The sequence below is a fragment of the Triticum aestivum genome, chromosome 2D (assembly GCF_018294505.1).
Source record: "Triticum aestivum cultivar Chinese Spring chromosome 2D, IWGSC CS RefSeq v2.1, whole genome shotgun sequence".
Taxonomy (NCBI): Eukaryota; Viridiplantae; Streptophyta; class Magnoliopsida; order Poales; family Poaceae; genus Triticum; species Triticum aestivum.
In genome coordinates, this window is record NC_057799.1 from 3,081,734 (window position 1) to 3,225,912 (window position 144,179).

A 144,179-nucleotide genomic window follows, 5' to 3' on the forward strand; every position below is an offset into this window, starting at 1 on the left:
CTACATAAAACTTGTAGATCACTGAATATGATATGTTTGATTCCTTGCAATAGTTTTGCGATATAAAGATGGTGATATTAGAGTCATGCTAGTGGGTGGTTGTGAATTGTAGAAATACTTGTGTTGAGGTTTGTGATTCCCGTAGCATGCACGTATGGTGAACCGTTATGTAACGAAGTCGGAGCATGAGGTATTTATTGATTGTCTTCCTTATGAGTGGCGGTCGGGGACGAGCGATGGTCTTTTCCTACCAATCTATCCCCCTAGGAGCATGCGCGTAGTACTTTGTTTTGATGACTAATAGATTTTTTCAATAAGTATGTGAGTTCTTTATGACTAATGTTGAGTTCATGGATTATACGCACTCTCACCCTTCCATCGTTGCTAGCCTCTTCGGTACCATGCATTGCCCTTTCTCACCTCGAGAGTTGGTGCAAACTTCGCCGGTGCATCCAAACCCCGTGATACGATACGCTCTATCACACATAAGCCTCATTATATCTTCCTCAAAACAGCCACCATACCTACCTATCATGGCATTTCCATAGCCATTCCGAGATATATTGCCATGCAACTTCCATCATCATCATATACGTGACTTGAGCATTCATTGTCATATTGCTTTGCATGATCGTAAGATAGCTAGCATGATGTTTTCATGGCTTGTCCGTTTTTTTATGTCGTTGCTACGCTAGATCGTTGCACATCCCGGTACACCACCGGAGGCATTCATATAGAGTCATATCTTTGTTCTAGTATCGAGTTGTAATATTGAGTTGTAAGTAAATAAAAGTGTGATGATCATCATTATTAGAGCATTGCCCCAGTGAGGAAAGGATGATGGAGACTATGATTCCCCCACAAGTCGGGATGAGACTTCGGACGAAAAAAAAAAAAGAGAAAGTCCAAAAAAAAGAGAAGGCCCAAAAAAATAAAAAAAATAAAAAATGAGAGAAAAAGAGAGAAGGGGCAATGTTACTATCCTTTTACCACACTTGTGCTTCAAAGTAGCACCATGTTCTTCATATAGAGAGTCTCTTGAGTTATCACTTTCATATACTAGTGGGAATTTTCATTATAGAACTTGGCTTGTATATTCCAACGATGGGCTTCCTCAAATGCCCTAGGTCTTCATGAGCAAGCAAGTTGGATGCACACCTACTTAGTTTCCAGTCTGAGCTTTCATATACTTATAGCTCTAGTGCATCCGTTGCATGGCAATCCCTACTCACTCACATTGATATCTATTGATGGGCATCTCCATAGCCCATTGATACGCCTAGTTGATGTGAGACTTTCTCCTTTTTGTCTTCTCCATACAACCTCCACCATCATATTCTATTCCACCTATAGTGCCATGTCCATGGCTCACGCTCATGTATTGCGTGAAAGTTGAAAAGGTTTGAGAACGTCAAAAGTATGAAACAATTGCTTGGCTTGTCATCGGGGTTGTGCATGATGTGAATATTTTGTGTGGTGAAGATGGAGCATAGCCAGACTCTATGATTTTGTAGGGATAGCTTTCTTTGGCCTTGTTATTTTGAAAAGACATGATTGCTTTATTAGTAGGCTTGAAGTATTATTGTTTTTATGTCAAATGATAGACTATTGCTTTGAATCACTCGTGTCTTAATATTCATGCCATGATTAGACATATGATCAAGATTATGCTAGGTAGCATTCGACATCAAAAATTATCTTTTTTATCATTTACCTACTCGAGGACGAGTAGGAATTAAGCTTGGGGATGCTGATAGTCTCCGTCGTATCTATAATTTTTGATTGTTCCATGCCAATATTATTCAACTTTCATATACTTTTGGCAACTTTTTATACTATTTTCGGTACTAACATATTGATCCAGTGCCCAGTGGCAGTTCCTGTTTGTTGCATGTTTTTGGTTTCACAGAATATCCATATCAAACAGAGTCCAAACGGGATAAAAACGGACGGAGCTTATTTTTGGAATATTTGGAAAATCTGGGAGAAAGATCAACGCGAAACGGTGTCCGAGGTGGGCACGAGGTAGGGGGGCGCGCCCCACCCCCCTGGGCGCGCCCTTGACCCTCGTGGTCCACCCGTAAGGCGGTTGATGCCCTTCTTCGGCCGCAAGAAAGCTTATTTTTGGTAAAAAAATCACGGCGAAGGTTTCAGTCCAATCGGAGTTACGGATCTCCATATATATACGAAACGGTGAAAGGGCAGCAGGGGAGAACGCAGAAACAGAGAGAGACAGAGAGACAGATCCAATCTCGGAGGGGCTCTCGCCCCGCCCATGCCATGGAGGCCAAGGACCAGAGGGGAAACCCTTCTCCCATCTAGGGAGGAGGTCAAGGAAGAAGAGGAAGAAGGGGGCCCCTCTCCCCCTCTCCTCCGGTGGCGCCGGAACGCTGCTGTGGCCACCATCATCATCACCGCGATCTTCACCAACATCTCCATCACCTTCCCCTCTCTATCTACAGCGGTCCACTCTCCCGCAACCTGCTGTATCCTCTACTTGAACATGGTGCTTTATGCTTCATATTATTATCCAATGATGTGTTGCCATCCTATGATGTCTGAGTAGATTTTCGTTGTCCTATCGGTGGTTGATGAATTGCTATGATTGATTTAATTTGCTTGTGGTTATGTTGCTGTCCTTTGGTGCCCATCATATGAGCACGCGCGTGGATCACACCATAGGGTTAGGTGTATGTTGATAGGACTATGTATTGGAGGGCAAGAGTGACAGAAGCTTCAACCTAGCATAGAAATTGATGCATACGGGATTGAAGGGGGACCAATATATCTTAATGCTATGGTTGGGTTTTTACCTTAATGAACGTTAGTAGTTGCAGACGCTTGCTAATAGTTCCAATCATAAGTGCATAGAATTCCAAGTAAGGGATGACATGCTAGCAGTGGCCTCTCCCACATAATACTTGCTATCGGTCTAGTAAAGTAGTCAATTGCTTAGGGACAATTTCGCAACTCCTACCACCACTTTTCCACACTCGCTATATTTACTTTAGTTGCATTTTTATCTAAGCAGCCCCTAGTTTTTACTTACGCGCTCTTTATATTCTTGCAAACCTATCCAACAACACCTACAAAGTACTTCTAGTTTCATACTTTTTCTAGGTAAAGCAAACGTCAAGCGTGCGTAGAGTTGTATCGGTGGTCGATAGAACTTGAGGGAATATTTGTTCTACCTTTAGCTCCTCGTTGGGTTCGACACTCTTACTTATCAAAAACTGTTGCGATCACCTATACTTGTGGGTTATCAGAGTACGACCCCGCCGAGCACCAGACGCTGCGAGGGCTCTTCGGCACAACGCACGAAGGCATCTGGAAAGTGCTCTTCAAGGCAGGCGAGACGCCCCCGCCCACGACTGAGAATTGCGGGCTTAGCTCAAAGCGGCAGGCCAATTCGGTAAGTCTTTTACTGCTTTCGAGGTATACCCTTCACCAGCATATTTCTAGGATGGATACCGAGCTCCTCCATCTACTTTACCAGGCCTGTATCGAGGTGGCGGAGCAGATTGGCTGTCCGGCTCCGCTTCCTGAGGAGGAAGAATTCCCACTTCTGACGAAGATGTTGTTTCCGGCGCCGTATGACGTGTCGGAGAAGACGACCAAGAAAGCGGCCAAAGGGGCCAAGAAGGGCCCTTGTCAAAAAGGCGCTCCGGACATGTCGTCCGAGGACGAGACTTCCTCTTCATCCGATGACGACGACGAAGAGGAAGAAGAAGAAAACGATTCCCAACCTGAGGTGGGTAGGAAGAAGAGGGCGGCTCCCCCGGATCCGGAGGCGAAAGCGCCCAAGAAGGTTAAAGGCTCCCAAACGGATAACTCCGTGTGGGATATTGATAGCAGTCCGGAACGACCTCGCCGGACCAAGCCTCGGGCCGCTTCGTAAGTACCAGAATCCGCAAACGCATGGCCTTCCTGTTTTATAGTATTGACAGATTGTAAGCCTGGTTACTGCAGTCCGGCACGCGATGGCTCCCCGTAGTCCTCGACCGAGGATTCGCTGGGCTCGAAGGAGAGGGCTAGCACATCTCCGCCACCTGCTCATTCCGTCTCACCCAAGGGTGATGACGAGGTGGTGTCCAAAAAGACTTTCCCAGGCCGGGGGGAGATTCCGAAGATCATCGGGGTGACGTCCCAGGATGATTTTTCGGCCGCCGGACATGTGGGGAAAAAAGTCCTCATGGGAACTGGTGACGGGGCCCGAGTTCCCTTTGGACCTCAGCCGGATACCATTCCGGAGATCTGAAGGAAATATGCCCTAGAGGCAATAATAAAGTTATTATTTATTTCCTTATATCATGATAAATGTTTATTATTCATGCTAGAATTGTATTAACCGGAAACATAATACATGTGTGAATACATAGACAAACAGAGTGTCACTAGTATGCCTTTGCTTGACTAGCTTGTTGATCAAAGATGGTTAAGTTTCCTAGCCATTGACCTGGGTTGTCATTTGATTAACGGGATCCCATCATTAGGTGAATGATGTGATTGACTTGACCCATTCTGTTAGCTCAGCACTCGATCGTTTAGTATGTTGCTATTGCTTTCTTCATGACTTATACATGTTCCGATGACTATGAGATTATGCAACTCCCGTTTACCGGAGGAACACTTTGTGTGCTACCAAACATCACAACATAACTGAGTGATTGTAAAGGTGCTCTACAGGTGTCTCCAAAGGTACTTGTTGGGTTGGCGTATTTCGAGATTAGGATTTTTCACTCGATTGTCGGAGAGGTATCTCTGGGCCCACTCGGTAATGCACATCACTTAAGCCTTGCAAGCATTGCAACTAATGAGTTATTTGCGGGATGATGTATTACGGAACGAGTAAAGAGACTTGCCGGTAACGAGATTGAACTAGGTATTGAGATACCGACGATCGAATCTCGGGCAAGTAACATACCGATGACAAAGGGAACAACGTATGTTGTTATGCGGTCTGACCGATAAAGATCTTCGTAGAATATGTGGGAGCCAATATGAGCATCCAGGTTCCGCTATTGGTTATTGACCGGAGACGTGTCTCGGTCATGTCTACATAGTTCTCGAACCCGTAGGGTCCGCACGCTTAACGTTTCGATGACAGTTATATTACGAGTTTATATGTTTTGATGTACCGAAGGTTGTTCGGAGTCCCGGATGTGATCACGAACATGACGAGGAGTCTCGAAATGGTCGAGACATGAATATTGATATATTGGAAGCCTATATTTGGATATCGGAAGTGTTCCGGGTGAAATCGGGATTTTACCGGTGTACCGGAGGGGTTACCGGAACCCCCGGGGGTTAATGGGGCATAGTGGGCCTTAGTGGAGAAGAGGAGAGGTGGCTAGGGCAAGGGCCGCGCGCCCCTCCCTCCTAGTCCGAATAGGACAAGGAGAGGGGGGCGACACCCCCCCTTTCCTTCTTCTCCTCCACCTCTTTCCCCCTCTTCTCCTAATCCAACAAGGAAAAGGGAGGGAGTCCTACTCCCGGTGGGAGTACGACTCCTCCTGGCACGCCCCCTCCTGGCCGGCCGCACCTCCCCCCTTGCTCCTTTATATACGGGGTCAGGGGGCAGCCTAGAGACACAACAATTGATCATTTGATCTTTTAGACGTGTGCGGTGCCCCCCTCCACCATAGTCCACCTCGATAATACTGTAGCGGTGCTTAGGCGAAGCCCTGCGTCGGAAGAACATCATCATCGTCACCACGTCGTCGTGCTGACGAAACTGTCCCTCAACACTCGGCTGGATCGGAGTTCGAGGGATATCATCGGGCTGAACGTGTGCTGAACTCGGAGGTGCCGTACGTTTGGTACTTGATCGGTCGGATCATGAAGACGTACGACTACATCAACCGCGTTGTGCTAACGCTTCCGCTTTTGGTCTACGAGGGTACGTGGACAACACTCTCCCCTCTCGTTGCGATGCATCAGCATGATCTTGCGTGTGCGTAGGATTTTTTTTTTGAAATTACTACGTTCCCCAACAGTGGCATCCGAGCCTGGTTTTATGCGTAGATGTCATATGCACGAGTAGAACACAAGTGAGTTGTGGGCTATATAAGTCATACTGCTTACCAGCATGTCATACTTTGGTTCGGCGGTATTGTTGGATGAAGCGGCCCAGACCGACATTACGCGTACGCTTACGCGAGACTGGTTCTACCAACGTTCTTTGCACACAGGTGGCTGGCGGGTGTCAGTTTCTCCAACTTTAGTTGAACCGAGTGTGGCTACGCCCGGTCCTTGCGAAGGTTAAAACAGCACCAACTTGACAAACTGTGACGCCCCCGATTTGACCGTACACTAATCATGCACGCAAATGTGTACGATCAAGATCAGGGACTCACGGGAAGATATCACAACACAACTCTACAACATAAATAAGTCATACAAGCATCATAATACAAGCCAGGGGCCTCGAGGGCTCGAATACAAGTGCTCGATCATAGACGAGTCAGCGGAAGCAACAATATCTGAGTACAGACATAAGTTAAACAAGTTTGCCTTAAGAAGGCTAGCACAAAAGTAGCAACGATCGAAGAGGCAAGGCCTCCTGCCTGGGACCTCCTAACTACTCCTCGAAGCCGAACTCCATGCAGAATCATCCTCGGGATCTCTAGCTCCTGGACTCCAGCACCTGATTGCGACAACCAGGTATAGAAAGGGGAAAAGAGGGAGAAAAGCAACCGTGAGTACTCATCCAAAGTACTCGCAAACAAGGAGCTGCACTACATATGCATGGGTATATGTGTAAAGGGTTATATCGGTGGACTGAACTGCAGAATGCCAGAATAAGAGGGGGATAGCTAATCCGGTCGAAGACTACGCTTCTGGCCACCTCCATCTTGCAGCATGTAGAAGAGAGTAGATGGTAAGTTCACCAAGTAGCATCGCATAGCATAATCCTACCCGGCGATCCCCTCCTCGTCGCCCTGTTAGAGAGCGATCACCGGGTTATATAAGGCACTTGGAAGGGTGTGTTTTATTAAGTATCCAGTTCTAGTTGTCATAAGGTCAAGGTACAACTCCGGGTCATCCTTTTACCGAGGGACACGGCTATTCGAATAGATAAACTTCCCTGCAGGGGTGCACCACATAACCCAACACGCTCGATCCCATTTGGCCGGACACACTTTTCTGGGTCATGCCCGGCCGTGGAAGATCAACACGTCGCAGCCCCACCTAGGCTCAACAGAGAGGTCAGCACGCCGGTCTAAACCCTATGCGCGCAGGGGTCTGGGCCCATCGCCCATTGCACACCTGCATGTTGCGAGGGCGGCCGGAAGCAGACCTAGCCTAGCAGGCGTTCCAGTCCAATCCGGCGCGTGCCGCTCCGTCGCCGACGTCAAAAAGAGCTTCGGCTGATACCACGACGTCGAGCGCCCATAACTGTTCCCGCGTAGCTGGTTAGTGCGTATAGACCAAATGGCCAGACTCAGATCAAATACCAAGATCTCGTTAAGCGTGTTAAGTATCCGCGAATGCCGACCAGGGCCAGGCCCACCCCTCTCATAGGTGGTCTCAACCTGCCCTGAGGCTCCGCCATAAAGTAACAGTCGGGGGCCGTCAGGAACCCAGGCCCACCTCTACCGGTATGGAGCCACCTATCCTTTCAGCCCCCTCACCAGAATCACTTGCGGGTACTCAACGAGCCGACCCGACTTTAGTCACCACATGTGTCATGTATAATTGTATATAGTATATACCCGTGATCACCTCCCGAAGTGATCACGGCCCAGTAGTATAGCATGGCAGACGGACAAGAGTGTAGGGCCACTGATCGAACACTAGCATCCTATACTAAGCAGTAGGATAGTAGGTAAGGTTAACAACTTTAGCAACAATGACAGGCTATGCATCAGTAGGATTAACCGAAAGCAGTAACATGCTACACTACTCTAATGCAAGCAGTATAGAGAAGGAATAGGCGATATCTGGTGATCAAGGGGGGCTTTCCTGGTTGCTCTGGCAAGGAGGGGTCGTCAACACCGTAGTCGATCACAGGGGGATCAGCATCGTCACGGGGTCTACCGAAGAGAAGAGGGGGGGGGGGAGAAACAGTAAATACATAGCAAGCAAGTGCATAACAGGACAACAGGCAGAGCTAGACGTGTTCTAACGCGGTATGAGGTGATACCGGTGAAGGGCGGAAACATCCGGGAAAGTATTCCCGGTGTTTCGCGTTTTCGGACAGATGAACCGGAGGGGGAAAGTTGCGTGTTCGATATGCTAGGGGTGTGTGGCGGACGAACGGGCCGCGTATCTGGATTCGTCTCGTCGTTCTGAGCAACTTTCATGTACAAAGTATTTTCATCCGAGGTACGGTTTATTTTATATGATTTTCTAAAGATTTAATCATTTTCTAGAATTAATTTAATTAATTTAAATCAACATTATCCAAAACAGTGTTTGCTGACGTCATCATGACGTTAGCATGACGTCAGCAGTGAACAGAGGTGTTGACTGGTCAAACTGACGTGTGGGCCCAGTGGGACCCACCTGTCATACACTGTTAGGTTAATTAGGGTTTAGGTTAAACTAATTACTGTCTAATTAAACTAATAGGTTAATTAGATTAATTAAATAGGATTAATTAACTTAATTAATTAAATTTATTATTATTATTTTATTATTATTTTTTAATCCTTTTTTTAAAGTTCTGGGGCGGGGCCCCAGCTGTCATTGGGCCTGGGGTCTTAACGGGTACGGGCGCTGGGCGAAGCCGGGTGACGGGCGGTGGTGCGGGCGGACCCGGCGACGAGCGCCGCGGGCGGGGTCAAGCCCGAGCGGCGACCAGCACGTGGGGGCGGCACGGCGTGGCCCCAGGTCGAAGCGGCGACGAGGCCGAGGGCGGGGCGCGCAAGCCGCGGCGGTGGTGAGGGCGAACGGAGGGGGGCCGTGGGGCGCAATGGTGAAGGCGGTGAGCGCGGCGGCTATAGGCGCAGGTGTGGGTCGGCGAGAAGGGGCCTTGGGGAGCGGCGGTGCTCGTAGGGGACGACCGCGGCGGCGAGCAGCCTGGCCAGGGGCGAGGCTGCGCTGGTCGCAGCAGGGGGGGAGCGCGACGGCAGCATGCCGCGGCGAGGGACGCAGTGGGTGCGCGACGAGCACACACGGGGTCGAGCGGGGGCGAAGAGAAGGGGAGGAGGCCGCGGGCCTCACCGCGCGTTGCAGGGAACAGGGCAATGGGGCGCGGGGAGGAAGTCGGAGACGACGGCGATGTGGAGGAGGCAGTCCGACGAGGAGGAGGAGGAGGCAGGCCGGCGAGGACGCGCTCTGGTGTCGACGACGTTGTGGTGGTGGCGACGGGGTCGTCGTGGCGAGGTCGAACCCCTCCCCGATCCAGATGGGTTCGAGAGGAGAGGGGGGAGACGTGGGTGAGTGGGGGCGAGTGGGAGGTGCGGTAGGTGGCTAGGGTTTCGTTGGGGCACATGGGGAGTGTGAGGGGTGCCGGCTGGGCCGGTGGGCTGGCCGGCTGGGCCGTCTGGCCCGGTTGGCCAAAGGGGGGGCTTTTTTTTTTCTTTTTTTTTGTTTTCTGGTTTTCTTTTCTTTTTATTGTTGTTTATTCTAGTGTTAACAATATATCAAAGTGGCCCTTGAATTGATGTTACCAATTATGCCACTGCCACATTAATTTGCTACCCAAAGTAAAATAGTTTTGTAATTAATTATTATTTAAAAGTATTTAAATAATAGTTTTCGCTACTGTTTTAATCATTTTAGAGTACTCTAAACTTTTATAAAAGTGTGATTTCTCCACCATAAATACCTATGCATTATTTGGCACAAGCCAAACATTTTAGTTTTAGTGTTTGAAAACTTTTACCGTTTGACTTGATTTTGAATTTGAATTTGAATCGGTTTCAAACTAACACGAGAGTAGTAACAGTAATCGAAGTGACGTGGCATCATTAGCAGAGAATTACTGTAGCTTAATTTTCCGGGCGTCACAATTCTCCTCCACTACAAGAAATCTCGTCCCGAGATTTAAGAGGTAGTGAAAGGGGGGAAGGTTTGGTAATGAATCTAGCGGGTCTTCTCATCCTGGCTTGCTCTTCTCGAAGAGGCCGGTCCAATACATTGATGTCTTCATTTCTCTTCTTCAGGTCATCATGATGAAGTTGCCGACCTTCCGTCAGGATCTTCCCCGTACTTACGAAGGAATAAGAGTGGAAAACTTTATAAGGACGGATTCTAACAAGATTGGGCATCGGACGGTTAACTCAGGGGAAGAAGCATAAGTATCTCTCGAATTGAACTTTTAGAAGATATCGAGAGCAAAGTAAGAAGGTACCATGAGACGTTTAAAACGGATAGGCAATCGTTCGATGTCTGAACAAGGTGCGAAAGGGGTCCAGGGCAACGAGACTAAGTATTGCGTCTGTTGCCAGAATAGATCACTAGGAAGGTGGCCCGTGAATTACATTTGAGGCCACGTGCGAGGAATAACTTTGGACACCGGGGGTTGTACAGGAGTCAGGTTTCGTTCCTGTGGAACTGTGGGTTATGGGCCCACCATGTGGGTTAAAAGTAGGAAGGGCGGTGACATCTTGCACGATCATGATAGCAAGGCATGTCAGAGGGTAGCCTGTCGATTATGTCGGCAACAACGTCAATACCAAGGGCGAGGGACGAAGAGAACCATTTTCCTGCTCGTTGAACGAGGCGGACCAATAGGCAAAGTTCTCGTCCATCGGTGGTTACCGGAATGTCATCGACAATAGTAACAGGGTCTTACTGACAGAATTGTACACCGAGGTGTTTACATAAGCAGGAGAATACTACTGCTTAGATCATATAGATCACGAGAAAGGTTAAACCAAACAATGGAAAGGAAAATATGATTATCAGATTGAACAGAACAATGGAAAGGAAAATGTGTTTAAACACATATTTCAATGGTATATCCTTCCCAAGGACAAGCAGAGCATGATATCCATGACAGGATATAATGTAGAAAACTCTTTAGGTAAGGGGGGGGAGAAATTTCATGACATTACCCATACAACGGTGTTTGGATAATTTGATAAAGAAAATTCAGCATGGTGCTTCAGATGTTCTTATTGAAAATCGGAGTACCACATACATGCTTCGAGATAGCATTGACATGATCTTCAGGCAAAGGTCAGACTCTAGATACACAAAGGACTTATTAGGAACAACTTATAGAATAAGTCTTACAATTTCCTCATGGAAGAATGGTTAACCTTGCTAAAGAGGAAACTATAATAATAGGTCCTCCGGCCAGGTGTGCTAGGCATGACATCACCTTAATGGGCCATATAACGACAAAATGTTATAACTCTTGGGAATATGATCCAACCATCATATCTGACCAAGATTCAGATCTGATTGGTGTCAGGATACCTCAGACTCAGGATGCCTGAGAAGAAAGGTACAACACAAATTGTCGAAACGACATCGAAGATTCTCGGGAGATGAACTATGGAAGCGAGTTCCGAACAAGGGTTCGTCGTTAAATCAAGGAGAGGTGAGGAGGTGACTGATTGACTCAGCGACAATCCATTGAGATTTCCAAAGGATGGATTTCCACAATTATGTGAACAAGGAGATAACATTTGTCAGGTCAAATGGTATAATGATGTATGCTCGAGGAAAACATACACAATTAAACATTGGTTGAAAGGTGCACCCGAAATATGGGGTTAGGTAGCATGATCAATGTTAGAATGGTGGTTCAGCAACCGATAGGCTAAGAATGAATTATCGATCAATTAACTTCAAAGCAATAGGGTTGCTAGAAGTGCAGAATCCAAACAACACCGTCCACTTGTGGGTACCCCGGTTGGAATCAACACGAGGACCAAGAAAGAATGGTGATGGTGAGAAATATCATTATAGCAAGAATTCTTAAGAGGTGGAGCAATCCTCACAACATTCTTGACATCAAAGATGGTAATACTCCGCGGTAGAACTTAACATAGGTTGGATAGCAGGGAAGTCAAGATACAACACAAAATATGAACAAGTTTGTGTTGGGGGGGAAGGCAAGAATGTTGTCGATGATAACACAATTCATCGAGGGGCAAGGATGGTATTTCTCATCCTGAATTTCGACACGCAACTTGGAAGAAGTCAAATTGTTGACAATGATCACGACAAATTTGTCGAAAGGTTTTCAAGAAGATGAAATTGATTGACGATGACATCAAGTCAAAGGAATGATGAAAGCGAAAGGTTATTGGAACCACGGTTAGGACACAAACTCGAAATCAAGTTTGCTGTTCAAGGAGAAGTGATATGACGAGGAAGATCGATTGTAAGATTAGCTCACCGCCGCAATTTGTGCTCCGGGAAGAAGGACCCGGTCTCACAGTTAAAATTTAGCACGATAATGATATAGCCAATCATGCTAGGAATGACGTGATTGAGTACAAACTCGCAAGTAAAGAAGATTACTAAGAGTTGTTTAATCGCGACGCGGACTCGATTCAGTTATCGATGTCCTTGAGTGTTCAATAACTCGAAGCCCGTGAAAAACTGTAATCAGTGAGAATGTAGCACTTGATGAAGAACTCATAAGAAGTTATGCAGTTCCATGATAATCTCGAGATACCAGGGGGTAATACTCGACGACAGATCAAGGTAGAGGTTGGACTAGGGTATTGCTCTGCAGAAGACAAGTGCTTAAACTTGCACGAGAAATGGTATTTAAAGGAGAACATGGTCGGAACCACGATTGGAAAAGGATCAATACACAGATACTAGACGATATCATATCAAGGAAATAGTTATTATGACAAGAAGCTTCTATGATAGGATCTACATCGTGTCCATGGGCATGAACACAAAGTTCAAGGTCGACTCCCACTTCTCCAATGCATACCCTTTCATTCACTCCTTGCGTTTGATGAAGTTGCAGTGTTGAAAAATTTTATCTGGCAAAATACCAGAAGAGTATGACTCATGAAAACTTCTGAGTTCACACATACTATGAAAGGCATAGGTTCAACCCATCGGGGCATCGTGGAAACATATACCACAAGCTTCAGGGGTAAATAACTCAAGCTTGATAGTAGAGCATGGGTGACAAAACGAGAGGATACAATTTACTAAAGGCATTATGTATCAGGGAAAGAACTTCCAAAGTGATTGAATATGAAGGACGTTGTCGGATAAAATCCACCAAGGTTCTGATGGTCCATAAAGGATCTGATGTGAGTATCGGCACACAACCAGAGGTAGAATCAATGCAAAGACCTTGGATTATAGAAACAACTAAGTAACTTAGAGCTCAATTGCAAAGGAATTATGATTTACAAAGCGAAGGATCAGAAACAGACGCTCTGATCAAGGATGGATAAGTTCAATAGACATAGGGGCAAAATCGACGACAATTTGATTGGCGAGAACCAGCTCACGTTTCAAATGACATCTGAGCCGGAAGTATGAATTCTAGGCTCTGATTGAGGATTGCGAGCATTCGCAACAGATTGAATCAACAGACTCAAAATGATAATGACAAGAGATGCCAATAAGATTACGAGACTTAAGATTAATCATAATGCAAGTAAGCAAGAATTTCAAGAGCAAAAAGGCTCCTGAAGATTTTCGGAAGATCGAATGTTATTTTGAACACTTTTGTGAAATACTTGAATCAACTGGGGATGAGCGGATACTCGGTAAGTGCGAGAATTATCCGTAGGGGTATTCAGGTGACAAAGAACAGCAAGGCAGTAAGCTCAAAGGATTCTCGTAACAACAGAGAAAATTACGGGGTATCTTGTAGTAACAAGATCAACCGGGAAGCATTGTATGAATAGCGAGTATACGTGGTTATCCATAGGAGTTTATCGATGAAAGGGAATTGCAAAAGCGATGAACACAAGTTCTCGGGTTATCAGCGAAGAGTATCTTCCGGGTCTTCACGTGCAACAGACGATCATCAGTAATAAGGGGCTCTCCGGGTAAAAGTGATAACGAGATCCTAATGTTAGATTTAGTAAAATCATTTAACCCGAATAGAAGAGAGATCAGAGTCTTAGAATAAGGATCGAGGAGTAAAAGATCCTAATACCACCCAATGGCGACGTGGGCCCGTAAGCCACACAGCCATGTTAGTAAAAGTTTTTCAATGACTAGACTCGACTTCGGCCAAGGAGTTGGAAAGGGGGATTCCTACAGGCAGTCGGCTCTGATACCAACTTGTGACGCCCCCGATTTGACCGTACACTAATCATGCACGCAAATGTGTACGATCAAGATCAGGGACTCACGGGAAGATATCACAACACAACTCTACAACATAAATAAGTCATACAAGCATCATAATACAAGCCAGGGGCCTCGAGGGCTCGAATACAAGTGCTCGATCATAGACGAGTCAGCGGAAGCAACAATATCTGAGTACAAACATAAGTTAAACAAGTTTGCCTTAAGAAGGCTAGCACAAAAGTAGCAACGATCGAAGAGGCAAGGCCTCCTGCCTGGGACCTCCTAACTACTCCTCGAAGCCGAACTCCATGTAGAATCATCCTCGGGATCTCTAGCTCCTGGACTCCAGCACCTGGTTGCGACAACCAGGTATAGAAAGGGGAAAAGAGGAAGAAAAGCAACCGTGAGTACTCATCCAAAGTACTCGCAAGCAAGGAGCTACACTACATATGCATGGGTATATGTGTAAAGGGTCATATCGGTGGACTGAACTGCAGAATGCCAGAATAAGAGGGGGATAGCTAATCCTATCGAAGACTACGCTTCTGGCCACCTCCATCTTGCAGCATGTAGAAGAGAGTAGATGGTAAGTTCACCAAGTAGCATCGCATAGCATAATCCTACCCGGCGATCCCCTCCTCGTCGCCCTCTTAGAGAGCGATCACCGGGTTATATAAGGCACTTGGAAGGGTGTGTTTTATTAAGTATCCAGTTCTAGTTGTCATAAGGTCAAGGTACAACTCCGGGTCGTCCTTCTACCGAGGGACATGGCTATTCGAATAGATAAACTTCCCTGCAGGGGTGCACCACATAACCCAACACGCTCGATCCCATTTGGCCGGACACACTTTTCTGGGTCATGCCCGGCCGCGGAAGATCAACACGTCGCAGCCCCACCTAGGCTCAACAGAGAGGTCAGCACGCCGGTCTAAACCCTATGCGCGCAGGGGTCTGGGCCCATCACCCATTGCACACCTGCACGTTGCGAGGGCGGCCGGAAGCAGACCTAGCCTAGCAGGCGTTCCAGTCCAATCCGGCGCGCGCCGCTCCGTCGCTGACGTCAAAAAGAGCTTCGGCTGATACCACGATGTCGAGTGCCCATAACTGTTCCCGCGTAGCTGGTTAGTGCGTATAGACCAAATGGCCAGACTCAGATCAAATACCAAGATCTCGTTAAGCGTGTTAAGTATCCGTGAACGCCGACCAGGGCCAGGCCCACCCCTCTCCTAGGTGGTCTCAACCTGCCCTGTCGCTCCGCCATAAAGTAACAGTCGGGGGTCGTCAGGAACCCAGGCCCACCTCTACCGGGATGGAGCCACCTATCCTTTCAGCCCCCTGACCAGAATCACTTGCGGGTACTCAACAAGCCGACCCGACTTTAGTCACCACATGTGTCATGTATAATTGTATATAGTATATACCCGTGATCACCTCTCGAAGTGATCACGACCCAGTAGTATAGCATGGCAGACGGACAAGAGTGTAGGGCCACTGATGGAACACTAGCATCCTATACTAAGCAGTAGGATAGTAGGTAAGGTTAACAACTTTAGCAACAATGACAGGCTATGCATCAGTAGGATTAACCGAAAGCAGTAACATGCTACACTACTCTAATGCAAGCAGTATAGAGAAGGAATAGGCGATATCTGGTGATCAAGGGGGGGGGGGCTTTCCTGGTTGCTCTGGCAAGGAGGGGTCGTCAACACCGTAGTCGATCACAGGGGGGTCAGCATCGTCACAGGGTCTACCGAAGAGAAGAGGCGGGGAGAAACAGTAAATACATAGCAAGCAAGTGCATAACAGGACAACAGGCAGAGCTAGACGTGTTCTAACGCGGTATGAGGTGATACCGGTGAAGGGGGGAAACATCCGGGAAAGTATTCCCGGTGTTTCGCGTTTTCGGACAGATGAACCGGAGGGGGAAAGTTGAGTGTTCGATATGCTAGGTGTGTGTGGCGGACGAACGGGCTGCGTATCTGGATTCGTCTCGTCGTTCTGAGCAACTTTCATGTACAAAGTATTTTCATCCGAGGTACGGTTTATTTTATATGATTTTCTAAAGATTTAATCATTTTCTAGAATTTATTTAATTAATTTAAATCAACATTATCCAAAACAGTGTTTGCTGACGTCAGCATGACGTCAGCAGTCAACAGAGGTGTTGACTGGTCAAACTAACGTGTGGGCCCAGTGGGACCCACCTGTCATACACTGTTAGGTTAATTAGGGTTTAGGTTAAACTAATTACTGTAATTAAACTAATAGGTTAATTAGATTAATTAAATAGGATTAATTAACTTAATTAATTTAGTTAATTAATTAATTAAATTTAGTATTATATTATTATTATTATTATTATTTTTAATCCTTTTTTTTAAGTTCTGGGGCGGGGCCCCAGCTGTCATTGGGCCTGGGGCCTTAACGGGTGAGGGTGGCGGTTACGGGCGCTGGGCGAAGCCGGGTGACGGGCGGTGGTGCGGGCAGACCCGGCGACGAGCGCCGCGGGCGGGGTCAAGCCCGAGCGGCGACCAGCACACGGGGGCGGCACGGCGTGGCCCCCAGGACGAAGCGGCGACGAGGCCGAGGGCGGGGCGCGCAAGCCGCGGCGATGGTGAGGGCGAACAAAGGGGGGCCGTGGGGCGCAGTGGTGAAGGCGGTGAGCGCGGCGACTATAGGCGCAGGTGTGGGTCGGCGAGAAGGGGCCTTGGGGAGCGGCGGTGCTCGTAGGGGACGGCCGCGGCGGCGAGCAGCCTGGCCAGGGGCGAGGCTGCGCGGGTCGCAGCAGGGGGGAGCGCGACGGCAGCATGCCACGGCGAGGGACGCAGTGGGTGCGCGACGAGCACGCACGGGGTCGAGCGGGGGCGAAGAGAAGAGGAGGAGGCCCGGGGCCTCACCGCGCGTTGCAGGGAACGGGGCAATGGGGCGTGGGGAGGAAGTCGGAGACGACGTCGCGTGGAGGAGGCAATCCGGCGAGGAGGAGGAGGCAGGCCGGCGAGGACGCGCTCCGGTGTCGGCGGCGTTGTGGTGGTGGCGACGGGGTCGTCGCGGCGAGGTCGAACACCTCGCCGATCCAGTGGGATCGAGAGGAGAGGGTGGGAGACGTGGGTGAGTGGGGGCGAGTGGGAGGTGCGGTAGGTGGCTAGGGTTTCGTTGGGGCACATGGGGAGTGTGAGGGGCGCCGGCTGGGCCGGTGGGCTGGCCGGCTGGGCCGTCTGGCCCGGTTGGCCAAGGGGGGGGCTTTTTTTTTCTTTTTTTTGTTTTCTGGTTTTCTTTTCTTTTTATTGCTGTTTATTCTAGTGTTAACAATATATCAAAGTGGCCCCTGAATTGATGTTACCAATTATGCCAATGCCACATTAATTTGCTACCCAAAGTAAAATAGTTTTGTAATTAATTATTATTTAAAAGTATTTAAATAATAGTTTTCGCTACTGTTTTAATCATTTTAGAGTACTCTAAACTTTTATAAAAGTGTGATTTCTCCACCATAAATACCTATGCATTATTTGGCACAAGCCAAACATTTTAGTTTTAGTGTTTGAAAACTTTTACCGTTTGACTTGATTTTGAATTTGAATTTGAATCGGTTTCGAACTAACGCGAGAGTAGTAACAGTAATGGAAGTGACGTGGCATCATTAGCAGAGAATTACTGTAGCTTAATTTTCCGGGCGTCACACAAACTATCGTTGTGGTTTTGATGCGTAGGTAAGAACGGTTCTTGCTAAGCCCGTAGCAGCCACGTAAAACTTGCAACAACAAAGTAGAGGACGTCTAACTTGTTTTTGCAGGGCATGTTGTGATGTGATATGGTTAAGACATGATGCTAAATTTTATTGTATGAGATGATCATGTTTTGTAACCGAGTTATCGGCAACTGGCAGGAGCCATTTGGTTGTCGCTTTATTGTATGCAATGCAATCGCCCTGTAATGCTTTACTTTATCACTAAGCGGTAGCGATAGTCGTAGAAGCATAAGATTGGCGAGACGACAACGATGCTACGATGGAGATCAAGGTGTCGCGCCGGTGACGATGGTAATCATGACGGTGCTTCGGAGATGGAGATCACAAGCACAAGATGATGATGGCCATATCATATCACTTATATTGATTGCATGTGATGTTTATCTTTTATGCATCTTATATTGCTTTGATTGACGGTAGCATTATAAGATGATCTCTCACTAAATTTCAAGATAAAAGTGTTCTCCCTGAGTATGCACCGTTGCCAAAGTTCGCCGTGCCCAGACACCACGTGATGATCGGGTGTGATAAGCTCTACGTCCATCTACAACGGGTGCAAGACAGTTTTGCACACGCAGAATACTTAGGTTAAACTTGACGAGCCTAGCATATGCAGATATGGCCTCGGAACACTGAGACTGAAAGTCAAGCGTGAATCATATAGTATATATGATCAACATAGTGATGTTCACCATTGAAAGCTAATCCATTTCACGTGATGATCGGTTATGGTTTAGTTGATTTGGATCACGTGATCACTTAGAGGATTAGAGGGATGTCTATCTAAGTGGGAGTTCTTAAGTAATATGATTAATTGAACTTAAATTTATCATGAACTTAGTACCTGATAGTATCTTGCTTGTCTATGTTGATTGTAGATGGCCCGTGCTGTTGTTCCGTTGAATTTTAATGCGTTCCTTGAGAAAGCAAAGTTGAAAGATGATGGTAGCAATTACACGGACTGGGTCCGTAACTTGAGGATTATCCTCATTGCTGCACAGAAGAATTACGTCCTGGAAGCACCGCTGGGTGCCAGGCCTGCTGCAGATGCAACTGACGACGTTAAGAACGTCTGGCAAAGCAAAGCTGATGACTACTCGATAGTTCAGTGTGCCATGCTTTACGGCTTAGAACCGGGACTTCAACGACGTTTTGAACGTCATGGAGCATATGAGATGTTCCAGGAGTTGAAGTTAATATTTCAGGCAAATGCCCGGATTGAGAGATATGAAGTCTCCAATAAGTTCTACAGCTGCAAGATGGAGGAGAATAGTTCTGTCAGTGAGCATATACTCAAAATGTCTGGGTATAATAATCACTTGATTCAACTGGGAGTTAATCTTCCGGATGATAGCGTCATTGACAGAATTCTTCAATCACTGCCACCAAGCTACAAGAGCTTCGTGATGAACTATATTATGCAAGGGATGGATAAGACGATTCCCAAGCTCTTCGCAATGCTAAAGGCTGCGGAGGTAGAAATTAAGAAGGAGCATCAAGTGTTGATGGTCAATAAGACCACCAGTTTCAAGAAAAAGGGTAAAGGGAAGAAGAAGGGGAACTTCAAGAAGAACAACAAACAAGTTGCTGCTCAAGAGAAGAAACCCAAGTATGGACCTAAGCCTGAGACTGAGTGCTTCTACTGCAAGCAGACTGGCCACTGGAAGCGGAACTGCCCCAAGTATTTGGCGGATAAGAAGGATGGCAAGGTGAACAAAGGTATATGTGATATACATGTTATTGATGTGTACCTTACCAGAGCTCGCAGTAGCACCTGGGTATTTGATATTGGTTCTGTTGCTAATATTTGCAACTCAAAACAGGGACTACAGATTAAGCGAACACTGGCTAAGGACGAGGTGACGATGCGCGTGGGAAACGGTTCCAAAGTCGATGTGATCGCCGTCGGCACGCTACCTCTACATCTACCTTCGGGATTAGTATTAGACCTAAATAATTGTTATTTGGTGCCAGCGTTGAGCATGAACATTATATCTGGATCTTGTTTGATGCGAGACGGTTATTCATTTAAATCAGAGAATAATGGTTGTTCTATTTATATGAGTAATATCTTTTATGGTCATGCACCCTTAAAGAGTGGTCTATTTTTGATGAATCTCGATAGTAGTGATACACATATTCATAATGTTGAAGCCAAAAGATGCAGAGTTGATAATGATAGTGCAACTTATTTGTGGCACTGCCGTTTAGGTCATATCGGTATAAAGCGCATGAAGAAACTCCATACTGATGGACTTTTGGAACCACTTGATTATGAATCACTTGGTACTTGCGAACCGTGCCTCATGGGGAAGATGACTAAAACGCCGTTCTCCGGAACTATGGAGAGAGCAACAGATTTGTTGGAAATCATACATACAGATGTATGTGGTCCGATGAATATTGAGGCTCGTGGCGGATATCGTTATTTTCTCACCTTCACAGATGATTTGAACAGATATGGGTATATCTACTTAATGAAACATAAGTCTGAAACATTTGAAAAGTTCAAAGAATTTTAGAGTGAAGTTGAAAATCATCGTAACAAGAAAATAAAGTTTCTACGATCAGAACGTGGAGGAGAATATTTGAGTTACGAGTTTGGTCTACATTTGAAACAATGCGGAATAGTTTCGCAACTCACGCCACCCGGAACACCACAGCGTAATGGTGTGTCCGAACGTCGTAATCATACTTTACTAGATATGGTGCGATCTATGATGTCTCTTACTGATTTACCGCTATCGTTTTGGGGTTATGCTTTAGAGACGGCTGCATTCACGTTAAATAGGGCACCATCGAAATCCGTTGAGACGACGCCTTATGAACTGTGGTTTGGCAAGAAACCAAAGTTGTCGTTTCTTAAAGTTTGGGGCTGCGATGCTTATGTGAAAAATCTTCAACCTGATAAGCTCGAACCCAAATCGGAGAAATGTGTCTTCATAGGATACCCAAAGGAGACTGTTGCGTACACCTTCTATCACAGGTCCGAAGGCAAGACATCCGTTGCTAAGAATGGATCCTTTCTAGAGAAGGAGTTTCTCTCGAAAGACGTGAGTGGAAGGAAAGTAGAACTTGATGAGGTAACTGTACCTGCTCCCTTATTGGAAAGTAGTTCATCACAGAAATCGGTTCCTGTGACGCCTACACCAATTAGTGAGGAAGTTAATGATGATGATCATGGAACTTCAGATCAAGTTGTTACTGAACCTCGTAGGTCAAGCAGAGTAAGATCCACACCAGAGTGGTACGGTAATCCTGTTCTGGAGGTTATGTTACTAGACCATGACGAACCTACGAACTATGAAGAAGCGATGGTGAGCCCAGATTCCGCAAAATGGCTTGAGGCCATGAAGTCTGAGATGGGATCCATGTATGAGAACAAAGTGTGGACTTTGGTTGACTTGCCCAATGATCGGCAAGCAATTGAGAATAAATGGATCTTCAAGAAGAAGACTGACGCTGACGGTAATGTTACTGTCTGTAAAGCTCGACTTGTTGCAAAAGGTTTTTGACAAGTTCAAGGGATTGACTACGATGAGACCTTCTCACCCGTAGCGATGCTTAAGTCTGTCCGAATCATGTTAGCAATTGCTGCATTTTATGATTATGAAATTTGGCAAATGGATGTCAAAACTGCATTCCTGAATGGATTTCTGGAAGAAGAGTTGTATATGATGCAACCGGAAGGTTTTGTCGATCCAAAGGGAGCTAACAAAGTGTGCAAGCTCCAGCGATCCATTTATGGACTGGTGCAAGCCTCTCGGAGTTGGAATAAACGCTTTGATAGTGTGATCAAAGCATTTGGTTTTGTACAGACTTTTGGAGAAGCCTGTATTTACAAGAAAGTGAGTGGGAGCTCTGTAGCATTTCTGATATTATATGTGGATGACATATTGCTGATTGGAAATGATATAGAATTTCTGGATAGCATAAAGGGATACTTGAATAAGAGTTTTTCAATGAAAGACCTCGGTGAAGCTGCGTATATATTGGGCATCAAGATCTATAGAGATAGATCAAGACGCTTAATTGGACTTTCACAAAGCACATACCTTGACAAAGTTTTGAAGAAGTTCAAAATGGATCAAGCAAAGAAAGGGTTCTTGCCTGTGTTACAAGGTGTGAAGTTGAGTAAGACTCAATGCCCGACCACTGCAGAAGATAGAGAGAAAATGAAAGATGTTCCCTATGCTTCAGCCATAGGCCTATCATGTATGCAATGTTGTGTACCAGACCTGATGTGTGCCTTGCTATAAGTCTAGCAGGGAGGTACCAAAGTAATCCAGGAGTGGATCACTGGACAGCGGTCAAGAACATCCTGAAATACCTGAAAAGGACTAAGGATATGTTTCTCGTTTATGGAGGTGACAAAGAGCTCATCGTAAATGGTTACGTTGATGCAAGCTTTGACACTGATCCGGACGATTCTAAATCGCAAACCAGATACGTGTTTACATTGAACGGTGGAGCTGTCAGTTGGTGCAGTTCTAAACAAAGCGTCGTGGCGGGATCTACGTGTGAAGCGGAGTACATAGCTGCTTCGGAAGCGGCAAATGAAGGAGTCTGGATGAAGGAGTTCATATCCGACCTAGGTGTCATACCTAGTGCATCGGGTCCAATGAAAATCTTTTGTGACAATACTGGTGCAATTGCCTTGGCGAAGGAATCCAGATTTCACAAGAGAACCAAGCACATCAAGAGACGCTTCAATTCCATCCGGGATTTAGTCCAGGTGGGAGACATAGAAATTTGCAAGATACATACGGATCTGAATGTTGCAGACCCGTTGACTAAGCCTCTTCCACGAGCAAAACATGATCAGCACCAAGGCTCCATGGGTGTTAGAATCATTACTGTGTAATCTAGATTATTGACTCTAGTGCAAGTGGGAGACTGAAGGAAATATGCCCTAGAGGCAATAATAAAGTTATTATTTATTTCCTTATATCATGATAAATGTTTATTATTCATGCTAGAATTGTATTAACCGGAAACATAATACATGTGTGAATACATAGACAAACAGAGTGTCACTAGTATGCCTCTACTTGACTAGCTCGTTAATCAAAGATGGTTAAGTTTCCTAGCCATTGACATGGGTTGTCATTTGATTAACGGGATCACATCATTAGGTGAATGATGTGATTGACTTGACCCATTCCGTTAGCTTAGCACTCGATCGTTTAGTATGTTACTATTGCTTTCTTCATGACTTATACATGTTCCTATGACTATGAGATTATGCAACTCCCGTTTACCGGAGGAACACTTTGTGTGCTACCAAACGTCACAACGTAACTGGGTGATTCTAAAGGTTCTCTAAAGGTGTCTCCGAAGGTACTTGTTGGGTTGGCGTATTTTGAGATTAGGATTTGTCACTCCGATTTTCGGAGAGGTATCTCTGGGCCCACTCGGTAATGCACATCACTTAAGCCTTGCAAGTATTGCAACTAATGAGTTAGTTGCGGGATGATGTATTACGGAACGAGTAAAGAGACTTGCCGGTAACGAGATTGAACTAGGTATTGAGATACCGACGATCGAATCTCGGGCAAGTAACATACCGATAACAAAGGGAACAACGTATGTTGTTATGCGGTCTGACCGATAAAGATCTTCGTAGATTATGTGGGAGCCAATATGAGCATCCAGGTTCTGCTATTGGTTATTGACCGGAGACGTGTCTCGGTCATGTCTACATAGTTCTCGAACCCGTAGGGTCCGCACGCTTAACGTTTCGATGACAGTTATATTATGAGTTTATATGTTTTGATGTACCGAAGGTTGTTCGGAGTCCCGGATGTGATCACGGACATGACGAGGAGTCTCGAAATGGTCGAGACATGAAGATTGATATATTGGAAGCCTATATTTGGATATCGGAAGTGTTCCGGGTGAAATCGGGATTTTACCGGAGTACCGGAGGGGTTACCGGAACCCCCCGGGGGTTAATGGGCCATAGTGGGCCTTAGTGGAGAAGAGGAGAGGCGGCCAGGGCAAGGGCCCGCGCCCCTCCCCCCTAGTCCGAATAGGACAAGGAGAGGGGGCGGCGCCCCCCTTTCCTTCTTCTCCTCCACCTCTTTCCCCCTCTTCTCCTAATCCAACAAGGAAAAGGGAGGGAGTCCTACTCCCGGTGGGAGTAGGACTCCTCCTGGCGCGCCCCCTCCTGGCCGGCCGCACCTCCCCCCTTGCTCCTTTATATACGGGGGCAGGGGGCACCCTAGAGACACACCAATTGATCGTTTGATCTTTTAGCCGTGTGCGGTGCCCCCCTCCACCATAGTCCACCTCGATAATACTGTAGCGGTGCTTAGGCGAAGCCCTGCGTCGGTAGAACATCATCATCGTCACCACGCCGTCGTGCTGACGAAACTCTCCCTCAACACTCGGCTGGATCGGAGTTCGAGGGACGTCATCGGGCTGAACGTGTGCTGAACTCGGAGGTGCCGTGCGTTCGGTACTTGATCGGTCGGATCGTAAAGACGTACGACTACATCAACCGCGTTGTGCTAACGCTTCCGCTTTCGGTCTACGAGGGTACGTGGACAACACTCTCCCCTCTCGTTGCTATGCATCACCATGATCTTGCGTGTGCGTAGGAATTTTTTTGAAATTACTACGTTCCCCAAGAAGATCTACACGGCTCCAGGGTCCAGCGAACGGCATTCCCTTCAAGGAGGGAATGTGCATGTTCCACCGGTGACCTCTGTCCAACCAAAGGCGCCGGATAATCTGCTGGAGGCGCTACGAGGCGCCTCTATTGTAGATGAACATCGTGTCCTTATGGACACGGTGATAGAGAAGGTTCAGTTCGTCAAGAGCGGACTGACCGAAGCCTGTACTAGCCTTCTAACGGGCTTTGAGGTAAGTGATTGTAAAAAATATCACAGTATAGACAGTAGCCCCTGATGCTCTGTTTGGTGTTCGTGAAGAAAAGCCGAACAGAGGATCGAGAAGAAATATCGCAAGAGTCTAACATGAGTTGTCGATGTGAATAAGCAGGTATTGCTTAAGGCAGCCACTGCTCATGCTGCGGAGGTCTCCGGACTGAAGCAGAAACTGGAGCGGGCCGAGGAGGAGCTCGGCCTCGTGAAGAAGCAGCTGGAGGATAACCAAGGTATGCAGTAACCAGTAGGTATATTTCTAGAAAATGAATAGTCCGAATGGACTAAATTGTCATAAACTTTATTAGGGGCCGCGACCGAGGTGGCAACCCTGAAGAAGGCGCTAGCCGAGGCCGAGGACAAAGCGGCCAAGGAACGCGCCTCGCGCGAGAAGCACGAGGCCCGGGTTGGCGAGGCGCAGCAACAGCTCCAGGGCGCGATAGAGTGATTTGAGTCCCTGGAGCGCGATTGTAAGGCGCAAGAGTCCGAATTGGCGAAGGTCCGCCAGAGCGCACAGGATGCACGAGCCGAAGCCCAGAGCGCCCTCCAGGAGATTTAGGCAGCCAAGATGATTGCAGCGGGTAAGTCGTTCACCATGCATAGCAAGTATATAGAAGAAACGTTCCTTGTACTTATCCTGAATTTGGATTTTCCAGGGGCGTTTGCGGATCTGCCACACAGTGTATCGGATGCTGTCGAGTATTACAGAGCGGAGGAGGGGATGTCTACGGAGAAGCTGTTCTGGTCCCAACATCTGGGATCCGAACATCCGGTACCCTTCAGCGACCAGCTAAAGCAGTTGGTCGAGCTGCATAGGTTGGCGGAGCTAGCCATGAAGGACCTGATAGTCCGGCTGTGGCCTGCCGATCCTACACCAAGCAGCTACTTCGGACTTGTGCAGCGGCTTGTGAGTGCCTGTCCGCGGCTCGAAGCCGTGAAGCGGTCGGTCTGCATTGAAGGTGCGCGTATGGCCTTCGCCCGCGTTAAGACGCATTGGGCGAAGCTGGATGCCAAGAAGCTGATGACCGAGGGACCGCCGGAGGGCAAGGAGCATCGTCGACCCGAGCACTATTTTGACGGTGTTCTGGAGGGGTCACGTCTTGTGGCGGCGCAATGTTCGAAAGATATTATATTCCCATGAGAACATGTATAATACCTTGTTCTGTAATATGGAACAATGATGTTATGTAGTGTAATGATTTAAATTTTGCCTCCTGTGCGGCCATTTATTAAATCTAAGGGTTGACCAGTCGTCGGCTTCTGCCCCCACGTAGATAGTACGGGGTGTTCAGGATAAATCTAAATAATCTTTACTCCACATTCTGGTCCTTAAAGGAGGTGTTTAGGGCAACGAATAAGGCAATCAGACTATGCGGCCTTTACCGCCCTCACTTAGCCATAGGAGTTTGACAGTTAATAAAGTTGGCGAAGCCCCTGGTGTTCGGAAGGCCGAATTAGGGGCGTTATACACGCCTAATCGGAAGAACCGATTCTTCGCAAGAAGCGGAAAAAATCTCCAACGATTTGGAACCTCGCGAACAGCTGACCTGCTCTCGCCGCATCATGACAGTCAGTTTTCGGCTTTCTCTACTGAGGTGCTCGTCCGGAATAACCGGGACACAATCGCAGTAGTTCTCCCTTTACTACCCTAGCCGATATAGCGGAACGTAAGGTAGTAAACACAGGAGCCGGGCAACCCAACTATTGACCAAAGGCATGATTCGGAGCCAATGCATATAATGCTATAAGTTCGGGATGCCGAACTATACTGTAAAAGTGTTCAGACTTTTATTGCCGTGATGTGGGGCGTAATGAAGCCCCTGGCGTAGTAATACATACCATGGTGTTCATGTGCAATGAGTAATTAATACCGAGGTGAGGAAACGGGAAAATTGAGTAATAAGCTAACGCTACCGTGTACTCACCATTGTGATGCAGCTAGAACGTCGAGGTGTACTTTGTACGAGTAATGCGATAAGCAAGTAGGGCTATTTGACATGCTGTAACCAAGGGCGAGCTACATGCGGGTATGAAAAGCAAGTATGGCAATCGTTGAGTAGAGACCACCTAGGGATTCCCTCGTGGGCCAGGGCTACTTGCCTCCCTGGTGTGTTTTGCAGGCGGGTTGTCCGTATAAACCTTGAAAAGAGAAGAAAAACCCGTAAAAAGGAAAAAAGTAAAAGCGTGCGGATTCCAGGGTCGGTCGAGCCGTACAGTGGATCGCGAACAAGTTATGCCTCTGTCAATTCCCACGGGGTTTTGAGTGCGTAGTTTATGTACGCTCGGTATTAGTGCCATTGCCTCGTCGGGGCTGGGACGGAGGTCAAGTTGTTAATTCGGCTCTTGACGAGCCGAGCTATCCTGCTGCGGTGTTGTCCGGATCCTCTTAATGGTTCCCAGGGGCTCGGCAGCTGGATTATAATGCTGATTGAGAAGGCCGCTCCGTACTTCCGCTGCTAGGGCGGCTGTGTGCTCCTCTGTTTGGAGGGAGCGCTCCGTATTGCCATTGGCTGTTATGACGCCGTGTGGACCGGGCATCTTGAGCTTGAGATAAGCATAGTGTGGCACTGCGTTGAATCTAGCAAACGCGGTTCGTCCGAGCAGTGCGTGATAGCCGCTGCGGAAGGGGACGATATCGAAGATTAGCTCTTCGCTTCCGAAGTTGTCCGGAGAACCGAAGACCACCTACAGCGTGATTGAGCCCGTACAGCGGGCCTCTACGCCTGGCATGACTCCTTTAAAGGTAGTCTTTGTCGGTTTTATTCGCGAGGGGTTAATGCCCATCTTCCGCATTGTGTCCTAATAAAGCAGGTTGAGGCTGCTACCACCGTCCATCAGGACTCGTGTTAGGTGAAACCCGTCAATAATTGGGTCGAGGACTAGTGCGGCTGAACCGCCATGGCGGATACTAGTTGGGTGATCCCGAGGATCGAAGGTGATCGGGAATGATGACCACGGATTGAATTTTGGGGCGACTGGCTCTACCGCATAGACGTCCCTAAGTACTCGCTTACGCTCCCTTTTGGGGATGTGCGTAGTGTATATCATGTTCACCGTTTTGACTTGAGGGGGAAATTTCTTCTGCCCCCCAGTGCTCGGCTGCCGGGGCTCTTCGTCCTCGTCCTCACTCTGTGATTCCCCTTCTTTGCTTCTGCTGTTTATCTTGCTAGCTTGTTTAAAGACTCGGCAATCTCTGTTAGTATGGTTGGCCGGTTTGCCTGGGGTGCCGTGTATCTGGCAAGGACGATCGAGTATGCGGTCCAAGCTGGATGGTCCTCCGCTGCTCCTTTTATAGGGCTTCTTTCGCTGGTCGGACTTGGAGCCACTGAATCCGGCGTGAACTGTGGTGTCATCGGTGTTATCGCCATTGCTTCGGCGTTTGTGTCTGTTGCGCCGGAGTTTGGCGGTGCTGCTTTTGGCCTCGGAGGGGCCTGTTTCATTGGCTGTGTTTGTACTGCGAGCCAGCCAACTATCCTCTCCCGCGCAGAAGCGGGTCATAAGTGCCGTAAGGGCTGCCATGGACCTCGGTTTTTCCTGGCCGAGGTGGCGGGCGATCCATTCGTCCCGGATGCTATGCTTAAAGGCTGCTAGGGCTTCGGCATCCAGACAGTCAACGATCTGGTTCTTTTTGGTTAGGAACCTAGTCCAGAATTTTTTGGCTGATTCTCCAGGTTGTTGAACTATGTGGCTTAAGTCATCGGCGTCTAGTGGCCGGACATAAGTTCCTTGGAAGTTATCAAGGAAAGCCTCTTCCAAGTCCTCCCAGCTGCCGATGGAGTTCTCAGGCAGGCTATTTAACCAGTGTCGAGTTGGTCCTTTGAGCTTTAATGGGAGGTATTTGATGGCGTGGAGGTCATCTCCTCGGGCCATATGGATATGAAGAATGAAATCCTCGATCCATACCGCGGGATCGGTTGTGCCGTCGTATGATTCAATGTTGACAGGCTTGAACCCCTCGGGGAATTCATGATCCAGTACTTCATCTGTGAAGCAGAGAGGGTGTGCGGCGCCTCTATATCGGGCCGCGTCGTGGCGTAGCTCTGATGGAGTCCGTCTGCGGTATTCGGCCCGGGCATGGTTAGGTTTATCACGCCCGAATAGGTAGCCGTCGTCGTGCCTCGAGGCACGCCCTCGCGATCCGTAGATCGATCTTGTATGTCCTGCTCTATCGTCCAGGATCTGCCGGAGGTCGTACGTATGACCCCGAACTCTTCCGTCTCTATTTTTACGAGGCGGTGGGGCCGGCTGCTGTTCGGCCTGAGTTACCGCTTTATCCCGGCCGCGGGGTGGGTGGTCGGCCGCCCTGTCTCGACTGCGTGGTGGTCGTTCCGCATTACGCGAGGTAGATGTGTGCTTCGGTGCTTCCTTGTCGAATTGAGGTAGCAGTCTGCGTTTTGGGTAGCTCTTGGCTGGGCGCCTGAGGCCGTATTCTTTGGCTGTCAGGACATCTGTCCATCTGTCAACGAGCAGATCTTGTTCAGCTTGTAGCTGCTGCTGTTTCTTTTTCAGGCTCCTTGCAGTGGCTATGAGCTGAAGCTTAAAGAGCTCCTGCTCCAGATGATCCTCAGGCACGATGAAGTCTTTGTTGCCGAGGCTTGTCTCCTCCTCGGAGGGTGGACGGTAATTGTCGTCCTCCGAGTCATCTTCTATGGCCTGTTCATCAGGGTTGTCTTGCCTGTTGTCATGTTCCTCCTGTTCGGATGTAGCTCCGATAGGGTCTTCATTGTTTTCGGCGTCGCCTGGAGTACTATTCTCTCCGGTGCCGGTGTTGCCGTCTTTTCAGCAACGAGGCTTAGAGCGGCGTTTGGGGCGCCGGCGCTTGGGCTGCGTCTTAGAGGTTTTATTCGCCTCTGGCTCTTCTTTGTCGTCGCCAGATCCTTTGGGTGTGTCAACCATGTACACGTCTTACGAAGAGGTAGCCGTCCAACGTCCAGTGAATGGCGGGTCTTGGCCTTGCTCCTGATCGGCATCGTCGTCCATACCGTCGATGTCTTCGGAGCCATAGTCAAGCACGTCGGTTAAGTCATCGACAGTGGTTATGAAGTGGGTGGCGGATGGGAAACAAAATTCCTCGTCATCTGTCTCTAGCTCGAACCGGACATAGTTCGGCTGTGAGTCCTTCTCCAAGGACAAATTATTTAAAGATTTCAGCACGTCACCCAAAGGCGAGTGCTGGAAAACGTCGGCGGCGCTGAACTCGAAGATTGATAACCGATCTAGCTCGGTGTCCGCGGACGTACACAGTCCGGAACTTATAGCCGGAGACAAGTCGAAGTTCCGTTAAAGCGAATATTGCAGAGCGTTGAGTCCGTGTGCGGCTCTAACGCCGCGGACTCTGCGGCCTCGGATGGCACGATCTGCTTTGGCTCTAAGGACGTTGCAGCAGCAGGAACCATCTCCTGGGTGTGATCCGATGACAGATTTAAGTCACGTTCATCGGGGTGAGGAGAAGCGATCGCCGCGGGCTCAGATCCCTTGAAGATCAAGTCTCCACGGATATCCGCGACGTAGTTCAAGCTTCCGAATCTGACCTGATGGCCAGGGGCGTAGCTGTCGATCTGCTCCAGATGGCCAAGCGAGTTGGCTCGCAGTACGAAGCCGCCGAATACGAAGGTCTGTCCGGGGAGGAAGGTTTCTCCCTGGACAACGTCATTACTGACGATCGAAGGGGCCATCGAGCCCTTTGCCGACGGCACAGTGGAACTCTCAATGAAAGCACCAATGTCGGTGTCAAAACCGGCGGATCTCTGGTAGGGGGTCCCGAACTGTGCGTCTAGGATCGATAGTAACAGGAGACGGGGGACACGATGTTCGGGCCCTCTCTATGGAGGTAATACCCTACTTCCTGCTTGATTGATCTTGATGAATATGAGTATTACAAGAGTTGATCTACCACGAGATCGTAATGGCTAAACCCTAGAAGTCTAGCCTATGTGAATGTATGGTAATGAATGTCCCCTATCCGGATTATGCTCTCCGGTTTATATAGACACCGGAGAGATCTAGGGTTACATGGAGTCGGTTACATAAGAAGGAATCTTCACAGCTGGTCGCCTAGCTTGCCTTCCACGCAAAGGAAAGTCCAATCCGGACACGAGTATGGTCTTCGGTCTTCATGTCTTCACAGCCCATCAGTCCGGCCCATGGATAACAGACCGGACACCGGAGGACCCCTTAGTCCAGGACTCCCTCACCGGCCTCACAAAGACATAACCAACTCCCCTTGCTTCTACAGAGGAAAAGGCAAACTGTCCACCCGGTCTCATCGCTAGATCCAATGAAGCACCCACCGTCGAAGCCAGAGGAGACCTTATTGAGCACCATGGTTTCCACTACTGGAAGGGCCCAAACAACGAATATTGAAGACCTACATGTCCAACCAGCCTCGCTGATGTCCGGCGATACACGCACTGCCGAGGCTAGAGAGGAAGCCAGGGGAACCATAACTGAACACCGCCGTACCACTGTTGAAAGGGCCTAGCAATCAACAAAGATTTATAAAAGGCCCCACCAGTAGATCATGACCTCCCCGCTCACTCCACTGGCGCAGCCGGGAAGGAGGAGGAGGCTGGCAGGGCAATGAGTGGCGGTAGAGTGTCGAGAGAAGGTTTCCGTACGAAGCTTTTGCATACTCCTTAACATTGTGCACCTACTTAACTTCACTGATATAGTCCCTTCGTTCACTATTATAAGTTGTTCTAACATTTTTCTAATTTAGATCTATGTAGACGTATTTTAATTTATTTGTTCTTTATTTTAGTCGGCATGTACTACGTAGTCCATATTGAAATATTCAAAACATCTTATATTTGCAAACGGAGGGAGTTGTAGAGAGAGCAAATTAAGAAGCTTTTTTATGTGTTACAGGATTACAAATAATCTTTCCCGCAAAAAGAGAAGATAAAAACTAATCTCTAAGGATGTTCCAGCAACCAAAAAACACGAGCCCATTTTGAAGTACGGAGATTGCATATGTTATGGTTGGTTGGTCCCTTTCTAGAAGATTTGATTCAGAAAATCAGAGATGAGATATCTAGATTCTACGAGATATTGGTGCGCGGTTTGTCTTGTGCACAGCTCATGAATAAACCATGCGGGCATGCATGTGACTGCGATGCAAGGCCAAACCAGATAGCAACTGCTCTCTATTTGGAGGATTTGATTCTTTTTTTTTCTTTTTGACGCGGAGGATTTGATTCTTGATCTCCTTGTTAATTTGGCCCCTGTCTAATTGCCACGCCGACCACCAATTAACTAAAGTTATGCTAGGGACCTCCAGGACTAGCCCTTGGACAGTATGTGGGCCGAACCCAGCTGGGAAGCAAGCGACGAGGAAGCCATTCAGTAGGATTACGGCAACGGCATAGCTTTTCCCTGACATCCTCTCTATGTCTCTTCCTCATCTCCCATATTCTTCCTCCTTGAACTTCTCGGGTGCAGCCATTAGGTCACCTATTTTGAGTTATGGAGGAAACTTTGTTGCTGCAGCCGGTAAGCCGATCCCATATACTTCTACACTTCTCAATACGAAGACCACTCCTACTAAAATCTCACAAAAAATAGAACGACCAAGCCAACAAGTAGTATGGCCCATGAAAAACTACAACCCAGAAGCAAACAAATGCTCAGTTGAGCAATTATATGAGAAAAACAGAACGGCAAGGCGCCAGACCGCTTCTAGTATTTTCATATAGCATACTCCATTATGCATTCCATGCATTTGAATCATCATTTGTGTTATGTTGTTGATTTCTGCTCCCCAATGTCTTTTTTGGTCTTTTGCTTTCTTATCGGTATAGTTCGACAACGAGGGACTTCCGAGGTTAATTGTCATTGGTATCAAGAGATTGTACAGCCAGGCAAGCATCCGCTTGCTGGCCCTTCGTCTCATGTTTTACGAGTGATTGACAAAAAACTATCACTTTAGGGGTTTGCGTCCTACAGAACTACCACTTTAAAAAAGTGACCGAAAACTATCAAAATTTTCTAATTTTATGACTAAAAACTACCACTTTCAGATAATGACCGGTTTAGACGATTTAAACGTGTTTATGACAGGCGGTGGCCCATGTGTCAGCGTCAACCTCCTCCTTCTTCCTCCTCTCTCTCTGGCATTTCCCCAAACACTTCGTGTGCACCTGTGCGCCACCTCCGCCGCCGTCCACCAGGCTCAGCAGGGAGGGCCCGGCGTCGCGCCCCCGCGCAACAGCTGAACCCGCCTCGTCACCTCCTGCTGCTGGCCACTACGGCTGCTGCTTAGCTGCCCCCGCCTCGGCCTGCTGCTGCGCTCGCCTCTCATGCCTGCGCTGGCCCGCGCGCCCCGCCAACCTCCCGCAGCTCCCTCGCTCACCCGCGCCCCGCCGTTGGCCGCCGCGCTCCCCTGCTCCCCTTGCCGATGCGTGCTGCTGCATCGCAGCCCGCCGCGGCGCCACCCACGCGTGCCCCGCCGGCGACTGGCCGTACCTGCCGAGCCGCGCCGCCGCCGTCCCGCGTCGCTCTGCTCGCGATGCTGCCTGCTGCTGCCGCTCCGGGCTGCCGCTGCTAGCCACCGCCCGACGCCGGCGCTCGCCGCCGTCGCCCCGAGCCTCCAGCACCCCCGAGTTCGGGCGAGGCCGACGCAACCGCCCCTGCCGGACGCCGGTGTGAGGGAACGCGCCCGACCTCGAGCCCTTCCCGACATAGCCGCCGCCGCCAGGTTCCCACCGACGAGCTTCCACGCGCCGGGGCTCGTCGTCCGCCTCTCCTGTGAAGTTGACTTTGATGCCACGTCAGCGCTAACAGATGGGCTCTGCCTGTCATAAACATGTTTAAATCATCTAAACCGGTCATGATTTGAAAGTGGTAGTTTTTAGTCACAAAATTAGAAAATTTTGATAGTTTTCAGTCACTTTTTTTAAAGTGGTAGTTCTGTGGGACGCAAACCCCTATAGTGGTAGTTTTTTGTCAATCACTCCATGTTTTACTAATGTTCAAAGGTTATGCTATCTTGTCTTTTGTCCTAGTTGGTGATCAGGTTATACTTTCCTTTGCGACATCCATGCTTAGCCTTGTGGGACATGTCTAGGAGTTCCTCCCTTTTCAAGATCAGTGGGTCATGACATTAATTTTGACTAATCAACAATGGAATTAATAAAGTGAGTTGTGAACGAGGGTAGTGTATAACCGGTTGGTGGTGGTGGCAATTTTTGGCGGTGAGTGGGTAACCACATGCATGTTTTGAAGGCTGCGATCATGAATCAATCATAGTACACTCGATGAGCCAGGTAAAAGGATCACATAAGGCATATCAATGGTGTCTAGGTTGACAATCTTCCAACAGGCTCAATACGTGTGATTTGGAGGAGGCACTTAGAGCATCTCTAGCAGACCCCGTGTCCCGCCCCGACCCGCAAAATAACGGCCAAAATGCGGGTCGGGGCGGGAAAACCTGCCCGATCAGACCCCACATCCCTCCCCGGCCCGCAAAAAAATTTGAGGAGCGCGGCAAAATCTCGGCCTCAACCCGCGAATACGCGAGTTTCCCCCTCGCCGCTGCGGTGCCCTGCATATAAGCGGAAGCGGTTGGTGGGGCGGACATTTCAGCCCGCGCTTTCCCCACCAACCATCTCCCCTCTCCCCCTCGCCCCGCCGCCGGGCCGCCGCCCAAGATTCCGGCGGGAGCACACCGAAAGGCCGCCACACGCACGAGGCCTCCAATCCCCCCCCCCCTGTGTCGGCAGGCCGCCGGATTTGCGGATCTGCGTCCCTTCATCAAGGGCCGCCGGATTTGGCTTTTCCGGCCACCGGTGGCTGCGCCAAGCGATGGAATGGTCGGGGAGCATCTCCCGCAGCCCCGGCAAGGGCACATCGCCGCATGTAGGTACGAGTTCGTCCTCCCGCCGCCGCCGACGGTTTGCGGGCATGGATTCGTCCGGCCGTCCACCGGGCTCGGCGCTCGCGCGGCAGCTCTATGTGTCGCCGATGCCGCTCATACAGTGCGACGACTGCACGCGGACAATGCTGCGGCTAACTTCGGGCACGTGAACTAAACGGATCACTTCTACATTGTTTGTTTAACCCTTTTTTCGAAATAGAGGTGTATCCATTGTTTTCGTTTATAGTGGGGGTGTACAATTTTAGCTTGCCAGTATGCAACTGAATAATTTAATTACCATGAGTATGAAACCACACCATATGTTGATGGGCGCCTCTTGTGCCTTGTTTATCCCAGAGTTATGCTATGCCTAATATTCATGCTTTGTCGTTAGGTCACTTTCATATCAGTGATTAAGTTCGAGTATGAAAGTACTCATTGGGAACTCCAAACAATATTTTTGTAGGTGAGTCTAGCGTAGGTGACTACTTCATTTCCGGTCACATGGGCGATGCCTAGTTGCTAGGTCACTCGGTTGGCTAGCTCGTTCTGGGTTGTGGCTTTTGTTCTATATGGCAGGGATGCCATCCCATATTTTTATGCTTTGATCCGCTGCCATGTTATGACCGGCCTTCGAGCCGTTTGTTTGTAATTGTCTATCAGCTCGTGTACAAGAGATGTGTTATGTATCCTTAATTCCCTCTTTGGAGTTTGTGTTGTGATATTCAATTTGTTTGAGCATGCTATGCAAAATGCGTGTACGATATGAAGTGCATGGTATGTGTTCGTAGAGTCTGGCTTCGCTAGTATTTAAAGAGAACGGTTGTTGAGCAATGTGGCGCATCGGTGAAATCCCGAGCATGCGTGTGGATGCTAGTTACCACCATTATCAGAAGTATTTATACAGCTGATCATGGTGGGGCCACAGTGCAACGGGCTTGCTCAAGGACATTATCGTACACCTACTTTTGAATGTCAAACTCTTGAAGAAAAGAGTCTCGGGGTTTAAGTCAATGCTTTGGTGGGGCAACCTGTCGACAGGTTTCGACCAAAGTGTGAATTCATATACTGTTGGAGATTGTATGTGGATGGGAGAGCGAGGGTTTCACTGAGAGTCATGCCTTAGCGATTCTAACCTGGGCTAGTGCGCTGTGGTGAGGTCTCATACAAGTTCATTGAGTATGTCCTTTGCATGGCAAGGGTCATCGACTTCGTTCATTGCATCCCTTAGTATTTGATTTAAGTACGGTCTCTGACAGATCTGGTGATAGCGGCGCTTGAGTGTAGCTTCCTTCTCGAAGACATTGCTATTGAAGAACCTCGACGTCCGCATGATGACATGAGATGGTTGGTGCGGTTATGGTTATTGTTGTAGTTTGTGGATTACGGATATGATCGCTTCGGGTTTTCTTTGTCCTCCCTACGCACAGATTTGGTTTTATATGACTTCGATACTTGCCGATAGTTAATTTTAGAGAAAAAAAAGTAACAATTAATATGGATCAGAGGGACTAATAAAATCCATCTTTTGTCAAAAACATCTCCCACTAATTCACGTGGCAGATGCTCATTGGTCAATTTGACGCAAAAAAAAAGAACTCATCAAAGAAAAGCCACGAAAAAGGAACGCGTTCAAGAATAGGGAAGGTAGCATAAAGCCACATGCGGGCCACCAAGAATGTCTCTGGTTCCTTAGCCACGAATTAACCGTCGTTCTCCGCGTGCTTTGCGCTTTTTCGAGGTTAAGCAACCTGTGCGAGCTTCTCTTCCCGCTCCGGGCCGGAGTAACTATTTTCAGTTTCTCACACACATCCAGCTCCCACGAAAATTAAGCTTGAGCTTTATGCACAAGATTGCAGAAATCAGTATCGATGGTGAGTGAGTTCTTTCTACATTGTTTTGCTTAAGTGAGTTGCCTCTTGCCACAAGAATGGAGTGAGTTTTTTTCTCTAGATTGCTTTGCTTAACTTGGTAGGAGGAAGAGCACATTCCAGAAGACATGAAAAAGGAGGCCAATAACCGAGCGAGAGCTTTATCTCGCACAGCTCGAAATATGCTTTTCTAAAGCAGGCCCCAATCAATTGCCGGCACCCACACCACTTCGCCTTTACCCCGAATTTTCAACGGTGGAAATGGGAATGGGAATGGAGTCCGAGGCAATGGCAGCCGGGCCAGCATCCACTCACTGCTTTGCAAAAGCTGCTTCTTTATCCCTTCCCTCTTTATTTTGCTTTTGCATTAGCTTATTAGCTCCCTTTTACCTCCATTACTTCGTTCCTTTGGCTCCCTTTTGCTTTCCCGTTTGGACACCATACTCTCTTGGCTTCTTCTCCTCTCCTCTAGTCTCTGTGGTTTCGTTGGTGATTGGTCGTTGGTGATTGGTTGTTGCTGCTGCTGCTCGGGATCAATGGGTACTCCTAGTCCTACCCCGTACCACCTCCAGTCTCCACGGACCATCATCACCAAGATCATCAGCATGAAGCAGCAGGAGCCGGCGACGCCCGATCCACCGCCTCCGTCCAAGATCATCCTGCAGCCGCGGCGCCGGACCACCCCGGCTATGTGGTGCGCCGCCATCGCGGGCTTCGCCTTCAGCGTCCTCCTCATCCTCGCCGGCCTCGTCATCCTCATCGTCTACCTCTCGGTGAAGCCGAGGACGCCGTCCTTTGACGTCGCCAACGCCGCCCTCAACACCGTCTACGTCGGCTCCCCCTCCTCCTACTACAACGGCGACATGACGCTGGTGGCCAACATCTCCAACCCCAACCACAAGATGGGCGTCGTCATCCAGTCCGGCGCTGTCGAGCTCTTCTTCCGGGGCAGGCTCGTGTCGGTGCAGGCGCTGCCGCCCTTCGCGCAGCCGCGGGGGCACTTCACGGTGCTCAACGTCCACATGCTGTCCAGCCAGGTGGCGCTGCCGCCGGAGGTGGCCGCCGACCTGCTCAGCCAGATGAGGAGCAACAAGATCCTCTACACCATCAGAGGGACCTTCAAGGTCCGGGAAAGGTTCTGGTCATGGCACTACACCTACCGGTTGACCGCCATTTGTGACCTCGAGCTCACCTCGCCACCCTCTGGAGTTCTTCTTGATAGGAGATGCACAACATCAAAGTGATTAGTAATTGGTTTCTGGATCGATGCTCTTTTGATCTTCTTTGTTTCTTGTATCAAATTGTAGAGGAATTGGGTCAAGGCATAGCAAAGCAAACATACTAGTACTATGACTTACTAGTGTGGTTTGAGGTTGTGGCTTTCACATTTCTTGTTTACTCGATCGGTAGCTGCCTTACTGCTGGAGCCTCAAAGCCTTCCTGCAACATGTACAGCGGCAGGCAATGGTCGAAAAGATGCAGCTGTCTAGATATTGTTTGTACATCGTGGATCTCATATATGGTTAACTGGATGAATTTTATAAATTGCTACAGACATAGATGATACTGGTGCTGTTTCTGGTGGCCTTGGTGATTCTCCGTAGCGCTCTCTCTCTCTCTCTCTCTCTCTCTCTCTCTCTCTCTCTCTCTCTCTCTCTCTCTCTCTCTCTCTCTCTCTCTCTGTTGCAAATGGCATCTCGGGCCCATTATAAAGTGTGCTTGTGTTGATGTCACCGAGCTATCAGTACGAGCGCTCACACTCGTACCAGATGCCATCTTCTCCCATGTTTCCTCTGTTACACCTCCAGTTGATTTGGTTTGATATCCACACTTCATATTTTCATATACAGATTTATTTCCTTCCATGAAGTGGTCCATTTCCCGTGAAACCAAATTATACATAGGGATTTGCAATCTTTTATATTTATTAGTCATTACTGATAAGATTAGAGTGATATTTTAAGAATATCCGGGATGATCCAGTTTAAACAACGGTGAAATGAGTGTAAAAATACACTCATCAACGTCCCAAAGCTTAAACCTTGGCTGTCCTCGAGCAAGAAACAAAATCGTAAGTGACTCAATTTTGTAAACCGAAATAATATGAAGGTTTTGATTGACTTACGATCGGTATGACCAGATAGCCCTCCACTTTCTTCACCTGAAAAGTTATCATGGCTATAGCGACGACAATGGTTATTATGCAACCTTGTTAGGCCAACATATTTAACATAAACCTTTCATTAATTTAGACAAAGTAATCAACTAGTAATTATTCTCCTTCGTCTAGTTAACACTTGCTTGCCACGAACACTTCGAAAGAACTTTGCAACAAAAAACATTATTTAAGGGAGTGGAAGGTATGCAAAAAGATAGCAAAGTGCTAGAGTAACTCAGTAAACACAACAGGTATTGTCTTTGCCTTTTCAAGGTTCACAAGTGCTCCTTCAATCGTTGCTTGCTGGCGGGCTAGAATGCCGAATATTATGGATCAAAATTTGTCGCTTTCGAGCGCGTCGATCAACATTAATTTTTCCACGTACACTCCTCTTGAAAAAGCTGAATAATATCCATCGTGGCATTGCTTCTACAGTCACAAAAAGGACCGTCTCCAGGAATTCAGGGCCCCGGTGCGAAAAGCACAATGGAGCCCTAAATTTTTAAAAATCATATAATATAACTCAAGCATAATCTCACTTAATTATATAATTTAAATTTGTGTTATTTCATACAATATTTAGAAATTTCTCAAGTATCAATGCAAAAGACTAAAATTAATTAACTGACCTCATGGTCTACCATGACCATCGTCACCTTGATTGTGGGGGGCCCTTTGATTCTGTGGGCCCTGTGCAAGCGCACGGCTCGCATGGGCCCTTCAACAGCCCTGGGCGTGAACCAGACTCAATTGCGGAAGAAGGAAAGGAAGTTTGTTGGCTTCGTTCGTATTAATAAAAGATGTGTACATTATAACCATGGGGGAAAAAAACTCTATATATCGGCCTACACCTATGCTTAATGACTACAACAGAGGACCTCCTATCAAGCGCCTTTAGCGCCGCAGAAGCCAAATGACGCTCACTGCAGTGCCCAGTTGGGCCAGCCCACGAATGCGTAATGCTGAGACTAATAAGCGTGAAAAAGGCGCAAAAACAAGTGAAACTCTCCACGATTCAAACTCGCGGTGTTACCTTCATGGACTAGTTTGACCAACCACTAAACCTAGTCGACTTTAGTGAATTATAATAGTGCCAAGAAGATAAGAACAATGTGGCCACACTATTTATTGCACAATCCGTCTATGTATCACTTAGTTTTAAATTATCTTTAAAAAAATCACGAATTTGAAAAAGTTCGTCAAAATTGAAAACAAATCATCAAAGTTAAAATAGTTCATCGATTTTGAAAAAAAATGTTCAATGAATTTTAAAATATGTTCACAAAATTTTAGAAAAGTTCATCAAATAGGAAAAAGGTACAATGATTTTTGAAACAAAGCGTCAAAATTGAAAAAAGATCATTGAATTTGAAAACAAAATCATTGAACAAAAGTTTGTGCATTTTAAAAAAGGAAAAAATATTAAGAAAATAGTAAAGGAAAAGGAAAAAAGATTAAAGAAAAAGAAACTTAAGAAAGAAAAACCAAGAAAAAGGGTCCAGAAAAAAACTCAAAAAAATAAACCGTCTGGAAGCTTCCCAAAAGCGGGAGCTTCCGCGAATAGACAAGTTATAAACGAACAAAAAGGAAGTACATTACCTTAACGTGTGGAGTGAATGGTTGGTTAGTGCAAGTTAAACTTGACGACAGGGTTTTGAGTTTGATTCAACTGTGCGCACATTTTTTTGCAGTTTTACTAGGAAAAAAGGTGAAATGGGTCGGCCCAGCGCTATGGTGGTGTGCACCCAGGGGCAGAGCCAGGATTTGGATATGAGGGGGTGGAAGGTGATGATCATCGTTAAAGAGAAAAAAAAGTCTATTATGGCTCGCCTATAGCGTGACTCATGCGGTGTTGTTCATATCACATCTGTAACAAGCGTCACTACTTCATGTTATGCTAGTAAATTAAACCGCGTGGAGCCGGTCACACCACAAGAGACAAATTTGTGTGTTTCATCCATATTTTCTCCGTGATATGAAGTCTTAATGTGACATTGATATCAAAACATAACAATGTATGCTGGCAATTATAATATACTATATTTCTCCTAGATTAACGTAGGCCAACGTCAGCCAATAACATCTAACCGTACTAAAAAATGACATATCTAATTAGTAATAATTACTCGACGCAAGCGAAGTATTATGATCATTCAAGTAGATTATAATCTGTAGATGAATATCTTACTAGTAGGTCCAGAAAGCAACATCAAACATAATTGAAAAGAATAATGTCAAGAAATTAATCCATTGCACCTTTATGGAAATATACTAATTACAAAATAGGCTGTTATACGGTGAAAACATACAAGTAGAATGCAAGCAATAAAGGCACTAATTACTTGTGTACCTTGAGGAATAAGGAATAAATAAAGAGATCCACTAAAGTCTTGGAACCAAGACATAGGTCGAACGCCATGGCTAGCACAACGACAGCGGCAAGCACCAAATTGATCCGTTGGTAGATCGATTCTATCAACGGTGGCGCTAGGTTTTTCGGTAATCATCCTTGTAATCTGTAATCCGTAACTTCTTAATTTTCATGAGACCACGATGGCCTAAATGGCCTGGACATGCGATAGCTTAGTGGGCTCGAGTGTATACATCAGATTTTGGTCTGGGCATAATTAAGTAACTAATTCAACTAAAAAGTTAAGTAACTAATTAACAACAGCCCTGTGTGCACGGTTTGCAAATAACACTATAGCGGGCGCCACAGACGCTAAATAGGGGAGCAACTAGCTGAGGGAGTACTCATTGTGGGACTCCCGCAAGGGTCACTTCTAGTGGGCTGAGAGCGCGCCACTTGGCATGTGTTGGCGCTCCTTCGAGATTCTTTTTATATTTTCTATACGCATTTTCAGGTTTTACATGATTTTTTGTTTTCTTTTTGCTTTCGGGTTTTGCCCGGTTTTCCTAGGTTTTTGGGAAAAATATCGATTTTTTGCATGAAAAACACGTTTTCTTTTCATTTTTCCCTTTCTTGAGAGGTATGGATTTATTTCTCGTGGACGCACAGTTGTGTCTCTCAGAAAAGGAAAAAAATGTGTTTGTTTTTTTTCTTCCAGAAGAGACACATATTTACTTCTCGTGGAGGCACAGATTTGTGCCTCTCTAAAAAGGAAAAGAAAAACACTTTCTTTTGTTCTTTCACGAGAGGCACAGAATTGCTTCTGATGGAGGCACATAGTTACTTTCATGAGAGGCGCCGTTATGCCTCTGCTGAAAATGAGAAAAAAAAACGTGGTTTCGGTTCATTTTTTTTCTTTCGATTTTTCATGAAAAAAGGTTCTTAAAACCTATTAACATGGAATCTAATTTTAATAATCTCAACACAAGGAATCCAATGGTGAAAACGGTTCCAGATTTGGATGCACGGTTTAAGAGACAAAACATTTTGAATAAACCTGGGAAGGTGGGAGTAACCTTTGCAAACAGTACTCCTTAATTAGTGATTTCGGCACAATAGAAAATGCCCTACAAGAGGCCTTTTGATTTATGTTTTGATGTTGGTGGACGACACTGATAAAGGTTGGGCTAACCGGACAACGGGCCTAAATGGGCCCATGAACAGAGCAGTTCAGCAAGAAATTAAAGTTTCTCTTTTGTTGAAGACAACACGGGTTTATTTCACCTTAAACTTACTATTAACCCTACAAAAATCTTAAACTTACTATTTATCTGAACACACGAGGTTTCATTTATATCATTTTAGTGTTTTATTAATAAAATTATACGGCTTTTGCATATAATTTTTTTATTCATCTAATTGCTAGTCAAGTCATAATTGCACCTTTTTGTAAGGATATATAGCCTTCAACTGGTATTCATATTTATTTATTCTTATGTGTGTGTGTGGAGAGAGAGAGAGAGAGAGAGAGAGAGAGAGAGAGAGAGAGAGAGAGAGAGAGGGAGAGAGAGAGAGGGAGTGTCTCCAATGATCGCTGTACAGATGTTTCGATGTCCTCATTTTGGTGAGCAGCCCCTATTTTTAATCTTAGCTAAAGGCATTTATTTTACACAGACGTATGATGGTCGCCATGAGTATGCTTTCTCAAGAAGGGCGCTAATTAAGCTCCGCTGTCTTCGCTAGCTGTTAAGCCATCAAGAGCTAAGCGCCTAAGCTAAATATAACTAATCCTTACATATGTGCTCAACGATTGCAATGGAGAGCCTGTAATGCCAACATAATTATATGTGGCTACTAATTAATCCCATGGATTGCATGTATTTCTTTTCAGAAAGACACGGCCGAAAGTGACACGTCCATCAATCCAAGCAAAACCACAGTTTGTCACCTCCTGAGTTTGCTCTAAAGATGATTAATATTAATTTTTCAGTAATATTTTTTCTGCACAAGCTAACAAAATAGTACTACTTAAGGTTACTGAACATTATCCAAAGCTAAAGCCATCTGACTAGCTACATCCAACCGCAAGTTGTGCAACTTCAACTACATTCTCTTTTGAACAAGTACCTTTAACTAGATTAGCTTCACCTGCGCTAACTATGATTTTTATCTACATGTCAATTTTTTAGTTCATGTGCATGTCAGATGTTTCTAAAGTTCCCAGCAAGGGCAATGGTCATATATCATTGATGTTCATGGTTAATACGTATTTAACACTGCCCGCACGGCTTATTTAGCGAAGGGGGTAACAAGCTATTATTGTCATTATTTGGCTATATGATTAAGAAACTTTCGTGTACTCTACTTTTTTTACTTATTTTGAGATAACTTTAGTGGACATGGTTATGAACTTACAAGCCAAAGTGCAAAACTATTCTATCCTATGATATGTACGCATATGAGTAACACATATGTGTGCATATGGTGATATGGAGTGATTGCCAAGGAGGTTTCTCACTATGAATAGCAATGTAATCTATCGATCAATCTTCCATCACTTTAGGAGGTTATTGTTTCTTGTTGCTGCAAGATAGGTCACATTTTATTTTCCATACTTTCTCTTGGTCATTTGCATCATATAGTTATGCAGAGATCGGATAAGAACTATTTTTTGTTTATGCTTGTATCTCCTCAATGCACATTTTATATAAGACAAACTAAATGTTTGTCGAGTCCAAGGCATGGATGAAAGAATATTATGCAAAAATCAAAGTTGTGGATACATCGACAACATGCCAGTAGCACTAATATGAGTTCACCACACAAGTGAGAATACTGATAAACTATTAATAGTTTACACACCATTCATCAATGATCCATTGAACGAGTCTTTTCTCAATCATCCGCCCCTTCCCCTCTAGTTTTGATAATTGTCATAGTTTATCTTATTAACTAGTTTTTTTTCCTACTATCGAAGAGTCAGTGCTCCTGCGGGTTGCGTGAAAGAAAAACTATGTCCAACCTAACATTTTGTTCGGTAACGTCATTACCATTGTTTGAGCCCATCGCTACAACTACTCCAAGCCAAGATTGGGGTTACGAGTAGTATTTTGTTCGCCCTGTGTTGACAAATTTCACCATTTGAATTTGACAGGAGGAAGCTGGCACAGTTCAATTACAAGCATCAAAACAAACATCCCATTTCCTAATGGGAAAGGCAAAGTATATGTTAACTACAAAGGCATCAAGCAAGGGTCCTCTTCAGTGATGATCACTGCACATGGATCCTTGTACCTTCAAGCCTTAAAATTCCCAAAAGGTGCATCCGTTGCTCCGCACATCTTGTCATCAGCATTCAGCACTAATTCTTTGGCCCATCACATCCACGCTCAGTTGGTACCTCTGTTAATTAACTAACTAATCACCATTAGACAGGCACTTATAGATAGGACTACATTCATCAGCTAACACATGTATACATGCGGTTCCCACCTACCTAGCGAGTACTAGCAACCTTACTTAGCTTTGCACACACACACACACGCAATTGCTTAGTAACCAGCATCAAGAAGCTATAATGTCGAGGCCGCAAGCGAGGAGCTCGAGCTACAGGAAGAAAGCGGCGGCGGGGGCGTCGTCTCACCACCACAACCACGGCAGCAAGGCGCACTACGTCCATGGCGGGAGACCTGCACCAAGGTGGCCTGCCAGGGTAATGGACGGGTTCAGGAAGATGCTGGTGGGCCTGTTCGCCTTCCCGCCGCGGCCGCCCAAGGTCACCTTCTCCGCCAACGGCAGGGGCGGTGGCGAGGACGCGGTGGCTCCCAAGAGGCCGTCGTGCAGCAGCTCCAACCTGCAGCCGGTGAACAACGCACACTACGACGAGGCCATCTCCGACTGCGTCGAGTTCTTCCACCGCTCCGCCAGGGTGGACGTCAGGTCACGGCCGTCCTCGTCGTCCCACTTCTAAGTTCTGAATTCCCATTGTCGTCAACTTTGTGCTAGCTTCAAGCATATCCCACTGTGTGTGTGGGCATGTGTATGTGTGTGCACGTGTCCATGTAATCTAGATTAGATTACTTAAAGTTGCTCATGTGTGTCTGTCATGTTACTGTGTTTTTTCTTTTGACATCTGTCATGTTAGTATGTTACTGTGTTAGTGCTATGGACAGCGAGCAAACTGCTGCAGCTCAATGGTAATCAAGTATCAAGCGTTTTGGACGTGAGGATGTTGCAAAGTTCTAGTGGGCTAGCGATAACTGTGCTATAACTTTATTGTAGCCTTTTAGACCGAGCAAGGACCACTGCTTCGTTCTCGTACTGCAAAAGAAGAAAACTAGGAACACAAAAGAATGAAATGGGAGACGTCAACAGACCGAAGAGTTGGACGATGAACCATGGATCGATAGAGCGTCGATTCATGTGAGCAACCTAAACACCACATGATCTCCGGTATCGCCGACTCAGCCATGACAACCACACTAGAAAGTAGATAGAACAGCGAGACCTCTATTCTATGCGATGTAGTCTCAAACAACAGGATGTTGTGACGATTGACACTAATAGATAACATAGACATGAATTAAACTCCATTCGAAACATAGCTACAATGACTCGAGATCGACTCGAAAAGAAATGAGCTAAGTATGAGCATCTTACGTAGGTTGGTCACAAAACAAGATGATCCTGAGTCAACACGCTTGTCCAATTTTAGCTCCACGACTTGACCTGGTATAATTATGAACAAAGTTTTAAATAGCCCGCTATAGCTTGGCTAGAGATTTTGAAGAGCTCACCGCTAAAGCTATGCAATTTTATCGCTAAATTGAAAATGACGCTAATAGCCTGCTATTTCAGCTATAACGCTACATTTGGCGTCATTTAGCCCGCAAAGCCGCTATACAAAATTATCCTTCTGCTGGTGAATTCTCTTGCCCGAGCTACAATCTCTTCGATTATGGAGAGCCGCCGCTAAATGGCATAGCCCACTATTTAAGACATTGAATATGTATAATGATTATGTTATATATTAAAAGGATATATGATAATTTATTAACCTATATGCTTTACGTTATTTTTCTTCTTTTATTTGCAAGAAAACATGGAAAGTCAATAGAACACATACCAAATTTAGCCATTAGTACTATGGTAGATGGTCATGTTCTATGTTAAATATCGTGTTGCTATGGTATATTTATTTGAAAACATCACCTTTGATTATCGAAATTTGTTCGTCCTATTTGTATGAAAGCTAGCTTGATCGAGATTGACTCGAGACCGGCACTAGTATAAAACCATTTTTACAACTCAATAAATAGGCCGAGGAAAATTATGATGGTAACATATTGTATGAAACATGTCTATATTAGCATTGTATTAAGAAATATGAGGGGTTTTCATGTATTTTTACAATTTGAGAAAAAAGTTACGATCGAAGTGTAAGCCATTTTCACAGATCGACAAATATTTATAATCGGCCAATGAAAAAAGGTTATGATTTTAATTGTTTAATGAAATTTAATATATTTATTCATTTATATTAAATAAAATGATGATGCTAACTTAAAACAATATCCATCCTATCTCACAACTATTTTGATCCATCGAAAAAATATTTGTTGTGAAATGCTCATGACTAAAAAGGTAATGTTCTTGTATTTTAGGAGAGTTATTAATTTATTCTTGGTCTTTTCATGTATTAGAAAATTAATTATGCGTGAATTCTAAAACAAATGCTGATGCATCTAATTTAAAATATTTATGTATTTTCCACAATTAAACTGAAAAATAATTAATTTAATAAATAGTTTTTGGAATTATTTATTACAATAAAAAAGGAAAAGACAAATACAACATTTTTTGAAATATTTATTTAACATAAACACAAAAATAAATGTTGAAAATCCATAATGATTGAGAATAAAAAAAGAACATAATATTTTTTTTGAGTGGTAAACCGAATTTTTTTTATGAGTGTCAAGGTTTACATATATGATAAAGGGATCATGAGGAACCCCTAGCCACAAGTGGTGACCAATATCTAAACTAGAAGAGAATTTTGCTAAATTATGAGCATCCCGGTTCGACGAACGGCCCTAAAAAATGAACTCGCAGCTGGTGAATTCTCTTGCCCGAGCTACAATCTCTTCGATTATGGTAGAATACCTGCCTTCAGTGCCCGTCCTAATGTCTGAGATCACCGATTTACAGTCGCATGTGATAATGATCTTGTCTAAGCAAAGGAAAAGGAATATGAGACCTCGGGTAATAGGCCGGCCCAACTGCATATGGTGTGTGCGGAAATCAGCGACGCAAAGATCCTATTCTTCACTCACTGCGAAGATTAGTGACCAATCAGTACAAATTGTGGAGACTACCAGCCAATTTCAGCATATTTTATCTGTTGGTCCTGCAGTTCAGCTTTTATTAGTTGGTTCTTTGTGTCTTTCATGGGTTTTATCCTATTTTTCATCAAATTTATTATTATTATTTATATACTTAATCATTTATTTTAACATTTTTTAATTTAATTGTGTTTTTTAAACAATCTTCATTATTTTCTTGAAATTGTTAAACCTATTTTAACTAATGAATATTTTCCTAAAATAAAACATCTTTGAAAGATTTCCAAACATTTCTTAATTAATTATATTTATTAAATCCCTCAAATTTTTATATTTTTTTACATTTCTTAAATAAATGGACATTTGTGAAGCTCTTGATTATTTTTGAAAATCGAGGTTTTCCAAAAATTAGTTTTAGTCTATCACAAAATCAGCATTTTTTTATGTAACTGCTTTTTCATCAGTTTTTTCAGAGTAAACATCACATGTACATTTTACAGAACAACTTTGAAGAATAGCATTATTTTTCCTCCGAGCAAGTTACCCATCCATGTGATTTAACATCTATCCTTCGGTTTGAGCAAAATGGAAGCGCTCATCGACAACCTCTAAGTGGTCATGGGCGATTATCAACTTGTGTTGTTCTTCATGTGCACATTCGAGAAAATTGATCGCCTGGTCGAACCGCCACTTGACCTCACCAATCGCCTCCAAATCTCATCGTTTATTTGATTTTGTATCGATGAACAGGTAGACTGAGATTCGGTGATTTGTTTTCCAAAAAAGGAATTCACTGAAATCTAATTTTGCTAAATAAAACTGGGGTGCAAGGAATTATGAAAGTATTCCGAAGTTTTTTTCTTTTTGATGGAAATACCGATGATGTATTTTTTTGGTAAGTATACCGACCAAATTTAATGAACATAAAAGTAGTATGGAGTACACTAATTACAAGAAGTGCAATTTATACATATTGTCCATAGCAAATTCTGTCGTTTTTTCTTATACCGAGAAACAAAAATATACAGGTGTTGCATGCTCTAAACGTTTATTGATTCATCACTATCACCGAATGTATAGTGGTGTCACGACTCACGACTCAAGAGACCAACTCCCGCAAGCACGCATCACGACGGATGTCAACGATCAGAACGACGGGCGCGGCTTGACCGCCGACGAGCCGTCGACGGCGTGGTTGCTGCCGGTGGCGGACGCCGAGCTCTTCTTCTTCCTCATGAAGAGCGCGCCCACCAGCGGGATCAGCGGCTTCTTCTTCTTCTTCCTCCCCTCCTCCTCCTCAGCCGCGGCCGCCATCGCCTTCTTCACCGCCTCGTGCCCTGGCCCGGCCGACACCTGCCTCTGGAACCGCGCCTCGCGGTACTGCGGCCGCCCCGCCGCCGGCGCGTAATGCGGCTGCTGGTGATGGCGATGCAGCTCCAGCACCACGTCCCGCGGCGGCGAGGGCGCGCGGTCGTACGCGGCCGCCGGCGGGTCGGCGAAGGTGACGTACCGCTTCTTCTGGAACTCCGCGGCCGCCGTGGCGCGGCTCGCGGCCATGGCTTCCTGGCCGCTGGCCAGTGGGCTCTGATGCTGGTGATGGCGCTGCTGCTGCGGCTCGTCGGTCTCCATGAACTTGAGGTCCTCCACCTCGATGACCTTGGCGCGGGCGTCCTCGTCGCGCGCCTTGAGCTTCTGCAGCTCCCTCATGGCGCTGGTCAGCTCCTCCTGGAGCGACTGGATGCAGCCCGCCATCTTGTGCTTCTCCTCACGCTCCTTCTCCAGCTCGTGCTTCGCGTCGTCCAGCTCCCTCGTCGCCGGCGCAGCCGGCATGCGACGCGGCGGCGGTGGCGCCGCTACCATGGCGACGGCCGGGGCGATGGTGACGGCTTGGTGGTGAACAACGGGTCTTGGCGCTGCCGTCACTCGATGCTGCGTAATTGATGGGGGAAACAAACAAGGATAGAATCAAAGCCAAGACCAAAAAGAAGAATTTAATTGCACTGTTTGATGGCAGAATAGTGAACAAGAGTGCAAATTATAGCAAAGCTGGTAGAAAAAAAACAATTGAATTGTTGATAATGAACAATTGAACAATTGAACTATGTAACCTTTTTACTCAAGTGTTAAGCCCCATTTTTGGGAAGTGTTAAACCTCAAGGACATGTCTAACCGAAGTGCTATTCCATAGGTCTTAAAAAAACAAATTTGGTGATAAAAGAGAGAAAATATAGCATGATGTACACTTTGCTTATACATGCTGAACAGTTTATAGATACGCGTTGAGTATTTTTCCGATTACATGTTGAACATTTCTCAAATGCACGTCGAACATTTCCAAAATACATGGCAAACATTTTTGTAACACACACTGAACAGTTACATAAATGCCATGAACATTCTTTTTAAATGTGCGAAGCACTTTTGAAGTGTTGAACATTTTTCTACATTTATTGGGCTTTTCACAAATGCCAGGAACATTTTCTAGAAATGTGCAAAACAATTGTTAATTATTAGGAACATTTTTTAAAAATTTCAAGGACTTTTTGTATGGTATAAAACGTTTTTCCAAAATTAAAGGTACACATATTTACATTGTAGGAATATATTTAAAATGTTATGAACATATTATTTTTCAAATGTGTGAACATTTTTTTGAATGTTATGAACACTTGTATACAAATAACACAAACATTTTTTACATTACATGATTTTTTTAATGCATGGTGAACTTTTTTTAAAATTAAGAAAAGTAATTGTTAACAAAACAATATTTAGAATGTGAAAAGAACAGAGGAACGAAAGATACGAACAAAGCAAACCGACATGTAGATGCTCCTTTCTGACCCTCAGACAAAATTCCAATATTAGTTTGACTACATGTCTACATCTATTTTCGAAACTTCAGCGTTTTATTTAGGTGAAAAGTGGTACGACTGTGGGAATATAATGGTTTCTTATTTTCATAATTAGATGTGCCACTCATTGTCACATATATCAACAAATTTTTATACAATAGGAGAGTGCCAGGATGCATGCTTTCTCTGCCACCTTGATCATCACAGTACCAATCAACGCCATCATCAAACGAAGGTTCGGAGTACACCTTTTGTAGCTGCCTTAATTCAGGTGGAAGGAACATATCTCAAAGTCTTGATGCACACACTTTCCAATCTGATCCCATCAATCTAGCTTAGCTTTACCCTACTTTAGTTAACTACTAGTGTAATGAAAAGAGGCTGAAGATATTGTGCAAGTACAGGGTTCTAGTATCTTTCATAGTGTCCGTGTTAGCAGGTAGGTAGGAGAGAGACAGCATGCATATGCATGTTTTGCAAGAACATTGCATCATGCATGCACCTCGCTGGCAAAGGAGGAGGCTGCTTTTTTGACACATATTTTTCGTGGGTTGGAAGAAAGGAATACCTAGCTAGCTAGAACACTTCATCTAACACTTTATCTTACAGTCATGTTAACCCCCTTTTCCAGCCGTGCTCAAAACATTGAAGGTAAGACGACAGTGGATTTTATGACCTGGGGAGCACTTTGCTGTTTGCTCCTGTTATATGTCATAAAATTCCAAAACTGAGTTGGTAGTTTTTTTTTCTTTTTGAAAAATTCAAGAAACGGGTGTGTAGATATTAAAGTGAGCCTTGGCCGAGCAAGTTTTTGTGGAAAAAGGAAATGCTTGGGTCATTTGTTATTTTGCACGCGGATGAATTACGATTTTCATGAAACTTGACATCTGGAAAGAACTTGGGGTCCTTTGCATATGAGATTTTTTTTTAATCTTTTGGATAAGTTGGATTATTTTCTTGAAATGGGAGCAAATGCATCCGAGCACACCTTAGAGCTTTTCCGACTAACATGCACTACCTCCGTTTCAAATTATAAGAGGTTTTGGATATTTTAGATGGACTAAAATGGGTGAACAAACACACCATAACACGTCTACATACATCTGATTCCGAAAAAAGTTGGAACACCTTATAACATGGAACGGATGGAGTAGCTATCTTTTATACATAGATTATAGAACTACGTATGACATAAATGACTTATGCTACAAAAATCATTTTAAAATTTTGCGTTTCACTCTCCAATAGCGTGCCCCAAAACTATATCACTGACTAGTTTTCTTGCCTCGCTAGCAAAGCAAGATTCTGTCTTCCCAATGCAACGAATAACGCATAAACTGGGCTAGTCCCCGATGATCGATACACGAATGAACATGGGCTAATAAAGTAGTACTAGCAAACTAATTTCGATGGTTCGTTGGTTGCATGGATGATCAACAAGGTAGGCATACGTACCAGCTGATCGGCGGTGTTGGCGTCGCGGGGGGCGTGAAATAGGAGCTCCCCGGCGAGCACCCTCTCGCCGAAGAGCGCGACGGCCTCCTTCACCGACTTGAACGGCGCCCGCGTGTCGATCTCCGCCCGCCCCACCATCACCACGCCGCCGCCGTCCATCGACGGTGAATCACTGCCTCTGCTCGATCAGCTCAACCGGTCTATATATCTCCGAGCAAACGCAACCAGCGACAGGATGGATCGATCAGCTCAGGAATGCATGCATGCACATCGGAGAATACATGTGTATATGTACTTGACGGATGGATGCAACTAAGTAAGATGAGACAAAACGGCAGCAAGATGGATGGAAGTGGGGATGTGGTTAGCGGCTGAGCTAGCTAGGGAAGAGGTTAGGACGTTGTTGTTGTATGCTAGACTAGATAGCTTGTGCTTGCCAGTACGGTACCATACGAGATGGTAATGTAGGGTTTGCATGTGGCGGTGGAGTGGAGTGGGGAGTGGAGGTGGGTTCGTTGCTTCGCGTCCACTTCACTGTAATATTCCCGCCCGCCCGCCATCCCTCCCTAATCGTTGCGCTTAATTTGGTGAACGGTCCTGATCAAGCCTGCCGACCCTCTCCGCAATACATGGACATGCGTCCATGGCTACATAATAACTCTTAATTATACGTCCGTAACAGCAAACGAAAGAAACATGCATGCATATACGCATGGCACGTTAGTAACATGTGTATATCTCACAAGAGAACCAACATCGATTTGGTTGGAGGGTTAGGAGGGTATTATCCTCCTATCCAATGCCAATTATGAACAGATTGGAAGATTTCTCACCCAAAAAAAAAAAAGAGTCGACGTTCTCCTCGATAGAGAGGAGGATACTAATCAATGTTTTAAATAGTCGGCTATGGCAACGTTAAGTTGTACACGATATGTTGAGGGTGAGGCCCCTCCAGACACTAAGGGGCGCTATAGCGCAAAGATAACGCCCGGGGGATGCTATTTACCGGTGGCTCGGCTAAAAGATATGAAAAGCGATAGTGAATCTAAACCCCATTTAATGTTTCCCTTAAATCATGAAAAATTGGAGAAAATAAGCATACAAGCGAGCATCATATATACTAGCTAGACATACGCATTTTAAGACATCAAAAGACCGAGCACATTTATCCTACGTAAATAATCAAGCTTTGCATCAGTGCATCATATATATCGAAAACAAAAAGGAAGAATGGGGAAGATGGATGTCTCTGTAGAACTCATTCGCACCTCAGCTCTGGCTATAATGGCTTAGCGGTGCTAAATGGCTATAAATTTAACGGTATAGTGGGAATTACCGGGTTTTAGCGCTAAAAATGCACAGCTTTGGTGGGAGGGCTCTCCAAAAGCTATAGAGTATATGCCATCTTATGAGGTAGATGATTTTAAAGTCGTATGTTTTCTGTTTGTTTGCGAAAAGGCCAAATGCCATGCATTAGAGCCAACCCACCCATACAAGATTATCCTTGATTTTGTATAAAATTATACACAGATCCTTAGGGAAAATCAAGGTCATCTTCCTCCTATACTCGTCGACACCGTATCATGAGAAGTTCAATGGTGCCTCTGGACCACCGTGTCACCATAGGAGCCGGGGAAACATTGTTGATGCAGGGGCCGAGAAGTCATTGATCGGAACCAGAAGACGTCGTCTACAGTGGTTTGAGAAACTTATAACTGCCTAGTAAAAGAAGGTGTGGGAGAGTCTGGATGAACACCCAAATCTGCTTGTTACTATGCTTAGGAAAAGACCCACCTTAAAATGCATCATGCATGTTACTTATATTAAATAAATTTTCAACAACTATATAATAATAAAGTATATCAAATATTATGTGCTTGAGTTTCAATTCTCAGCTAATCAGAATACAAAAGTTTCACACCACCAAATCTCATAGAAATTAGGGTTAATTTGATAAATGCCACTCCAAATCTGGCGATTCCGAGAAATGCCACAGCAATTTTCAAACTTTGAAAAATGCCATTTCGTGCCATTTTCAGTGGCATTTTTCAAAGTCCACAGTGGCATCTTTCAAAGTTTGCAAAAATTGCAGTGGCATTTTTATGAATCGCCATAATTGGAGTGGCATTTATCTAATTAACCCTAGAAATTACCTCATCCAATTCCCGCTGCAGCGCGTGGGTATCATCTCTAGTTCATGGATATCAATGACCCCGAACATGTATACGGCTTCTAAATTAGCCTTCTTTTTGTGTGTTATACATGTACACGGCGTACGTTAGACGTGACAATGGGAGCGAGAGCGACGGCGCACCCACTTGACCCTTGGTCGGTCGTTGTATATAGCTTAGGCATGTAGATCAGGCTCGAAGTGGCCACGCATAGATGCTTGGGAGCTGCACCCTCCAGGTATGCACTGGAGTAGAGTAGCTCTCAAGATCCACTACGACTGCAACTAACTTAGGATTTCGGGAACATGCATGTAGACAGTTGCTCAAATACAATATAGTACTATTGGTTCATGCATGTCCCTATCACGAGACTGTCCGGTCTTGATCTTTCCCAGCTTCCAAGCAAGCAAGATTCTTGTGAAAAAGAAAAGAAAAAGGTCCCGAACAACACTAGTATGGGCTAGAATTTCCTAGCATTGTGTCTAGGAGGCACTGCTTGCTTCCAAGCTTCCAAGCAAGCAAGATTAGCCTCTTGTAGCCCAACTAATCTCCATGCCTTTAGTATTTTGTTTGCAAATGCTATGTCTCGCTGTAGCATCCATCTCACCTGAAGCTTTCCTGCAGCGTGCACGCATATCGGCCGGCCCAATAGCGTGTTGCTCGTTCGTTCGTTCCTCCGCCTGTTCGTTGATGTGTCCGTTTGCTTTTTTTCTTTTCTCTGTTCTCATTTTCTTTTATTTTTTTGTTTGCTTTTCTTATTTCTTCCCAGGTTTTCTTTTGATTTCTTTGTTTCGTTGCTATGCTTTGTTTTTTTTGTTTTTCTTTGATTTCTCTTTGTTTCTTTCATGGTTTTTTGCTTTTCTTTTCTTTCCCATTTTCTTCCTTTTTTTTTCTTTCTTCGTTTTCAATAGTTTTCTTTTGTTGATTTATTGCTATTGACTGTTTTCCATTTCTTTGCATGTTTCTTTGGTTTTCTTTTTTTCTTTGTTTTCCTTTATTTCTTTTTCGATTTTCAATTGTTTTTCGTTTTTGTTTGTTTCTTTTGGTTTCATTCTATTTTTTTATATGTCAAGCACATTTTTCTAGTACATGTTTCACATTTCTCAAATACAGGTTTACATTTTGAATACATTGTGAATGTTTCTTGTAAACACATGTTTAACGCTTTCAAATGCTTTTTTTCAAATACAAGATTAACAGTTTTTAATACATGGTATATTAAAAAAACACATTTTAATATTTTCAAATGCTTGATAACATTTTTCTTAATAATGTTCAGCAGTTTTTTATTCACATTTCACATTTTTTCAAATACCTGATTACATTTTTGAAAAGCAAGATTAATATATTTTTTATACTTGGTCAACATTTATAATGCTTGATTGATTAACATTAATATATATATATATATATATTTAACACTTTCTAATGCTTGATTAACATTTTAACTAATTTTTTAATATATTTTTAATGCTTGATTAACATTTCTTAAATGCATGCTCAATTTAGTCATAAAATTTGTTTTTATCCGTGAGAAACTTTTTCTCCATACACATTTAACCTTTTGTAAATGTTTGGTTAACATTTAATGAAATATTTTATTGCAAAGTTTTTTGTAATATATTTATTTAGAATAATTAAAAATAAAACAAAATGTGAAAAACAGAAAGAAAAAAAAAACAGAATGTGGCCTCCCGAGAGCTGGACCGGCACATCTGCTGCTCGCGTCGAAATTTTTGGGCTCGATCCCTGGTCACCGCGAACATGGGCAGAGCGACTAGCCACTTCGCCCAGCCAATAGTTCCTGCAAAAAGGAAAGGTGCGGCCTACTTGAAACAACACGTGCCGGCTTTCTCCTGTTTTTCTTTTACCGTTCTTTTTCTTTTTACTTTCTTTTTCTCTCCGTTTTATTATTTTTTCGTTTTCGTTTTTTTATTTTTTCTTCTCCGGGATTTTTCATTTGTTTTTCAGTTTTTTTCATTTTCCTTTTTCTTTGGTTTTTTGTTTATTTTTTGGTTTTCCATTTTTTTATTTTTTTTTCTATTTGTTCTCGTTCTACATACTTATATACATGGTCAACATTTTTTAAATACTTTTTCAGAATTTTTCAAATACATGATCATTTTTTTTCAAATACTTGTTCAACATTTTTTCAAATACTTTGTTCAACATCTTTTGAAATACTTGTTCTACATTTCTCAAATCCTTGTTCAACATTTTTTATACACATGACCAACATTTTTTCAAATAATTTGTTCAACATCTTTTCAAATACCTGTTCTACATTTTTCAAATACTTGTTCAACATTTTTTCAATACTCTTTAACATTTTTAAATACTTGTTCAACATTTTTCTTCTTCATTTTTTGTTGTTCTTTTGTTTTTCCTTATGCTTGTTTTCATTTTTACTCTATATTTCTGTATATGTCAAAAACATCCTTTTAATAAGTGATCAAATTTTTTTTGTATACACGTTCAACATTGTCCGAACGCTTATTCAACATTTTTTAAATAGTTTTTCAGCATTATAATGGTTACTCAATATTTTTCAAATACATGTTCTACATTTTTCATATACTTGTTCAACATTTTTTGCATTTTTATTCAACATTTTAAAGTGTTTGTTCAACGTTTTTAATACTTGTTCAACATTTTGAAATACTCGTTCAACAATTTTTAATACTTATTCAACATTTGTCAAATACTTGTTCAACATTTCTAATACTCATTTATACTTGTTTAAGATTTTTTAAATACTACTTCAACAATTTTTAATACTTATCCAACATTTGCCATATACTTGTTCAACATTTTTCATACTTATTCAACAATTTTCAAATACTTGTTCAATATTTTTAAAATACTTGTTCATCATTTTGAATACTTATTCAGGATTCTTTCTATACTCGTTCAACAATTTTTAATACTTATTCAATATTTTTCTGTATTTCTTAACCGATATTATTTTGGAAAAAGCATGGGAAAACCGAGTAAAAAGAAAAAACATAGAAAAATCATGTTTAGACGAGTAAAAACAAGAAAAAGAAAGAAAAGAAAAATAAAGCAAAAAAGGAAAAAAGTAAACATGGTAAAACCCGGATCATTTTGCTTCTAGTAGGCTGCACTCTCCATATTATACAACAAGTAGTGTTTGTCGCTGTTGCTAGCAGCATTGGGTAGTAACTAGTTGATCCAAGGATCAAACCCCTTCTAGGCATATTTTTTAACTCTGGTTTTTCGAAAAATTTGCTACAGTGGGCCGGCCCGATTTCTAGCGCTCGACGCGAGAATCCTCCCTCGTCTCACGTAATGCAAGGAATAGGGGCGCGCCCGTGAGTGAAACATAGGGGGCCAGCGCTATATGTTGCCCAAACTGATTCAATCGCCGAGCCGGCCCACTATGCAGTATGGGTGCTCCGCGCGTACGTTTGCTTTTTCTGGCTCGTAGCAATTGCATAGAGTTCGATTGGTCTGTTCTTTTCTAAGTTTTCTATTTGGTTTTTTGGTTTTCACTGGTTTTTCATGTTTCTTTACCTTCTTCTTTTATGATTCGGTTTTCTTTCTGTTTCCACTGTTTTTGTTTTTGTTTTCTCTTCCTTATACTTTAATTTTGTTTGTTTCTTTCTTGGTTTTCTACCGATTATTTTTGTCTCTTCACTTTTATGTTTGCTTCTTTTGTATTTTTTCACAGGTTCAGTTTTTCAGTACATGTCTACTTTTATTATTCATGCTGTACATTTTTCATATATATTTTAAAATTTTATTAGATTCCAGTTTAACAACTTTTCAATACATGGTTAACATTTTTTACAAAAACATGTTTTGATTTTGTTTGAAATACATGTTAAATACTATTTAAAATACACGTTGAAACATTTATTGAATGATCAAAATCATTTTAACAATATGTAAATATTTTTAGTACATTCTACACGCTTTTTTTGAAAATGTCCTGAACTAATTTTGGAACTCGTGAAGATGTTTCTAAATGTCGCATACATTTTTTCAATGTATGAAATATCTTTATTGAAATACATGAACATGTCTTTACAATTTTATAAACCTTTCTGGAATTTCACGCACATTTCTTTAAATGTGCAACATTTTATGTTTGTCACATTTTTCGTACATATGATTTACATTTTTCATAAATATAATTAGCATTTTCCTTATACAAGGTTAAGAAATTTTTACATTTTATGTTCACATTTATACATCTTTTTGTATGCGACAGAGACATTGTTGTGTACATGTTTAACATTTTAAATTTTGAAATTGTGCAAAGTTTTTTCTTGAAATGTTACTAATACATTTTTAAAACTTGTGAACATTTTTTAAATGCAATAAATCTATGAATAATTGTCTTTAATTACACGGATATTGTTTAACATGTATGGGCATTTTTGGTACACAAGATTAACATTTTTCATACACATGATTAATATTTTCTACTTTTTTATTCATATTATACATTTTTATATACATCTAAAAAAATTCTATAGATATATTAGATTTTAGAAATATAAACAAAAATTGAAAAAATGAAAACAAAAATTCTACTATTTGAAAATAAGTAGCATTCCTTTTCCTGCTAGGAGGAAATCTTTGTGAACCTCCCACCATGTCTCTCTACTGTTTTGTTTCATCTAGACGGTTTTCCCTACCATGCCATATTGACCGCACCTTCCAAGTATGCCGCTCAATCACATTAATTTACTTACCTTTGGCAGCACTACATCAACTCCACTTTAATAAACTTACCTTTTGCAATAACATGGGATTACGCCGCTCAATTCCATACCATATTTCACGGGACCTTCATGCCGCTTAACCATATTAATTTACTTACGGTGGATGATCAAGGCTACCAAATTTATTAAGATAAAAAATATTTGGACCCGTGGTAACGCAAGAGCGGGCCCATACCTAGTGTAAATAGAAAATCGAAGGAAAAACCATGACGTTAGCAGATGAGTCGTGGCAAGAGTGCCCTAGTAGGACTCGCAATTGGTGACACATAGCGGCGCCAACACAGGGGCGCCCTATTTTATCGAAATCACTAATTAAGGGGTACCTTTTAGAATGGTCACTCCCACTTTGTCAATCACTGACAAATTACGTATTGCATGTGTTTCACTTGTCACAAGCTGGGAGTTTCCCCTTCTTTAGATTCGTTTATTGAAAATGTTTTATTTATTAAACCGTGCATCCAAATACTGAACCGCTTTTATCATTGAATTTCTCGTGTCGACATCTTTGAAACTAGATCCTCCTGTCAATAGGTTTTGAGAAATTTTTTTTAAGAAAAAAACCCCAAAAAACCAGGAAGTAAAAAAACAGAGCCAGAATCACTTTTATTTATTTTATACTTTTCCCTTACTGAGAAACGGTCCTTCTCGTGGAAGTAAATCTATGCCTCCACGAGAAGTAAATACGTGTTTGTCGTGGAAGCAAAAATTAATGTATTTTTTTCCTTTCCGAGAAGCCTAACAAAATATGTGTGCTTCTCATGGAATAAAAAATTTATTTTTATTCCCTTTTCCAAGAAGCATAGTTGTGCTTCTAGTGGAAGCAAATCTGTGTCTTCACTGACGGCAAATATGTGCTTCTCGTGGAAGCACAAAAAAAATCCGCGCAACAAAAAATTCAATTATTTTTCCTCCAAAACCTAGGGAAACCCGGTCGAAAACCGAAAAGCCGAGAAGACCCCAAAAACCTCATCCAAAACCCAAAAACGTGTAAAAAATCATGAGGGGGCATCCAGCACGTGATACGGGGCAACGCTAGACGCACCACTTGGTGCGCTCTCAGCCAACAAAAGCCTTGACTAGCTTTTTGTACTCTACCCTCGCTCTCCTTTTTTGTTGTTGCCTGGGTATCTAGCTAGGCCATAACTAGGCATCAACCCATATTCTCCTGGGCTGGCCTGTTAACAATGATGTTGGCCTATTGCGTATTTGTGGCAATAGGTCCGAGTGTTGCTATTTGTGGCATTATTTTTCAAATTCTTTCATCCAGTTTCCTTCCCGTCTAAAGCAGTTTCGTCTGGCTTTTTTTCCACTTTTGTTTTTCCATCCGGTTTTCTAATGATTTTTCAGTGATTTAGTTTTTCCCTTTTCACTAATGTACTCCCTCCATTCCAAAATATTTGTCATGGCTTTAGTTTAAATTAATTTAAAAATAAATAAAGACAATTATTTTGAAACTTTAAAACAAATAGTAAAAAAATGAGGTAATATCACAGGTGGTGCTTAAACTTGCCACCGATGTTCACTTTAGTGCCTGAAGTTGAAAAATACACCGAACTGGTTTCAAAACTTGGCACGAGCGTACAAATACAGTGCTAATCTCATTAGTAGACGTTTTTACGCTGACGTGGCACCGTAGTTCGCTTAGCATGCACAGACAACCTCGCCCTAGCAAACTGGAGCTACTGGCCAGTACGTCATACGTTTTCTCGTGCATGTTAATGAAAACAGATCTTTTTTTAGAATAATGAAAACATTTCCTATTTTGTTAGATAAAGAAACACGTTCGTGGGTTTTAATGGCCTGCTGCAGTGCAGCCCAGTTTGCGCATGTTAGTTTGATTTAGAAATTTGTAAAAAAAAAATTGTAAATTATAATCACAGTAATAAAAATACATTTCAAATATTTGTGCTTCAAATTTTTTACAAATACATATAAATTAAATAACTAAAATGTTCATGTAATTTAAAAAAACAGTCAGCAATTTACCTGTGATTTATAGTTAAAGCTTTTCGTAAATAAATTTTCTAAATTGTTTAGTATATGCAAAAATAAATATAAAAAACTTAAATTTTTTGAGTAAATTCCAAAAGATTATGCATGCTTGGCTTATGCTTAAATGAAAAAAAATGTTATAGGTAGAAACATTTTTATTAATATTCACATGTGTATAAATTTCTTTTTTGCGAGAAACATGTGTATAACTTTCATCGTGTCATATATTCAAAAAAAATTATAATTAAAATATAGTCAGTAGTGAATATTTTTCATAAACTGAAGTTTTAAATTTTGGATATTTATGAACTTTTTACATTGTTGAAAAATTCTTAAATAATATGAATTGTAAAAATTTACATGTAACTATTAAAAGGTTTATGTAGTTAAAATAATATTCATGAATTGTAGTATAGAAAATATTTATATAATTGTAAATTGTACAGCCATTTTTATAATCAGAAATACCATTTTATTTATATGATACGTTTAAAACAAATATGTGAATATTTTTATTACTGTGATTATAATTTACAAACTTTTTTACAAATTTCTAAATGAAACTAAGATGCGCAAACTGGGCTGCACTGCTTAGCCGATTAAAACCCACGTACGTGTCTCTTCTTCCTTATCTAGAAAAATAGGAAATGTTTTCATTATTCTAAGAAAAAGGATCTGTTTTCATTAACAGGAACGAGAAAACGTATGGCATACTGGTTCTTTCCTAGGGCGAGGTTGTCTGTGCATGCTAAGCGAACTACGGTGCTACATCAGCGTAAAAACACGTCTATTAATAGGATTAGCACTGTATTTGCACGCTCGTGCCAAGTTTTGAAATCAGTTCGGTGTATTTTTCAACTTCAGGCACTAAAGTGAACATCGGTGGCAAGTTTAAGCACCACCTGTGATATTACCTCAAAAAAAATTGTCATGTAACTTTAAAAATATATTTATTAGGTTCTTTTTTCCTTTCCATTTTTTAAAACAAATAGTAAATATTTTAAAATTGTGAATACATTTAAAAATTCATGAATATCGTCTATATGTCATGAACATTTTAAATAAATAAATTTTTTCCATATTATACTTTTCGATTTGTCATAGAACTATTTTTCTTTTCGAAGAAAAATAGCATACTATTTTTACTTAGGTACAAACAACATCGCGAAACCACTGGTTAGAGATACCCCTTGCAAAGGTCACTCTCATCTCCCTTCATGGTGACAAGTGCCATCTGCATGTGCGGCAATTGTTGCAACATGAGAGTTTTGCGCTTTTTTGTCAGTCCGTTTATTTTAAATGTTATATATCTTGAACCATGTGTTGAAATCACGAATCGTTTGTAGAAGTGGGTTTCTTGCATCGAGATATTTGAAACTAGATTTCATGTTAATAGGTTTCGATGAAAAAAATCCCCAGAAAAAACTAGAAAAAAACATGAAACGAAAAAAATGAAAAAAGTGAAAACCGACAAAACGAGAAACCGGGAAGCACAGTTTCTATTTTCGCTTTTTGGAAAGCACACTTGTGTTTTTCACTTTACGAAAAGCACAGATGCTTTTCACGCAGAATGATAGTTGTGCTTCGCCACCAAGCATACTTATAATTTTCACTTTTCAGGAGGCACATATGTACTTTTCAATTTTCGTTGAAGCACAACTGTGGATAGCATAAATGTGTTTCAGCTATGCTTTTTCACTTTCAGAAAAGCACAACCGCATCTTTTCCACATGAGGAAAATAAAAAGGTAAAAAAATCATGACAACCTAAAAAAAACCAAGCACAATCCAGAGCCAGAAAAAAAACCCCTCAAAACACGAAAATGAGTGCAGAAAAATCGTAAAACGTGTTTTCCGCAGTGCATGCTGGGGCGCGCCATGTGGTCCCCCAAATGAACGGCAGTGCTCGCTAGCTGGGCCACGTTTATCAGCTATTCGTCACTGAAGGTGAAGAATAAGAGTTGCCCTAAAACATGCTAATTTCTTTTACGAATTCCTTTGTCGTCATCACTGTAAACATAGTAGAAAGAGTAATAACGAATTGACTATGTTTTAATATAAATAAAAATTTATATACTGACACGAAATTGAGGAAACACGTTGAGGTTTCTTTTGGGTGAGGAAGTAATATCCAAAGTCCCCGCAAAAAAATCCACACAAAAAAAGTAATATCCAAAGGACCCGGCCAAGCTATCGTCCATCTCGTGCACAATCACAGGATGGGATCAACACCTTTTACAGTTGGTCGTTGCTTTCCAAGAGACCAAATGAGACCTCTCAGGGCAATATACAATGGTGGCATATGGATATATATGCTTCATGGCAAAAGGTAGCTTGAGGCATCTATATTGGTTTATTTCACCCCAATGTAAGCTATTATTAGTGGGCCTCATCAAATAATAAAAGTAGACTCTCACTACACATGTATCCCTACTCTTCACTTCAACTTTTTCAGCTTTATGCACCGGACCACACTTTTTTCTCCCCAAGCACCCGCCTCCCGCAGAGGATCCCACTGCTCTATCTGAATCTACTTTTCCTGACATTCGATCCTACATGGCGTAGGGGGCATCACCATGTGGCTATGAATTATACATGCCCTCACCTACATATGAAATAAAAGCACAACAGTAATAATTAAAAATAGCATGTCAAAAAATGATTTTTATAAGATAAAAAATAACCACCATCAGTCCTTACTTTGACCTTCAAATTTGGTTTCTCTCTCATGACTTCGGCCAGACAAATGTGCATATATGAAGGACCAGTCGACACATTTATTTAAAAAAGACCAGAGAAAATCAAGAAAACTAAAATGAGTTTTTGGGTAATCATTCATCCGTCTCTGCAATATCCGGGCCACTTTGTATATCAACTAATATAGGATTTCCTGGCAAGATAACCACCACCACCACCACAACAATAACAATAGTAATACTACCAACATCAAACACAAATAAGCATAATTAAATATTTGGTCTATGTCTTAGATAAAGATGTTTCACACATGTGGCACACCCGTAAACACACAAAATTCTAAAATATAAACATGAATAAAATCATCAAAAAGAAAAGCATGAAAATGTATTTAGGAAAAAAATATTTATTTTAAGAAATTCAATGAGAACTCAATCTTCTATACAAAGCTAAAAGTCCATTGTTTTTTCTACTAATGTTAAAACCCAGGTATACCCGATGTTTCTAAAATGTTTATCTATCTCTCAGCTTATCCTATATAACACTATGAGCCCACATTCAATTGAGGTCTTCAATTGGGGTTGGATCACCCGATTTTTATCGGGTCAACATTTTCTCAAAGCTCTCTCATTCAATTCTTTTATACTATACACTATGATTCCTATTTCTTAAAGCCTCATGATTAATTGAGGTCTTCAATTTAGAATTCAGTCAGCCCGATTTTGACCGGGTCAACAACTTTGCAAGGGCTCTCTCACTCAATTCTTTTAATTCCCTATGTTCTCATTTTATAATTCTTTCATATGAGGTATTCAATTTTGGATTCGGTTTATGATTTTGACCGAGCCAATAAATTTTCAAATCAATCTGCAGCAACCGACATATGAAAACATATCAATCCCGCACACCCCCTCACCATCTATAAAAAAGAAGCGTTACAATACGATAATATAGCACCAATATAGTACATGCAACCACCGACGCAGAAATTTCCCCACATAAATATATGTTGGCTAGCGGATAGCACAAAGCTACACCACGAAAGGCCCATCAAATCCCTTTACATTCTCCTTTCCGGTGAAGCAGACTTCTATCAACTCTGGCATCCTGATCAAGTGGACCAAGGGTTTTGCTGTCTCTGGAACTGTAAGATTTTCTGCAATTCTAAGCTGAACAGGAAATACGATTATAGAACTCCACATTTGTGTGCTATGCAACAAGATAACTCCGACGATCTTGGAGAAGTTGAATCAATTTTGAGCGACATCATCGGCATAAGTTCCTAAACTTATTCAGTCATATATGGCCATCTAAGACAGCCAGTACCGAGCGTGCAATTTTGTCCATCACCATGGGTGCAGGTCAACCAATCTTCTGTAGCGGCATGAAGGGTTATCGTAGAAGTTTCCAATTGCATCATCAAGAGAGGCGGGCGGTTGGCTGGCGCCGACATTGCTGGCATTCTTCAAAAGATGAAGAATGATTCCAAGGGACTGATATTGGGGAGAAGAATAGTGGTAGCTATGGATGGTGGCCATTACGAGAATTACCCTCAGTACAGGTTGTATATGGTTGAGGCTATGGCGGAGCTTCTTGGTCCCTAGGACATGGAGCACATTGTCGCTGAGTACACCAAGGACGGCTCGGGCATCGGTGCGGCACTTTTGGCAGCCGCAAACTCAAAATATGCAGCAGCCCAGCTCTCAGCGTGACGTTCATTTGGAACTTGCGAAGTGAAGTGGGTTCTGGAAATGTATTCCCGTGCTCAGGAACATATTGCATCAACATAACTGAGGTAGATAAACATGATCTTCTTCCGTGACTTTCAACATCATTCCTTAGTCTCAGATGGCTGAGATTACTTGTTAGTATTGGACTGCAGAATCTGGTATGTTTCAGGAATGTAAATTAATTTCAGTTATATTTTGCTATCATATTTAAATGAAGAGTGTCTTTGAACTAGCTAAAATATCTGAATGAAATAAGCAGTAACTTTTTTCTAACAAATTATACTACCAGAAACGTCGGTTCTAGTAGACCCTTTCCAAATACACCTGCGGTATGTTCCTTGATTGGATATAAACCAGGAATTGCCTTGTTCATCGTGCACTCATGGAAGAAAACAAAATAAAGTTCATGCTTCAGAAATTGGATTAACAGTCAAGTGTGTCGCTTGTCCTGAGATCGGTGCCCTGGATGGGAAAAAAAATATCAAGAGTTGTACTGGACCGGGCAACCACTTGGTGATTCCTTTTGAGACAACATATATGAAGTGAGCATATCCACTGATAGGAAAAATGCATAAAACACATATATTTCTGATCCACAAATCATATTCTCTAAGTAAATCCATTACATAGGTAAATCACACGGTAGTTAATAATAGTAGATGCATTATTCAAAAGTTCATAAGAACATACAGAACTAATACAGTCATGTTCTACATGATCATGTAACGTAAGATCTTCTCTTATTATTGATACGAGGACATGATGTTTGCAATGAGCTTCTCTTATTGTATTGCATAAAGGTACAACCATACACTTCAATAATGACATCATTGACATGTCCTGAAAATGTAGGTATGTTAACTTGCATAGCCACATGAATATGCAAGCTTTCTCTGTCACTTTGACCGCATAGCTTTGAACCACAAGTGTGGAGTAGCTTCAAGTTTCAGATCATACTTTTTGCTTACTGCAAGCCCAAATTTCTCGGACATGTCAAGCGAAATCGGGCTAGCACCACCAGGAAGCTTCCAGTTGAAGTGATACAGAATATTTGTCAATGTCATCTCCAAGACCGACGAGCTAAACTGAATCGCAGGGCATTGTCGTCGCCCAGCACCAAAGGGAGTGAATTCAAAGTATGTGCCGTTGTAATTTGTGTTGTTGTTCTCAAACCTCTCCGGCCTAAACTCTTCAGGATTGTTCCAGTATGCAGGATCTCGAGAAATTGCGAAGACGTTAATGTTTACATTGGTGCCTTTGGGGATGTCATAACCCATGATAGTACAATCCTCTATGGACGCGCGAAGAACTAGAGAAGCAGGCGGATGGAACCTAAGGGTTTCCTTGATGATCATCTGCATGTAGTCGGGTTTAGCGAGGTCGCTATTAGTAATGACAGCTCGGTCTTGGCCAAGAACCTCTCGGACTTCTTGTTGTGCCTTGGCCATAGTTTCAGGACTGCGCACAAGCTCTGACATAGCCCACGTCAAGGTAGTTCCTATGGTCGACGTGGCACCTGCAAATATGTCCTGTAAACGAAGGACGTCAAAAGCACAATCAAACATATTTGTATATTATAGAATAATATATGAATGACTAAAAGGCTACTTCATCTGTAAACTAATATAAGACGTTTTAGATCACTAATTTTGTGATTTAAAACGTCTTATATTAGTTTAAAGAGGGAGTACATCTTAACATAAGCATGTCACTTTTCTTCTGTGAAGAACAATATGGCATGAAACTAAAAGGAATACTCACAAACAAGACGGCGCCTATTATCTCGGTGGTTAGAGGGAATTCCAACGAGTCCTCCTGCTGCAGCCTAAGCAACACATCCAGCAGGTCCTCCTCATCAGTGCTGGAGGCACCAACGCCGGCGGCCTTGCGCCCCTCTATGACGTTGGCGATGATGCGTTGGATGTGGCCGTGGCACCTCCTCATGCGGCGCTCGTCGTTGCTGAGCCACCGGACTAGCCGCCACGACGGGAAAAGGTCGACGGGGGAGAAGCCGCTCACCAGCGCAAACGCCTCATCCAGCTCGCGGAGGTACTCTTCCTGCTGCGTGAACTTGCCTCCGAAGACCGCCCTCGTCACGATGTCGTTGCTCAGCTCCATCATCTTCTCGCTGACGTTAACGGTGGCGCCATCCAAGGCGGCGATGGAGCGGAGGAGGTTACCCACCTCCTCGGCCCTGATGCTCTCTATGCGCTTCACCTGCCTGGAGCTGAGGAGCTCCACGATGCACACCTTGCGCATCTGGCGCCAATGGTCGCCGTAGGGGGCGAAGCCGATGTTCTTGCCGCTGCAGCCGAAGATGTCGGACGTCACGCTCTGCGGCCGGTCCGCGAAGGCGGGGTCGTTGGTCCTCATCACCAGCGCCGCCGCCTCGGCGCTCGAGACGATCACGGTTGGGACCTCGCCTAGCATGAGGTGCATCAGTGGGCCGTGTCGGCGAGACATGTCCATCATCCTGCGGTGAGGGAGGGCGCTGGCGACATGGTGGAGGCTGCCGATGATCGGTAGAGTCCATGGCCCTGGCGGCAGCTGGTGGTGCTTCTGTGGCTTGTACTTGCTGCCGGCGAGCTTGAGAAGCCAAAGGGCAAGCGGCGTGCATAGTGCTATGAAACACAAGCCGAACCACCCCTCCATGGCAGGCAGCTTGGCAGGTGGAGTGACGCCGACGGCACCAAAGTAGTACTATTAATCTTGTAATATTCCTATAATATCATCATCTTATAGGCCAAGCATCGGGCGAGGAGCTTTCTCTTGCCTGGCTGCAAAGAATGCAAATTTGAACTTGGTCCCGGCCGAAAGGTACGTACTAGGGGAGAAGCATCGAGGAGCTTTCTCTTGCCTGGCTGCTAAGAGTGCAAATTTGAACTTGGTCCCGGCCGAAAGGTACGTACTAGAAAGTATCAGACTGCGAACAATGCTTTGGTTGGATGCTTAGGAGGAAAGTGGTATTTTCCCGCCACAAGGGTTTAAATTCTGATGCTCGTATTACCCAGGATTTATTTCAGGATTTTCTGCGATGCTGTTCAGTGGGAGAAGACGTTCGTGTCGACTACAAGGTAAGGGTAGGGTCTGCGTGTGTGTATTTGTAGGAGTGAGTGTATGCGCGTATATATGAGCGTTTGTGTCTGTACTGTGTTAAAAAAGACATCAGACTCCGCTGGTAGACTTATTAATTACTACGTACTTCATTTGTTCTAAATTACCTCTTTTTTAGAAAAAAAATGTGCTAATATATACAACATTAAATAAATACGGGACCAAAATTATAATTTATGCTGAATCTAATTAAACTAATTTTCTACTGTAGATTTTAATATATTTTTCTAGTATTTGGTTAACCTTCGAGCAACAATATACCTGGACTAATAATTTAACCTCATTAGTGTATCGCTCGTTGAAAAAACATATCATTGGATTCGCTATCAGATGAATTTTCTTAATATATACATTTTACACATATAATGTAGCTTAATGTGTCGCAGGCGGTCTGTCTTTTTCTATTGCATAGGCCAGGGGAGAAGCATCAGGCGAGGAGCTTTCTCTTGCCTGGCTGCTAAGAATGCAAATTTGAATTTGGTCCCGGTCGAAAGATACGTACTGGAAAACATCAAACTATGAACAATCCTTTGGTTGGATGGTTAGGAGGATAGTGATATTCTCAATACATCAGGGTTTAAGTTCTGATGCTCATATTTACCAAGGACTTATTTCAGGATTTCCAGCGATGCACCTTCAGTGGGAGGAGACATTCGTGTCGACTACGAGGTAAGGGCAGGGTCTGCGTGTGTGCGTTCATAAAGGTGAGTGTATGTGCTTATATATGAGCGTTTGCGTCTGTACTATGTTAAAAAAACATCAGACTCCGCTGGTAGACTTATTAGTTACTACGTACTTCATTTGTTCCAAATTACTTTTGTTTACAAAAAATGTGCTAATATATGTTAAATAAGGCACCAAAAATATAATTTATGCTGAATCTAATAAAACTAATTTGCCATTGTAGATTTTAATATAATTTTCTAGTATTTCGTTAACCTATTAGCAACAATATACCTGGACTAACCATTTAACCTCATTAGTGTATCCCTGGTTGAAAAAATATATCATTGGATTCGCTATCAAATGAAATTTCTTAATATATACTTTTTACACATATACTGTAGCTTAGTGTGTCACAGACGGTCTGTCTCTTTCTATTGCATAGGCCCGGGGAGAGGGATCGGGCGAGGAGCTTTCTCTTGCGTGGCTGCTAAGAATGCAAATTTAAATTTGGTCCCGGCCGGGATGGGCTAATACAGAAGGTACGTACTAGAAAGCATCAGATTCCGAACAATCTTTTGATTGGATAGTTAGGAGGACAGTGATATTCCCAACCCATCAGAGTTTAAATTCGGATGCTCGTATTTACCCAGGATTTTCGGCGATGCACGTTAAGTGCGAGGAGACGTTCTTGTCGACTACGAGGTTTTTCGTGTGTGTGTTCATAGGGGTGATTGTATCCGTGTATATATGACCGTTTGCGTATATAATGTGTTAAAAAAGCATCAGACTCTGATAGTAGACTTATTAATTACTACGTACTTCATTTGTTCCAAATTACTTTTTTATAGAAAAATATGCTAATATATACAACATAAAATAAATAAGGCACCAAAAATTTAATTTATGCTGAATCTAATTAAACTAATTTGCTATTGTAGATTTAATATATTTTTCTAGTATTTGGTTAACCTAGTAGGTAGCAACAATATAACTGGACTAATAATTTAACCTCATTAGTGTATCCCTCGTTGAAAAAAAGTTATCATTGGATTCGCTGACAAATGAAATTTCTTAATATATACTTTTTACACATATAGTGTAGCTTAATGTGTCACAGGCAGTCTGTCCTTTTCTGTTGCATAGGCCAGGTGAGAAGCATCGGGTAAGGAGCTTTCTCTTGCCTCACTGCTAAGAACATCTACAGCCGTACACAAATCTAACCCTTTAAATGCGCCTTAATTATTTAATTCTACAACCGGACACCTCAAATTAGAAAGCACAAATCCATATTATTACATGCAACATAAAATCGATCTTTAAGCGGAGCTCGTCCGGCTCCGTCGTGCCCATGCCCGGCGGCCGGCTGTACTCTCCAAAGTGTTGGTCCGGTCGTCGCAAAGGTAGAGTAGGGCATGAGACACGAGCTGGCTCACGGGACTCAAGGCGCCACTGTCTCGCATGCCCTACTCTTTCTCGTTGGAGCCCGGAACTCGAACGGTGCCGGTGGACGTTAGATCGATGATGGATCCGTCCTGGGACGAGCCAGCGACATCCACCACGACGTGGTTGCAACACCAGGACTGCTGGACCATATTGGGCACCGGAGAATATGACTCCGCCTTGCCGACGTCCACCGCCGTGAGGGCTGCCACCGCCTCCCGCGCCCGTTGCCTCGCACGGCGGGCATGCCACGCCATGTTTGTGTCGGAGGATGCCCATGGTGCGTCCATGGCCTCGGCGCGGCAATAGAGGGGTTGCGCATCCGCCACCGCGTTCAGACGCCAGACAGACTGCACCGCCTCCGGTGAGGCCGCGACGGCGCACCTAGCGCCAGATCCATGTGCCATTTGGGCGGACACAATGGATTCCCGACGGAAGGAGTCTGAGCGCTGCGTCGCACGGGCCTCCTCCCGGAAGCGGCGAAGCACAAGCCGGACGGCCGTCTCCTCCTCAGGGCCGCGTGGGATGAGCTCGGGGTCGACGGATTTGGAGGTAACGACTCGGATCCGCTTTTCGCCATGCTGGAGACCACCGGAGATCGCCACGGGAGCTAAGGTGGCGGAGGGGAGTGGAGGAGAGTGGAGTGAAGTGGCTAGGGTTTGGTTTGGCGAGCGGATGGGGAGAAATATATGTGAGGTCGGGTGGGCCATCGTGTGCAGGGTCCGACATGGCGAACGCGCCCGGGCGCCCCCATATCTGTCCCATATTTAGGCTGGATATAAGGGGTACCGGTCAGTCTGGGCGTTTGAGGCCCGTTTGAGGTGCCCGTCTGGGTCGAAATATCATGACCCAACAGTGATTGGGCCATCCGCCCGGGCGTCTCAGGCAGGTTTGGGGTGCGCGGCTGTAGATGCTCTAAGAATGCAAATTTGAATTTGGTCCCGACCGGGATGGGCTAATAAAAAAGTTATGTACTAGAAAAGCATCAAACTCATTTGCTCCAAATTACTTGATGTTTTTATTTTGTCCTCAGTTCAACTTTTCTATACTTTTGTGTGTGTGTGTTCATGTTGATTGTGTTCATCCTATCTAGATGCTCCATTATGAGCCAATAAAATCCACCCTTTGTCAAAAAAGTTAAACTTTTCTGTAAAAAGGTTTGCTAATATATACAACATTAAATAAATATGGCATCAAAATATAATTTATGATGAATCCAATGAAACTAATTCTCTAGTGTAGATTTTATTTTATTTCTATATATTTGGTTAACATAGTAGCAACAATACGTGGACTAGTATTTAAACCTCATTAGTGTATCCCTCGCTGGAAAAAGAATCATCGGATTCGCCATCGAATGAAGTTTCTAGATGTATATTTTTTGCGACATATTACACACATGTCTTTAATCAAATTGAAGACCTAAAAATTCATATCCGCCTTATAAACCCGGATGGAGGGGGTAGTCTGCTTTCGCCTCTTCCCACACTGATTGGTTGTCGAAAACTACTGCCACCTGACCACTAAACCACACAGATAGTGTAGCTTAATGTGTCACGCGCGGTCCGCTTTTTCTCATGCATATGCATATTTTATTTGCTACTATTATTTGTTTAGAATCCATGGCGCAATATGATTGCTAGGGCTAGCAGACATGTGAGCACTAACCTCCCAACTTAAAGGAGACCCTTAATTGCAGATATTTTTGTTCTTCTTTTGTACTAGTATGAGCGCACCTACATTCCTAAAATCAGCAACCAATTTACATTTGAGTGTGGATTTTTCATACTCCCATGTTGCTACACCTTGTATCTAGACCATACACTTTGCATCAAGATCGGTGTTATCATTATATAGAAATTTCTCTTTTTTTTGTTTATTTTAATCAATAGAAAAATTTAAACTCAATATTTGCAGGCCAACTATACACAGGTGCCACACTATGCATAAAATGTTTTCGGTATTTTTGATGAACCATAAATTTGTCAAATTACAAATTTAAAATAAGTTGCATCATTTTAAAATATTCCTGTTACGCCAAAAATTCCAAAACATGTATGTACATGCTAGTGCTTGTATGATGTTGATCCAAATTTCGAGTTCAAACAAAAAAGAGAAATTTTCTTGTACGAACTTTGAAGCAAAAATGGAGGGCGAGGATAGAAGGTGTACATGTATGGCAGTAGAATCGCAACTTCCCTTTAGTTAATAATCATAGTTAGGCAGATTAACATGATAGCAATGAGATGTGACGTGTCTATCAAATAATGTATTGACGTATAACTGCGGTGTGACTCGGTAATAATATCCTATATTAAGCGTTCCAGTGACACACTGACACTCGTTAAAGATTTTTTAATGGCCGATGGGAAGACGGCGGAATCCATTATCCGAGTGTGATGTTACTGATGTTATCTCTCAGAAACTGGGTGTAAACGTTTTCCTAACACTTCGTAATGTCCTTTACGTGGCCCTTCCCAGCCGCGCCACACATTGTTGATTTAGGAGTAATGCTAGACATACGGGCCGTTTACGCCGGCGCGCGTTGAGATTTAGTTAAGGGGGTTGGGCCCACCTGTAAAATTCAAGGGGGTCAATTAGAAGAGGGCAGGTTTATCACTACGTAGATTCAGTTCGACGGTGCCCTATGTTTAGCATTACTAGATGTTAGCTCGCACATTGCTGCGGGAATCAGTTGGTATGCATTTCGATGAGATTTGATTGTGTAGAATAAAAATATTTAGATTAATATTTTTTGAATACATTGTTAACATTTTTTATACACATTTATATTTTTCCAAATGTTTGATTAATATTTATATATATATTTTTTATCATTTTATTAAATGCTTGATTAATATTTTTAATTACATGTTCAATGTAGTGCTACACATTGTGGTTTATACATTTTTGTTATACATGAGAAACAGTTTCTCTAGACACATTTAACATTTTTAAAATGTATGGTTAACATGTTTTTAAAAATATTTTTAGGTAAAGCATTTTTGTACTTTATTTATTAGAACATTTATAAGTATAAAAAAGAAAGAAAAAAGGGAAAACAAAAAAGTGAAAAAAAAGAAGAAAATAAATATAGGCTATGGCATCCCGTGAGATTGACGCGAGGGTTCCTACAGCTCGTTCTAAGCGAGACATAGGGCACCAGGGCTATCTGTCACCCGTACTAACTCCTAATAGAAATCCCCTACGTTCGACAGTACTGTGCCGGTCCAGTTTGCAGCGCAGGTGCCACACGCCCATAGGTTTGCTTTGTTCTGGCTCGCAGAGATCACCCTAGTCACTCGCTCCATTTTTTTCCTTTTTCCTTTTCTTTTATGCTTTGATTTTCTTTATGTTTCCATGGTTTTTTGTGTTCCTTCTTTCTAATTTCATTTTCTTTGTTTCCTTTTTGCTTTTCTTTGGGTTTTTTTGTCTCTTTGCTTTCATTTTTGTTTCGTTTCTAATCATTAACACGTTTTGTTTTTTTCTATCTAGTTTTTTTCATTCATGTTTTAGATTTCTTGTATTTTTTTGTTTTATACTAGTTTAACATTCAAATGCATGTTTAACATTTTTTACAGATACATGGTTTTTTTTCAAATACATGTTTAATACTCTTTGAAATACATGTTGGAACATTCTTTGGCAGATAAGAAAAATATTTTTGCACTATGTAAACAGTTTTAGACATTGTACACATAATTTTTGAAAATATCACGAACACATTTTTTGAAACTTCTGAAGATTTTACCAAATGTGACATACATTTATTGAATGAACGATATATTTTTATTGAATGAACGATATATTTTTATTGAATGAAGATTTTACGTTTACATTCAAATTTCTACATTTTAATTTGTGACAGGGATTTTTCTATACATGTTTAAAATTTTTAATTACAAGATTAACATTTTGCAAGCTTAACATATGCAAATATTTTTATTGAAAAACACCCCGAATACTTTTTGGAAACTTGTGAACATTGTTTTATCATAAAAAATATACTAATCATTTTTAATTACACAGACTTTTTTTTATGTGTATAAACATTTTTGGTACACACCATTTAAAATTTTTCATACGCATGATTAACTTTTTTTTACTTTTCTTGATTCACATTGTATATTTTTCATATGCATCAAAAACATATTTCTATGCACGTTTAACATTTTCAACAGCATGATTACATTTAGAAAAATATGTAATTGATTTTAATATATATATTTACAATTTTTGAAATATAAAAAAGGAAAAAAATCTCTACTACTTACAAAATAAGTAGCGTTACTTTTCATGCCAGGCAGAACTCTTTATCAGGCGGTTACCCCCCCCCCCCCCCCCCCCCCCCACCACGTCTCTCCACTGATTTTTTTTCATCCAGTCGGTTTTTTCTACCATGCCATATTGACCGCACCTTCCAAGTACGCTGCTCAATAACATTAATTTACTTACCTTTGGTAGCACTACATCAACTTCATCTTAATGAACTTAACTTTTGCTATAACGTGGGATTATGCCGCTCAATTCCATGCCATATTTCACTACACCTTCCTGCATGCGACAATGCTGCAACATGAGAGTTTTGCACTTTTTCTGTCGATCCGTTTATTCTAAACATTTTATCTCTTGAACAATGTGTTCAAATCATGACTCGTTTTCAGCACTGGGTTTCTCGCGTCAAGATCTTTAAAATTAGATCACATGTTAATAGGTTTGGATGAAAAAAATTCTCCAGATTTTTTTAAAAATGTAAAAGAAAATAAGTGAAAACCAAAAAAAGAGAAACCGGGAAGCATAGTTTCAAATTTCACTTTTTTGGAAAGTACGTGCTTCACGCGAAATCGTGGTTGTGCTTCACTGCCAAGCATACCTTTTTTGCGGGGTAAAGGGACTATTTCTATTACTCAAGGAGGCAAATCAGCCAGAACCATGTTTACAATGTCATGCATAACAGCCCAGCCATACCGCAGTGGGGGGGGGGGGGGTACTCCTGACGTAAGCCGCAAGAGCGTGGCTAACTTTATTTTGCGAACGACTAATAGAAGTAATAGAGATCTCCCTAGCTTCAGCATCCTTCATCCTCTTGATCTCCTCAACTAGCACGCGATGCCTCAAACGGTCCCTTATCGAAGCGTTCAATATATTCACAGCTTCCACACTATCCATCTCAATGAGAATGGGCAAGTCAGACCGGTGTAGGGCCAATTCGAGCCCCTCCCTACATGTAGGCCAACTCGGCTTCCAGGCCATTGTCGCATGTGTGAATTTTCCTACAAGCAGTGAAAATTATGCCTCCCCGGTCTGACGGCAGGACCATGCCTCCTCCAGCTGCTCCTGTTGCCGGTACATAGCTACCATCAACATTTAGTTTTGTCCAGCCGGCTAGAGGTAACGCCCACCCCACTTTGGCCTTCTGTTCTACATGTTGTGGTGGCGCCAAAGCATCAACCTGATCCTCCAGCTGCTCCATGTTCCCTTGGGGCCATTGGTGGATGCACAACAAGGAATTAATGTAGCCTTGTAAAAATCTGCGTGATGCCTCCGTTGGGGGTGGGGACTTGCCATGAGTAATTTCATTCCGCACATACCACACACGCCACATGGTCATGAGTTCCTACGTGTAGTATCAGATAGAGGCTCTAGAAGTGAGAACACCCATTCTGGGCCGGTGTGTGTGACGTCCTCCACCTTGGGTATGTGCCAGTCATGCGGCATAGCATGCCACAACTCTTTCGCCAGGGGGCACCTGCACGTAGCGGCTTGAACTACGTCGGTATTTCCCCAAAGAGGAAGGGATGATGCAGCAGAGCTACGGTGGTATTTCCCTCAGTGATGAGACCAAGGTTATAGAACCAGTAGGAGAACCACACAACACTATGTAAACGGTACCTGCACACAAAGAACAAATACTTGCAACCCGACGTAAAAGAGGGGTTGTCAATCCCTCCCGGGTAAAAAGATAGATAAAATTGTAGTAGATTGGATAAATAGATCTCGCGGGAACGCGAGATAAAATAAATAACAATAAATTGCAGCAAGGTATTTTGGGGTTTTTGGATTAATAGATCTGAAAATAAAAGCAAATAAAAATAGATCTTGAAGGCAAATATGATAAAGAAGAGACCCGGGGGCCATAGATTTCACAAGTGGCTTCTCTCAAGAAAAATAGCATACGACGGGTAAACAAATTACTGTTGGGCAATTGATAGAACTTCAAATAATCATGATGATATCCAGGCAATGATCATTATATAGGCATCACGTCCAAGATTAGTAGACCGACTCCTGCCTGCATCTACTACTATTACTCCACACATCGACCGCTATCCAGCATGCATCTAGTGTATTAAGTTCATGGAGAAACGGAGTAATGAAATAAGAATGATGACATGATGTAGACAAGATCTATTCATGTAGGAATATACCCCATCTTGTTATCCTTAATAGCAATGATACATAAGTGTCATGTCCCCTTCTGTCACTGGGATTGAGCATCGTAAGATCGAACCCATCACAAAGCACCTCTTCCCATGGCAAGAAAAATCGATCTAGCTGGCCTAACTAAACCAAAGATTCGAAGAAGAAATACGAGGCTGTAAGCAATCATGCATATAAGAGATCAAAACTCAAATAACTTTCATGGATAAAATAGATCTAATCATAAACTCAAAGTTCATCGTATCCCAACAAACACACCGCAAAAAAGAGTTACATCAAATAGATCTCCAAGAGACCATTGTATTGCGAATCAAAAGAGAGAGAGGAAGCCATCTAGCTACTAACTACGGACTTGTAGATCTACAATGAACTACTCACGCATCATCGGAGAGGCACCAATGAGGATGATGAACCCCTCCGTGATGGTGTCTAGATTGGATTTGTGGTTTCTGGTACTTGCGGCGGCTGAAATTGTGTTCGTCGACTCCCCTAGGGTTTTTGGATTTTCGGAGTATTTATAGAGCAAAGATGCTGTGCGGAGGCGGCCGAGGTGGGCACAACCCAGCAGGGCGCGCCCAGGTGGGTTGTGCTCCCCTCAGAGCCCCCCTCTTGTACTTCCTTGACCCATCGTGTGTCTTCTGGTCCAGAAAAAATCACCAAAAAGTTTCGCTGCGTTCGGACTCCGTTTGGTATTGATTTTCTGCGAAGTAAAAAACAAGCAAAAAACATCAACTAGCACTGGGCACTATGTCAATAGGTTAGTCCCAAAAAATGATATAAAGTTGCTATAAAATGATTGTAAAACATCCAAGAATCATAATATAATAGCATGGAACAATCAAAAATTATAGATACGTTGGAGACGTATCAGCATCCCCAAGCTTAATTCCTGCTCGTCCTCGAGTAGGTAAATGATAAAAATAAATTTTTTGATGTGGAATGTTGCCTAACATGTTCATCACATATTCTTTTCTTTGTAGCATGGACATTTGGACTTTTATATGATCAAAGCAATAGTCTAGTTTTGACATGAAGATTGAATACTCAAGCATATCAAAAAGCAACCATGTATTTCAAAATATCAACACTAAATCAAGTTACTCCTAGCCCATTATGCTCAATCATTGATCCATTCATGAAACACACTCACATATTAGCTACACCCAATGCTCAAGTACGATCATAGTGCCCCTTAGTTGGTGCTTTATAAGAGAAGATGGAGACTCAAGATAAAAATTGCATTAAGTAAATAGAAAGGCCCTTCGCAGAGGGAAGTAGGGATTTGTAGAGGTGCCAAAGCTCAAAGCGAAAAAGTAAAATATTTTGGGTGGCATGCCTTTCCTGTCAACGAAAACGATCGAGTAGTTCACAATACTTTCCATGCTAGATATATCATAGGCGGTTCCCAAACAGTAAATAAAGTTTACTCCTTTTTCCACCATACTTTCACATTCCACAGCTAACCGAATCCACGGGTATCGTCCATACCAACACTTTCCAAGGAATTTATTATTTGAGAACATAAAGTAAATTCATTTTTCATTTCGGGACTGGGCATCCCTAATATCTTTGTCGCACTCTCGTGCAACGACAAGTGATTAAACACTCATCTTGAGACTAACACATCTAGCATGGAAAAATATCAGCCACCCCCTACCGTATCATGAGCGGTACGAGCACACAAAAAGGAAATTTATTTTGAAGATTAGAGATGGCACATACAAATTTTCTTAGAACGGCAAAAGAATACCACATATATGTAGGTATAGTGGACTCATGTGGCAAAAACTGGGTTTAAGGATTTTGGATGCACAAGTAGTAATCCCACTTAGTACAAGTGAAGGCTAGCAAAAGATTGAGAAGTATCCAACCAAGAAACGAAAAATCTCATAAACGAGCATTAAGCATAACTAACACCGAATAATGCACCACAAGTAGGATGTAATTTCATTGCATAACTATTGACTTTCGTGCTTGCATAGGGAATCACAAACCTTAACACCAATATTTTTACTAAAGCATAATTACTCATCAACATGACTCACATATTATATCATCATATCGCAAAACTATTACAAAGAATCAAGTTTATTTTGTCCAATGATCTTCATGAAAGTTTTTATTATATCCCTCTTGAATATCTATCACTTTGGGACTAATTTCATATGTTGATTTTGATAGCTCAAACAAATCTAAGTGAAGAACATGAGCATAAAAAGTTTCTTCCTTTAAAATAAATTAAGTGAAGCATGAGAGAATTTCTTTAAAATCTTTACCAACTCTCAAATAAATCTAAGTGAAGCATGAGAGAATTTCTTCAAAAATAGTAAAGCACACCATGCTCAAAAAGATATAACAAGTCATAGCATAATTTTGGCTCTCTCAAATAGGTGTGTCCAGCAAGGATAGATGACACAAAATAAAAAGCAAAACAAGCAAAGACTCATATCATACAAGACGCTCCAAGCAAAACTCATGATATGTGATAAATGAAAATATAGTTCCAAGTAAAATACCGATGGTCATTAGAAGAAAGAGGGGATGCCACTCGGGCATCCCCAAGCTTAGTTGCTTGCTTCTCTTTTAGATAATATCTTGGGATGCCATGGGCATCCCCAAGCTTAGGCTCTTCTTACTCCTTATTCCTTCATCCATCGTAATCTCACCCAAAACTTGAAAACTTCAATCACACAAAACTCAACAAAACCTTCGTGAGATCCGTTAGTATAACAAAGCAAATAACTACTCTAACTACTGTTGCAAACCTATTCATATTTTATTCTTGGATTATATCTACTGTATTCCAATTTTGCTATGGCTCATACCCCCCGATAGAGTCCATAGATTCATCAAAATAACCACACAACGCAAATAAAACAGAATCTGTCAAAAACAGAACAATCTGTAGCAATCTGAAAACTCCGTATACTTATGTAACTCGAAAAACTCTGAAACCTTAGGACAATGTCCGAAATTTGTATATCAATCTTGTGTAACAAATTCAGAACCTTTCATCAATTCCATGCTTTTTTAAAATTGTTTTACTCTACGCAAAAGTTTCTGTTTTCCAACAAGATCAAATCAACTATCACCCAACATGATCCCAAAGGCTTTGCTTGGCACAAACACTAATTAAAACATAAAAAATACAATCATAACAAATGCATAATTGTGCAAACACTCAAGAATAGAAAGAAAAAAGGCAAAAATAAAATTTATTCATTGGGTTGCCTCCCAACAAGCGCTATCGTTTTACGTCCCTAGCTAGGCATAAAGCATAGATTCAAGTATTGCCATCTTTATTTCTAGGTCCATAAGATGCCCTCATGATTGATTCATATGGTGCCTTAATTCTTGTTCTAGGGAAGTGTTCCATACCCTTTCTTAGTGTAAATTTAAATTTAATATTGCGTTCTTTCATATCAATCATGGCACCAATAGTCACTAGTAGAAAACAGGGCTTTGGTCACAGCTCAATATACACATTAGTCCCGTTGCATTACGAACCGGGACTAATGTGAGCATTAGTCCCGGTTCGAGCGGCTAAAGGCATTAGTCCCGGTTCAAATGAGACCTTCAGTCCCAGTTTGAGACACGAACCGGGACTAAAGGGTGCGATGCCCTTTAGTCCCGGGTCGTATCTCAAACCGGGACTAAAGGTTAGACCTTTAGTCCCAGTTTGAGACACGAACCGGGACTAAAGGATGCGATGCCCTTTAGTCCCGGTTCGTGTCTCAAACCGGGACTAAAGGGGTTCGTGTGTCAAACTCTACCCCCCCCCGTGTATCGCCATTTCAGTTAAAAAAAAAGAAAATGATAAAAACTTCAAAAAATAAAATCCTTCGAGATGTAGTTATATTACTACATCTACTAGTTAGGAAAATTAAAAAACTTAAATTTGGACAAGTTTTGCAAAAAAGTGTTATGAAAAAGTAAAACGGCTATAACTTTTGCATACGATGTCGGAAAAAACGTATAATATATCAAAATGTTCAGAACGAAAATCCGCATCCAATTTTGACGGCCATAGGCCGTTTTGCAAGTTTTTAGAATCCTCAAATTCTAAAAGGAAAAAAAGTTATGTTAAAATTTTAGTTTTTTTTGAATTTTGGTTAAATCTGGTCAAATTATGGTCAAACTACTTATTCAAGAAGTATTAGTGTTACTAAATAATTATTTTAGTTTTTTTGTATTTTGGTCAAATCTGGTCAAACTGTGGTCAAACTATGGTCAAACTACTTATTCAAGAAATATTAGTGTTACTAAATAATTATTGTTTTTTAGAATAATAGTTTCAAACTCAAACAATGAAACATGTGACTTCATGCTCAAGCTAAACTCCTGAGGGTTAATAGGATTGACATCTTACTATTGTCAGGAAAACAACAAGTGCAGACTTGGAAACGAGGGGGGATAGAACCCAAAAGTTAAGCGTGCTCAGGCTGGAGTAGTGAGAGGATGGGGACCAGCCGGGTAGTTAGATGATTTGGAATGATGAGGGGTGATTAGAGATTAGAGGTTAAATTGAGTAGTGATGAGGGGTGATTAGAGATTAAATTGTAAAATAATTCAGAAATTTTAAAATCTTGAAGAAAAAAAATTAAAAATAAATTTAAAAAATAAATTTCGCAATTTTTTTAAAATTCCTTTAGTTACCAACCGGGACTAAAGGTGGAGCTCCAGACAGCGGCCACGTGGAGGGCCTTTAGTCCCGGTTCGTATAAGAATCGAGACTAAAGGGGGGGGGGGCTTTGGTACCGACCCTTTAGTCCCGGTTCCAGAACCGGGACAAATGGGCCTTTTTCTACTAGTGAGTACATAAAAACGGTATACCAAGTATAATTGGACAAGACAGATTGCTATCAATATCAAGAATAATAAAATCTATGGGCACATAATTCCTATTTGCAAGAATAAGAACATAATTAATTCTTCTCATAGGCTTTTTAATAGTAGAATCCGCCAAGTGCAAATTTAAAGACCATTCTTCAATATTGGTAAGACCAAGCACATCACATAAAGATTTTGGAACTGTAGAAACACTAGCACCCAAGTCATACAAAGCAAAGCACTCATAATTTTTAATCTTGACTTTGATAGTAGGTTCCCATTCATCATGTAATTTTTCTAGGAATAGAAATCTCTAATTCCAACTTTTCTTCCAAGGCTTTCATCATAGCATCAACAATATGTTCAGTAAAAGCTTTATTTTGTTCATAAGCATGGGTGAATTTATCATGGATTGCAACAAAGAAATACAATCAATCAAAGAGCAATTATCATAATTAAAGTCTTTGTAATCCAAAAGAGTGGGCACATCACTAGTTAAAGTTTTGACCTCTCCAAACCCACTTTTATCAAAAAAAAATAACAAGATTTTCACCCTCCAAATTATCGGGACGCCTTCTAACAAAAGTTGACTCTTCTTCAGTCCCTTTATCATCAATTTTAATTTTACTAAACAAAGAATCAATAGAAGAAACATCGATTACTTTAAGATCTTCGTCATTTTTATGAAAGCAATCGCTAGAGAATGTTCTTTCTAAAAATTCTCTTTTAGCTCTAAGCATAGCGGTTCTTTTCTTACTTTCATCCATAGAAACATATAAAGCTTTAATTGATTCTTCAACCTTAGGCACAAAAAATTTCATCTTGAGATTTTCTACATCATGAGAAATTATATCAATGCTTCTAGACATATGATCGATCTTATTCAACTTTTCTTCTATCGTAGTATTAAAATTCTTTTAAGCATTGATAAATTCTTTAATATTATTCTCAGATCAGAGGTTCCTAGTATTATTATTAGGTAAAGAAATAAAAGCGACGGACTGCATAATAAAGGTTGCTATCAAAAAGGGCAATACAACGTGATGTTCCTTTTCATTAAGGGTTTGCACATCCAAAAATAAAAAAACGCATGACAACCACTGCTTCCCTCTGCGAAGGGCCTATCTTTTACTTTCATGTATTTACTTTTATGCAAGAGTCAATAGTATCCCTTCTTATTTCAACCTTAATTATTCTTTAGTTGGCAAGCATCATGTGGTGGGGAAAGATCGAAGCACATATGGCCATTAAAATATATTTGATCATGAATTATTATTGTTGACGATTATCTATATGATAAATAAGTTGGGAGGCGAAACATTAAGCCCGTATCTTTCTCTGTGTTCGACGGATGCTATTTGTTCTAAAAATATGCTTTGAGTGTTAGCAATCATGGAAGACTATATGATAGTTGAGTATGTGGAATTTGATAAATCAAAGCTCTTACATAGACCCTTCATGAAAATAAGATGAATTGTAATTGTTTGATGACTAAGAACATGGTTTGTTAGTTTTCAGAAAACTTTATGGTCTATACTTTAACTTGTGAATTGCTTGCTACTTGATCATGAGAAGTTTTATGAGATGAGCTACTGTTTATGATATATAATGATGCTAGAAAAAGTGATTGAAATTATCATTGATCAAACTTGTGCACTTGCTAGCATTCACACTTCATAAATTATTTCTTTTATCATTTACCTACTCGAGGACGAGCAGGAATTAAGCTTGGGGATGCTGATACGTCTCCAACTTATCTATAATTTATGAATTATTCATGCCATGTTTACAACAATTTTATATGATTTTGGTATGATTTGATTAGAAACCCGGACTGACACTGTTTTCAGCAGAACTACTGTGGTGTCTTTTTTTGTGCAGAAATAAAAGTTCTCGAAATGGGCTGAAAATTTACGGTGATTTTTTATGGACCAAAAGAGACCCCTGAGGCATTGGAGTTGGGCCAAAAGAGTCCCGAGGCGACGACAAGGTAGGGGGCGCGTCCTACCCCCCCCCCCCCCCTAGGAGGGTGATCCTGTCTTGTCGCTGCCTTGTGGACCCCCTTGACGTGAGACCAACGCCAAAAATTCCTATAAATACCAAAACCCCCAGAAAGAAACCTAGATCGGAAGTTCCGCCGCTGCAAGCCTCTGTAGCCATGAAAACTCAATCTCGATCCTCTCCGGCACCCTGTAACTAGATTATTGACTCTAGTGCAAGTGGGAGACTGTTGGAAATATGCCCTAGAGGCAATAATAAATGGTTATTATTATATTTCTTTGTTCATGGTGATTGTCTATTGTTCATGCTATAATTGTGTTATCCGGAAATCGTAATACATGTGTGAATACATAGACCACAACGTGTCCCTAGTAAGCCTCTAGTTGACTAGCTCGTTGATCAATAGATAGTCATGGTTTCCTGACTATGGACATTGGATGTCGTTGATAACGGGATCACATCATTAGGTGAATGATGTGATGGACAAGACCCAATCCCAAGCATAGCATAAAGATCGTGTAGTTTCGTTTGCTAGAGCTTTTCCAATGTCAAGTATCTTTTCCTTAGACCATGAGATCGTGCAACTCCCGGATACCGTAGGAGTGCTTTGGGTGTGCCAAACGTCACAACGTAACTGGGTGACTATAAAGGTGCACTACGGGTATCTCCGAAAGTGTCTGTTGGGTTGGCACAGATCGAGACTGGGATTTGTCACTCCGTGTGACGGAGAGGTATCTCTAGGCCCACTCGGTAATGCATCATCATAATGAGCTCAATGTGACTAAGGCGTTACTCACGGGATCATGCATTGCGGTACGAGTAAAGAGACTTGCCGGTAACGAGATTGAACAAGGTATTGGGATACCGACGATCGAATCTCGGGCAAGTAACTTACCGATTGACAAAGGGAATTGTATACGGGATTGATTGAATCCTCGACATCGTGGTTCATCCGATGAGATCATCGTGGAACATGTGGGAGCCAACATGGGTATCCAGATCCCACTGTTGGTTATTGACCGGAGAGGCGTCTCGGTCATGTCTGCATGTCTCCCGAACCCGTAGGGTCTACACACTTAAGGTTCGGTGACGCTAGGGTTGTAGAGATATATGTATGCGGAAACCCGAAAGTTTTTCGGAGTCCCATATGAGATCCCGGACGTCACGAGGAGTTCCGGAATGGTCCGGAGGTGAAGATTTATATATGGGAAGTCCAGTTTCGGCCACCGGGAAAGTTTCGGGGGTTACCGGTATTGTACCGGGACCACCGGAAGGGTCCCGGGGGTCCACCGGGTGGGGCCACCTATCCCGGAGGGCCCCATGGGCTGAAAGTGGAAGGGAACCAGCCCTTAGTGGGCTGGGGCGCCCCCCCTTGGGCCTCCCCCTGCGCCTAGGGTTGGAAACCCTAGGGGTGGGGGGCGCCCCCCTTTGGCTTGTGGGGGAAGCCACCCCCTTCCCCCCTTTGGCCGCCGCCCCCCCCCCCCTTGAGATCCCATCTCCAGGGCCGGCGCCCCCCCAGGGGGCCTATATAAAGGGGGGGAGGGAGGGCAGCAACTTGACAGCCTTGGGCGCCTCCCTCCTCCCCTGCTACACCTCTCCCTCTCACAGAAGCTCGGCGAAGCCCTGCCGAGACCCGCTACATCCACCACCACGCCGTTGTGCTGCTGGATCTCCATCAACCTCTCCTTCCCCTTGCTGGATCAAGAAGGAGGAGACGTCGCTGCACCATACGTGTGTTGAACGCGGAGGTGCCGTCCGTTCGGCACTCGGTCATCGGTGATTTGAATCACGGCGAGTACGACTCCGTCATCCACGTTCATTGGAACGCTTCCGCTCGCGATCTACAACGGTATGTAGATGCACTCCTCTCTCTCGTTGCTAGATGACTCCATAGATTGATCTTGGTGATGCGTAGAATTTTTTTAATTTCTGCAACGATCCCCAATAGTGGCATCATGAGCCAGGTCTATGCGTAGTTTCTATGCACGAGTAGAACACAAACTTGTTGTGGGCGTAGATGTTATCAATTTTCTTGCCACTACTAGTCTTATCTTGTTTCGGCGGCATCGTGGGATGAAGCGGCCCGGACCGACCTTACACGTACGCTTACGTGAGACAGGTTCCACCGACTGACACACTAGTGATATTGGCCATATCATGTCACTATTTGATTGCATGTGATGTTTATCATGTTTTTTGCATCTTATTTGCTTAGAACGACGGTAGTAAGTAAGATGATCCCTTATAATAATTTCAAGAAAGTGTACACCCTAACTGTGCACCATTGCGAAGGTTCATTGTTTCGAAGCACCACGTGATGATCGGGTGTGATAGATTCTAACGTTCGAATACAACGGGTGTTGACGAGCCTAGCATGTACAGACATGGCCTCGGAACACACGCAATACACTTAGGTTGACTTGACGAGCCTAGCATGTACAAACATGGCCTCGGAACACGGAGGACCGAAAGGTCAAGCATGAGTCGTATAGAAGATACGATCAACATGGAGATGTTCACCGATCTTGACTAGTCCGTCTCACGTGATGATCGGACACGGCCTAGTTAACTCGGATCATGTTTCACTTAGATGACTAGAGGGATGTCTATCTGAGTGGGAGTTCATTGAGTAATTTGATTAAATGAACTTAATTATCATGAACTTAGTCTAAAATCTTTACACTATGTCTTGTAGATCAAATGGCCAACGTTGTCCTCAATTTCAACGCGTTCCTAGAGAAAACCAAGCTGAAAGATGATGGCAGCAACTATACGGACTGGGTCCGGAACCTGAGGCTCATCCTCATAGTAGCCAAGAAAGATTATGTATTAGAAGCACCGCTAGGTGAAGCACCAATCCCAGAGAACCAAGACGTTATGAACGCTTGGCAAACACGTGCTGATGATTACTCCCTCGTTCAGTGCGGCATGCTTTACAGCTTAGAACCGGGTCTCCAAAAGCGTTTTGAGAAACATGGAGCATATGAGATGTTCGAGGAGCTGAAAATGGTTTTCCAAGCTCATGCCCGGGTCGAGAGATATGATGTCTCCGACAAGTTCTTCAGCTGTAAAATGGAGGAGAACAGTTCTGTTAGTGAGCACATACTCAGAATGTCTGGGTTGCACAACCGCTTGACTCAACTGGGAGTTAATCTCCCGGATGACGCGGTCATTGACAGAATCCTCCAGTCGCTTCCACCAAGCTACAAGAGCTTTGTGATGAACTTCAATATGCAGGGGATGGAAAAGACCATTCCTGAGGTATATTCAATGCTGAAATCAGCGGAGGTGGAGATCAGAAAAGAACATCAAGTGTTGATGGTGAATAAAACCACTAAGTTCAAGAAGGGCAAGGGTAAGAAGAACTTCAAGAAGGACGGCAAGGGAGTTGCCGCGCCTGGTAAGCCAGTTACCGGGAAGAAGTCAAAGAATGGACCCAAGCCTGAAACTGAGTGCTTTTATTGCAAGGGAAGTGGTCACTGGAAGCGGAACTGCCCCAAATACTTAGCGGACAAGAAGGCCGGCAACACCAAAGGTATATGTGATATACATGTAATTGATGTGTACCTTACCAGTACTCGTAGTAGCTCCTGGGTATTTGATACCGGTGCAGTTGCTCATATTTGTAACTCAAAACAGGAACTACGGAATAAACGGAGACTGGCGAAGGACGAGGTGACGATGCGCGTCGGGAATGGTTCCAAGGTCGATGTGATCGCCGTCGGCACGCTACCTCTGCATCTACCCACGGGATTAGTTTTGAACCTCAATAATTGTTATTTAGTGCCAGCTTTGAGCATGAACATTGTATCTGGATCTCGTTTAATTCGAGATGGCTACTCATTTAAATCCGAGAATAATGGTTGTTCTATTTATATGAGAGATATGTTTTATGGTCATGCCCCGCTGGTTAATGGTTTATTCTTGATGAATCTCGAACGTGATGTTACACATATTCATAGTGTGAATACCAAAAGATGTAAAGTTGATAACGATAGTCCCACATACTTGTGGCACTGCCGCCTTGGTCACATTGGTGTCAAGCGCATGAAGAAGCTCCATGCAGATGGACTTTTGGAGTCTCTTGATTACGAATCATTTGACACGTGCGAACCATGCCTCATGGGTAAGATGACCAAGACTCCGTTCTCCGGAACAATGGAGCGAGCAACCAACTTATTGGAAATCATACATACCGATGTGTGCGGTCCAATGAGTGTTGAGGCTTGCGGAGGATATCATTATGTTCTCACTCTCACTGATGACTTAAGTAGATATGGGTATGTCTACCTAATGAAACACAAGTCTGAAACCTTTGAAAAGTTCAAGGAATTTTAGAGTGAAGTTGAGAATCAACGTGACAGAAAATAAAATTCTTACGATCAGATCGTGGTGGAGAATATTTAAGTCACGAATTTGGTACACACTTAAGGAAATGTGGAATAGTTTCACAACTCACGTCGCCTGGAACACCGCAGAGAAATGGTGTGTCTGAACGTCGTAATCGCACTCTATTGGATATGGTGCGATCTATGATATCTCTTACCGATTTACCGCTCTCATTTTGGGGCTATGCTTTAGAGACTGCCGCATTCACTTTAAATAGGGCTCCGTCGAAATCCGTTGAGACGACACCGTATGAATTATGGTTTGGGAAGAAACCTAAGCTGTCGTTTCTAAAAATTTGGGGATGCGATGCTTATGTCAAGAAACTTCAACCTGAAAAGCTCGAACCCAAGTCAGAGAAATGCATCTTCATAGGATACCCTAAGGAAACTATTGGGTATACCTTCTACCTCAGATCCGAAGGCAAGATCTTCGTTGCCAAGAACGGGTCCTTTCTGGAGGAGTTTCTCTCGAAAGAATTGAGTGGGAGGAAAGTGGAACTTGATGAGGTGATAGTCACCCCTTCCGAACCGGAAAGTAGCGCAGCGCGGGAAGATGTTCCTGTGGTGCCTACACCGACTGGAGAGGAAGTTAATGATGATGATCATGAAGCTTCGGATCAAGTTACTACTGAACCTCGTAGGTCCACAAGGACACGTTCCGCACCAGAGTGGTACGGTAACCCTGTCCTAGAAATCATGTTGTTAGACAACGGTGAACCTTCGAACTATGAAGAAGTGATGGCGGGCCCGGATTCCGACAAATGGCTAGAAGCCATGAAATCCGAGATAGGATCCATGTATGAAAACGAAGTATGGACTTTGACTGACTTGCCCGATGATCGGCGAGCCATAGAAAACAAATGGATCTTTAAGAAGAAGACAGACGCGGATGGTAATGTGACCATCTATAAGGCTCGACTTGTCGCTAAGGGTTATCAACAAGTTCAAGGGATTGACTACGATGAGACTTTCTCACCCGTAGCGAAGCTGAAGTCCGTCCGAATCATGTTAGCAATTGCCGCATACTATGATTATGAGATATGGCAGATGGACGTCAAAACGGCATTCCTTAATGGCTTCCTTAAGGAAGAGTTGTATATGATGCAGCCGAAAGGTTTTGTCGATCCTAAGAATGCTAACAAAGTATGCAAGCTCCAGCGCTCAATCTATGGGCTGGTGCAAGCATCTCGGAGTTGGAACATTCGCTTTGATGAGATGATCAAAGCGTTTGGGTTTACACAGACTTATGGAGAAGCCTGTGTTTACAAGAAAGTGAGTGGGAGCTCTGTAGCATTTCTCTTATTATATGTAGATGACATATTATTGATGGGAAATGATACAGAATTCTTGGAAAGTATAAAGGCCTATTTGAATAAGTGTTTTTCAATGAAGGACCTTGGAGAAGCTGCTTATATATTAGGCATCAAGATCTATAGAGATAGATCAAGACGCCTCATTGGTCTTTCACAGAGTACATACCTTGACAAGATATTGAAGAAGTTCAATATGGATCAGTCCAAGAAGGGGTTCTTGCCTGTATTGCAAGGTGTGCAATTGAGCACGGCTCAATGCCCGACCACGGCAGAAGATAGAGAAAAGATGAGTGTCATCCCCTATGCCTCGGCCATAGGGTCTATTATGTATGCCATGCTGTGTACCAGACCTGATGTAAACCTTGCCGTAAGTTTGGTAGGAAGGTACCAAAGTAATCCCGGCATGGAACACTGGACAGCGGTCAAGAATATCCTAAAGCACCTGAAAAGGACTAAGGATATGTTTCTCATATATGGAGGTGACGAAGAGCTCGTCGTAAAGGGTTACATCGACGCTAGCTTCGACACAGATCTGGATGACTCGAAGTCACAAACCGGATACGTGTATATTTTGAATGGAGGAGCAGTAAGCTGGTGCAGTTGCAAGCAAAGCGTCGTGGCGGGATCTACATGTGAAGCGGAGTACATGGCAGCCTCGGAGGCAGCACAGGAAGCAGTCTGGATGAAGGAGTTCATTACCGACCTAGGGGTGATTCCCAACGCGTCGGGCCCGATGACTCTCTTCTGTGACAACACTGGAGCTATTGCCCTTGCGAAGGAGCCCAGGTTTCACAGGAAGACCAGGCGCTTCAACTCCATTCGTGAAAGTGTTCAAAATGGAGACATAGATATTTGTAAAGTACATACGGACCTGAATGTAGCAGATCCGTTGATTAAACCTCTCCCTAGACCAAAACATGATCAACACCAGGACGCAATGGGTGTTCGATTCATCACAATGTAACTAGATTATTGACTCTAGTGCAAGTGGGAGACTGTTGGAAATATGCCCTAGAGACAATAATAAATGGTTATTATTATATTTCTTTGTTCATGGTGATTGTCTATTGTTCATGCTATAATTGTGTTATCCGGAAATCGTAATACATGTGTGAATACATAGACCACAACGTGTCCCTAGTAAGCCTCTAGTTGACTAGCTCGTTGATCAATAGATAGTCATGGTTTCCTGACTATGGACATTGGATGTCGTTGATAACGGGATCACATCATTAGGTGAATGATGTGATGGACAAGACCCAATCCCAAGCATAGCATAAAGATCGTGTAGTTTCGTTTGCTAGAGCTTTTCCAATGTCAAGTATCTTTTCCTTAGACCATGAGATCGTGCAACTCCCGGATACCGTAGGAGTGCTTTGGGTGTGCCAAACGTCACAACGTAACTGGGTGACTATAAAGGTGCACTACGGGTATCTCCGAAAGTGTCTGTTGGGTTGGCACGGATCGAGACTGGGATTTGTCACTCCGTGTGACGGAGAGGTATCTCTGGGCCCACTCGGTAATGCATCATCATAATGAGCTCAATGTGACTAAGGCGTTACTCACGGGATCATGCATTGCGGTACGAGTAAAGAGACTTGCCGGTAACGAGATTGAACAAGGTATTGGGATACCGACGATCGAATCTCGGGCAAGTAACTTACCGATTGACAAAGGGAATTGTATACGGGATTGATTGAATCCTCGACATCGTGGTTCATCCGATGAGATCATCGTGGAACATGTGGGAGCCAACATGGGTATCCAGATCCCGCTGTTGGTTATTGACCGGAGAGGCGTCTCGGTCATGTCTGCATGTCTCCCGAACCCGTAGGGTCTACACACTTAAGGTTCGGTGATGCTAGGGTTGTAGAGATATATGTATGCGGAAACCCAAAAGTTGTTCGGAGTCCCGGATGAGATCCCGGACGTCATGAGGAGTTCCGGAATGGTCCGGAGGTGAAGATTTATATATGGGAAGTCCAGTTTCGGCCACCGGGAAAGTTTCGGGGGTTACCGGTATTGTACCGGGACCACCGGAAGGGTCCCGGGGGTCCACCGGGTGGGGCCACCTATCCCGGAGGGCCCCATGGGCTGAAATTGGAAGGGAACCAGCCCTTAGTGGGCTGGGGCGCCCCCCTTCGGCCTCCCCCTGCGCCTAGGGTTGGAAACCCTAGGGGTGGGGGGCGCCCCCCTTTGGCTTGTGGGGGAAGCCACCCCCTTCCCCCCTTTGGCCGCCGCCCCCCCCCCCTTGAGATCCCATCTCCAGGGCCGGCGCCCCCCCAGGGGGCCTATATAAAGGGGGGGGAGGGAGGGCAGCAACTTGACAGCCTTGGGCGCCTCCCTCCTCCCCTGCTACACCTCTCCCTCTCGCAGAAGCTCGGCGAAGCCCTGCCGAGACCCGCTACATCCACCACCACGCCGTCATGCTGCTGGATCTCCATCAACCTCTCCTTCCTCTTGCTGGATCAAGAAGGAGGAGACGTCGCTGCACCGTACGTGTGTTGAACGCGGAGGTGCCGTCCGTTCGGCACTCGGTCATCGGTGATTTGAATCACGGCGAGTACGACTCCGTCATCCACGTTCATTGGAACGCTTCCGCTCGCGATCTACAAGGGTATGTAGATGCACTCCTTTCCCCTCGTTGCTAGTATACTCCATAGATGCATCTTGGTGAGCGTAGGAAAATTTAAAATTATGCTACGATTCCCAACATAAACCCGAGTAAGGGGGTTGTTGCGTATGGGATAAAGGGGACTTGATACTTTAATGCTATGGTTGGGTTTTACCTTAATGATATTTAGCAGTTGCGGATGCTTGCTAGAGTTCCAATCATAAGTGCATATGATCCAAGTAGAGAAAGTATGTTAGCTTATGCCTCTCCCTCATATGAAATTGCAATAATGATTACCGATCTTGTTAACAATTTCCTAGGACAATTCCGCACACCGACCCATCATTATTCCACACTCGCTATTTGTAATATATTCTAATTTATGTTAACATCACCTATTTTTATATTTTAGCTCTCCAATATCATGCAAATTTATCCTCTTCATACCCACAACGTAATTTATTTCTCGTTTCTAGATGGAAACAAACATTCGATGTACGTAGAGTCGTATCAGTGGCAGATAGGACTTGAGAGAATATTGATCTTACCTTTAGCTCCTTGTGGGTTCAACACTCCATACTTATCACTTCCACCTTTAGAAATTGCTGCGATGATTCCTTGCACTTGGGGATTATCATATAGCTACTGCTATTTTAGCTTAGAGGCAGGCGCGCGGTTTCCTATCCATCCCACCCCCAGATTGTCACGACCGGTTTTCAATAAAATAATTATTGAGAAACCAATCCCTTTTACGGAACAGTGAGGGAGAATTCCTTCTCACTGATAGACAATGTATTGGTCACAGAAGATAAATACCAGGAGTACTAAATATAATAAAAGGTTGAGCAGAGGCTGCCCAACAATTTATTACATGCACGCCGATAAAACAATACGGCGGATAGGGTGGCAAACTACTAACTCACGGTAATAACGATAGTGGAGACATTACCGCGGGGCGAGTGATATGACTCCAGAAGACTACAGCTCTTCGAGCGTCGGAGTGAGGCTCGAGAAGACTTATTGCGGGTGGCGGAAGCGTAAACAAAGCAAGTGACCAAAATCCGGGATCGCGCAGGACTGACTGGGACTCCTCTAGGCATCGGACGCGCTATCGAACTCTTCATCCAAGAGATCGCCTTCGTCAACATCTGGCCAAATCAACAAGCCAGGTGAGTACTATGAAAGTACTCGCAAGACAGTCCGGACATAAGGTATAACAAATGCGAACATGAAATACATGAATAAGTTAACCAGTACGATCAGACATAGAGGTAATAAATACTGGGTGCCAAGCGAGTTTCTGAAAGACTCCTCGAGCGGAAAATGCGGAATAATAATACTGGTGCCAAACGAGTGTCTGAAAGACTCCTCGAGCGGAAAATGCAGAATAATAATGCCACAGTCGGGCGTCGAGGCGACACCACATAAAGGGCTTATAACAGAAAATAAGGACAGTGCTTGCCACAGTCGGACGTCTGAGCGACATCGCATAAAGGGCTTATATATAATGTAAGAAGTAAAGACACGCCACAGTCGGACGTCTGCGCGACGTCACATAAAGGGCTTATATCACAGCTCAATAATACAATAGTTTGAGAACATGATTTATCACGAGCATGAAACAAATATAAAGTTAGTCCTTCCACAGGAACAACAATAAATCAGGATTACCACTTGAGCTTGCTCACCGGGAACGGGTTTTCCACGCGGATAGATATGGATATAAAGTTTTCATTTTGATCATGGATGCGATGATATGGGAAGAATTGACTCTGCAGAGTTTGTACTTAACCACAACCAACGGATTTCAGTAGTCACTGGGACTAGTTCCGTCTGCGGTGTTTTGGAAGAAACACGTCTAACCAGTACACACCCAATTTAACCATCCGAAGCCAGGGATCACCCTCGGCATCGTTCAAGAAAAACCTTGAGACAGGGAGGCTACAACCTCGCGTAGCATGGGATCAAATTTCTATACGCGCGCTATAAGGGGGTGCCCCCCCTCTCGGTCCCAACCGGAAACACCCATGCCCCCTGACCGGATGACTGGCTTTAATCCTGGGCCAAGGTACCATCATCCCGGCCTCTCTGTTTGGTGTGTACACGGAAAGAGGTTACCAACTTACTAAACCGCATCCCTAGCAATGAGACATGTGGTAGCACGGAAAGGGGAAGGACGGTAACGCGGCTCCAACCACATTAACGTCGGGGGAAAGTCGGATGACGCAAGGCTGGCATGCTACAACAGTACCACCTTGCTGCCCTTCATGTCACCACATGATTAGGCCATCTCTCATCAGAGATCATCACAACTTTGGAACATGCGGAGAAGAAACGATAACGTGGCTCCAACCACGTTAACGTTGGAAAAAGTCGGATGACGCAAGGCTGGTATGCTACAACAGTACCACCTTGCTGCCCTTCATGTCACCACATGATTAGGCCATCTCTCATCAGAGATCATCACGGCTTTGGAACAACCGGGTAGTTGCCTCACAAGCAAAGGGGTATTTACCGACACTCATATGCCACGCACCAACTTTCACGCAAACATGCAAAACACCTGTCATATCAAATGTTCAAAACATGCTTGCCTGGTTCGGAGAAGTCGGAGTCTAGCTCGGCGAAGTTCGCGGCTCCGTCACCTCTCCCGGAACCTACGGCAATCACGAAACGGGTACTAACGTGAAAACCAACACATGCACAGAAACTTTGCCAAATATTTTTCAAATAAATCCCATAAAAAACTAGACAAAATTTTAAGAATGTCAGAAAAAGAATCACTCAAAAATACCTTTTTATTAAAAAGTTATAAAGGTTTCTGTCCAGGGACCTTTCTGTAATGAAACAGAAAAGTTCCAGGGTTTTAACTGAGAAAACAGAAAACGGTTCGTTTGGAAATGCGCAAGCGCAAGAGAGAAGACGTATTTTGCCCGAAGGCGCCAACAGAAAACGGTTCGGTGAAAATAAAACAGAGGCTGACACGCGGGGTCCGCATGTCAGGTTTGAAAAGGCTCGCCGGCGCCCGAAGACGGCGGTGGACGCCGGCGTCGAACCACGGCGAGTTAGGAGAAACGGAGGGTACCAAGAGCTTCAGTGTCTTCTTCCGCGTCGGTGGGTGGTGGACTCGTCCAACGGGGAGCACCACGTCGACGGCGACACTATCTCCGGCGGACGGCGGTTCGGGTGAGGATGGGGAACTCCGGTGGAGGGCTGCAAGCTTCAAATTGAAGTGCGGGTCAGAACGAGAGATGCATGGTGAAGCTACTGGCAAGAGAATGGAGGCGGAGGAGCACACACGGGGGCGAATCGGGCTGGATCCCGTGGCGGGTCGCGGCGGCCGGAGTCGAGGAAGGAGACCTCCTCGGGGCTCTTCCAGTGGCTAGGCGTGCTCTAGGGGAAGTGCAGGGCTGGTGGGTGCTCGAGTTGAAGCTCGGGGCCTCTATTTATAGGTAGATCGACGGGGTGGCCGTGAACGGAGAATCTCCGGCGAGCGATTACGGCGGAGCAGTGGATTGGAAGGAGGTTTGAGCGGTCGGGCAGCATCAGTGGGGATTACTGGAGCTGTTCCACCGCTAAACGGAGCTGGCCCCGGCGTAATGGCGTCTGTCCACGGTGAGGTGACCGCACGGGCTCAACGGCGGCAGAGAGCATGCTCCGCGCCCTGCGGTTCACGACGAGAGCGGCAGCGCATTCGGGGGAGTGGAAGGCCACGCGGCGGGCTCCGGTGTTTTGGGCGGCGCTGGGTGGAGTCGTCGGCGCCGTGTCTCCCGCTGGCGTCCGCAAAGCCGCCGCCGGCGTCGGTCACGGGGCGGCGCACCTTCTGCTGCTCGTCGCCAACGCCCGCAAGGTGCCAGGCGCTCGTGCGGTGCAGGAACAAGAGGGCGAGGACGAGGAGCAAGGCGACGCGATGGTACTGGCGAGATCGATGCCCATCTCTGAAGAAAACGACAGTGAGCACCGCAGTGTTCTCTGAACTTACTGAAACTTGACAGTGACCATGCATTGCAGGTGTTCGACAGTAGGTTTTTGCAATGAGATAAATTTTTCTGGAGCTGTAACTTGGTGAGATGACCACTCAATGCACCCAGAGGCTGCATGAATTTACTTGGAATTTTTGGAGAAGGTTTTGAATGAATTTCACCAAATTTGGCAAATCTGGTCCAAACTTGCAGCAGATGTAGTTTGAAAATTTTGAACTGGAGACCAGTGGATCTTCATGGTTCTAGGTTGAGGGTTCAAAGGACTAGGAGGGGAAAAAGGTTTGGTGGCAAAAATCAAAACAGAAAAAGGAGTTCCTTTGTAAATCTCCAAGTGCTATAAGAGAAGACAGAAATTTATTTGAATAGAATTTGAAAGGAAATGATCACATGGGGAGGTTCAACTTGCTGGATTTGATGCAAATCATGATCCAAAGGTGAGGGAAAGGTTAGGAGAGAGCATATGCACTAATGTCATGGCAAGAAGGAATAGTTGAAAGTGGCAAAGGATTTTCCAAAAGCCATAGTGCATTCTCAAAAGGATTTTCAAAGGTTATTTTCTCAAATGAAAAACATTTTGTCTTAAGCCCAAATGAAGAGCAAGGACTCCCAAGGCCAAAGGCAGATCTTGGGTGAATCCAAATAAAACTTTTGCCATAAAGAAAATATATGAGAGGGAGAGTTCTCTTGAAGAAAATTTTTTAAATCACTCCCCTCAAGTCAAATAAAACCTTTTGAAAAATCCAAATAAAACTTGGGTGTCACAACACCTACCCCTTTAGGAAAAATCTCGTCCTCGAGATTTCTGCTGATCCTCAAATAGATATGGATACTCTGCTCGGAGGAAATCTTCCCTTTCCCATGTGGCTTCATCCTCAGTGTGGTTGCTCCACTGGACCCTGAAAAACTTAGTCGTTTTCTGACGGGTCCTCCGTTCAGACTCTTCTAAAATCTTTACTGGCCTTTCTCTGTAGGTGAGATCTGGTTGCATATCAATGTCCTCATGAGGTACATGTTTCTCCGGGTTACTCACACATTTCCTCAACTGCGAGACGTGGAATACGTCATGGACGTCTGACAGCTCCTTGGGTAGGTCTAGTTGGTAGGCTACCGTGCCTCTTCGTGCCTTCAAACAAAGTGGTCCAATAAATCTTGGGGCTAGTTTCCCCTTTATTTTGAACCGTTGCAGACCCCTCATAGGAGATACTCGGAGGTATACGGAATCACCAAGTTCAAAGCTGACCTCACGATGCTTCTGATCATAGTAGCTCTTTTGTCGGCTCTGTGCTGTCTTGAGTCTGTCCCTGATTTGTTTAACCTTTTCCTCGGCCTCCTTAAGCATATCTGGGCCGAAGATACGACTGTCACCTGTTTCTGACCAATTCAATGGGGTACGACACCTCCGTCCGTACAATGCTTCAAAGGGTGCCATTTGCAAGCTGGCTTGGTAACTGTTGTTGTACGCAAATTCGGCATACGGCAAACTCTCTTCCCAACTGGATCCATAGGTGAGCACACAGGCTCTTAGCATATCCTCTAAGATTTGGTTTACACGTTCTGTTTGTCCATCTGTCTGAGGGTGGTATGCTGTACTGAAAGCCAGTTGTGTGCCCAGAGCTTGTTGTAGGTGTTCCCAAAATTTGGAGACGAATTGGGTGCCTCGGTCTGATATTATAGTCTTCGGGACTCCATGCAAGCAAACTATACGAGACAGATAGAGCTTTGCCAGTCTTTGAGTGGAGTAGGTAGTCTTCACGGGAATGAAATGAGCAACCTTGGTTAGTCGGTCTGTGATGACCCATATGGCGTCATTTCCGCGTTGTGATCGGGGTAATCCGACAATGAAGTCCATTCCTATTTCATCCCATTTCCACTCCGGTATTCTGTTTGGCTGGAGTAGCCCTGCTGGCTTTTGATGCTCGGCCTTGATACGCTGACATGAATCGCAACAAGCAATAAATGTGGCTATATCTCTTTTCATACCGTGCCACCAAAATCTTTCCTGGATGTCCTTGTACATTTTGGTCCCTCCAGGATGGATCGAATATGGAGCGGTGTGGCTTTCCGCCAAGATCTGTTGCTTGAGCTCCTCAATGTTAGGTACGCAAAGTCTGTTTCGGTACCACAATGTTCCTTCACTGTCTGTGACGAACTCTGAAGTCTTGCTAATATTCATTTTCTTCTTTATGCCTTCGATGCTGGGATGTCCCTGTTGGGCCTTCTTAATTTGTTCCATCAAGGTGGGTTGTATCTCCAGATTTGATACGGTGCCCTCGGAGACTAACATCATGTTGAGCCTAGCGAACTCTCGCTGAAACTCAGGCCTCAAGTTTTGCTGACCGTCATTGTCCGGGCTGGGGTTTTGACTAAGGGCATCGGCCACTACATTTGCTTTTCCTGGGTGGTAGTGGATGCCGACGTCATAGTCTTTGACCAGTTCCAACCAGCGTCGTTGGCGTAAATTCAGCTCTGGCTGTGTGAAGATATATTTGAGGCTCTTATGGTCCGTATATATTTCACAACGATTTCCCAACAGAAAGTGCCTCCACTCCTTGAGTGCATGTATGACTGCTGCTAGCTCCAAGTCATGTGTTGGGTAATTTTCCTCATGTTTTCACAGTTGCCTGGAGGCATATGCGACAACTTTGCCATCCTGCATTAGTACACATCCGAGACCTTTTCGGGACGCGTCACAAAATACTTCAAAACTCTTGTGTATGTCTGGCACAGTTAAGACTGGTGCGGTTGTCAGCTTTTTCTTGAGTTCTTGGAAGCTCTGCTCACATGCTTCCGTCCATACGAATTTCTTGTCCTTCTTGAGTAGTTGGGTCATAGGTTTTGCCACAGTGGAGAATCCTTCAATAAATCTCCTGTAATATCCGGCCATTCCTAGGAAACTCCGCACATCTGTGACGTTGGCGGGCGGTTTCCAGTCCAGTATGGCCTTGACCTTTTCTGGGTCTACGGCTACGCCTTCTTGGTTCAGTACATGGCCTAAGAAACCAACTTGTCTTAGCCAAAATTCGCATTTGCTAAACTTGGCGTACAACTGATGCTTCCTCAATTCTCCCAAAACCATTCTGAGGTGCTTAGCATGCTCTTCGGGTGTCCTTGAGTAAACCAGAATATCGTCAATGAATACCACCACAAATTTGTCCATGAATTTCATGAACACTTTGTTCATGAGGTGGACGAAGTATGCGGGGGCGTTTGTTAGACCAAAAGGCATCACTGTGAACTCGTATAACCCATATCTGGAAGTGAATGCTGTCTTGGGGATATCCTATGTTCGTACCTTCAGTTGATGGTATCCTGATCTCAAATCAATCTTTGAAAATACTTTAGCTTGTGCGAGCTGGTCAAACAAATCATTTATCCGTGGCATCGGGTATTTGTTTTTGATGGTGACCATATTGAGGGCTCGATAGTCTATGCACAGTCTTAGTGTCCCATCCTTCTTCTTGGCGAACAATACGGACGAACCCCATGGTGAGGAGCTGGCTCGTATAAACCCCTTGTCCAATAATTCCTTTATCTGCTTCTTCAACTCCACCAATTCTGAGGGTGCCATTCTATACGGCTTCTTATAAATGGGAGCGGTGCCAGGTGCTAGTTCAATGCTGAATTCGATCTCTCGGTCTGGTGGCATACCTGGTAGTTCTTCCGGGAACACATCAGGGAACTCGCATACCACTGGAACTTTTCTCAGTTCTGCAATGTCCATTTTGTTTAGTTTTGGTTTCTGTGACCGTGGCCTTTCTTGAGCGGAGACTCTTATTGTCTTGCCGTGATGGTGAGTGAGAATCACTGTCCGATTGAAGTAGGGTTAGTGTTCATTAGCTATGGTTCATTAGGAGGAATCAACAGTAGAATTTTAACAGTATGATTCATTCTTATAATTCAATAGTAGGATTTAGTTCTAGGATTTTAGTTCTAGGATTTAGTTCAGGATTTTAGTTATATGATTTAGTTCTAGAGTTCATTAGTAGGCATTTTAGTTATAGGATTTTAGTTCAACTGTAGGAATTTTAACTATAGGATTTTAGTTGTAGGAATAAAAAAGTGTTCTGGCTAGGGTTCTTGGGTTGAATTGAATTGAGTTCTAGTGTTCATAATTTATGACATAATTTGAGTTGAGTACTACGATTCATAATTTGACTTGAATTGAGTTCTAGGGTTCATAATTTGAATTGAATTGAGTTTTAGTGTTCATAATTTATGACATAATTTGAGTTGAGTACTATGGTTCATAATTTGAATTGAATTGAGTGCAAGGGTTCATAATTTGAATTGAGTTCTAGGGTTCATTATTTTTATTATTGTTATCTTGAATAATTTATTGGCCTATGTCTTTGAATAATTTGTTGGCCTATATTAATGATGATCTCCTTTGAGTACTACATGATGATATCCATTGAGTGGTATCAATTGAGTGATATCCATTGAGTGATCATGTAGGGAATCTCATTCCGAGTGGCCTATGGTTTGCCGGAATGTTGATTCATTTTCGTTTAGATGAATTTCAGGCGCTCTATATGTCCACTTTTTAGCAAAGGTCATGCCGAAATTTCCCATGAATTTTGGCATAACTTGTGCTAGAAAGTAGGACATGTCGAGTGCCCGGTGTCGGTGTCAAAACCGGCGGATCTTGGGTAGGGGTCCCGAGCTGTGGATCTTGGATGAAACACAGGGACAATATTTACCCAGGTTTGAGCCCTCTCGAAGAGGTAAAAACCTATGTCCTACTTGATTATATTGATGTGTGTATGGTGGTTACAGAGTCGATCTTCCACGAGATCAGACGAATTAAACCCTAGATGAGTAGGCTGATGGTTCTTCTTCTAGCCTCTACGGACTAAACCCTCTGGTTTATATAGACACTAGGGTACCTAGGGTTACACATGGTCGGTTGCCATCAGGGAATAACATGACGATTCTTCCATCTTGACTTGGAAGACACACCAATGCTTCAAAGGTTTCCTTCCAGAACATGGAATCGCCTTACATATCGGCCTTCCAGTAGTTACAGAGCGGCCCACCTGCCCTGCCATAAGAAATAGACCGGCAGCCCAAGGACCCCTTAGTCCAGGACTCCCTCACCCGGGAATTGCCGGGACGGGAATGAAACGGCATTCCGGCAAACCATAGGCCTTTTTAATGTCATTATTAATTTTATTATATATAGTTTGAGAATTAAACGAGCAACTAACCCGTACGTAGGAAACATGTCGAACAACGACGAAGCCGGGGCTTCTGATCATCATGAGGTCCACGATCCCTTACAGGGTGAACACGATTACCTCAGTTTTTTGTGTACTCGGGCATGACATGGTTTGGAGAGCCCCCTTGTCATAGCGGATGGTGCTACAGCCACCGACCCCGACACCGACACCACCACCGGCACCGATGGCACCGACATCGGCACCGAGACTGGGGCCGAAGCACTGGTTCCGAAGCAGAAGAGTTCGAGGACACGAAAACCTAACAAGCTCGGCACCGGCAGACTGGTGGTCACAGAGGTGCACCCCGGGAAATTTGAGCCACTATGGCCAGTTGAAGCTCGCATGAACTACGACAACCAACTCGAATGCATCCTACAAGATGTCGCGAGCATCAACGACAAGGAGTTAAGGGCTAAACCAAAAATATGGAGTACTTCCTCCTAATGAAGTTGCACCAGAGATACCATTTCCCCGGCCGGGATGACACCAAAGCTCCATGGGACGATGATGCCATGAAGAAGATAAACAACGCTGCTGATACGTCTCCAACGTATCTATAATTTTTTATTGTTCCATACTATTATATTATCCATCTTGGATGTTTTATATGCATTATTATGCTATTTTATATCATTTTTTTGGACTAACCTATTAACCTAGTGCCAAGTGCCAGTTGCTGTTTTTTCCTTGTTTTTGTCTTTACAGGAAATCAATACCAAACGGAGTCCAAATGGAACGAAACCTTTTGACGATTTTTCTTGGACCACAAGAAACCCTGGAAGCTTCGGGAGGAGGCCAGATGGGCCACGAGGTGACGAAAAGCTCAGGGGCACGCCCTAGGGTGGGGGAACAAGCTTGTGGGCCCCTCATTGCTCCTCTAACCCTAATTCTTCTTCTATAAATACCCAAATATTCCCCGTAGACCAGGAGGCACATCAAAAGTACTTTTCCTCCGCTGCAAGTTCCTGTCCTCGTGAAATCCCATCTGGAGGCCTCTTACGATACTCGGCCGGAGGGGGATTCGATCATGGAGGGCTTCTACATCAACCTTGCTGCCCTTCTGATGATGTGTGAGTAGTTTCCAGAGACCTACTGGTCCATAGCCAGTAGCTAAATGGCTTCTTATTTCTCTTTGATCTTCAATACAATGTTCTCCTCGATGTTCTTGGAGATCTATTCGATGTAATCTTCTTTTGCGGTGCGTTTGTTGAGATCCGGTGAATTGTGGGTTTATGATCAGATTATCTATGAATATTATTTGAGTCTTCTTTGAACTCTCTTATGCATGATTAAGATATCTTTGTATTTCTCTGAGATCTATTGATTTGGTTTGGCCAACTAGATTGATTTTTGTTGCCATGGGAGAGGTTCTTTGTAATGGGTTCAATCTTGCGATGCTTATTCCTAGTGACAGAAAGGGACATGCCACGTATTTATATTGTTGCCATTAAGGATAAAACGATGGGGTTTGTTCATATTGATGGGATCTATCCCTCTACATCATGACATCTTGCTTAAGGCGTTACTCCGTTCTTGTTAGCTTAATACATTAGATGCATGTTGGATAGCGGTCGATGTGTGGAGTAATAGTAGTAGATGCAGGCAGGAGTCAGTCTACTTATCACGGACGTGATGCCTATATTCATGATCATTGCCTTAGATATCGTCATAACTATGCGCTTTTCTATCAATTGCTCAACAGTAATTTGTTTACCCACCGTATGCTTTCTTTCAAGAGAGAAGCCTTTAGTGAAACTATGGCCCCCGGATCTATATTTTATCATATTCTTTTCAGATCTACAAAAGAAAAAAAACCAAACATACATTGCTGCAATTTATTTACCTTTATCTTATTTTGCACTTTAACTTATCTTTTATATCTATCACTATCAGATCTCATCCTTGCAAGTAACCGTGAAGGGATTGACAAGCCCTTTATCGTGTTGGGTGCAAGTACTTGTTTGTTTGTTTACGTGCAACCATTGGTGACTTGTATGTTCCTCCTACTGGATTGATACCTTGGTTCTCAACTGAGGGAAATACTTATCTCTACTTTCCTGCATCACCCTTTCCTCTTCAAGGGAAAAACCAACGGAAGCTCAAGAAATAGCAGGAATAATTTATGGCACTGTTACCGGGGAGGATCTACATCAGGCCTACCAAGTACCCATCATAAACGCTCATCTCTTGCATTTACATTATTCGCCATTTTCCTCTCGTTTTCCTCTCCCCCACTTCTAAAATATTTTCAGAAAAATACAAAAATATTTGCCTTTTTATTCGCCTTCTTTCCATTTGCGTTTTGCTTGCTTGTGTGCTAGATTGCTTGTTTTGTCATCATGTTTGAATCTGAGAAGGTTATCATTAAAAACACTAATAAAAATCTTGAGAAAAGTTTGAATCTTGTGCTCTTAATCATGAATCTCTTGAAACTGAAACCCCCACTCATCTTAAAACTAAGATCTATCATGTGGGTGATGGGAACATTATTGGAAAGAATATTATTGAGGAATTCTTTGATTGCACGAGAGTTATGCCTATAGATAGGGGATCCATTCTTCATAATAAAAATTGCTATGCGGATGCTATTTCCATGCTTGTGCTTAAATTAGAGAGAGAATTTCTACATACCATCCGGCCTTACAAAAGATGTTTTACAAACTCCCCAATATACATGATCCTAAGGCTAAGAAAATTGATACCATTATCCTTATGCGTGAATTTGATTACATAGTCCGAGAGGCTAGCGTAATCTTTGCTTACTATAATATAAATTTTTAGCATCCCCCAATAGAAGAAATTCTTTACGATAAAGAAACCTTACGTGGTCTGGAATCTAAGGATTATGTTGCTTTTAGTAACAATCTAAGGAAAATAGTCCCTTATGCGGAAGTTATCCAAGATTTGTACATTGACGCTTATGATAGATTTAATTGGGTCACTAAGGGAATTGATGAAGGGTTTAATAAATAATGGATTTAAGAGATGTCTAGAGAACCTATTAAAAATGAGATACATGTTTTATACGAAGATGTTTATTGGTGATGATCTTTAGTATGAAATTATGAATGTCAAAATTACTAATCGAAGTCCTTTCCATGCATTAAGCTCTCCCGCTAAAAAGGAAGAACATGATAAAAGAAATTTACTAAGAAAAGTCTTGGAAGATTGGATCAGAAAGGAATTGAATACCAAAGATGACAATACCTAGATCTATGCAATATGCCTAGCTAGAGGCGTGAAACAATAGCGTTTGTTGGGAGGCAACCCAATTTTATTTTAGGTTCTTTTGCTTTTGCTTCTGTTTTCAATAAATATGCAATTATACTTTTGTTATGATTGTGTTTTACTCCCTTCGTCCCATAATATAAGAGTGTTTTTTGTACTAGTGTAGTGTCAAAAACTCTCTTATGTTATGAGATGGAGGGAGTAGTATTTTAATTAGTGTTTGTGCCAACTAATACCTTTGGGGTGATTTGGAAGATTGTTGGTTTGATACTGTGAGAAAATAGAAACTTTTGCGCCCAATAATAGAATTGATCTGGTCTGCTGGAACGCGATAAATTCTTGAAGTTTATACACAAGATTGATATACAAATTGCCCATGTTGTCCTAATTTTTCAGAATTGTTTAAGTTACAGAAGTTTGGCTAAAGTCTAGATTACTACAAACTGTTCTGTTTTTGATAGATTCTGTTTTCGTTGTATTGTTCGCTTGTTTTGATGAATCTATGGGTTGTATCGGGGGGTATGAACCATGGTGAAGTTAGAATACATTAGATATAATGCAAATATTAAATTGGAATAAATTTACAAAAATACCTAAAGGTGATGATTTGCTTTATTATACTAACGGATCTCAAGAGTTTTCTGTTGAGTTTTGTGTTGTGAAGTTTTTAAGTTTTGGGTGAAGTTTCGATGGACTACGGAATAAGGAATGGCAAGAGCCTAAGCTCGGGGATGCCCATGGCACCCCAAGGTAATATTCAAGGACAACCAAGTGTCTAAGCTTGGGGATGCCCCGGAAGGCATCCCCTCTTTTGTCTACGATCCATCGGTAAATTACTTGAGGCTATATTTTTATTCACCACATGATATGTGTTTTGTTTGGAGCGTCTTGTACTATATGAGTCTTTACTTTATTTGTTTTTTAGTTTGCACGGTCATCCTTGCTGGACATACCTTTTGAGAGGGACACACATTAATCGTGAATTTGTTAGAATACTCTATGTGTTTCACTTATATTTTTTGAGCTAGGTAGTTGCTCTAGTGCTTCACTTATATCTTTTAGAGCACGGCGGTTGTTATATTTTAAAGAAATTGATGAACTCTCATGCTCCACTTATATTATTTTGAGAGTCTTATAAATAGTATGGCAATTTCCTTGAGTTATGAATTTAGTCCTAATATGATGGGTAGTCAAGAGGGATATAATAAAAACTTTCATGAAGATCATTGAATATAAGAGAAGTTTGATTCCTTGAATTTGATCGCGCCAGACTGTCCCGACAGCACCAAATTCATCATGCCTCGAAACCGCTGCGCAAACATTGATTTAGACATAGTTTGCCGGAGGAGGGATCCATTGGCTAGGTTTTGGAGCCACCCTTGCGATTGTATGCTTCTGTAGGATTTGAATGTCTGACAAAAAAGACATCACAAAACCAGGGAAGCTAGCTGCCTAGCTGGGCCGGCCCACGTCACCTTTATCCTCTATTCATCGCTGAATGTGAAGAATAAGAGTTGCCCTAAAACATGGTAATTTCATTTACGAATTCCTTTGTCGTTATAACAGTAAACATAGTGGAAATAGTAATAACGAATTGACTAATTTTTAAAGTAAATAAATGTAACTACTGAGACGGAACTGAGGAAACACGTTGAGCTTTCTTTTGGGTGAGGAAGAGAGAGCCAAAGCTGTTGTTTTTTCTTTTGGGATGAAAAGCTGTCGTTTTTTTTGTGGGTAATGAAAAGTTGCCGTTTATCTCGTGCACAATTACATGGCCATATGGGATGGGATCCACACCTTTTACAGTTGGTTGTTGCTTTCAATGGAACCAAATTAGACCTCTCAGCTACATATGAAGAAAAAAACATAACAACAATATTAAAAAAAGGTAGCATGTCAAAAAAATGACTTATAAGATAAAAATAACCACCAGCACTACTTACTTTGACCTCCAAATTTGGTTTATGTCTCACGATCTCGGCGAGACGAATGTACATAACCAGAGAAAATCAAGAAAAATAAAATGATTTTTCTTTTGGGTGATAATTCATCTCTCCCGCTATATCCGGGTCACTTTGGATATCAACTAATCTAGGCCTTGCTGGCAAGACAATCATACAAGAATTTAGTCGGGCCTATTCATACACTACCTAAATAGGAAAGTTATGTTCAGTGATGCTTCTAAACTTAATTAACTATTTTAGTTTGCCCTTATTTTTATCCACTCGTCTTATCATATATGGGAGATAGGTTTCCATACTATATATCTGTATATGGAGTATACTTGATATATAAATAGATATAAATGAGAAACCCTTCTATATATTTTATATTATTAATATAAAGGAAAGTAGATATAGATAGAAGCTTATGTCGGTTGATGTTACTATGGAATTTCTGGATAGTTATTATAAGTCCCTTCATCTAGCCAGGAATTATAGCATGGAAGAAATTTTAAAAGGGAAGATGTTGGCATGGGAGGAGGTTATTCCTATTAGTGTTCAGTAGGCTGCGGCTCCTGTTCCTTGGCCACCACCTCCAGCAAATTGGGTTTGTGTTGTCTGTTGATGGATCTTTCTCAGCTCATGATGACAAGGCAGGTGCTGGTATGATCTTACGTCGTGATGATGGCTCTGTTATCTTTGTTGCTTACCATGTTATGTCCAATTGCAATGAAGTGCTCAAGGCGGAGATACATGCAATAATGCAAGGGATGGCCCTTGCTTTACAACATACTGATCTACCAGTTAAGGTGCAATCTGCTTCCTATAATGCACTTTCGATACTCTCTGGTGATAGTATGTTCCGATCGGCCTATGGTCATCTAGTAGCAGAAATTAAATCTTGTATGGATGAGAGGGAGTCTGTTTCACCAAAAAATAGTAGGACTCAAAATAGGGTAGCAAATTGTAATTTTTTTTAGAAATGGAGGAGGACCCCCGGCCTCTGCATCTGGACGATGCATGCAGCCATTTTATTAATTATTCACACAAGACCTTACAAAGTCATACTCTCAACCAAGACATCGCGGTTGGCGAGTGGGGACTCTACTGAATTCTAGCATGGGTGTGGTAGATTACTGACCTTTCATACTTTTGGAGAACTTCCTGCGGTAAAAGAGACAAAAAGCTAGGCGCATATGCGTCCTCAACAGTAAGACTAAAGCCACCGTCTAGGCAACATCTGGCGCTACTCCTATCTAGTTGATGAAGGGATGCCGATAGTCTGGGCCTAATACCAAACAGACCTCGCAGCCAAACCTAACATCTAAGACCTGAGGTCCCAACCAGGACGCCTGCCGGGTATGGGGCACCCACCAGTCCGGCGCACTCCTCAACCAGGACGCCTGCCGGGTATGGGGCACCCACCAGTCCAGCGCACTCCTCAACCAGGACGCCTGCCGGGTATGAGACCGTCGCAGCCACCTGCCACCAATCCATATTTAGTGTTATATTGCTGCATGTACCTTGCCCGGTCTAGCTGTCGTCGACGCCACCACGACGCCAGACAACACCACCATCCTGCGCTCGTCCATCATCACACGCCCACCGGCGAGATCCCGCTGCTCCATGCCGCTGAGACCCGCTGTTGTCGACGTGTCAGATACCACGCCGCTCCTCCTCTTGTCCCCTCCAGCCAACACTTGCTCTAAAACGATGCCCCCGGGAGGGAGAACGACATCGAAACGTCGTCCTCGTCCGATCCGGTAGACCCAGATCTAGGGTTTCCCCCGGAACCTTCCGATCAGGTTGACGTGACCTGCAACAACGATGCCTCGAGAAGGGAACGACGTCCGAGACGCTGCCATCGTCCGCCATGACCGCAGTCCGGCGCGATTTTCACCGGAAGCCACGTCGTCCCGATCTCGCGGTTGGCTGGAACCGAGCAGAGTCTCGCCACGAAGACGAACGCTGCCGTCGGTAAACCGGCGGAGATCCGACATCTCCTCACCGGTCCCTCCACGCGCCGCCGGTCGGCGGAGGGCCACTCCGCGGCGGATCCGATCGAGGTGTTGGATCCGCAGTCGCCGCCGCCACCATCTCTGCGTAGATCAGGCACCCCGTCGGATGGGGCGCTGCCACCGCCGCCGTCCATCTCTTGGCCGCCGCTCCGCCGGCTTATGGTGCTTCGGCCACCGCCGCACGGCAAGGGATCGCCGCCCCAGCCACCGCTTCGGATCCCACGAGAAAGGCCGCCCCTGCCGCCTCAGATGAGATCTCACCGCATCCAACCGCCCAGGTGCCTTCGACGCCTGGCCCGCCGCCACCGCGGCCCTCGCCCGGGACAGCGGCGGCAGAGGGAGGCACGAGAGGAGGCCTGCTGCGCTAGGGTTCGGGGGCCCCTGGCATCGCCTAGGGGGAGGCGACGCGAGGGGGGTAGCAAATTGTATGGCAAATTATAGCTGTACCGAGTCATGTACTGCGGTATGGATAAGCAGATGTCCTCCATATTGTGAGGACTTATTGCATCTCGAATGTAACTCGTGACTTTGGAATAAAATTTCCGTATTATTCGGGAAAAACAAAACTGCCATCAATCCTGACGCGGCAAAACAGTAAGAATAGATGACGTGTCTGTTAAAAAATGATTTTACTTGTTCGATGACAAATAGGAAGCGGAGCGCGCAAAGAAGCGATTTTTATCTCTGCTTAGAGAAATGGACAACAAGAGAGCATCTCCTGCCACCTTCCTCGATTGCATCCCATCATTCCCAGCATCCCCCCGCTGCCTCGACATGTCCGCCGCCGTCGGCTCGCCGTACCGGGCCGCCCCCGCCGCGCAGCACCGCCGGAGGGGGCGCCCCGGCGCCGTCACGCTCCGGTGCTCCAAGGTGGCTGCGGCCGCGGCCGCGCCCATCCTGGACGACCTGAGGCTGCAGTGCGCGACGCCGCTCCCCCTGCTGCGGCACGTGGCGGGCGCCATGGCCGCCGGCATGCGCACCGGGCTCGCGGCCGACGGCACTACTTACTTTGACCTCCAAATTTGGTTTATGTCTCACGATCTCGGCGAGACGAATGTACATAACCAGAGAAAATCAAGAAAAATAAAATGATTTTTCTTTTGGGTGATAATTCATCTCTCCCGCTATATCCGGGTCACTTTGGATATCAACTAATCTAGGCCTTGCTGGCAAGACAATCATACAAGAATTTAGTCGGGCCTATTCATACACTACCTAAATAGGAAAGTTATGTTCAGTGATGCTTCTAAACTTAATTAACTATTTTAGTTTGCCCTTATTTTTATCCACTCGTCTTATCATATATGGGAGATAGGTTTCCATACTATATATCTGTATATGGAGTATACTTGATATATAAATAGATATAAATGAGAAACCCTTCTATATATTTTATATTATTAATATAAAGGAAAGTAGATATAGATAGAAGCTTATGTCGGTTGATGTTACTATGGAATTTCTGGATAGTTATTATAAGTCCCTTCATCTAGCCAGGAATTATAGCATGGAAGAAATTTTAAAAGGGAAGATGTTGGCATGGGAGGAGGTTATTCCTATTAGTGTTCAGTAGGCTGCGGCTCCTGTTCCTTGGCCACCACCTCCAGCAAATTGGGTTTGTGTTGTCTGTTGATGGATCTTTCTCAGCTCATGATGACAAGGCAGGTGCTGGTATGATCTTACGTCGTGATGATGGCTCTGTTATCTTTGTTGCTTACCATGTTATGTCCAATTGCAATGAAGTGCTCAAGGCGGAGATACATGCAATAATGCAAGGGATGGCCCTTGCTTTACAACATACTGATCTACCAGTTAAGGTGCAATCTGCTTCCTATAATGCACTTTCGATACTCTCTGGTGATAGTATGTTCCGATCGGCCTATGGTCATCTAGTAGCAGAAATTAAATCTTGTATGGATGAGAGGGAGTCTGTTTCACCAAAAAATAGTAGGACTCAAAATAGGGTAGCAAATTGTAATTTTTTTTAGAAATGGAGGAGGACCCCCGGCCTCTGCATCTGGACGATGCATGCAGCCATTTTATTAATTATTCACACAAGACCTTACAAAGTCATACTCTCAACCAAGACATCGCGGTTGGCGAGTGGGGACTCTACTGAATTCTAGCATGGGTGTGGTAGATTACTGACCTTTCATACTTTTGGAGAACTTCCTGCGGTAAAAGAGACAAAAAGCTAGGCGCATATGCGTCCTCAACAGTAAGACTAAAGCCACCGTCTAGGCAACATCTGGCGCTACTCCTATCTAGTTGATGAAGGGATGCCGATAGTCTGGGCCTAATACCAAACAGACCTCGCAGCCAAACCTAACATCTAAGACCTGAGGTCCCAACCAGGACGCCTGCCGGGTATGGGGCACCCACCAGTCCGGCGCACTCCTCAACCAGGACGCCTGCCGGGTATGGGGCACCCACCAGTCCAGCGCACTCCTCAACCAGGACGCCTGCCGGGTATGAGACCGTCGCAGCCACCTGCCACCAATCCATATTTAGTGTTATATTGCTGCATGTACCTTGCCCGGTCTAGCTGTCGTCGACGCCACCACGACGCCAGACAACACCACCATCCTGCGCTCGTCCATCATCACACGCCCACCGGCGAGATCCCGCTGCTCCATGCCGCTGAGACCCGCTGTTGTCGACGTGTCAGATACCACGCCGCTCCTCCTCTTGTCCCCTCCAGCCAACACTTGCTCTAAAACGATGCCCCCGGGAGGGAGAACGACATCGAAACGTCGTCCTCGTCCGATCCGGTAGACCCAGATCTAGGGTTTCCCCCGGAACCTTCCGATCAGGTTGACGTGACCTGCAACAACGATGCCTCGAGAAGGGAACGACGTCCGAGACGCTGCCATCGTCCGCCATGACCGCAGTCCGGCGCGATTTTCACCGGAAGCCACGTCGTCCCGATCTCGCGGTTGGCTGGAACCGAGCAGAGTCTCGCCACGAAGACGAACGCTGCCGTCGGTAAACCGGCGGAGATCCGACATCTCCTCACCGGTCCCTCCACGCGCCGCCGGTCGGCGGAGGGCCACTCCGCGGCGGATCCGATCGAGGTGTTGGATCCGCAGTCGCCGCCGCCACCATCTCTGCGTAGATCAGGCACCCCGTCGGATGGGGCGCTGCCACCGCCGCCGTCCATCTCTTGGCCGCCGCTCCGCCGGCTTATGGTGCTTCGGCCACCGCCGCACGGCAAGGGATCGCCGCCCCAGCCACCGCTTCGGATCCCACGAGAAAGGCCGCCCCTGCCGCCTCAGATGAGATCTCACCGCATCCAACCGCCCAGGTGCCTTCGACGCCTGGCCCGCCGCCACCGCGGCCCTCGCCCGGGACAGCGGCGGCAGAGGGAGGCACGAGAGGAGGCCTGCTGCGCTAGGGTTCGGGGGCCCCTGGCATCGCCTAGGGGGAGGCGACGCGAGGGGGGTAGCAAATTGTATGGCAAATTATAGCTGTACCGAGTCATGTACTGCGGTATGGATAAGCAGATGTCCTCCATATTGTGAGGACTTATTGCATCTCGAATGTAACTCGTGACTTTGGAATAAAATTTCCGTATTATTCGGGAAAAACAAAACTGCCATCAATCCTGACGCGGCAAAACAGTAAGAATAGATGACGTGTCTGTTAAAAAATGATTTTACTTGTTCGATGACAAATAGGAAGCGGAGCGCGCAAAGAAGCGATTTTTATCTCTGCTTAGAGAAATGGACAACAAGAGAGCATCTCCTGCCACCTTCCTCGATTGCATCCCATCATTCCCAGCATCCCCCCGCTGCCTCGACATGTCCGCCGCCGTCGGCTCGCCGTACCGGGCCGCCCCCGCCGCGCAGCACCGCCGGAGGGGGCGCCCCGGCGCCGTCACGCTCCGGTGCTCCAAGGTGGCTGCGGCCGCGGCCGCGCCCATCCTGGACGACCTGAGGCTGCAGTGCGCGACGCCGCTCCCCCTGCTGCGGCACGTGGCGGGCGCCATGGCCGCCGGCATGCGCACCGGGCTCGCGGCCGACGGCGCCGGCGAGCTCAAGATGATCCCCAGCTACGTCTACTCGCTCCCCACTGGGTAACTGACAAACCAACTAGCTCATTTGACTTCCTCCCTAGAGATTCAGACATTCAGTGGCTGTGGTTGGTACAGTAAACAGATGAGTTCTTCAGTCAATTCAGCCCACCAATTAGTTTTTGTAAATTGGACTTAGTGAGTGTCGTGAGCTAGATTTAATCTGGTTATGAATGCCAGTTAATTCAGTTCGGTACATGAATTGATTTCTGCATCACAACTGTTGTGCTGAAGGAGTGAAACAGGGCTGTTCTATGCTCTGGATCTGGGAGGAACCAACTTCAGAGTGCTGAGGGTGCAGCTGGGTGGAAAAGACAGGCGCGTCGTCGACACCGAGTCCGAGCAAGTGTCGATCCCAAAAGAAATCATGCATGGTACAACTGAGGTAGCCGGTTCATTGATTTTTTTTCTGTCTTAAGCACTGGTTCTGGTTTCGGAAAGAATGTTGGGTTCTAGTGATAAGGACATTAGCATATAGCTGCATATGGATATGGACAGATCATGTTTGACATTTGACACTGCGATTGTCGCGGTTGAACAGGAGCTGTTCGATTTTATCGCGGCGCGCCTATCGAATTTTGTAGCGAAGGAGGGTGGTAATTTTCATCTTCAGAAAGGTCGAAAAAGGGAGATAGGCTTTACATTCTCCTTCCCGGTGAAGCAGACTTCTATTGACTCGGGTATTCTGATCAAGTGGACCAAGGGTTTCGCTGTATCTGGGACTGTAAGATTTTCGTTTCCCGAATAGTACAATTTTCTCATTTCTGTGTATTGTACTTATTTATTTCTAATAACAAGAGTTGCAAGACCAAAAATTCCCTGCTCGAACCAATAATATTTTTTCCCACTGGATATAGCGTATGGATTAGCATGTTAGTTTCTTTTTTCAGTTGAATCCATGCTAACAATAAAGCAATATGTTGGTCTTCACAGGCCGGGAAGGATGTGGTTGCCTGTCTGAATGCCGCCATGGAGAGGCAGGGGCTTGACATGAGTGTGTCTGCTCTGGTAAGCAACCATCAAAATTCATATTATTACTTTTAGATAATGGCAAGAGCTTCATTGCCTTCCGGATTCTGTGTCGGAAAATGCACGTAGTGACAGCAAACTTCATGGTTTGCAAAGCAAATGGGATACCCAATTACCATAGTGGATACTGAACTCTGCTTTTTGCTTGTGCTCTGCTTTGTTACGGGCTGAAATGCGTCTGAAATGACATCATTTCACATAAAAGGTACTGTATATGGTATGGTTTGAAGTAAGTGAATCACACTTAACAGGTAAATGATACCGTTGGAGCCTTAGCTGGAGCGCACTATTGGGACGAGGATGTGATGGTTGCGGTGATTTTGGGCACCGGCACAAATGCTTGCTACATTGAGCGAACTAAGTCCATCCCAAAGCTCCAACACCTCGGGCTTGGAACAGGAAACACGGTATGCTGCAACAAGACCACATATTTTATTTACTCCTTATACTGAACTGAAGTGAACAAAATGCTTTCCATTTCAATGCTGCTTTGCAAGAGAAAAAAGGTGCAGTGGAGCAAAATGAAGTCTTTTTAGGAAAAGGAGGCATGAATTGACGCACATAGCTGTAAAATTTTAGTGAAAAATGAGTCACTGCAGGAAGTTCTTTGCTCCGAATAACAGAATAGATTCCAACACACTGAGTTGATAAAATGCAGATTATCAACACCGAGTGGGGAGCTTTTTCAGATGGTCTTCCACTAACTGAATTTGACAGGGACATGGATGCCGAGAGCATAAATCCAGGTGAACAGGTAAAGCAACTTTGTTTTGCTCGCTTATCTCTTCATATGCTTTGTTTTGATGGCATGCTCTGTTTTCAATGCCTGCAGATATTCGAGAAGACGATTTCCGGGATGTACCTTGGAGAAATTGTTCGGAGGGTGGTGGCCAAGATGGCTCAAGAGTCTGATCTGTTCGGTCACTCATTGGCTGATAAACTAGCTGAGCCATTTGTTCTAAGGCAAGTTCTTCATGTTCCAGCTACCAGAATCCAAATTATCCTATTTCTTTCACATTTTCTAGCCAGTCTAAGCTGAACCGCAAACACGATTATAGAACTCCACATTTGTGTGCTATGCAACAAGATAACTCCGACAATCTTGGACAAGTTGAATCAATTTTGCGCGACACCATCGGTGTAAGTTTCTACACTTCTTTCAGCCATACATGGGCATCTAGCCAGCTAGCTAGTAGGAGTACCTGACATGCAGTTTTCTCCCATAAAAATGGTTGCAGGTCAGCCAATCTTCTGTAGCAGCACGAAGGTTCATCGTAGAAGTTTCCGATTGTGTCGTCAAGAGAGGCGGGAGATTGGCGGGCGCTGGCATTGCTGGCATTCTTCAGAAGATGGAGAATGATTCCAAGGGACTGATCTTAGGGAGAAGGACAGTGGTAGCGATGGACGGCGGACTTTACGAGAATTACCCTCAGTACAGGTCATATATGGTTGAGGCTATGGCGGAGCTGCTCGGTCCACGGGACATGGAGCACATCATCGTCGAGCACACCAAAGACGGCTCGGGCATCGGTGCGGCACTTTTGGCAGCCGCAAACTCAAAATATGCAGCAGCTCAGCTCTCGGCGTGATGTTCATTAGGAACTTGCAAAGCGAAAGAGTTTGCTGCTAGCCTTCTGGGAACCTTGGGTGGGTTCCAGAAATGTATTCCCGTGCTCAGGAACATATTCACATCGACAGAACTCAGAGGTATATAAACATGATCTTCTTCGGTGACTTTCAACATCACTCCTCAGTCTCAGATGGCTGAGATTACCTGTTAGTATTGGACTGTAAAATCTGGTTTGTATCAGGAATGTAAAAAATTTCAGTTATATTTTGCTAGTATCATATTTAAATGGAGAGTGTCGTTGAACTAGCTCAAATATCTGAATGAAATACACAGCAACTTTTTCCAACGAATTACACTTGGTGATCCCTTTTGAGATAAGATATATGAGCTAAGCATATCCACTTATACAACCATTTTCTACATGATCATGTAACACAAGATCTTTTGTCATGCACAGTAATACAGACAGTAGTACAATACCACAATGTTTTTGTTGATACAAGAACACAATGTTTGTAGTGAGCTTCTCTTATACTATTGCATAAAGGTACAACCATACACCGGAATAATGACATCATTGACATGTGCTGAAAGTGTAGGTAACTTGAATCACCACGTGAATATGTTGTTTGTGTATCACTCCGACGGCGTAGCATTGGGCCACACGTGTGGAATAGCTCTGAGTTTCAGGTCATACCTTCTGCTTACTGTAATCCCAAATTTCTCGGACATGTCAAATGAAGCGAGGCTAGACGCATCAGGAAGCTTCCAGTCAAAGTGATACAAAAAGTTTGTTAATGCCATCTCCGCAAGTGACAAGGTAAACTGAATCCCGGTGCATTGCCGTCGCCCGGCCCCGAAGGGAATGAATTCGAAGTATGTTCCATTGAAGTTCACTTGGGTGTCCTCAAATCTCTCTGGCTTAAACTCTCCAGGATTGTTCCAGTTTTGGGGATCTTGAGATATCGCAAAGACGTTAATGTAAACATTGGTGCCTTTAGGTATGTCATAACCCATAACTGTACAGTCCTCTCTAGCCGCGCGCGGGATCAGAGGAGAGGCCGGATGCAACCTAAGGACCTCCTTGATGACCGACTTTGGGTAGCGGAGTTTAGCGAGATCACTATTAGTAATGACAGCCCGACCTTCACCTAGCACCTCCCGTACTTCTTGCTGTGCCTTGGCCATAATTTCTGGGCTGCGCACGAGCTCCGACATCGCCCACGCCAAGGTGGTTGCTATTGTTTCGGTGCCACCTGCAAACATGTCCTGCAAACGAAGGTCCTGGAATTAAAGGGCCATCAAACATCTCTGTACATAACACACGTAAATGATTCATCAAAAGAACAATACTCCATTCATGCATGGTTGCACTGTCACTTAATCGTTGGAGTACTACCGACCACAAATAGCTACTGACTGGCTCTATCGGATTGAACAATACTTCCTCCGTTCCCTTATACAAGTCCATTATGAAAAATACATTTTGTATTTATACAAGGCCACTAAGGATAATTGAAACAAAAATTAATAATGTTTCCAACTTGTTTAATACATGCATGCATATAGTTGTAATGACACTGAGCTACTTCCTTCCTATTACTTCCTTGCATGCATCCCGAGCATCAATGATCCCGGTTAACGGAAAAAAGATTGATTTACAAAGCACTCATTAAATTTTACGTTGATACGTGTAATCTGAGTTTAATTTGTAGCCTTGTATAAGAAAATGGAGGGAGTACGAGCTTTAGATACATCTGTTTGAGCGACGGACACTAGTAGAAAACAGGGCTTTCGTTCGGACCAGATAAGCCCATTAGTCCCGGTCCAGTCACGAACCGGCACTAATGTGAGCATTGGTCCCGGTTCGTGCGCTAAAGGCATTAGTCCCGGTTCAAATGAGCCCTTTAGTCCCGGTTTGAGACACGAACCGGGACTAAAGGGTGCGATGCCCTTTAGTCCCGGTTTGTATCTCAAACCGGGACTAAAGATTAGACCTTTAGTCCCGGTTTGAGACATGAACCGGGACTAAAGGGTGCAATGCCCTTTAGTCCCGGTTCGTGTCTCAAACCGGTACTAAAGGTCCCATTTTCAAACTCTACCCCCCCCGGTGGATTGCCTTTTCAGTTTTGTAAAAAGCAAAAGAAAATGATAAAAACTTCAAAAATTAAAATCCTTCGACATGTAGTTATGTTACTACATCTGCTAGTTAGGAAAATTTAAAAACTTAAATTTGGACATGTTTTGCAAAAAGTGTAGGGAAAATGTAAAGCGGCTGTAACTTTTGCATACGATGTCGGAAAAAAATGTATAATATATCAAAATGTTCAAAACGAAAATACGCATTTGATTTTGACGGCCCACGGCTTGTTTGCAAATTTTTAGAATCCTCAAATTCCAAAAGGAAAAAAAATTATGCTCAAATTTCATTTTTTTGAATTTTGGTTAAATCTGGTCAAACTATGGTCAAACTACTTATTCAAGAAGTATTAGTGTTACTAAATAATTATTCAAGAATATTAGTGTTAGTAAATAATTATTTCAATTTGTTTTGAATTTTGGTCAAATATGGTCAAACTATGGTCAAACTCGGGTCAAACTACTTACTCAAGAAATACTAGTGTTACTAAATAATTATCAAGAATTTTAGTGTTACTAAATAATTATTTCAATTTTTTTGAATTTTGGTCAAATCTGGTCAAACTATTTACTCAAGAAATATTAGTGTTACTAAATAATTATTCAAGAATATTAGTGTTAGTAAATAATTATTTCAATTTTTTTGAATTTTGGTCAAATCTGGTCAAACTGTGGTCAAACTGTGGTCAAACTATGGTCAAACTATTTACTCAAGAAATGTTAGTGTTACTAAATAATTATTAAAGAATATTAGTGTTACTAAATAATTATTTTAATTTTTTTGAATTTTGGTCAAATCTGGTCAAACTGTGGTCAAACTATGGTCAAACTATTTACTCAAGAAATATTAGTGTTACTAAATAATTATTCAAAAATATTAGTGTTACTAAATAATTATTTTAATTTTTTTGAATTTTGGTCAAATCTGGTCAAACTGTGGTCAAACTATGGTCAAACTATTTACTCAAGAAATATTAGTGTTACTAAATAATTATTTCAATTTTTTTGAATTTTGGTCAAATCTGGTCAAACTGTGGTCAAACTATGGTCAAACTACTTACTCAAGAAATATTAGTGTTAGTAGATAATTATTGTTTTTTAGAATAATAGTTTCAAATTCAAACAGTGAAACGTGTGACTTCATGCTCAAGCTAAAGTCCTGAGGGTTAATACGATTGACATCTTATTATTGTTAGGAAAACAACAAGTGCAGACTTGGAAATGAGGGGGAATAACCCGGAAGTTAAGCGTGCTCAGGCTGGAGTAGTGAGAGGATGGGTGACCGTCCGGGAAGTTAGATGATTTGGAATGATGAGAGGTGATTAGAGATTAGAGGTTAAATTGAGCAGTGACGAGGGGTGATTAGAGGTTAAAATAATTCAGAAATTTAAAAATCGGGAAAAAATTTCAGAAAAATTTCAAAAAAAAGACTAAAGGTGGATTTTCAGGCAGCGGCCACGTGGAGGGCCTTTAGTCCCGGTTGTAGTAAGAACCGGGACTAAAGGGGAGCCTTTAGTAACGACCCTTTAGTCCCGGTTTCAGAACCGGAACTAAAAGATCCTTATGAACTGGGACAAATGGCTCTTTTTCTACTAGTGAGATAATATGAATCGGAGCGAGTAGTTGAAATGAAGACAGATACTCACAGACAAGACGGCGCCTATAGCGTCTGTGGTTAGAGGGATTTCCAAAGAGTCGTCCTGCTGAAGCCTGAGCAGCACGTCCAGGAAGTTCTCGTCGTTGGTGCTGCTGCAGGCACCATCGCTTGGAGCAGCTCGCGCGGCCTGCCGCTCCTCAATGATGCCTGAAATGATGCGCTTGATGCACGCGGAGCTCTTCTTTATGCTGCGGTCGCCATTGCTCAACCACCGCGCCAACCGCGACGACGGGAAGAGGTCGACGAGACAGGAGCCGCCCATCAGCTCTAACGCTCTGCCCAACTCACGAATGTACTCGCCCTGCTGCGCAAACTTGCCGCCGAAAACCGCCCGCGTCACCACGTCGTTGCTCAGCGCCGCCACCTCCCGACTGAAGTTAATGGCGGCCGCGCCGGTCGAGGCGGCTGCGGTGATCGAGCGGAGGAGGTTGCCCACCTCCTCTGCCCTGATGCCCTCCATGCGCTTCACCTGCCTGGAGCTGAGGAACTCCAGGACGCACACCTTGCGCATCTGGCGCCAGTGCTCGCCGTAGGGCGCGAAGACGATGTCCTTGCCGCCGCACCCGAAGACGTCCTGCGTCGGGGTCCCCGGCCGGGTTGCGAACGCGAGGTCGTTGGTCTTCATCACCAGCTCCGCGGCCTCGGCGCTGGAGACGATCACGGTGGGGACCTCGCCGAGCATGAGGTGCATCAGCGGGCCGTGCCGGCGAGACATGTCCATCATCCTGCGGTGTGGGAGGAGGCTGACGACGTGGTGGAGGCTGCCGATGATCGGGAGAGTCCATGGCCCAGGAGGTAGCTGCTGCTTCTTGAGCTTTTTCGTTCCGCCATTGAGCTTGAGAAACCAAAGGGCAAGCACCGTGGATAGGGCTATGCAACACAGGCTTAACGACCACTCTTCCATGGCTGGCAAGTTGGCGAGGGTGCCCTGATAACCAATCTCTTGGCTTGCTGATCATATATGTGCTTGAACTCTACAACCTCTGTCCCACAAATATATGACGTTTTGACACTCCTCCCTCCCATACTATAAGAGCGTTTTTGACTTGCGTATTCACTCTAGGAGAAATTAAAACACTTTTGTGGAACATGGTTGCTACTGTTTTGGTGATTTTTATATTCTCTAAAAGATCATAATGGTTCTATCAAACTTTTGGCTTCTCCCGTATGCTGGTGTATGTCCACAACCGAGACGAGGGTGTGTTCTGTTGCATCAGTGGTGGTTGGTTAAACCAACGGTGGCGACATTTTATCTGCCATCAGCATTTTTTATCCGAGGGCTCGAGTTGAGCCAAAAAGCTCATTTTATTTACCATCAGCATTTTTTAGCCAATTTTTTAGCTCAAAAATTCTGCCATGGAATGAGCCAAAAATGTGTCATGGCAACAACAATGAGGCAAAGTGCTGCCATGGCAGAAAACATGAGTCAAAAAACCTACCATGACAGCAACAATGAGGCAAAGTGCTCTCGCATGCGCAACAAAGAGCCAACGTGCTCATTTTGCTGCCACACAACAGTTTTTAGCCATTTATCAGCAAACCGAAAGCTGGTGTTTCCTAGGCATTGAACAACAACGAGTAATTCTCGTCTTTTCGATTAATGTTAAAAAATGTCGCCCATACAGACTTCAGGATTGTTCTATTCATATTCTCAGGAAGTCCATTATATTCATTACCATTAAAAGCTTGTAGCTTGACAGTTCCTGAGATGTTGATCATAAAGTCTCACAAACCACTCTTTGTATCACATGTTTGCTATGGGTGATACCAGAGTGGTTTGTGAACACAAAAAATATTGGGAACACTCAAACTAGAACTTCCTAGTGGTATCATATATGATGTTGGACTTACGAACAAAACAATCCTGATGTTTGGGTGGGCAGCATTTGTTGATGCTAATCAAATGGAAATAATTATTTATTCATGTTTCTCTACGTAGGAAACCTTCTAAGTTTCATCAATTATATAAAAATGAATTGACAGCTATACATAAGTAAGAAAATGAGGCAACATGTTACCAAAAAAAATGAGCCAACATATCGATAAAGTACCAAAGTGCCTGACAAATTACTCTTCTTCTTCTTCATCATCATCTAGAGATATGTCGGTACTCAGGAAGAGAAACGACCCTGCATGTCCATGGTGGAGAACGACTATCAACTTCTCTCCAATTTCGGCGTTGTACTCCTCAAGTAGTTGCCTCCACCTGTTGATGATGAGGCTTGCATCTTCAGGACTCACATGCCACATCTTTATGATATTGAATCATATCCATGTGTTGCAGAAGAATCCTCTCTAATGTGTGTACACATAAATATGTGAACAACGAGTCTCATATGCCAAATTCTAACCATACATAGATTTATGTTATAATCTCGATTTGGAATCCTAGGTGTGTGCGAGGTTCCTTGAACAATAGGGAATTTGCAGCCACATAAGACCACATGTGAGATCGTCAGATATAGGGGTGGAGAGGGACGCGGGGGGGGGGGGGGGGGGGGTGGCTTTGCCATTGTCGGTGTACGATTTGTAGGAGAATCCAATGGAGGCGCTGCTGCAACGCGATAATTTTGCTGAACATGGTCTACACAAGCCATGACGTGGATCTGATGACCGAGCCGACGGTAACGGTGGGATCTCGACCATGGCGGTGATGAAGAAGGCCCATTCCACATTCCTTGGAGGCGTGGGCTCATGAACGTGGCTCCTACTATATCTCCATGGTCCGGTGACTTTGTTCCAGGTCACACACATGACACCCAGTGGCGATAGGTGTAAGGTTTTCCACTACCACAAGGCCACATAACCCTGACCATACAAAACATATTATCACTGATGCGCCACTGGCCCGTCGGTGCTTCCTGGTGAGTGATGACTTCATCATCATAGAGAGCCATCCTAGTAATGATATGAACTATGAACTTTATGTTTTATGAAATTGTCCATGCAGTTCTCTCATGTCCAGTAAAATTACATTGTACATAAATCCTAAGATGTCAAGTACAATTTAAGTTAGCACTAGCAGGAATGTTTACGAGCTCTTCTACAAATGCTATGAATTATAATTTTATCAATGTGCAATTTTTCTCTGATCCGTTTCAGCTACAACAAAATACTATGAATTATAATTTTACCAATGCATGACATTTAATATCAAAGTATTCACATTTGTATAAGCTTCAATCAAATGACATCCATCTTGATGCATTTCCAAGCACCAAACAGTTCATTTGGGATTTAAAATTTCAAATTAGTTGTACTACTTATTCCTCCTATGGCCACCATTCTGTACCCACTAATGTTTTCTATCAAAGAGCCACAAAATTGTTGAATGAGGAACCCAAGAAGTAACCAGAGCATCAAGGACACCACTGGCATTCAGTTCAGGTGGTCACCACGACATTTGCATGCCACCCTGGAATAAATGCTACCTTATATTCTCGTCAAAACAGTAACAAGATGCGCATAATTTTGATATACTGCTCTCATCCCACTAGCTAGGTGCACGCCCATAATGGCCCGGTTCATGGGTTTGAGTGTAGGACCTCAGTTTTTTAGGCTAATGACGTTTTGTTGTAGCTGCAAAGTGGGCCCTCATCGGGGAGACGTTTGATGTCTTGCAAGTGCACAGGGCTGCAACTCATGATAATTTGAGCTTGTTGAACCCATGGAGAGTGGCATGCAGGCAACCACTAACCCCGCAACTACGTTGAGACGGACACAATTACTTTCGTACCCAGACTGTAGCCTAGAAATAGTTTATTCTATTGGTTGGTGAGGTAATGACAAAAAAGAGGTAGTTAACTCACTATGAAAAAAGTAGCAATGGCAAATAAAATGAGAAAATTAATGGAGGCGTTCTTAGGGAGGGTTAGAGAGTCCTCACTACTAGTACGATCTACGTACCATATGCACAAGCATAGTTCTCAGTTATGGATAACTAAGACACTTTGATATGTTTGGTATGTGACCAGAGCCTGGTACCTATCACACATGTCACCACCGTTTCTTCCCACATAATAGTGATCAAGGGTCAACCCATGGATGCTGCAAATTGCCTAGCTTGATAGCACCAAACATGCCGACTTGGCCTCTGCTGCGAAGACAAAATGTCATTGTTGTAGCAAGCAAAAAGCAAGCAACAACTTCCCTTTATTTATACGTACCAACCAATATGTGGAGGTGACTGCAAAAAAAATGGAGGACTGCATGTATCAGACCTAGTCTTGGAACCCATGTCTTATACGTACCAACCAATGACGATAGTCTTAATTTATCTTTTGTTATTGTTTTCCTTATCTTTATTACGTACTCATATCTCATATGATGCCAACTTGGTTAGAGTGAAACCATATTAGGTGATGGTATCATGTGGAGTAGCTAGGTACCATATACATCATGCATCGACCAGGAAACCAACGAAGGCCACCTAACTAGGTAGCTAGAGTGAACTTAAATTGGAATTAGTTCTCTAAAAATAAAATAGATGAAGATAAAGCTTTATCCGATTGTAGTTTTATACAAATAACTTCATGTACTCCTCTCATCCATATTATCTGTCTTCCAGTTCCCACTCTCCCACCAACCAATTATTGTCTTCTTCTTCCCCTGGAGACAATTTCTGCCGCCCTCGCCAACAACGAGAAAGAAATATGAGAGTAAAGTATGCAGGCGATGGAGAATTGAGAGTGCAGTGCCCTATAAAATTCGCTTAGCACGTTCATTAAGATGGCATGTCATTGTGCCAGCACCGTGAAGGCCCCACTGGTGCGAAGTCACAGCATAGGCAAGTCTTTTATAGTTTTTTCCCATGGGAGGCTATGCTGGCAGCGATTGAGTGAATTGCAAATAACCATCATATTTGTGCCATCACCTTGCAGAAGAGACGGTTTTTTTGTGTGCAATTTGCATCGTGCGCAAAGTTAATTATTTTGTAAATCACACTGATCGGTAATTTAACACTTTTTGACGCCAAATTTGACAAATTGGCTTACTTCCATGTGCTGACGTAGCATCAAATTTTTATTAATTAGAAAAAGAGCCCTATTGTTTTCCAGGAAAGCCCCGTAGCACATTGGAAAGAACAGAAATTCGATCTTCTCCTAAGCCGGCCCAGGACTAACCCGACCGCGCCACCGTCCTATTGCGCAGCCACCGCTCATCGCTCTCAGCTTCTCTTCGTGATCCTCCTGCCGCAGCTGGCACCCGTGGTAAATCAACGGTAGGGCAGCAACGCTGTGGCTTCCACTAGCTTCCACGCGCGGCTCAAGCTCCACCACATGGATGAGAATGAGCCTGGCACTGCCGCATGTACAACTTTCCCAGGTGTGGGGTCGATGCCGGTGGAGCCCCCCTCCCAATCTCCTGCATTAGCCCCTCCTGCCTATGGATCCACTCCAAATCCTACCTCTCCAACTGTGTCGTGGACGCCCTCTTCAAGCCTGGCGCCCCAACTGTTGTCCGACAACAAAGCATTGGGCTCATCCATGCCCTCCCATGGCGACCGAAACACATGCGCCGAGTTATCGCAACGTCGGTGCTGGAGCCGCATGGGGTGGAGAAGACCGTAGGCTGGAGGAGGCACGAGCTAGGATCACTCGAACATAAATGCTTACACACAATCTTAGTCGTGGTGCGCCTCTTTCAGCCCACGCCACATACTGATGACTAAACAATGCTACACCAACAGTATGTGAGACCCATTAGTTTGGCCAGATGCGGCTTATTGGTGGCATAGGAATTTTTACGGCGCCACCAATATCAGGCCTAAAGGTGGCATGCTATTTTTCACCACATCACCAATATATTATGTGGGCCCATTTTTTTGGTCCCAAAAGGTAGTAGCGTGGCTATAAGTCACACGCCACCACGCTGCTATGAGCATCCCTCGAACAATTATGATCAAATTATATCAAGAGGTTTCTCCCTCACCTATGGCTACCACTCCTCCCTCTAAATCGTCTATCTGGATTACTTTTTGATCACTCCACGCTCTACATATGTCATTTTAGTCTATGATCTAGGTCATGGTCAAATTTTGGTTTCCTATACTCGTGTAGATAACTCGGTAGATTAAACATTCCATGCATGGATCAAAGTAAAAATGGGTTTTTCGTGGTGGATGTGGAAGATATGAATCGAAAGGGTAAAATGCAGAAATTATGTATGTCTTAGAAGTGCAAAAATGAAGTTTTGATCAACCCTTTACTGGTTGTGTGAAGATGCACTTGCTCAAACATGATTCCATGTCTGGTTATAAATGATGGACAAGGCACGGTGAGGATGAAGAGGGTGTTGTTTCTGATGTGAAGGGCCCACAAATGACGAAGCATCGGTCAGGGGAGAAGCATCGGTCACTACTTTAGTTACCTAAAATGTCATTTTTTTAGGTAAGTAAAGTAGTGACCTAAAGCGTCTTATATACACGACGTGTTAGGTAACTAAAGTAGTGACCTAAAACGTCTTATATTAGTTTATAGAGGGAGTAATTAATTAAGACGTGTCTATCTAATAATGTGTTGACCTCTGGCTTCAGTGTGACGTTTTCGTTTGTATCATCTATTAATGCATTGTAGTTGAAGGTGACTCCTCCAGCTGCCAACAATACAATGACAAACATGAAAGCATAGGCTCAACTCGTGATCTAATGATCTAGAACTCTAGTGTGTGTTTCACTGGTGGGTAGAATACAAAGGTGTCTTGCTCTACTAAAAACTAGAACATAGATACGCGTGTTGACGTGCCCTTCCATTTCGATGAAAGAAGAACAAAATATAGATCAAACCAAAGCTGAGAAAAAATTAGAATGCCAAAACTAGAACATAAATCGACACATATTTTGACAAAGACCTAGGAGATGTTTAACATACGATATCGGGTGACCAATTTTTTTTGCGGGCAGCGTAAACAGTCTTGACTGTTAAAACATCATTAACACCCATTTATGTCGCTTTTATGATGTTCCTGGTAACCGCGGATGGCTCAATATTCACAAAAATCCCCGTAAGGCACATTCACAAAAAATCCCCTTAAGGCAGAAATACCTACTTATTGGAAATTCATTTATTAGACAGAAATAGAAAACTGTTTTTGAAATTAAAAAAATCATTTAGGTGAAAAATATATTCATGAATTTGATTTTTTATTGTGATTTAGAAATATTCATGAATTTTTTTAAAAAATTATGAATTCAAATGATCATGAATTTGAAAAAATATATGGAAATTTGATAAGCATGTAAGCGGAGTAAAAAATTCTTCATGAACTTAATATTTTTCACGTATTTGAAAGTAGATTCTTGAATTAAATTTTTTCATCAATTTAAATAAATGTTCCCGAATTCAATTTTTTTAAAAAATTACAAAAATAATATATGATTTTTAAATACATGATTTTTTTTTAAATGTGAATTTTAAATTAAGAAAACTATAAGATCGGAACATTTTAACAATGTTGAAAAATTATCAAGAATCTTAAAAGAGTTCAAAAATTGAGAACATAAAGAAAAAAAGGGAAAAATCAGAAAATATAAAAAGAGAGAAAAAACTCATAACCCGGTAAAAATAAGACCTTTTTTGGGTGCCCTTGGCTTTAAACGCCTGGCCCGGACGGGAAAACCTGTAGGCATTCCCTCGATAATGGTTGTAACAGGCGATACCTAATATTTATGCTATTCCCTACTTTCTTCGCGAAAAACAAACTATATACTGCCTACCGGGAGTCTAAACTTTCACTCACCTACACATGTTTCTCAGTTGCCCTCGGCTCACTATCAAGTGATTTTTCATGTCCACGTGACCTCTAACCTAAGGTGCCATTGGTTGGGTTTTTCATTTTTCAAATGAAAAATAAGCAGATGGGACTTGCTCGTACTAGACCGTTACCAGCAGGTCTTTGTCGGTTTTCTGTCCTTTTCGTCCCCCATCATTTTTTGATCATTTTCTATTTTTATCATCTTTTTCTGTTTTCTAATTTCTTCTAGTTATTTTTTGAATATAGGCTTTTTCTAAAATGATTATAGTATCTTTTAAAAAGGTCATCGCGTACATTAAAATAAAGTTCAACATGTCTATATATTAATAAAGTTTATTGTGTACATTAAAAACTTTTCAATGCACGTATGGAAAATTGTTAACCGTGTATCTAGAACTGTGTACATGTATTTAAAAACTGTGCCTTATTTTTTCCTTTTCCTTTGTATGTTTCTTTTTGCCTTCAATTTGTTACTGTCTTTTATAATTTCTTATAATATTTTTATTACTAAAACAAATATAACATTTTATATGATCAAACACTTTTTATATTTATATAAAAATGTTGAGAATATGTGGAAACTTCTTTATGGTCATTTCTACACATGTGTGAATTTTTTTCCGAATCTGTGGAAAACACTTCAAATAGATGAATATTTTCTAATACGTATGAATATTATTTGGTAATACACGACAAATATGTCTTAATTCAACACGATTTTTTAAAATACACAACGGACATTCTTTAATATTCCATGAAGTTTTTCAAACTACACATGAAGAGTTTTTTAATATGCCATAAATATTTTTAAATATAGAGTGGACAAATTTGGATTTTTTTTCAAATTAAATCAATTTTATTCATAACCCTGAACATTTACTTTTGTATGCACGAATATCCATTCTCATATGGATGAAAGATATTTCTACCATAATATTTGTAACCTATGGTACATTTTTATTGATTCATGAAAACATTTTTGTATGTATGTGAACTTTTTGTGCGACATGGCACATATGTATAATTATTTTATATTAAAAGTTATGTGTGGTCAGAATAAATTTCTCAAGACATATAACATTTACTATTGTATATATTATGATTTTTCATATGGTTTTACTTCAAATAAAAATACTTTACGTTAATTCTGTGTTGTTTTTGGACTCTAGTTGTGGAAATTCTATTTTTTTTCTAATTCCACTTTTTTTTTTGCAGAAATTCTAATTCCACTTCTAACAGAAGGCCACTACACAGAAAGATTTTTTTTCATGTACAGGAGATTGCAATTTAGTTATTCTACGGTGCACACTAAAGCGGCTAAACACCTACCCGAGGGGCACTCAATCTGTAGTGGGCCACCAAAAGTAATATTTGACACGCCTGTGCTGGCTAGCATGCTCGCCGCTACAGGTCTGTCTATGTGTCGCTCTTAGCGACCCACAGCTTCTACTCACCTACCGACTTCCCACCCACTACACTGCATGGTAGTTACAATAGCAACGATTTTTTGTAGGGTTTGTTATGTGGTTGCTTGTTTTTTCCGCAGTTTTGCTTTTCCGTTTTCGTTTTTATTCCTTTCATATTCATTTTTTCGTGGTTTATATACAATAGTTCTTTTAAAGGAAATGCTAATGCTCTGCCGGCTGATCGCGTGGAGAGTTCCGCCATCTGCGCAGCCGTTGGATCGCCTTGATCTCCATGCGTGGTCACGCACGCTCGCACACAGTCCGTTATTTCCCTTGCCTACCACGTGCTCCTTTACCTTATCTTGCAATAACAACAGTGTTGCAAATCATAGCGGCAAACGATAACTGCTACTTAGACAAGCTTTTGCAACATCAACTATGTTGCAAAAAAACTGCAACAGAACCTCTATTGCAAAAAGAAAATCTATGACAAAGAATTCTGTTGCAAAAAAAAAATCCCGCAACACAACCTATGTTGCAAAAATATATTATGCAACATAACCTTTGTTTACAAATGTTTCTGCAACCAGACATTTGTTGCGAAGTAGAGGGAGACATTAAGCCACAGGATTATGCCAGATCCAACGACTTGCGAGGCAGCGGATCTTTTTAAAAGATCCGCCTTTAAGCATATAAACAGGAGCAAAATGTTTGCCTTCTGTTCAAAAGTATGCACCTGCCTTAATAATGTTTATGTCATTATAGAAATATGCCCTATCTTTAAAAAAATGCTCATGCAATTTTAGAAAGTCTAAAACTCAATATTATACTACTGTACACTAATATACGTTCACATTCCATTTTGCTATGTACTCCCTCCGTCCCAAAATATGTGTCTCAACTTTAGTAGAACTTGACACTTAAGTTGTACTAAAGTTGAGACACTTATTTTGGGACATAGAAAGTAATTGTTTTTATTTTTCTATTTTCTGAACTACCAACTTAAGCTACTTTGCGTAATACCTTCCAAACTATTTATGTATAATGTCCAAAACTTTTTGTACATGGAAGATACTAGATTACATTGTTTGTTACGCAAAAAAAAAGATTATATTGTTTGTGTCGAACTATGGCATTTTCATGAATTCATCATTTAGCCATTAAACGAAATTATAGTTATTTACTGCAGATAATTGATATTCAAAGTAAAACTGTCTTACAAAAGCCTATACAAAAAATAAAAATATAAGTACCCTTTTATATTTTAGCTCCTATTTTAAAATACATACAAACTACAAATGTTTACTTGAAAAACACTAACCTTAATTAGGTGCACTTTATTAATTTTTGAAAATCAAATTTCGTCCAAAAATATGAGAGTAATCATGGTGTCATGATATTACCTCACAATGTTGTGTTTAAAACATTGTATCGTTCACAAAAGATAGAATATTGGTCCAAAACCTTGCTTTGTAACCAAAGTATCTCTCCCAATATATACATCTCGTCGCTTACCTTTCATCAATGACCATACTAGTCATCACATATCGGTTGCTAAGAGTGATCTGTCAATCCGATGTAACATCATCAGTGACCACCAGTTGGTGATGACTATTTTCTCTGAAATTTGATTGTTTGGGAAAGTTATCACAAATTGCTAACGGGTTGAGGCAGGACTGTCAGTGATGATAGTCATTACTGAACGGTGACTTGTAGTCGGCCACTGTTGTGTGGTTTGTGCTAAATTGGTTACGTTGTCTAGCAGCATCAATGGTTACCATATAAGTTTTTGATTGCATGGTCAAGGGAGGCTGGCAGTTGGTTGATGCCCGTATTGCTGCCATTCTTGAGAAGATGGAGAATGATCCCAAGGGAATGGTCTTAGGAAGAAGAAGAGCTCTACTATGTGGAAAATAACCAAAAAATAGCTTCACTGTGTAGAAAATAACTGCAGATATGAGTTGAACAGTTTGTCACCCCTCCATTTATTGCCCTCCATCCACCTTAATGCAGCTCGCCCAGCGATGTGGTACTAAACTACGTAGTGCACTGATACCAAAGTAACCCCCTAGGGTTCCCTCCCTCCCTCCCCCGCCGCCACCCGCGAGGTGCCGGGGAGGGCCCCAAATCTCCGCCGCCGAACTCCCCTCCACCTCCCCCCTCCTCCCTCGCCGTCGCCAAAGGGCGCGGCCGGGCACTACAAGAAATCTGTTAATACATGACGGATTCCGACCGTCATGGATGTGCACAAAACCATCATGGATGGTTATGCGTGACGGATATGAAATCCGTCATGTATATCGCGTCATAATTTGACTACCTTGCGCTCCTTGACGGATTTTCCAAAACCGTCATGGATCCATGACGGCTCTCGACCGTCATAGGTGTCACTTAACTGACGTGCTAACAACGACGTTAACGCACGTGCCACATCATCATCTGACATGACTGTCGACATGGCAGCGACCTATATAGACTTGGGCCCATTGCAGCGACCCATATAGACTCTGGCCCATTGTTTTCCAGCCCATGTGATCATCAGCCCAGTTAAAATCTCAGCCCACTAGTTATAGTTGTGGCCCAATTAGTATTTTGCCCCACTAATTTCCATTAGAAATCTTTAGCCCACTAATTATAGTCGAGACTTATACCTATTATTTTTTTGTCTGTTAACATTTCAAGCACATACACTTTTTAAGATTTCTGCTCATATAATTAAATTGAAAAAAAATTACATAAACATAAATTACAGCCAAAAGTATAAAAGGAAAATGAAACCCACTAAAAAATTACACAAACACAAATGACAGCCAAGTCATGCTCGTTGATTATTTTTGAGAAAGTGTAGTCGTATTCTTACGAAAACAGAGTACAACATCACTGGGCGCTGAGCTTATTAGGTTACGATCCATCAGATCCACTGTCAGGCGTCATCTTCCACCATGGAAGGGCGCCTAGGATGGGATCTCGCTCCGTGATGTGCCCCTGGATTCACGCTCCTCAAACATCCATGGGAGGGGATCACAAGCACGCCGTCGCCTCGGTGTCCATCCCCATCTAGCCCCCGTCCACGCCGGCCTGTAGTTTGTACGCGTGAACGTCGAGGGGATCACGAGCTCGTTGCCGCCGCAGTACCCATTAGCCTGGCGACCTCGAGCACGCCCGTCAGGTATACTGTCACTAGTAGAAAACAGGGCTTTGGTTCGGGCATGGCAAGCCCATTAGTCCCGGTTCAGTCACGAACCGGGACCCATAGGGGCATTCGTCCCGGTTCGTGAGCCTAGGAGGCCGGCCGGGGCCTCGTGGGTATTGGTCCCAGTTTGTATGGAGCCATTTGTCTCGGTTCGCGGCACGAACTGGGACCAATGGGCCTCGCTCCTGGCCCACAACCATTGGTCCCGGTTCTTGGCTTGAACCGGGACAGAAGGCTGGGCTTTAGTCCCGGTTCCAGCCACGAACCGGGACAAATGAGTTGCCTATATATACCCCATCGCCACGGCAGAGCACTCCACAATGCTCTGTTTTTTCTGGCCGGCGAGGGGAGGGCATTTGGGTGCTCTAGCTCACCTCCTATGCACATGAGGTGTTCGATGAAATGTCTGAGCCACACTAGTTAATCTTTCTCCTCTCGAAACTCGACCTCCGAGCTCCATTTTCCCCGAGATTTGTTCAGGTTTAGCGGTCCGTCACGTCCCGTCCCCGTCTTCACCGCCGTCGATCACCCGCGCCGATCTCGTCGCCGGCACCACCGTGGTGAGCCTTTTGTTCTTATCTTCTTTCTGAAAGAAAAAAATTCTTACTTCAGATACATACTTGTGTAATTTTCTTACTTTTATTATTCCTTGTTATTATATAGTGCGATGGTTTTGGTATCCGCCCCCGTCGGCCCTCGTCCTGTCTATGATTCGGATGTGGTATATATTATCTTTTTATAACTATTTGGTTCATTTATTGTTTATGACAATTATGCCGACCAACGTGACATAGATTTTATTTATCTAGGAGGTGGTTGAACCGGAAATTCAAACGACCCTATTGTCGAGAGGTTAAATTTAGTTTAAGAAGAAAACAATTACTTGAAGGAAAAAATAAAAAAATTGAGGAGGAGAAGATGATATTGGAGTTGCATGTTGCGGGTGTCGTCGATGATCACAAGATCAAGATGGATGCAATGCGGTTGAAGATTAGAAAGATTAGAAAATATGCCATTCATACCGAGGCTTGGTATCATTATGCAGTTGGATCAATTGTTACCTTCGTTGCGATTATGATCGCATTTGTTGTTGCATTGAAATGTTTTACATAATTTCAATGTATGGTTTAATTAGATGATCTTGAGAGCTATATGTTGTTCAATGAGAACTATGTATGTACTTTGGTTTTAATGTGATGATGAACTTCTATTAATTTGGTCACTTATCAATTTCAGGGTCTTACAGCTCAAAATAATCAGTAAATGCAGGAAAAATAACAAATGAAGTCAGAAAGGGTTGAAAATTGATGATGTGGCTTTGAATGGTGCATTTTGAACACAGAAAAACTCTGGACTTCAAATAAGTTCAAAAAAATTTAATCCGTTTGTAACATACGAGTTTCCGTATGAAACCCTGATACTTCGAAAGAGATTGTCCGTTTTGTACACGAAGTACATCCAGTTTTTGCCGTAACCCTCTCAACTTTCTTGCACATGCTATGTGGGTGAAATGATGATACCATGCCAACTTTCAACCTTTTCAGAGTTTATTTGAAATGCTTTTCAATTTCAGGGTCTTATAGCTCAAAATAATCAGTAAATGCATGAAAAATAACAAATGATGTCAGAAAGGGTTGAAAATTTATGATGTGGTTTGAATGGTGCATTTTGAACACACAAAAACTCTGGAGTTCAAATAAGTTCAAAAAAATGAAATCCCTTTGTAACAGACGAGTTTCCGTATGAAACCCTAATACTTCGAAAGAGATTGTCCGTTTTGTACACGAAGTGCATCCAGTTTTTGCCGTAACCCTCTCTACTTACTTGCACATGCTATGTGGGTGAAATGATGATACCATGCCAACTTTCAACCTTTTCAAAGTTCATTTGAAATGCTTTTCAATTTCAGGGTCTTATAGCTCAAAATAATCAGTAAATGCATGGAAAATAACAAATGAAGTCGGAAAGGGTTGAAAATTGATGATCTGGCTATGAATGGTGCATTTTGAACACAGAAAAAGTGTGGAGTTCAAATAAGTTCAAAAAAATGAAATCCCTTTGTTACAAACCCTTAATAGCAAAAAGAATTATCATAAAATAAATAAGTAATTAGAAACAAAATAATATAAACTAAAATAAAATATATAAGTAGAAACAAAACAAAATAAAATAAAATAAACTTTAATAACATAAATGAAATTTATGATACTAAAATTATCAATGTATTTTCTGTTCAAAACATTATAAGCAACCTCTAGTATTATTGAAACTAAAATTATATAAAATTGATGCAACTAAAATTATCAAAGTATTTTCTGTTCAAAATCATTAAACGCAAAAAGAATTTTCATAAAGAACTTTTTTTGTTAGAAACTTTAATAGCAAAAAGAATTATCATAAAATAAAATAAATAAGTAATTAGAAACAAAATAAAATAAAATAAAAAGAAAACAAAATAAATAAAGCAAAAAATAAAACAAAATAACTGGGAAAAAAATAAAAAAAATTGCCACCTACTGGGCCACCACGGCCTGAATTCGACTAGAAACCCATCAATGGGCCAGGATTCAGGCCCGCAGAAGGCCCAGTAGGCCCATTAGGCATAGCAGTCACAATTAGGCCCGTAAGCCTGCAATGGAGAGGAGCTCGAGAGGGGTGCGACAGTGGGGCTTATAAACCACTGCGCGCCCCTCTCAACTAGCGAGGTGGGACTAAACTTTCGACGTGGGCGCAGCAGCACATAAAGGGGTGCATTGGTACCGGTTCATGGCACCAACCGGGACTAAAGGGGTGCATTGGTACCGGTTCGTGGCACCAACCGGGACCAATGTCGGCCTTTGGTCCCGGTTGGTGGCACCAACCGGAACTAAAGGGGGGGCATTGGTCCCGGTTGGTGCCACGAACCGGGACCAATGCTTCATGTATATATAGCAACACTTTGGAAATTTTCAGCAGTTTCTCATTCTCCCTGCCGCCGATGCCCTGCTCCTCGTAGCCGTCGCCCGCGCCCGTCGTCGCCGTCGCCGTTGCCCGCGCCCGTTGTCGCCATCGCCGTAGCCCGCGCCCGACCACGCCGTCGCCCGCGCCCGTCGTCACGCTGCCCCTGCCCTCGACCACGCCGTCGCCTGCGCCCGTCGTCGCGCCGCCCCTGCTCCTCGTCGTCGTTGCACGCGCCCGTCGTCGCGCCGCCCCTGCTCCTCGTCGCCTCGCCCGTGCTCGTCGTCGCCGTCGCCCGCGGGGAAGCACCACGCCGGCTCCAGCGACCCGTTCATCCCCGCACCGATTCCGGCCGGCGACCTCGACCCCTCCCCGCGCTGTGAGCCCCTGCCTCCTCCCCTTTCCTTCCCATCGCCATCCCCACACGCCACTCGTAAGCGCCGCCGCCCCCGACCTCGCCGTCGCCAACCCCGACCTTGCCGTCGCCGAGCACCGGCCTATTTTTCATTTTTTTGTTACGATGTATGTATGTATGTTCTCTGTATATGTTGTATAATGCTCATTTTTGTATTTTTTTGTTACCAAGAAAAAGGTCTATTTTTTGGTGATATGTATATGTTAATATGCTCATTTAAGAAAATGTTCATATGTAACATTTAGGAAAAAAAGTTAATGTATGTATGTTCATATGCAAAGTTTTTTTCATAGAAATTAGTGTGATATTTTTGTTCATGATGATCTTGCTCGATGAATGTTCTATGTTAAAACTCATATTAAGTTTGTTCAATGATGATCTTTCCCACGTATGTATGTATTTTTTTCAATTGTAATGATGTTTTAAAAATACATATATGCAAAAGTTAGATTTTTAGAAAAGTTTTATCTATATATGTTCTCTGATTTAGTACATTTTAGGTTAGTTTCATTTTTAGAATTTTTTTATATATTTAGGAAGAAGGAATAGAAGGAAGAAGAAAAAGTTTTATATATGCAAAAGTTACATTTTTAGAAAAGTTTTATATATCTAGCTAGGAAAGGAAGAAGAAGAAAAAGAATGAGAGGTAAAAGGAAAATAAGAAGAGGAAGAAAGGAGAAGAAGAGGAGAGGAAGAAGAGGAGAAATAAATAAGAAGAACAAAAAAGAAGAAAAAGAAGAGGAGAAGAAGAAAGGAATAGAGGAGAAGAAGAGAAAATAGAATATATTCTATTTTCTCTTCTTCTCCTCTATTCGTTTCTTCTTCTCCTCTTTTTTTTTCTTATTTTTTTTTCTTATTTTTTTCTTCAATCTTCTCCTCTATTCCTTTCTTCTTCTCCTCTTTTTATTTCTTCTTCGTCTTCTTATTTTTTATAGGGTGTGTCGTTGTCGATATAACCCCCTCCCGGATAACTTCGACATGATGGGCGGTCGATATATATACCCCCTCTCGACCGTGATAACTTATACCACGGGAGCACCCCCCGGCCCTCTCGCTCGACCAAAACTCTCGAGGACACCCAAACCCTAGAAAAAACGATGTCGGTCTCCTACCCCCTCCCGCCGCGCCCCTACCCGACAAACTCTCTCGAGGCCACCCAAATTTACCAAGTTAAAAGAGCGTTGTCGTCGAGGCCACCCCAAACCCTTGAAGCGTTGTCGAGGCCACCCCAAACCCTTGAAGCGTTGCCGAGGCCACCCCAAACCCTAGAGAAGCAGCGTCGAGGCCACTAATATGATTCCTTATTGTGATTAGCTAGCTAGTTCTACGTTTGCCACTAATATATCCATCTGTCATGTTTGAATAATAATTGCCATGTTGTAAATATTTACAGAAACTATGGAGCACCCCCAAGACGAAGCAACAGAAGCGATGTTGGGGGACATAATCGCAGCCGGAAGTGATGCCGCCTTGTCGTTTCTCAACGACACCGATGGTCTGGAAGGACAGGGTGAAGAAGCAGGCTACGGTGATCAAACAATGGAGGAGGAAGGACATGATTATGATGGCTCCGGTGACCCAATGGAGGAAGAAGGAGACCGTGATGACAGCTTCGGTGACCGAACCGAGTCCGGCCAGGTATATATATATATATTAGTTAAGCCTGTGCTGACTAGCTAATTGATGCATTCATTGTTTTGGTATGTACACATATTAATTAACTTTTGTCTTTCTTGTTTTTTCTAGCCCTCCAGATCGAGCACAACTTCGGTAAAGAGATGAGGCCCGAAGAAAAAGTTGCGCTCGGATGAAAGGTTTGAGATCACAGCAATCGCGCGCGATGGCAGCCGATTGAACCCATCCGGACAAAGGATGCATTTGCTGCTCAGTGCGGGGTTCTTGTTAGGGACAAGATCCTGATCAGCATCCACCAATGGTGTAAGCCTAAGAAGGAAGACCCAAAGGTGTCTTATGTTGACGATATGCAGAAAGATGATCTTTGGACCGCGCTGAAGGCAAATTTCACCCTACCGCCAGAGGAGAATCCGGAGAAGCCAGTTAAAGAGCAATTGATCAAGTCTCATGGTCTTAAGAAGATGGAAGAACTATTCAGGAGGTGGAAGAATGAGCTAAAAACATCATTTGTCGACAAAGAAAAGACACCAGAATTCACTGGCCGGTATGAGAAGATCAAAGATCACTGGCATGCATTTGTGGCCCACAAGACATCGGACAAGAGTAAGAAGATGTCAGCGACAAACAACAAAAATGCTGCGAAGAAGAAGCTTCACCATCGCACGGGGTCAGGTGGCTACCTCAAAGCCCGGCCGTTGTGGGCCAAGGCTGAGAGGGACCTGCTTGATAAAGGGGTCCAACCAGAGACATTGAACTGGCCAGACCGTTGCTGGACTTGGTTCTTCGGGGCTGGCAGAACCTTGGACCCTGTATCAGGGAAGTGCGTTTGGACGAACGAGCAACTGCGAATACCTGTCATGAAGCTTCAGCACTATATCGATGCTGCGCAGCAAGGGATGTTCGTTCCAAACAGAGAGAACGACGAGCTCACAATGGCCCTCGGGAATCCTGAGCACCCTGGACGGACATGAGGCACGCCAGGCTCCGTTCCGTGGAAGGCCGGGTTTCCGGACGCAGGAGGTTACAAATGCCATGAGAGGAGGAAGAAAGTGCAGCAGACCCAACTGGAGGCGCTGCACGCAAGGGTACAAGCGATAGAGGAACGAGAAGCAGTTCGCAGCAAGCGACCTGCCGAAGCTACCCCACCATCTCAGTGGAGAAGCAGTGTGGCTTCCATCGAGCTGCTTCAGCAGGAGCCCGTCTTGAGCCCGTCTTCACGGCTCCTGCTAGCTACCCCGTGGATGCTATCACGGAGTCTCAACATTGCCACCTTATGACGCAATGGCAGAACTTCAAAGTCAAGGCGGCTGTCGGCTCTGTTCGACCTCCTGAACCGGACGCAACTTTTCACTGTCGTCCAATTCCAGAAGGATATGCTAGGGTGACGGTGGACGAAATAACGGAGGGATTTGAGGACCTCGAGCTTTACCACCCTACCGGTGAAGGGGAGACTCGGCTGGGTTCTGCTCTGAAGACTCCATGCCTATGGCGGAAGGAGCTCATCAACCTTCCAAACTGGACGCCTCCGCCTCCTCCTCCTCCTCCGGCGAGTCAGGGCACTCCGCCTCCTCCTCCGCCTCCTCCTCCGGCGAGTGATCAGGGCACTCAGCCTCCTTCTCCGGCGCGTGGCGGCACTCCGCCTCCTTCTCCGCCTGCGCCGGTGCGCCCGAGTAGCCAGCCTCCTCCTTCTCCGCCTCGTCAGCAAGGGCGGAAGACCCGCCGCCGCTCCGGCTGCTCCGGCGCGTCGTAGTCCTTCTCCTCCGCCTCGTAAGCAAGGAAAGAAGATAGCCGCAACCGCTCCGTCTGCTCTGGCGTCTAGCAGTACAGGCAGAGGCGGGAGGCAACAATACAGATTCGGTCCATCTCTCAAGTCTGTAGAGAAGTTACCATACGAGAGGACCGTGGAGGAAAACGCGCCGATCGTTGAAGCCTATGTGAAGGACTTCTTTGAAACGCAATGAGCTAAGAAACATCCACCTCCAGAGGAGAAGATAGACCCGGTGAAAGCGAAGCGCACTATAGATGCCCTGAAGAAACCACCAAAGTCTCCGCTGAAAGGCAACTATGAGCGCATTATTGAAAGGTCATATATCGAAGCGGAGCGGTCGGGAAGTACTGTCAGTGATCAAAGGTTAGCAGAACGACGAGCTGGGAAAAAAATTGCCCAGCTCGGTGAACAAGCGAACCAATCGTGCACCCCGCTCAAGGTGTCTACCGATATCGCCGCTAATCATCCGGAGATTTTGCCCGGTACCAATCTTGGAGATTACCTGCCCGATGATGTACATTATGATTTCTTGGAGGTAGACGATTTCAGATACCATTACGGGAAGCCTCTCGTCAAAGATGGAACTATTCTAACAACGATGATGCGAAGATTGCATGATTGGTACGTGAAAACCTGCAGAGAGTCTGGGGGGAGGATACTTTGACGCTGAGAGATAAAGAGGAGCACAACCTCATTGGAATTGAACTGTTGACTCTTCCATTTCAGGAGATCTTCCAGTTATTCAATCTAAAGGCCCTCGATAAATTAACGATCACTTGCTACTGTCTGTAAGTACTATACTTCTGTCATTAAGTCTCTATATATAGCTCAACTCTTTCATTGCATGTATATATAATTATCCTCACTATATTATGCAGATTGAAGATCGCTGAATTGAAGAAAAGGCAAGTCGGTGATATTGTGTTCATCAGCACAAATCTTATAGATGAATATACGGTTAAATTTCATGCCAAAGAAACCGAGGCCAACTTGCTACGATCGTTCGTAAAAAATCAAAACAAAGCTATAATACTCTTTCCTTACAACTTCGAGTGAGTGTTACTGTCTTGTGCATATTTGGTTTCCCTTATTACTCAATGTTAATTATAGTAATGTAATTGATGAGTTATGCATATGCGTCCGCAGCTTCCACTATATTCTCCTAGAGATTAAGCTTGACCAGGGACTAGTAACCGTCTTAGACTCAAGACGACATAAACCCGAGGAATATGCGGACATGACTAACATGCTTCAGAAGTAAGTTCAATCGATCATTATCGCACCATGCATATTGGCAACTTTGTTCATTTCCTGATATCAAGTAATTGTTTTCTTTGTCTGGCAGGTTTGGCAAAAGTTCACCGCACAAACTCCGGGACTGCCGGGGGAGCTGCGATTTAACCACCTGAAAGTAAGTACTGCTAGCTAGTTCCGCGCATCTCCCAGTGATTCTAGCGCTAGTTTCATCAATACCATTTAGCATGCTTGCTTATCAATTTGATTGACCTTTATTTCTTGTAAAGTGGTTGTGGCAGGAACCCGGGACTAATTACTGTGGATACTACATTTGCGAGTCCATCCGCCACACGACCTGTGAGCGGGGCTACTCTAAAAAACAATATGAAGTGCGTAAGCAATAATATTCACAATTTTCTTTTATTACCATCATTTGTGTTGTGTTTCATTCATATATATGTATTGACCGCCTTCTTGAAATTAGATGTGGCAGATGCGGGATGAACTCCTACCACAAGATCGCATGAAAGCAATTCAAGAGGAATTTGCGGGATTCTTTATTGACCATGTCACCGATAAAGCCGGAGAATACTATGTGGAATATGAGTTCAGAGGTTAATTAGGGGATTGTAATAGATCTTATATTGTATATATGTAGCCACTAGTAGCATCGGATAGATATACGAAAACTTGTTGTGCGACCAATCTCTCGGAGAAGGAGAGGTATATTATTTATGTCTGTATGCATATGTTCATGACGATCTTCTGTACTTAATGGTTTACTTCATTTGCTTACTAGCTAGCATGTCGAGTCCTCTCTATACGTATAGTACGTAGCGTCGACCAAGCACGGTGATAAGAGAGAACACTTCTCTCTATTAGCTAGCTAACACACCCTAAATTACCCCCTAAACCACCCCCTTTCAGAAAAAAACAAAAACCTCAGCTGCTGCCAGCTGCTGACGTGGATGCCTATTGGTCCCGGTTGGTGCCACCAACCGAGACCAAAGGCCCCCCTGCCTGGGCTCGCAGCACCGGCCACGTGGAGGCCCATCTGTCCTGATTTGTATAAGAACCGGGACTAAAGGCCTAGGGCTTTAGTAACGACCCTTTAGTCCCGGTTCAAAAACCGGGACAAATGGGCCTTACGAACCGGGACAATAGGCCCTTTTTCTACTAGTGTGTCGCGCCAGGCCCATCAAAGTCCGGGAGGGAGCCGCTCGCGCCCTGCAGTGACTCGGGCACATGACACAACAATGGCACCGGCGCCAGGTCGGCCTTCAGGGGCGTCGCCGCCTATATGGACGAGGCCGTCGTCGAGGCGCCATACGCGGCAAGCGCCCTGCAGCTACACGGGCACCGGTCGCGGCTGAACGGGAAGCCAGCCCGCTCGCGCCGTAGACCCCGTCCGCCGTCGCACCGCTTGGCCTTCGGTGGCGGCATCCGGCACGGCGCTGCTCCCCGGCGACCGATCGATGCAGACACCTCGGCGGCCCAGCGCGGCAACCACAACGGGTTCGATGGCGGCCTGTGCGTCATGTACTCGTTGGGGATGTGCTTCCCTTGGGTGAGGGGATGGAGGAAGTTAGTTGCTAGGAGAAGGGAGGTGGATTAGGGGATGGAGAAAGAAGGCGCTGGGAGGATCTGGAAGGATCGACAGGCGGGATGGATGCTCAACGAAGAAAGAGGAGAATAAATGCTCGGCTCCTCGTGGGTGGGGAAAGAGGAGAGATGGAACCATCCTGCTACCGTTGGATTAGAGAAGATCTAACGGCTGTGACTTCGATCCGTGTGAGGGTAGAATGAACCAATCAGAAGCCACGATTTTCCTCAACCAGGATACACATGCATACTCAGCTAGGAATCTATTGGGCTTTTGCTGACCTCAGCCCAGCAGCGAGCAAGGCAACCCAATTTTTGAACTAGTTTTTTTTTTCTGTTTTGCAAATACTAAGTAAGGCATCCTTGTAAAGTAATTTGCAAAAAAACATTTACCATATATACCCCAGCACACTTTTTACATCTAACATACTACATATATTTAAAAGTGATATTTAGTACTTTATCCTAAATAGGTCGAACAATATTATTTCCAATCATTAGAATACCCAAAGAATAATTTTCGGAATATTTTGATATATTACACATATTGTTTTGAGTGAACATCGATCAATTATGGTCTTTATAAATTTAAAATATATCTTTATCACTTGGTAATGATTTTGATATAGTCCTCGTATTTTTAGTGAACATTTACAAATTTAATTTATGGATTTTAGTTAAAAGATTAAACATTTTCTACTCTCAAGTGACCTAAGGATAGTCAACGATGTGCGGCTGTAGGAAACACTTGTTAGAATTTTAGCAATTATTGTGTATGTTGCTTGTGTGTCGTTACGGGGGAATGGAAGGTACTAAACGTACTAAGTTCTCTTACATATGATTGATGAGCTCTTTCCCAGTAGCTAAGTAGGTAACCATCTAAACTTTTACCATGGCATCTAGGGATCCTTTAATTACACCATACGAAAAGGTTCATGTTTTTAGAAATTGTTTGCATTTTTCGGAATAAAAAGACCAACAATCTACATGTTTGGAGTTGAATCTTCCATCCTGATGTTTGATAACCCTTCCATTTTCTTGGTTAAGAGCCAAACATACACTCGTTAATGCAAACATAATTTTTAGAACCAATTTTGCCAACTTTTACATGCACTTGCAGTTCAAAATTGATTTGATTTTTTTGTTAGATGTCTAGAAATGCACTACTTAAAAAATGTCACATTTTGACATGGATCATGTAATGTTGTATGTTGAGTGTAGAAACAATTTCAAGGCCAACGGATGAAGCATCAGTCATTTCTCCTTCGAACTTGACCCATTCCCTCTCGAAACCTAGATTCTTCTTCACATATAGCATGGTTTTTAAGAAACGTACGTTACAACTATTGCAAATCCTTCTCAAGTCTTTACCACAACCTCTAGGTGTCATTTGAGAGCACCATGCCAGGTTTCATGTTTTTCAGGCTTCGTTTGCATTTTTTGGAATCAAAGAATCAATAAACTCTATGTTCGGGATCAAGTCTTGGCACCCTGATGTTTGGAATCTCTTTCCTTGTATTGGATAAGAACAAAACATACACTCGTAATACAAATATGATTTTTCAAATTGATTTTGTCAGCTTTTGAGTGTTGAAAAAAAAAAATCAAGGCCAACTGATGAAGCAACAGTCGCTCTGCCTACAAATCAGATCCGTTCCCTCCTGAAACATACTCAAAGATGGCCCGGTTTCTAAGCACCCTACGTCACAACTACTGTAAAACCTTCTCAAAGTTTTACCACAACCTATAGGTGCCATACGAGGGCACCATGCCAAGTTCCATTTTTTCAGACTTCATTTCCATTTTTCGGAATTAAAAAAAATCAATAAAATCCCTGTTCGAGGTCAAGTCCGACACCCTCATGTTTGTAATTCCTTCCATTTTTTTTGGATAAGATGCAAACATAGACTCAATAACACACGTAGCATTTTTCAAATAAACTCTGCCAACTTTTTCATGCGCTTGCAGTTCCGAATTGAATTATATTCATTAAATGCCTAAAAATGCATGAAATGGCTTAAATATGCCTTAACAAAATGCCTGCCATGCTTTGAAAAAGTGTGTTTTAAAAACAATGTACAGCATGTTTTTAGAAATTGTTCATCGTGCATTAAATATTATTGTGTAAAATTATTCTTACATTTTTACAAACACGTTTCTAGGTACATTTTAATACATTTCTAAAATTTATTATTATTACGCAATACATTTTAATACAAGTTCAACAGTCTTCAGACCACATGTTGTCACTTTATAATAATAGTGTATTTTTTAAATACAATGAAGATATAAAATAATTGCATGCTTTTGATGCCGAATTAATATATAAAATTTTACAAAAAACTCGTTGACCTATTTAAATCCACACGAATTTTAGAAAATTTTCATGTTTACCTCTTCTAGGTACACAATAACGAAAATGGAATAGAGATTTGAAATACACAGTAATTGTACATTAATAATGTAACTTTTATGTATGGTGAAAATAAAAAATGAAGGACAATTAAACATGAATTTGGAATAAGAATTAATGGTGCAATTTGAAAAAATTAAACACAAATATGCCGAATTTTCACATGGATCATTTAATGGTGTATCTTGAATGTAGAAAATTTGGACATTATTGTTACTTTTTTTCTTCTTTAAATCAATTGATATACTTTACTTATTGAATAAAGATTTCCCATTCAATTGGGCTGAAATTCCCAGTCCAAGCTCACGATCTTGTTTGTGTTTCAATTACTGGTTTTATGTGTTTTACAATTATTTATTTTTTATTCATTTTATTTGGATTTTCGTTTTTTCCTGTTCATTTTCAATTGATACACTTCATTTTCAATTACTTTTTTCCTGTTGTATTTTTTGTTCAAAATACATGTTTTAAGATTTTTTTGAAAAAATATTATACGTTTTTAAAATACAAGTAGGACATTTTTGTTAATTGTACAAAATATTCTGTTACACAAATATGATTGTTACAAGCCACAGGTACCTGGTTCGACCAGCAGCCTTAGAAGAGTTGATGTATATACTTTACTAATGAAAAAAGTCTCATTCATATCTCGACAATATAGTTTCCAAGTAGGAAGGTGCTAACCGCTTAAAATTCATGTCTCGGGTTGAGTTTCATTTATGTGTTGTTCCTTTTTCAATTAAAACATGCGGCGTACCCCTATTTCAAATGTACTATAATAAATATATTTTATTTTTCCGCAAAAAACATATATTTTGTTTTGTAGGAGTTTCAATGATTTTAGAGATGATTTTTTTATAGTTTAAATGAATTTATGTCTGCCTACTGAAGGTAATGCCATTTTGATGTATATACAAGTCAAATGAGGTTTAAACATTTCATTTTTACGGAATTATGTTTTATTTTAGCTCATATCCTAGAAATTGATGACAATGTCAAAAGATACATAGGATAACTCAAACGTCTATTTGCAACCTATTAGATAAAATGGTAATAATATCAAAATATGGTATACAATTCTTATAATTGGGCATGGAACAATGTTATTGATTCAT

The 144,179-nt window shown here is 43.4% G+C and overlaps 4 protein-coding genes and 1 pseudogene across 5 annotated transcripts; 3 read left to right on the forward strand and 2 right to left on the reverse strand.

Moving 5' to 3' along the window:
- Positions 1-36,431: 36,431 nt before the first annotated feature.
- Positions 36,432-38,104, forward strand: LOC123048128 (NDR1/HIN1-like protein 26). Its single transcript, XM_044471293.1, has one exon. It carries the CDS (start codon positions 37,077-37,079, stop codon positions 37,782-37,784), a length of 708 nt encoding a protein of 235 aa, XP_044327228.1. The 5' UTR covers positions 36,432-37,076; the 3' UTR covers positions 37,785-38,104.
- A 6,521-nt stretch (positions 38,105-44,625) lies between these two features.
- LOC123050905 (uncharacterized) lies at positions 44,626-45,018 on the forward strand. Its single transcript, XM_044473615.1, has one exon. It carries the CDS (start codon positions 44,626-44,628, stop codon positions 45,016-45,018), a length of 393 nt encoding a protein of 130 aa, XP_044329550.1.
- Positions 45,019-48,310: 3,292 nt separating this feature from the next.
- Positions 48,311-52,119, reverse strand: LOC123050948 (WEB family protein At2g17940). Its single transcript, XM_044473670.1, has 2 exons — positions 51,703-52,119; positions 48,311-49,321 (listed from the first exon to the last, which is right to left on the reverse strand). The coding sequence occupies exons 1-2, from the start codon at positions 51,859-51,861 to the stop codon at positions 48,539-48,541; spliced, it is 942 nt and encodes a 313-aa protein (XP_044329605.1). The 5' UTR covers positions 51,862-52,119; the 3' UTR covers positions 48,311-48,538.
- Positions 52,120-65,688: 13,569 nt separating this feature from the next.
- Positions 65,689-119,611, reverse strand: LOC123050949 (zealexin A1 synthase-like; annotated as a pseudogene). Its single transcript, XR_006423871.1, has 4 exons — positions 118,697-119,611; positions 115,578-116,180; positions 66,256-66,571; positions 65,689-66,175 (listed from the first exon to the last, which is right to left on the reverse strand). The product of XR_006423871.1 is annotated as a zealexin A1 synthase-like (transcript).
- LOC123050951 (hexokinase-4, chloroplastic) lies at positions 111,953-115,264 on the forward strand. Its single transcript, XM_044473671.1, has 9 exons — positions 111,953-112,315; positions 112,547-112,697; positions 112,854-113,036; positions 113,246-113,320; positions 113,593-113,748; positions 114,000-114,095; positions 114,174-114,304; positions 114,400-114,481; positions 114,580-115,264. Exons 1-9 carry the CDS (start codon positions 111,963-111,965, stop codon positions 114,928-114,930), a joined length of 1,578 nt encoding a protein of 525 aa, XP_044329606.1. The 5' UTR covers positions 111,953-111,962; the 3' UTR covers positions 114,931-115,264.
- Positions 119,612-144,179: the final 24,568 nt, after the last annotated feature.

What these genes read in the sequence shown, in the direction of transcription:
- LOC123050905 (XM_044473615.1), top strand. Translation starts at nt 44,626, where the DNA reads ATGTCGAGGCCGCAAGCGAGGAGCTCGAGCTACAGGAAGAAAGCGGCG.
- LOC123050951 (XM_044473671.1), top strand. Translation starts at nt 111,963, where the DNA reads ATGGACAACAAGAGAGCATCTCCTGCCACCTTCCTCGATTGCATCCCA. An exon ending in GTTTCGCTGTATCTGGGACT is followed by an intron (nt 113,037 to 113,245) that starts GTAAGATTTTCG and finishes TGGTCTTCACAG; the next exon opens with GCCGGGAAGGATGTGGTTGC. An exon ending in GGCTTGGAACAGGAAACACG is followed by an intron (nt 113,749 to 113,999) that starts GTATGCTGCAAC and finishes GATAAAATGCAG; the next exon opens with ATTATCAACACCGAGTGGGG.
- LOC123048128 (XM_044471293.1), top strand. Translation starts at nt 37,077, where the DNA reads ATGGGTACTCCTAGTCCTACCCCGTACCACCTCCAGTCTCCACGGACC.
- LOC123050948 (XM_044473670.1), bottom strand. Translation starts at nt 51,861, where the DNA reads ATGGACGGCGGCGGCGTGGTGATGGTGGGGCGGGCGGAGATCGACACG. An exon ending in CCAACACCGCCGATCAGCTG is followed by an intron (nt 49,322 to 51,702) that starts GTACGTATGCCT and finishes TCAATTACGCAG; the next exon opens with CATCGAGTGACGGCAGCGCC.